At 43.2% G+C, this 144,179-nt stretch overlaps 1 protein-coding gene across 2 annotated transcripts; it reads right to left on the bottom strand.

Moving 5' to 3' along the window:
• Window positions 1-33,327: 33,327 nt before the first annotated feature.
• Window positions 33,328-108,813, bottom strand: MRPS30 (mitochondrial ribosomal protein S30). 2 transcript variants are annotated; one of them, XM_029577608.1, is made up of 5 exons: window positions 108,112-108,813; window positions 89,510-89,655; window positions 60,253-60,358; window positions 58,379-58,555; window positions 33,328-33,459 (listed from the first exon to the last, which is right to left on the bottom strand). In XM_029577608.1, the coding sequence occupies exons 1-5, from the start codon at window positions 108,659-108,661 to the stop codon at window positions 33,431-33,433; spliced, it is 1,008 nt and encodes a 335-aa protein (XP_029433468.1). In that variant the 5' UTR covers window positions 108,662-108,813; the 3' UTR covers window positions 33,328-33,430. The 2 variants fall into 2 exon arrangements, with proteins under 2 accessions (XP_029433468.1, XP_029433463.1); XM_029577603.1 differs by lacking the exon at window positions 33,328-33,459 and adding an exon at window positions 40,911-44,853 and having other exon boundaries at window positions 108,112-108,810.
• Window positions 108,814-144,179: the final 35,366 nt, after the last annotated feature.

Here is a 144,179-nt window from a genome sequence, read left to right as displayed (position 1 = left end):
AAGGAGTAGAGAGAATGATACATGATTTAAGGATGTTTGAACAGTGGTCGAAGACATGGTAGCTTGGACTCAATGCCAAGAACTGCAGAGTCATGTGTCTGGGGTTCGGTAATCCAAAAGAGCTGTATGTGATTGGAGGGGGGGGGGGGGGTGGAGGCTGATGTGTACGGTACATGAAAGGGACCTTGGGGTGATAGTGTTTAGTGGTCTGAAGATGCAAAGCAATGTGACAAGGTGATAACTAAATCTTGAAGAATGCTGGGCTGCATAGAGAGAGGAATTACCAGTAAGAAGAAGGAGGTGATAATCCCCTTGTACAGGTCCTTGGTGAGGCCTCACCTGGAGTACTGTGTTCAGTTCTGGAGACCATATTTCAATACGGAGAGAGGATGGAGGCGGTCCAGAGAAGGGTGACCAAAAGGGTGGGTGGTCTCCATCAAATGACGTATGAGGTTGAAGGACCCAAATATGTATACCCTGGAGGAAAGGAGGTGCAGGGGAGATATGATACAGACCTTCAGATACCTTAAAGGTTTTAATGATGCACGATCAACAACAAACCTTTTCAATTGGAAAGAAATCAATAGAACCTAAAGGTCTTGAAATGAAGCTCCAGGGAGGAAGACTCAGAACCAATGTCAGTAAAATTTTCTTCACAGAGAGGGTGGTGGATGCCTGGAATGCCCTTCCAGAGGAGGTGATGAAGTCAAAAACAGTGAAAGATTTTAAAGGAGCATGGGATAAACACTGTGGATCCCTAAAGGCTAGAGGATGAAAATGAAGAAAAGAGCACATGGGGATAACTTGCTAGATTGGTGGTTACTACTCTTAACAATCATTGCTCTTGGCTCCAAAGGCAGGGAAAAAAAGAGGAAAAGAGGAATAAGACTCAAACAACCAACAAGGACATCAAATTTTACATTCTAGGAAAACAAATAAACATGGTGGTAACTTGCTGATGTTTGGCTGTTACTACCCTTAACCAATAAGCCTGAAACTTTTGATCCAACTCCAACATGGGTCTCTGCTTCAACAGCAAAAGGTGATGGAGAATTGGGCTCAAACAGCAACTAACATGGGCCCTGACTTTGATGGTCTGGGAAACTGATAAGTATGAGGGAGACTTGTATTGCATAGCACAGTGGTTCTCAACCTTTTTTCGGTCGGGACACACCTGATAGATAGTTGTCACATGCGTGACACACTGAACACATGACCGTCACGGGGCTAAATGTAAACATATATTTTGTATCTACGGGATCCACCCTGACCCCCCAGAACTAGGCCATTCCCCTTTCAATTTACCATGCAAAAAAGATTTCTGGTGTCATCTCAGTAACAGCAACATAAACACTCTCTCCTACCAGGTGCAATAGCCCTCCTTATGAAAAAACAATAATTTACCACCAATACATGTCCTATTGAGAAAACACAACAAATAATATTGATACAAATGCCTACATGCTAGTAAAATACTTCACATCGGTCACACACATAGAATCGACCTTCACCAAGTACAGAAAGACCGCAAATTACAAATATGGAGACAAACTGGAATGGAGATCCAAAAAAGGTACTCTGCATGCAGTGCAAAACTGAAGAAATGGAAACAGAAATATAGCACCTAATAGACTCCCAGGATCTGCAATAATGTACACAAACTAACCTGCACAAAGTTACACCTGCATTATGGAACTCATTCAAACAGTAACAATCCTATCTATGAAAAGACAACATTACAAATATTTAACCAGGCCCTAAACATCAATACACCTCCTATGAGGAAAACCAGAACAAGCCAAGCTGTTATAGATCCCTACACAGAAACTACAAGCTTGCAGAATACCTTTACCTTGGTCACACACACAGAACACAGATAGACCATCACCAAATACAGAATAAAGTGACCATCAATTTAATGATTTTGTTTTCCCATTGTTGCACTGCATACACTCAGTCTGGCTTCTTGCTGTTTCCAATTTAGTTTTTGTCTCCACATTTCTATTTATACATTTCTCAAGTAATATAAAATAATAATTCTAAAACTAGAATAATAAATATAAAACAGCTGATAAATAGAATAATATCTGATCATTAAAAACTTACAAAATTATTTTAAAAATTCCCTAAACACCAATAAAATATTTCAAACAGCAGACAAATCACATAATACCCAATAATTAAAATGGCAGTCAATCAAGAAAGATAAACTTAAAAAGCCACCTTTACTTACCCTCACTGGCAACTATCCTACTCCTTTCCCTTGTAGGCCTCAGCACACACCAGAAGCAGCAATGGCTGGTGAAGCTCTGTTCTGACTGTTCCTCTTCCTTAGGGTCCATGACTTGTCTGTCTCACACACACATACACACTTTCTGACACACACACACCAGTCACCTCCCTAACCAATCTTTCTCTCATACACACACACACACCAGTCACACCCGACTGATCTCATTCACTCATATACACCAGTCGCCTACCTTACCAATCTCTCTCTCACACACACACCAGTCACCTCCCTAAGCAGACTCTTGCTTTCACACATTTTTTTTTCTTACACACACAGTGTCAATCACACACATTCTCTCACATACTTACACACATGCAGGCACTCTCTGTCTCTCTCACTCACCCCCACCCCACATGGCAGCTATTGTACAAGGCAGCTGGTATTCTGCTATTAAAGCAGTTGTGACAAGTTGAGAACTGCAGCAGGGGTGACTCCTCCGGCCCCGCAGCGGTAAGAAAGCAGCACTCAGCTGTTTGCCTGTGCTGTGATCATCGCAGCACAGAGTAGTCAGCTGAGAATGTGGCCGCGGGGATTTCCTGCCATGTGGCTATTTGGGAAATCCGTCGAGTCGCCATGATGTGCAAGGGCTGCGGGAGTCAGTGACCGTCTCTCTATGTGGGCCATTGTTGGTTGCACGGGTGAGTGACTTGCCAAGAGCAGAAAGGCCGCGATTCTAGCTACAGGAGCCAGGGGAAGTTCACGTGGTACGGAGGATGCAGGAAGGAGGGGCTGAGAATAGCGGCTGTAAGCTGTGGATGTGCAGAGCCTCGGGAAGCCAATGACAGGCTCCCCACAGTATGAAGAGGCTGCGTTTTGATCGGCAGGAGCCAGTTGATCGCAGCCTGAAGAGAGGCAGGAAGTGTTCCCGAGGGGAAGGGCTGCAGCGGCCATGAGTCTCTAAGCCTAGTGCTACTACAATGAGAGAGAAGAACTGCAGAAAGCATTGGGGGGGGGGGGGGGGGTGGCTTACGATTTAGGCCCTAAACCTGCTGACATCAGCGGGACCATAAAAAAAAAAAAAAAAAAAAAAGTTAAACGCCGCAGACCCGAGGCAGCTAATCGACGGATTTCTCAATCAGCTGCGCGGCAGGAAATTGCCACGACCACATTCTCAGCTGACTGTACTGCATCGCAATGATCGCAGCACAGACAAACAGCTGATTGCTACCTTTTACCGGGGGGGGGGGGGGGGGGGGGGGGGGGGGAGACTTGGGACATTAATTTGACAGCGGCAGCATGGCCCTTTCTTCTTCCCGCGTGCCTGGTAAATATCATTTCCTCTTCCGGGCTGCAGGGGCGGGACAAAGAAAAGGCCATGCTGCCGTTGCTGGCTTCCACAAACACTGCTGCCGTTCCACTCTGAGCTTGAAGGTGCCGATAGCACAGGCAGGAACAGCAGCAGTGTTAGTTGAAGAACTGTGCGCGTCTCTCTGGGGTGAGTAGAGGGAGGGAAGAGCTGGAGACCAGGAAGTGCGCGACACACCTGCCGGTGCTTGGCGACACACCGGTTGAGAACCGCTGGCATAGCAGATGCTACCATAAGCTTGCTGGGCAGACTGGATAGACCATTTGGTCCTTTTCTGCCATCATTTCTATGTTTCTGTGTAAGAAAACTGTGGTTCTGCCAGTTAGTCAGATGCCTATATATGCTATCCAAAAGATTAGATTTGAGAATGCAATTATTGTCATAACATCTGAGGCTAGAAATTTGGGAGTTCAACTAGACACAAAACTAGAACTAAAGTTCTATATATATTTGGTTCCAAGATCTGCATTTTACAAATTGCAAATACTTAGCCCATTGAAATCTTTGCTGACACATTCTGATTTTCTCACGTCAACCAAGCACTAGTATTAATTAATTAATTAATTAATTCTTTATCTATTTATTTATTTATTTATTTATTTATTTATTTATTGGCTTTTATATACCAGAGTTCATGCACTAGTGCATACCACTTTGGTTTACACAGAACAAGGAACAGAAAATTACATCAAACAGATTGAATTATTAAAGGAGCACAAGATGGTGCCTGCCATCCATTGCTCCTACCATGTGACAGGGGCTGACCAATGGCACCGGTAGCCCCTGTGACATAAAAAGGTCAAAGTCTATCGGCGCCATTTTGAATGCCGGCAGCCGAGGGCGTGAGTGTAGGAGATGGCTCCCGGACCCCCCGCTGGACCACCAGGGAGTTTTAGTAAGTCTTGGGGGGGTCAGAGGGTGGGGGGGTTGTTTAAATTTGCTCCTTTAGACGGCCGAATAATTTGGTGAAGATTTGTTGTATTCGTGGGGAATCGCGAAACTTTTCGCTTCCCCACGAATACAACGAATACGGCCCTATATATTGTGGCTTACCAATTCGTAGGAAACGAATGCACACCCCTAGTGTTTTATAGGTAGTTCAGAATGGTGCCATGAGGGTTCTGAAAGATACAAAGTATCATGAATATATCACACCAAGTTTGAAGACATTACATTGACATCTGATGGCTGAACGTGTAAAATTTAAGATGTTGATTGTTTTATTTAAGGCTTTGAAAGTTGAGGGATATTCTATTGTCAGGTTAATTAAACTTTATATCTCAGCTCATACACTTTGGTTGGAAAATCGGTGACTGTTAGCATTACCTAATATAAGGGAATGTCATGGACCAACAAATTAGAAATAGACCATTTTCTCAAACAGGTCCATTAGATGCTGGAACAAATTAGATGCTGAACTCAAGTTGTCAGAGAATTTCAAAGAATTTAGGAAAAAACTGAAATAGTATATGTTTTAGGCAAGTTTATTTTACTTAGAGTTATGGAATGGGAATTTATATAGATTTTACATTTTATTGTTTAATATTTTTATGTTGTAATTGTTTAATTGTGTGTGTGTATTTTAAAAAAATTATTATGAATGCTATTTGTAATCTGCACTGCTCTTATCTGGAAGTAGCGAAAGTTTATTTAATTAAATAAATTGAGGAACTCCTCGAAACAAATGTTTTCCTTCTGCACAGCCCTAAAAGTTGGATCCATTTTTGACTGATTATAATACTTTGAACAATGATCAGTATAGTTTTAGGAAGGGTCAAGGAACTGAGGCTTGGTCAGTCTATTTATTTATTTATTTATTTATTTATTTATTTATTTTAAAAAATGTCTATTCTGCCTATATAAAATCCTAAGAGGATTACAAAAGTTTCTTTATTAACTGATACACATTGCAGTTTGGATACTATAGTAAGAAAACTTAGATCTTAGTACAGGTAGATATAGCCTCAGCTTTTGATTCTGTCTCTCATTCAAATCTCATTAATAGATTAGCTGCTTTTGGGATTGGAGGAATGGTTTTGAAATAGTTGACCTCCCACCTTCAGGGTAGATTGCAGCAGGAATATTTCTGCATGACATGTGAAGTTACCTCAGGGATTGTCATTGTCTACTGTTCTTTTTAATAATTGTTTTACAGCCACTAGGTAAGGCTTTAGCTTCTTTAAAATTAATTTACAAGATTTGTGCAGATGACGTCCAATTCTATTTACCTAATTATAGAATTTAAGAGTTTGCTGTGGACATTTTTAATCATAGTTTTACATGATTAAAAAATGGTTTGAAGATGATAATATGGTTCTTAACTGTAGCATGACATTTGTGCTTTGGTTAAGGAGATCATCGATTCCCTTATTTCCACCATCATTAAGATTTATCATTACGTATTAATGGAGCATTTAGAAATTTAGGAGTTGTTCTCGATTCAAGATTGTTATTAAAGATTCAGGTTAAAAAAGTTGTGAAGCTTGTGTTTTTTAAGTTACATTTGATTAGACCCTTGAAGAGTATAGTCTCGCTGTTAGATTTTTGGTTCATGGTGCAAATCTTAGTGCTTACACATTTAGATTATGGCAGCGCTGTGTATATATAGGCATACCAAAATATTTATTACATATTTTGCAATTAGTACAAAATGCTGCAGTGCAAAGTGTTGGTTTACATGGAGGGAAAGTATTATCCCATTTTTTAAGGGATTTACATTGGTTGGTTGTTTCATAAAGAATGCAAAACAAACTGTTAACTTTATTGCATAAAGCTATTTGGAAGCTTTTTCTCTGAAGGAAAAAAATCTCTAGGCATAGTCCTGTGAGATCTTTGTGCTCTGTTTCTCAGCATCCACTTAGTGTTTTTTCAGCCATTGAGTATAAACTAAGCACTACAAAAACTAAAGCTATTTCTATATTTAGACCAATTATATAGAATTCTGCACCTTTTTTCTAGGCAGATTTGAAATTTAGAAAAATGTTGAAAGCACATTTGTGTTCACAAGTTTTTAATGTACAATATTTTGCTGATTTGCGTACTATTTTAATTTGATTGTTTCAGGGCCAGTGCAAGAGTATTTGGCATCTTAGGCAAACCTTGGATGCACCCTTCCTCTCCAATTTACCTACTGGTGGCAGCTCCAGCACAGCACTCCCCTTCCATGGCAGTATTGGCTTTCCCCCTCTGGGCCTCATGCTGGTGGGATTTTGCTGCCCCCAAAAGTTTGGCGCTCTAGGCAACCACCTAGTTTGCCTAATGGAGGCACTGACTTTGAATTGTTTACTCTGAAAGCTTGACTGTTTTTTTTATGTGCGTTCTTTTGTAATCCACAAAGTATATTATTAGACTTGCAGAATATATGATCTTTAAAATAAATTAACTGGTGCCTTCTTAGCCTTTTGCCTGAGACTAAAAAACTATAGAGTATGGGATGTTAATGCACTGCCACATGATCCTATTGATGCATCATTATTTTATGACACCACCTGCTGAAAAAAGCATGTATGGCCAGCCTGTATGAAACTGACCAGATGGTACACTTTTCCTGCTAACCAGATGCACAAAAGGACTGTTTCTCAGATACTATTTAATTATTCAACCATAGCAAAGATATGATAATGCTTCATCAATAGTTAGTACAGCTTAAACAGGCCAGCACCTTAAAGAGAGCAGAAGTTTGTATATATGTGTTAAATTTATAAGTTGCTTAAATGCCAAAGCATCCAGGAGGCCTAACTTTCAAATCTATCCACATTACAGCATTTGTAACTGTAAGTGGATGCACAGAGATTAATGCTAGCATTATATTAACCATGCAGCAGAAGTTGCACATGTACAAATATTTCCAATGCAATAAAACTCATACTTTCTCAAACCATTTTATAAATATACCTGTATATATTTTACATGCAAAATAATCGTGACACTGCACAAATAAATACCAAGAATTAAACACAATATATTTTAAAGTACGCATGTTTTTGGCATCAGTTTTGTGCCAATACATCTACCAGTTCTTTCAGTCCTTCTCCAGATAACTTAGACCCTTTAGCACTTCACTCCAAATTTTCACCCCCTCATCAACACTTGCCAACCAAAATCTGAGGAAAATAGAGAAGTCTGATTTCACTTGCACCAGTCAATTAGCAGATGTAAAAGGGTACTAACAAGTTTGTTAATGTATATAAGTATATTTCTTACCAAATACCAAGTTCTGTATTTCTAAACTCAACTCCAGAACTTCCCTAGACCTCCCGAGAATATGCTAGTCACACACATAAAACCATACAACAGTTTGTTTATTACACTTTCAATCCATTCATTCAAAAAGATTTTCTTTGTGGCTTGCACTGTCTCTTTATAGGTTGCTGATTGTTTCCTACAAAGAATCTATGCAGGCTCATTTTTAACATTTCTCTAAATATCTTTTTAAATGCCTCAAATATTTTCCCTGAGTTCTGCTGTAAACCATAGGGATTTATTCTGATTAGGAAACATGATACTCTATAAAATACAAGGTTATCTATTATATAATTAATCTCTAAATTCCATAAGCCAGCCATCTCATGAATATTAAATTCTTTTCACTAAATAATAAATAATTGTTGTGAATATGGACACTTGTTTTCCTAAAAAGGTCTTCCCCTTGGAATGCTAGCAAATGGGCAGCAGTTGTGAAGCAGACTATTTAAAAGGCATAAAGACAGTCAGGCTGATGCAATATTGTGTGCTCAGCCTAGCATACCATTTAGCCAGTGGTTGGATGTGCATTTTGGACATGCTAGGCTAAACCCTGATGCAAAAAGAGGATCAGCTTGTCCAAAACACATGCCCAAACACGCTCGTAACTAATAACGCTCATTACATGCAAATTCTACGTAGATGAGGCTATTATCTTTTTCTCCTGATGCAAAAAAAAAAAAAAAAGTGAGCCCCATGCACATGTTTTGGTTCATGAAAAAGCAAATTTATCTGTGATTCCTCCTACACAGGAGGTTGCCAGGAGCTGATCATGGTGCTTCTGCTTCTCTCTCTGACGTGGCTTCATTATCACAGCTGCCCACCCTGGCACCAAACTAGTGGCCAGGGCCGCCCTGCTGCTTTTCCCTGACAGGTGGGTAAAAGAAAGATTGCATTGGCCCGATATCATTCACCAGGATCTTCTAGGGAAACGGCCCCCTGAGGGGACGGGTAAGCCAAATGCCTTCTTGGATTGCTGCCGGGTTGATCCCCTAACCACCTGGAGGCGAGGTTTATTCTTACCTATCATGAGTGGCAATGTATTGGGAGGTAGTGGGAGGTGTTGCATGCTGGCAACCCTGGTTATTCCCCATTGTCCCAATCAGCTGTCAAAAGGGCAAGAGAGGTCGCTAAGAGGAAGGGCACACGCCGACACAAAATGCATGCATAAGCATAGCTCCCCTGGGCACCAGATGCTTTTTAATGCAGCAGCTCATTAAAGTATAGCATCGCATACCCAGGTGAGGTGGATGTGCATGCTTTGAAAAAAATGGGCGCCCACTTTGGATGTAAGATTTTTGCTCACGTCTTATTTCATCAGCCTGAGTGAGCACTCACACAATGGCTTGAGGATTGGAGAACTCTAAGCTCTGCTCAGTCACAGAAGATAGAACACAGAGGCAGCAGATCTGCCACATAGGTGTGTATTTTGAACAGAACTGCATCTTGTTTGCTGATGGAGAAATATCAGAACTGTAAAACAATGGGGGAGTACCTCAAGGAGTCGTTAGCTGGATGGGAAAATCTAGGGAAAATAGAAGGGCAGTGGTCAAAACTAAAAGGAAATATCATAAAGGCAATGAATCTTTTTGTTAGGAATGTAAATAAAGGAAAGAGGAAAAGGAGACCTTTTATGGTTTCCTAAAGAAGTAGCTGAAAAGGTAAGGGAGAAAAGGTTAGCATTCATAAACTACAAAAGATCGCAGAAAAGCAACAATATCTGGAAAAATTAAGATAAGCTGTGAAAGTAGTCAGGAATGCAAAACTTCAAATAGAAGAAAAAATAGGAAATATGGTAAAATGGGGGACAAGACTTTTATTTTAGATATGTTAGTGATAGAAGGAAGTGCAAAAGTGGCATTCTGAGACTCAAAGGTGAAGGGGAGGAATATGTAGAGACTGAGTAAGAAAAAGCAAAATTGCTTTACAAATATTTCTGTTTGGAGTTCACTATGGATGGGCCTGGAGCAGGACCACATAAAACAAACACAAATGAGATTGGAGGTGAGGTAAACCTCAATCAATTTTGAGAACAGTGTGTTTGTGAGGAGCTAACTAAACTTAAAGTAGATAAGGCAATGGGGATGGATGGGATACATCCGAGTGTACTAAAGGGTAAATGTTTAAACCCCGGCGCATAAATCCTGGGGTTTACGCGCATTGCTAGGCCTTATGGGCACCGGGCCAATTTTCAAACGGGCCTGGCCACATGGGGAAACCCCGATACATGATTAAGTGTAGGGGCCTGAAAAGGAGGCAGTCCAGGGGTGCGGAGAAGGGAGGTCTGGGGGGCGGGGAGGGACGGGGCTGGAGGCGCTGGTACAGTGGCCATTTGCAGTCAGCTGGTGCGTGCAAGTTACTTCTGCTCCAGAGGAGCAGCAACTTAAAAAACAAAAAAAAAAGGTAAGCCAGATTGTTTATGGGGTGGGGAGGAGAGGGGAAGGGGAAGGGAGGCTACGGTAGGGAAGTTCCCTCCCAGTCCGCTTCTTAATTGGAGCGGACTGGGAGGAACTGGGGAAAGTTGTGATGCGTCACTGTGCAAAACTAGCTCAAATCTACCCCCCCTTGCGCATGCCGCACGCACATGTGCGTGTGGATTACAAAATCCAGCACGCATGTGCACATGGCCCGCCAATTTTATAACATGTGCGCACCGGCGTGCACATGTTATAAAATCCTGTGTCCATGTGCGCACGCCGGGTAGAGAGTGCACATGGAGGCGCTCGCGTATTTTTTAAAAATCTTCCCTTAAGGGAATTTAGAGATGTCCTGGCAGCAGCACTGGCTGACCTTTTCATTTTCAATACTTCATTAGAGTCTGGAGTAGTTCCAGAGGACTAGAAAAGGAAGTAGGTGGGTCCTATTCATAAAAGTGGAAGTAAAAAGGAGGCTGGGAACTAAAGGCCAGATAGTCTGACCTCTGTGGTGAGCAAAATTAATGGAATTGCTGCTAAAACAGAAGGAAGTACAATTTTTGGAATCCAAAAGACTGCAAGATCTGAGGCAGCATGGTTTTACCTAAATTAAAACTTGTCAGACGAATCTGATCAATTTCTTTGATTGAATGGCCAGACAGTTGGATTAAGGGAGAGTGCTAGTAGATGTAGTCCACTTGGATTTCAGCAAGGCTTTTGACATGGTTGCACACAGAAGATTTATAAATAAATTGGGCATTTTTGGTATGGATCCTAGAGTGACTGACTGGGTTAGAAAATGGCTGAGTGAGAGGTAACAAAGGGTAGAGATAAATGGAGTTTTCTCTGAGGAAGGCGTTGTTACTAGTGGTGGGTCTCAGGGATCAGTCCTTGGACCGGTTCTTTTTAACATTTTTGTGAGTGGCATAATGGAAGGGTTGTCAGGAAAGGTTTGTAACAGGGTGGACAGCCAGGAAGGAGTGGAAAAGATGAGACGAGATCAAGCAAAGCTTGAGGAATGGTCTAAGATCTGGCAGCTAAGATTTAATGGTACAAAATGCAGAGTAATGCAAAAACCCAAGACAAAGGCACAGTACTGCAGCTGAAATTCTTCTAAGCAAAGAAGAGCAGGATCTGGGGTTAATTGTATCTGATGGACTTAAGGTGGCTAACAGGTGGATAAAGTGACAGTAAAAGCCAGAAAGATGCTTGGCTGTATAGGGAGAAGAATGGTCAGCAGAGAAAGGGAAGTGATATTGCCCCTGCATAAGTCCCTGGAGACCTCACTTGGAATACTGTGTACAATTTTAGAGACCACACCTTCAAAAGGATATAAATAGGATGGAGTTGGTCCAGAGGGTGGCTACTAAAATGGTCAGTGGTCTTTGTTCTAAAGCATATGGGGATAGACTTAAAGATCCAAACATGTATGCCCTAGAGGAAAGGCATGATAGGGGAGATATTTATTTATTTATTTATTTAGCATTTTTCTATACCGACCTTCAAAGTTAAATACCTTATCAGGTCGGTTTACATCGAACAGGGACGTAAACAGTAAAACATAAACAACTTATTAAAATCAGGAGAAACAAAGTTACATTTAACAAGGACTGCAAAACTTGGAAGCTTAAACAGCTGGAAAGAAGGCGTAAGAGGGTAGTAAGTTAAGAAACTAAGATCTAAAAGTCCGTGCTAGTGCTAGTTGAGCTATTATGATAATATTGGTGCTTGTGTCGTATTTAGAGAGGATCTGGGTTCCATTGCTCATGAGCCGGTTCGTCGTCTAATGTGTGTCTGAGGGGTCCGGGAAGGCTTGGCGGAACAACCAGGTCTTGAGTTTTTTCTTAAATGTTACTAGGCAGGGTTCCAGCCTGAGATCTGCTGGGAGGTTGTTCCAGATAGCTGGGCCTGCTATTGAGAACGCTCGGTCTTTGGTCGAGATGAGGCGCGTGGCTTTGGTTGTGGGGGGTTGAAGTGCTCCTTTGTAGTTCTCTCTAATCGGTCTGCTGGAGGTATGGAGTTTGAAAGAGATTTCGAGGTCGAGGTGAAGGTGATTATGGATGGATTTATGTATTAAAGTGAGTGATTTGTGTAGGACTGAAGTTGACTGGTAGCCAGTGTAGGTTTCGGAGGATGGGAGTAATATGTTCTCTCCGGTTGGTGTTGGTCAAAATTCTGGCCGCGGCGTTCTGTATCATCTGTAGCGGCTTGGTGGTTGAGCTGGGAAGGCCTGTGAGGAGTAGTCTATTTTGGCAAATATTAAGGATTGGAGAACTGTCCTGAAATCATGGAAAAATAGGAGAGGTTTGAGTCTTTTTAGTACCTGTAGTCTGTGGAAGCAGTCTTTGGTTGTGGTGTTGATCATTTTCTTTAGATTGATATGATATGATATAGATATGATAGAGACATTCAAATATCTCAAAAGTTTCTATGTACAGGGGGTGAGCCTTTTTTAATGGAAAGGAGGCTCTAGAATGAGGGGTCATGAGATGATGCTGAAAGGGGGTAGACTCAGGAGTAATCATAAGGTGGAAGATGTGTAGAACAGCCTCCCAGTGGAAGTGGTGGAGATAAAAACAATATCTGAATTCAAGAAAGAATGGGATAATTTTAAGGAAGTGATGAGAATTATAATGCAAAATTAATTTGTCAAATGGGCATACTGATTGGGCCATACGTCCTTTTTCTGCTGTCATGTTTCTATTTTTCTAAAGCAGCCATGTAACTATCTACCAGATCTGTTATTTGAGTGCGATCTGTGTAGAATATTGTAAGGTTCAAGAATTGGCTTGATTGTGAACTAATACAGCATCATTCATATAAAGCATTGTCATTGACAATAGTATAGAGTGTAGATTCTGATAGTGTATAATTTGGAAAGCGATTGTAAGAAAAAGGGATAGCTGGGGATTTGGAAAGAGGGCAGAGAATGGTAAGCATATGTGGATAGTATGCTTAGAACTTTATAGTATAGCTAAGTACTGACAATATTATTTTTTCAAAAGAAAAGTGTTGCAATGTGATGGGAAGCCATTGCTTGCCATTTTTAGAAAGAGAGCGTAATGACCTGAAAATTGACTTTTTCAAACTTTTTCTGAAAATCCAAGTGAATTCCAATGGAAATGAATACAGTTTTAGGGAATAGAGTGACAGTTCTTGGTTCCACTGATGATGTTTCTGAATCATTGTTGTGAAGTTATGGTTGTGTTTAGGAGACCATTAACAATGTGGAATAGCTGTGTTTTGCTTCCTTTATGATATTTGAGTAGCAGGTCTTTTTTGATTCATTAGAGCCCTCCTGTAGTTCTTATAAGATAGTGCCCCTTCTGTCCTATCTTCCTGTTGTCTTGATTTTTTTAATTTTCTTTCTTTTGTCAGGGCTTATTTAGTTGTCTTATACTATATGTTCTTTGAACCATGGTGTAGTGAGGTTGGAGCAAACTGTTTTATTTTTCAGTGGTGCTTCCTGGTTCAGAGCCACTATACAGGACTTGTTCCAGTGGTGAACTAGGTTTTTGACTGGTTCTTCTAGGAAGGTTTCAGGTTTAATGATTTTTACTGAATTGGAGAGCATTTTCCTCTGATTTGTAGGGTTTGCTTATGTGTTGCTTTTTAAATTGTTTGCTGACCATAGGTTGCAGTTAAATGTGATCATAGAATGGTCTGTCCAGATCACAAGTTTATGTATGGAACCGCACACTTCCTTGGAGCTGGATGCGAGTAGTACATTGATGAGATGTCAGGCACTATGCATAGTTCATTTGTTGTAGGCCCAGTGCATGTGTTGTGGTTAGGAAATTAAAAGCTGCACAACATTTTGGGTTTTCAAAATGCCATTTAGTCCCCTAGTATCAGGAGGAATGATGTGTCTTGTACTAGTTTGATCACTAAATCAATAAGATCTTTATTTTTGCTTAGTGATGACAGTAGGCAGTGTTGTAATGGAAGGCCTAGCTTGTAGCCTTGTCGCAGTGTCACATAGTCCTTCCTCACTCTTTGGGGTGTGTTATTTTTAAAATTGGTAGTTTGTCTTTATGGATGATTACTACTCACCCACCTCTTTTTCCTATTCTTGGCTGATTGCAGATTTTATACTTGTTGGGCTCCAGCTTCTTCCCCTGAAAAAGCTGTACAATTACAACTGGAAGACTATCTAGATGACCAGCACAATCTACATCCAAACAAATTCAGGTTCAGAAGAAATCACTCAACTAAGACTTTAGTTGTATCCTTAATGGACCCTATATTTCGGGGATTTAATAATGCCTAACCCTATTTCCTGGTACTCCTTGACCTAATGGTAACCTTTGACACTGTCAACTTTACCCTACCATGCCAGCAGTTGAGAAAAATCAGAATTGATGACAATGTAATGAAATGGTTCTCCTCATTTCAATCAAAAAGGTCATTCCAAGTCAAAATGGGCAACCAAATGTCCGACCCATTCCCTATTGATGCAGGTGTCCCCCAGGGTTCAGCTCTCTCAGCAACTTTATTCAACATCTATATGCTTCCTTTATGTAGATTTCTATCTAATCAAGGAATTGCCTTCTACCTATACACCAATGATATTCAGTTCTATATACCATGCACCAAATCTATTGAAAATGCAAGACTAACTAGTGACACAGATGAAGGCTATACAACATAAACTATCTAAATTTAAACTAACTGTAAAAACTAATAAAGCTGAAATCATTCTACTGAGGAAAAATCTACCTATAGCGACTCCTCAAACACTTGACATCGGTAACTTCAACATCACTCCCTCAGACCAAGTATGTGATTTAGGTATACAGATTGATGAGAACCTATCAATGGAAAAGCACATAAATAAATTAATCAAATCAAAATATGCCAAACTGCGCTAACTACATAGATTGAAACCATTGCAGACTCATGCAGACCCTCATGTTCTCAAAGTTAGACTACTGTAACTCACTTCTACTCAGCGTTCCCAACTGTCTTCTAAAAAAAAAAAACTACAACTATTACAAAATGCTGCAGCTAGACTCTTAATAGGTTCAAGGAAATTTGAGATCACATATCACATTCACTGATAGCTCTTCATTGGCTACCTGTACAATGCTGCATCCACTACAAAGTCCTAACATTAATAGACTCCACTATCCATTTAATAACTCTGGTTTGGTAGATGTAGCTCTACAATCATAAAAGGCATAGAGATCATTAAGATCTCAAAACAAAGGACTACTAGCTGTGCCATCATTACAGAATACTCACCTAACAAAAATAAGAGACCGCATGTCCTCAATAGCTCTACCCGAGTATCTAAGACTGACTTTAGAAACAAAGAAATTCAAATGTGATCTAAAAACATGGTTATTTCAAAATGCCTATAACCTAACTTAAAATCACCTGAACACAGAGCATGTACTCTCAAGGACAAAGTCATTAAGAACCTATCTTCTGAACTGAATATCTTATCCCAAGTATGTATCAATTTTTAAATTGTATTTTGTTTGACCTCATTAAGTCAATGTACTTGTTGACGTATAATATGTATGTCATTTATTTATTTATTTATTTAATGGTTTTTATATACCGCCGCTCATCAGAGATATCACGTCAGTGTACATAGAACGAAAATCCGCAATTGCGTTGTATATAAAACAGTAAGAAAACAACTGAGAAATTATACATTAAAACAGTTAAATGCATTAACAAAAAACAGGTTATAAAGATATATATAGATATATAGCGATAATATTATATGGATTAGTTGTAATAGTACAATTTATTATAGAATCAAGGGAGAATTGTAGGGGGGGAAAAGGAGTGAGGGGGTATGAGTTTAAATAGGGGAAAAAAAGAGAAAAAGGTAAAGGAGGAAGGGATTATATACATGTAAGGCTGTTAAATACAGCCTTACATGTATATAGTATATGTATATGTACATATATATACATATGTATAGTATATGTACATGTATATAGTCATAGTATTCTTTCTTTGCTTTGATGATTAGCACCTGGTATTGAGAGAGGAGTGATCTGTATTTTCCAAGTGATTCTGAAGTATCACCATGATATTAAGTCAGAGGAAATACAGAACAACAGTATTTTCTGCTTTTCTGTACACTTTTTGGGCTGCTCAAAAATTAACGTGACAGGCGCACATCTTTTTTTTTTAATCAGGGGAGAATAGCTAATAGCCTCATCAACATGCATTTACATGTGATGAAGAGTATTAGCTTTGTGAGGGGTTGGACGCGCATTTTGGATGCGCTAATCCCCTTATAGCATAAGGGGGTTGTGGACGTGCATTCAAAATGCCGTCCAAACACAGGTTATCCAGTGCGCTCAGCTGAGCGCACTGTATTGTATCAGTCTGAATGTGTGTTGCTTGTTCTTGGCCACTGTTGGAAACAGGATGCTGGGCTTGATGGACCCTTGGTCGGACCCAGTATGGCATTGTTCTTATGTACTTGTTCCTGTTCTGTGCTTCCTGCCCCTATTTTTAGATTCTAGCTCAGGGGTCAGGAACCTTTTTGGCTGAGAGAGCCATGAACGCCACATATTTTAAAATGTAATTCCATGAGAGCCATACAATATGTTTAAAACTAAATACAAGTAAATGTGTGCATTTTATGTAAGATCACACTTTTAAAGTACAATAAGTCTCTGAAAATATTACACCAGGCCTTAAGACAGCAATACATCTCCTATTAGGAAAACGGACCAAGTCAGGCTGCTATAGAGTCCTACACAGAAACTACACGCCAGCAGAAAACCTCACCTAAATCACATGTGCTGACGCTCACCTAACAAAGAATAAAGAGACAAAAACTCATAACTAGAAGCATGCAGAAAAAACTGAATTGGAAACTGTAACAAGCCAGAGTCTCTGTATGCAATGTAACAAAGGAAAAAAGAAACATCACCCATCCTTATAAAACAAATCAAGAAATATAAAATCATCAGCAGTAAAACTGTACTAACAAAAAGAACATATTTCGAAACAGCTGATGAGTGGAATATCCAATAATTAAAAACTCATACCGTATAAAAAATTTCCAGATACCAACAAAATATTTCAAAATAGCAGACACAAAGACCCAGTAATGAAAAATAATAAGGATACAAAATTTTTTTTGCTCTCCATACCTGGGAACGTTTGATATCCAGGTGTCCTGAGATTGTTCTGAATTAGCAGGAGGAGGGGTGGTTTGCTTGGAACTTTCTCCTCTCTCAGTCACATACCAGCGCTCTCTCTCACACTGGCTCTCAATTACACACCTATACACACATGCTCTCAGTCACTCACATATACACATTAGGGATGTGAATCATTTTTGAACGATTAAAATTATCGTCAGATAATTTTAAAATTGTCCAAAATCATTCGAGTGCACGATACAATACAAATGCCCCCGATTTATCGTCAGGGGCATTTGTATTGTATCGTTAAATAGGGCGTGGGAAAACCGGCACACCAAAAAAGCCCTAAAACCCACCCGAACCTTTAGAACAAATCCCCCACCCTCCCGAACCCCCCCAAAATGTTTTAAATTACCTGGGGTCCAGTGGGGGGGTCCCGACGCGATCTACCTCTCTCTGGCCACCACTGCGTTGACAGAAATGGCACCGGTGGCCCTTTGCCCTTATGTGACAGGGCAAAGGTAGCGCCGGCGCCATTTTGGTTCCTGGGTCCTGACGTCACGCGTGCAGGAGATCGCCTCCGGTCCCCCCGCTGGACCCCCAGGGACTTTTGGCCAGCTTGGGGGGGGGCCTCCTGACCCCCACAAGACTTGCCAAAAGTCCAGCGGGGGTCCGGGAGTGACCTCCTGCGCGCGGGCCGTATTGCCAATCTTCAAAATGGCGCCGGCGCTACCTTTGCCCTCACTATGTCATACGGGCGACGGTCGCCCGTATGACATAGTGAGGGCAAAATCTTCAAAATGGCGCCGGCGCTACCTTTGCCCTCACTATGTCATACGGGCGACGGTCGCCCGTATGACATAGTGAGGGCAAAATCTTCAAAATGGCGCCGGCGCTACCTTTGCCCTCACTATGTCATACGGGCGACGGTCGCCCGTATGACATAGTGAGGGCAAAGGTAGCGCCGGCGCCATTTTGAAGATTGGCAATACGGCCCGCGCGCAGGAGGTCACTCCCGGACCCCCGCTGGACTTTTGGCAAGTCTTGTGGGGGTCAGGAGGCCCCCCCAAGCTGGCCAAAAGTCCCTGGGTGTCCAGCGGGGGTCCGGGGGCGATCTCCTGCACGCGTGACGTCGGGACCCAGGAACCAAAATGGCGCCGGCGCTACCTTTGCCCTGTCACATAAGGGCAAAGGGCCACCGGCGCCATTTCTCTCAACACAGTCGTGGCCAGAGAGCGGGAGATCGTGTCGGGACCCCAGGTAATTTAAAACATTTTGGGGGGGTTCGGGAGGGTGGGGGATTTGTTCTAAAGGTTCGGGGTGGGTTTTAGGGTTTTTTTGGTGTGCCGGTTTTCCCGCCCTCCCCCGATTTACAATTTTTAACGATTTAAAAAAAAACAAAAAAAAAAAAACACGGCGATAAGATTTCCCTCCCCCCCCCAGCCAAAATCTATCATTAAGACGATAGAGCACACTATTCACACCCCTAATACACATGCTTTTTCTCTCTCACTTATATAGGCTCTTAATTACACATTTACACACATGCTGTCTATCTTTTCACGCTTACACACACACACAGGCTTTCAATCACATAAATACATGCTGTCTTTTTCTCTCACACACAGACTCTCATTCACATGCTTACAAACATGTCCTCTCTTTCTCTCATTTACATACTCACATGCTCCATCACCTAAACCAGCTCTCAATCACACACAGACACACATGCTCTCTCTTACTTATACACACAGGCTCTTAATCATACATACACATGATCTCTCTCACACACAAAGGATCCCAATCATACACACATACTCTTTCACACAAACAGGTTTTCAATCACAAACTTACACATACAGATTCCCAATGGTAAACTTACATTCATGCTCTCTCTCTCACAGGCAGGCTCTCAATCACAGACATACTCTCTTTCACATATACAGGCTCTCAATCATTCACATACATGCAATCTCTCACTCACACACACAGGATCTCAAACACACATGCTTGCTCACTCATTCACTCTCTCTCTCCCCCACCCCCACCCCGGGAACTCGCAGCAGCAGCAGCCTCCTCCCAACGCTAACCTCCTTCATTTTCAGCCCTCGCGGAGGAAGAGTCCCATCGGCCGCGGTTGAAGCTCTTCTTTATTTTCCTCCGAGCCGCGCTGCACAGTCTTCTTTTCGTCGGACCGATGCTGACCACACTAGCGTGGTCTCTTCTTCCTGTGCACGCACCCGATGCTCACCACTTCCTCTTCCGGGCCGCGGGGGGGGGGGTGGGGTTGGCGGGAAGAAGAGAGCATGCCGGTGCCGCCGACTCCAGCTATTTTGCCACGTTCCGCCCGGGCTGACAGCATTTTAAGCCCGGGCGGAGGAGGACTGGGGAGCAGCTGGGTCAGCGGGGGATTGGAAAGTGTGGCGACACACTGATTGAGTAGATTTGTCTGCGAGCCAGATGCAGCCATCAAAAGAGCCATATCTGGCTCACGAGCCTTGGGTTCCCGACCCCTGTTCTAGCTCTTTGGTTATCTGGTGTCTGCTCCTTCCTCTGTCTCTTGTAACCTGCCCCTGTTTCCTCTCCTGGACCTCCTTGCTTCTTCAGATTGACTTCTTGGTTGACCTTAACTTGGCCTCAGACTCTGATGATGACTTCTTGGACCTCATCCCAGCTTTAAACTTGACTATTGTTTACCTGCTACCTGCCCAGACACTAGTTCACCTCTCGGATTCTGCCTTCTGCTGCCTGCACTGAATTTGGTTCATGTCCTGAACTTCCTTGCTTGTCACCTGCCTCGACCTTTGCTTGGACCTGGACATTACCTCTTGCCTTGCCCCTGGGATTCTTAAGTCCTGCTGGCTGTCTGCACCAAGGCCTCAACCTGCGGGAACAATGGTTGACATAGGTGAAGCTCCAGACAGTCCCACTCAGGCACTTCCGCCTGTGATCAGTGTAGGCCTCATGGGTTCGCCTGTGCGACTGAACCAACTACACCACCACATAGGGGTCCACAACCATAACAATATCCTGGTTGGGTGATGTATGTTCGAAAGGTACATCATTCTCAGTTAGTCAGGTTGCTAAGATGACAACCAGATCTGGGGATTTTTCAGTTAGGAGTAGCCCTCTGGGGATAAGGAAATACCTATAGTACATGCATGTTATCTGCTTTGAAAGTGCCTGAAAAGTGGAATAGAAATCAAATTTAAAAATAAATAAATAAGCAAATAAAATAAATAGGTCTTGCTGGCCTCTGATTTGGTGTTGAAATACATATAGGTGATAGGTTCTCTTTTAGCTAGGTTTTTCCATGTTCTATACAGATTGGTATTAGGTGTGTTTTTACTAACTTTGGATTTAGCTGGCTATAGTGTTCATTGGATGATACTTGAGTATCATCCTTTACCCATAATTGTGCTAATTAGGCTGGGCGAGGATTGGATAGTGATGAGTTTCCTTGATTGTTTTAGGGAAATGGTCAGTTTATGTTTTGGAAGGCAGTGTTTGGATGTTGTCCTCTGCCCAAGATTGTGCTGATTGGGTTAGGTATATGTTGGGTGGTGAGATTCTGTCCAGGCCAGGAACAGCTTGATTCCTGATCCTTGGGTTGTGGCTTTCCTGAGTATTTGTGGTTGGTCATTGAGTATTTCAGAAGAGTAAAATGGAATATAGAATGTGCTCAGTGTATATATATATATATATATATATATATATATATATATATATATATATATATATATATATATATATATATATATATATATATGTATGACTAACAAGTTGGTCTTATAACAGTATTTGATCATTTTATACTGCTGGGTTGATAGGTCTTTCTCTCAGCATTTGATGTTTGGTATTGCATTTGTATTTTTATACTTCTATTGGTATTTTTCTGATTGAGATGAGTATGTTCAGTACATTTGAATGTTTTCTCTCTGGTTAAGTGGTTGTCTATGTATTTGCTATTAGTTTTATAATTGTATAGATGTCAGGGTCTATTTTAAATGCAACACAACAGTCATGTTTCTTCAGTGGTGTTTAATAAAAGAAAAAAGTCCATACATGACATAAGTTTCCTGACTTACAGACTACAGAGAATAAACAAAGTCTTCCAGCAAATGTGAATTCCTTTACCGGGCAGCCAAGAGGAGAGATCCAGCACAGTTAGGTATGTTCCAGTCCTCTAGAACAAAAAGAAGTTGTACCAGCAGAGAACTTCCTGCTGGCTAGCTGTTGCAATCGGCGGGGGCCAACCCCCCCTACTAGCAGTGGCAGGTCTTCAGTACTCTCTGTGCAGTCCTCATCATCAGCTAAGGCAGCAGGGAGCCAGCAGCATGGCTCCCGCAGAGGCAGCCTTAGCCCCAATCTGACACAGGCACTTGGCTTCTCCCCCCACTTACAGGAGCAACAACAGGAAGTAGTTCCAGGCTCCCAGGAACCACTTCCTCACCCAGGACTATATAAAGAGGCTTCTGAAGGATTGCCAGTGCCTTGCAATAGGTCCAGCTTGGTGCGTCTCCTGCCTTGCGTTGATTTCTGCTTTGGATACTGGACTCTGCCTTGCCTGCCGCTGACCCTGCTTTGGATACTGGACTCTGCCTTTCCTGCCGCCTGCCTCTGACCCTGCTTTGGATACTGGACTTTGCCTTGCCTGCTGCCTGCCTCTGACCCTGCTTTGGATACTGGACTTTGTCGCTTTGCTGCCTGCCTTGACTCCGGACTGTGTATACCATTGCCCTGCTAGTAACTCCGGCTGCCGGCCCTGAGGTTCATCTCCCACTGACAAGGAACCTCGGTAAGCCTTTTTACCTTGTCATTGCGGCCCAAAGGTTCACCGATTCATTGAATCGTAACACTAGCACTTAAAAACAGCACTGAGGCAGGGTGGATCTACCTGATAGCCAGTGACTACCTGAATGAGTATGACTCCATATAGAATATCTGGGAAACTAAAAGTATTCGTTACTTTCTCAGCTCCTACAAGTTGGATAGCTCTATGTGCAGAGCCCCAGGTTCAAAATTCCCACTAACCTTACAGTAGGATTTAAATGCTTTCTCTGTGTACCACTGACCAACAAATGCTACAGTCAAAATGATTAACTGAAAATGAATAGTGCTAACTGCATATTTAATTGGGAGTTCATAGAGAATGGGTAAATAGTCTCATTTTGAATGTACATCATACATTCAGAATTTTAAATGGATTCACTTTAAGTGTAGATAGTATATTTAGAACATTGGAAATGGACTAGATAAGGTGGCATAAAATGATCAGGACATTTGAAAGTTTGACCTGAGGAGAGTGTTGTGGTTCCTGATAAAGTTGTGCGTAAAGCTGCACCCAAAAGGGCATGCCTTGCCCTTTAGCATGACCCTTCGACACTAGGCCCCCATCAGCAGCACAGCCCATATGGACTGGCTGCCTTCATTGATGTTGGAAGGGTCGGTAGTGACTGGCTGTGTATGGGGGGAAGTTGGAGGGGAGAGCCCCTGGCTAGCCCTGGTGGGGATTCTCTCATCTCCTCCTTGCTTCTGTTAGTGTAGCTAAACAGGGGTTTCTTCACTCATTGAAGGCCAGCTTTCTCTGATGACATTGGGGTGGGGTTGGGGGGAGGGGGTCTAGAAAAGCCATATTCCTGGCCCAAGGGTTGTCAGCAGCTGACTTTGGGGATAAGTAAAGGGGAGCTCCTTGGGCATACTGGAAGGACCTCCTTACTGCTGCTATTGTCGCATCCTCTATAAAACTTACTATGATCCACAAATCCAACTGGCTTGATGAGCCACTTCACCTCATACGCTCCAACCGACCCTCCAGAGCTTCCTACAGAGGTACTTCTCCACGTGCCTTCCCTCAAGAAGGCACACCTCACCTCTTCAAGGGACTGAGCCCTTTCCATTGCCGGGCCTACACACTGGAATTCACTACCCTCGAACCTCCGGCTTGATCCATGCACTACTAAATTCAGAGCTAACTTAACCTGGCTTTGCAAACAAGCTTACCCTCAATAACTCTTCTGCACGCTTACACTGCTGCGTTCAGCACCTAACCTGAACCCATGTATAAAGTTATGTTTTTATTCTTCACTGTAACATTTGTTTACCGGCTTCTGTGTTACTTCAAGAAGCCCACTGCGTTTGCTTTTCATCTTTTTTTTCCTTGCTACACCTCTACTCCTATGTAATCCCATCCCCGACTCCCGTTTAATGTAATTTCCATTGATATGATGTAGCTACTAATATCGGTATAAAAAAAGTCTTAAATAAAAATAAATAAATACATAAATAAATATTGTCGCTGGGCCAGGTGCCTCTGATTACAGAGGTGGTAGGGATGGTGCAAGGCTAGATGTGTCCTATTCGCCGCCTGAAGGACACAGTCCCTTTTACAGTACCAGATATTTGTGAAAACCCAATGTTTGTTTACTCCTTGTCTTGTGAAGGCCAAAACCACAGTTGGTGAATTGACCCTCTGGTGATCAAATATCCTTTGTGTTGTGACATAATCAACTACTTGAAATAGAAGTATAATGTTTTATTTTAATAAATGTGCATCATCATCAATTTGCTCCAAGGACAGCAAGATGTAATACTATTGGGCAGGCAAGATCTGGCATGAGCTCCTGAGAAAGATAAATGACGCTTGAATATCAGTTGCTTTATTTAGCAAATATTTCTGCACATGATTCTCCTGAAGATTTATTAATGTGCTACACATTGCAGACTGAGTTGGAAGAGTTTTAAATAGGCATTTGTGTTTTCATAAATGGGGTCACGGAGAATATCAAATTCAGTCAACTCTTCAGATATTGATACTTCAATCCTTTCCTTCTAAATGGGTTATGTATATAAAAAACCCCAAAAAAACCTAAAAAACCCTTTCCTCTGTTTAAAATCATTCTTAAAGGCAAAAGCAAAAATGTTTGTTTTTATCAAACACACTATTAGATCTCCTTTAATAGTTTACTGTTAAGAGGTGGCAGTAGGGTGTGTGTGTCCCTGTGTTTAGAATATTTAATACACGAGGAAAGCTCTATATTTTTATAGTGAAAAGAAAGCAGCAATGGCATCCAGAACATTTCTTTCACTGGTCAAACTAAGCAAGCATTCAACCCAACATTCCCAGCAACAATGAAAACATTTTTGTGCTATGAATTAAGTTTGCTTTTAATATAAAAAAAATAGTATTACTTTAAATAAATGAACACATATAATTTTCTTTTCTGGATTTTCTCCACATTTAACACACTTCTCTCCTCTGACACTGCAATTTAAAATTTGATATAAAGGTCCATGATGTGGAATCAACAATCAAATGAAAACCTTCTTCGCTGTGTACTATCTTATAAAGCATACTACATGCATACTTCATAACATCAAAGGGCCTGATTCATCTCGAGTTCCCATGAAATGTGGGTGACTTAAAAATGTAAATAAACATTCCCCTAAATACAGACTGGAAGAAAGGTTTTAGTGAATCAAGCCCTAAGCATTTTCCCTCTTATATTATTATTGTATTTTTATGTTACAGCATATAAGATACATTCACTGATATATTTATGTGCAAGTTTTTGCTTATAGTATTTTTTGAACACCCTACAAGAGCATCTCACACAAAGTTACAGAAAACCATGTGATCAAAGCAAATTAGGTAGTTCTATAGCTATAGAAAGGGGGACCAGAGGAGAACTGAAGGACTGTATTAAATAAAAGAATACCAGTTTGAAGAGGTAGGTCTTTGCTTTTTAACCATAATTGAAAAATGAAAAATGTTGAAATACAAATGTTAGTGAAAGATTTTTTTCCATAGGAAAGGAGCTAGCAAACAAAGCATTTTGTGGGATGATGCTTGCTTTGTGCAAAGCACACTGAGAAAGGCACAAAATTGAGTATATATAGAGGTGAATGAGTAATGTGATATAAGAGGGTAGATAAGGATTGGGATCCTGCACCTGAACACATTTGAAAGCAAGAATAAGGACTTTGAATTGGGAGCATTGGACAGGTAGTTAATGAAAGGAAATAAGGAGAGAGGCATGTGAGTACTGAGGTAACTGGAAAAGGAGATGTATCACTGTGAGCCTTGGGTTGTTGATGCCAATGTGTTTCCTGCCTTATCCCGTATTCTATGTCTTGGGGATTGATTCTACTGTGCTTCCTACCTTACTTTGTACTATGGGAGTAATTTTGTTACATAGTGCATAAGTCTGCTTTGAATTTTATCCTATATATCAACTAACCTCGTTGCCTTGTGCAATGGCTCTGCAACACTCTACATAACAAGAACACTGCTCGTTATGAGGACATTTGGTTGGGCACAGCACGGACACGGACTTGGGCGAAGGTAAAATTGACAATCCGAGTTATTTACCCCGCAGTACAATCAACACAGCAGATCCGGGGGGTAGTCTCTTCCTTAGAGACTAGCGTGACTCACCTATAAAAGGCTGGGGTTGGTCCATAATGAAAATTAGGAAAATCTATCTCACCAGTAATGACAGTATGTACCACTCCAGCCATAGGTACATAAATTGTATAAAATATAAAATATACTACAAATTTTACAAATTCACAGAATTAGCAACAGTCAAAATAAATACATGTTTCACACCATATTAATAGTGATAAAAAAGCAATATCACACTTTTGCAAGCATCCTAGTGGAGCTTTTAATAGCTTCAATTAGATGAAAAGTTCGAAGTTCCTATATAGGTGATGTCACTTCCCCATGGCAGTAGAGCACCCTTGGTGCTCACACCGAGGATCGCAGGGAGACATTGTGATTGGCCCACGGTTTGACGTCAGACGGTTATAAAACAGCTGTGTAGAGAGAGACGCCGGATTCGTAAGTGAAGGCGCCGCTCACAGGAATGAGATCACGGAGAAAAAACAGTGAGTACTCGATAGAGCTCAAGAATGAGGTACTGAGATATTCAAACAATTGTGCATGAATTTCTTAGTTAAGAGATAATAATAATGGTATCCACAGGTCTATAGAAAGTCCCGGTTCCAGTCCAGTCCCCGCAGCCCCTGAAGCAGGCAACCGCCGAAACATGGACCGTGTCGGGCTGGCAGACCTGTCCTGAACCTCACTGGATTTAGCTGTTAAAACTCATTCAGCAAGTGTATATAAACATTTAAACAATTTTAAGGTGAAGGGTCGGTCTGCTACACGGGTGAGACTGTCGAGGGAATTGGGCAGTGGACTTTTTAGTAAAATAATAAAAACTAAATAAAATACGGATTTGAATATATAATAAAGAATAAAACACGGGAGCCGACCATAGGGGAGCAGTCAAAACACAAGACTGCTTCAGGATCGGTGCCCGCACAAATGTCCTCATAACGAGCAGTGTCCTTGTTATGTAGAGTGTTGAATTTTATCCTAGCAAAACCATGTTTATAACTGGTAGTTCAAGCATGTAGTTTTGCCAAGAAAATTTACACACATACAGGCCGTTTTTTAAAACGAGTGCTCAGGCACATGTGTATCGGCACGTGAGTGGAAATAAGCTGGAATTTTAAATCATGTGCTCACGTGCATACGTATGATTTAAAATACGCCTACCATGTCTAAATATGCTCCTAACTTTAAGAGGATTCTCGAGCAAACCTACTTCTCGTATCTTCCATAGGGCTTTGCTGGCTTTAACACGCGTATGAAAGCAGATTTTAAAACATGCTCATGTGAGGGGCAATACCAGTTTTCCTAATTAGTCCACCAGCTCTACCAGTCAATGTCGAGGTTTTCCAGACCCCCTTTGGTTCTTCATCCTACACACACCCCGCCCAGTTTACCCGGACCACTCATCCTGTCCTGTAAGCCCTGAAGTGTGAGGTCTGCAGATTTGCTCATGTGGAACAGCAGTAAAGTTACATGGAAAACAAGCCGCCGCATGCTGTGGCTTCCGGTTTTAAAATATGGAGTTACGCCAATAAGAGTTGGCCTTGCCCTAGAACACGTATTTCCCCGTCCATGCTCCGCCCCTTGTTATTGGTGCACGCCCACGCATATGCGCAAGTAAATTGCAGCTTTTAAAATGCATGTTGCTCACACGTGTCATTACCTGCATGTGTTTGCGGGCATTTTTGCATGAGCAACGCTTTTAAAATCGACCTATGTTCAAAAATAAAAAATATGTGCACAAGTCCCAGCTTCACACCATGAAATGCCTCTCCCCTATGCACGTAAAAGTGCCTGCACACAATGCTCATGCGCAGTATTTTACTCTTATACCATAGCACAATCTTCTAAAGGGCCATTTCTGTGACTAAAGCACTACTTTACCTGCAGTAGCCCCTTTGAAAATTACTCTTGCTATATCTTGGATTGCAATCTGCTTACTGCCTCACTGCATTTTGTACTTGGGGATTTTGCTGCTACTCTTCTTCCTTCCTTAGCCCTCCCTTATTGTCTTGGGTTGTTGATCCCACTCTTCTTGCTGCCTTGCTCCAAAGTCAATGCCTTTAGGCTTCCATGCTGGAGCTCCTGCTGCTTTGCACCTCTGTTGATGCCTTTGGGTGTTTTGGGGTCCGCTGCTGCTGTCTTCAAAGGTCTTTTCAAATCCCCTTATAGCACTTACTGACTATTGGTCTCCTTTAATATTTAACCTTTAATGTATTCCCCGTTTTAGGATGCATTCCCAAACAACCTTCCAGTGACCAGCATGGTATAAACCATACCTCTGTGTTATATTTCCTCTCACCAAACATATTCTTTAACACAAGAATATGTTTGGTGAGAGGTTAATATATTTCTTTAGTGCATTAAGAATTTTAGGAGCTCCATTGTTCTTGGAGAAACAGAATCTCTGGAGGTTGTGATACATTTTTGAAAGGAACCACCTAACAATGTGGTAGCAATAAAGAATCTAAGGCATTGGGAGGGGCAGGGTATAAGATATGTATGTAACCCTTCTGCCGACGCGCCAGCTTTCCAGCCCCGGGGAATGCCAGGGTGGGGTAGACAGTCTCTGGGCCTGGGCTGGGGACAGGAAAACTGTAAGGCTAAACTGACTGAGAACAGTTCTGACACTGTCCATAGAATCCACTGTCCACACCTTACTTATAAATGTTTATTGTAATCCAAAGAGATAGGAAAAGAAATATTTTCAAGATGAGTGCACAGTTCAAACTCTGATTTGATTTTATTGTCATCTTGGTCAGATCAGAAAACTCCCAGTTCTTCATTTTGTCTCTTCCAGCTGTTTCACTTAAGCCTCTAGGCCTAAATGACTCCATTTCCTCCTTTATCTTTGTGGCACTTCAGGGCAGTCTCTCTCAATCAGCAGCCTCTCTTCCTCATTGCCCACCAGGGCAGTCTCTCTCAATCAGCAGCCTCTCTTCCTCATTGCCCGCCAGGGCAGTCTCTCTCAATCAGCAGCCTCTCTTCCTCACTGCACGCCAGGGCAGTCTCTCTCAATCAGCAGCCTCTCTTCCTCATTGCCCGCCAGGGCAGTCTCTCTCAATCAGCACCCTCTCTTCCTCATTGCCCGCCAGGGCAGTCTCTCTCAATCAGCAGCCTCTCTTCCTCACTGCACGCCAGGGCAGTCTCTCTCAATCAGCAGCCTCTCTTCCTCATTGCCCGCCAGGGCAGTCTCTCTCAATCAGCAGCCTCTCTTCCTCATTGCCCGCCAGGGCAGTCTCTCTCAATCAGCAGCCTCTCTTCCTCACTGCACGCCAGGGCAGTCTCTCTCAATCAGCAGCCTCTCTTCCTCATTGCCCGCCAGGGCAGTCTCTCTCAATCAGCAGCCTCTCTTCCTCATTGCCCGCCAGGGCAGTCTCTCTCAATCAGCAGCCTCTCTTCCTCACTGCACGCCAGGGCAGTCTCTCTCAATCAGCAGCCTCTCTTCCTCATTGCCCGCCAGGGCAGTCTCTCTCAATCAGCAGCCTCTCTTCCTCACTGCACGCCAGGGCAGTCTCTCTCAATCAGCAGCCTCTCTTCCTCACTGCACGCCAGGGCAGTCTCTCTCAATCAGCAGCCTCTCTTCCTCATTGCCCGCCAGGGCAGTCTCTCTCAATCAGCAGCCTCTCTTCCTCATTGCCCGCCAGGGCAGTCTCTCTCAATCAGCAGCCTCTCTTCCTCATTGCCTGCCAGGTCAGTCTCTCTCAATCAGCAGCCTCTCTTCCTCACTGCACGCCAGGGCAGTCTCTCTCAATCAGCAGCCTCTCTTCCTCACTGCCCGCCAGGGCAGTCTCTCTCAATCAGCAGCCTCTCTTCCTCACTGCACGCCAGGGCAGTCTCTCTCAATCAGCAGCCTCTCTTCCTCACTGCACGCCAGGGCAGTCTCTCTCAATCAGCAGCCTCTCTTCCTCATTGCCCGCCAGGGCAGTCTCTCTCAATCAGTAGCCTCTCTTCCTCATTGCCCGCCAGGGCAGTCTCTCTCAATCAGCAGCCTCTCTTCCTCATTGCCCGCCAGGGCAGTCTCTCTCAATCAGCACCCTCTCTTCCTCATTGCCCGCCAGGGCAGTCTCTCTCAATCAGCAGCCTCTCTTCCTCATTGCACGCCAGGGCAGTCTCTCTCAATCAGCAGCCTCTCTTCCTCATTGCCCGCCAGGGCAGTCTCTCTCAATCAGCAGCCTCTCTTCCTCATTGCCCGCCAGGGCAGTCTCTCTCAATCAGCAGCCTCTCTTCCTCATTGCCCGCCAGGGCAGTCTCTCTCAATCAGCAGCCTCTCTTCCTCACTGCACGCCAGGGCAGTCTCTCTCAATCAGCACCCTCTCTTCCTCATTGCCCGCCAGGGCAGTCTCTCTCAATCAGCACCCTCTCTTCCTCAGTGCCCTTCAGGGCAGTCTCTCTCAATCAGCAGCCTCTCTTCCTCAGTGCCCTTCAGGGCAGGCTCTCTCAATCAGCAGCCTCTCTTCCTCATTGCCCGCCAGGGCAGTCTCTCTCAATCAGCACCCTCTCTTCCTCAGTGCACGCCAGGGCAGTCTCTCTCAATCAGCACCCTCTCTTCCTCATTGCCCGCCAGGGCAGTCTCTCTCAATCAGCAGCCTCTCTTCCTCAGTGCACGCCAGGGCAGTCTCTCTCAATCTGCAGCCTCTCTTCCTCATTGCCCGCCAGGGCAGTCTCTCTCAATCAGCACCCTCTCTTCCTCAGTGCCCTTCAGGGCAGTCTCTCTCAATCAGCACCCTGTCTTCCTCATTGCCCGCCAGGGCAGTCTCTCTCAATCAGCACCCTCTCTTCCTCAGTGCCCTTCAGGGCAGTCTCTCTCAATCAGCAGCCTCTCTTCCTCATTGCCCGCCAGGGCAGTCTCTCTCAATCAGCAGCCTCTCTTCCTCAGTGCACGCCAGGGCAGTCTCTCTCAATCAGCAGCCTCTCTTCCTCATTGCCCGCCAGGGCAGTCTCTCTCAATCAGCAGCCTCTCTTCCTCATTGCCCGCCAGGGCAGTCTCTCTCAATCAGCAGCCTCTCTTCCTCATTGCCCGCCAGGGCAGTCTCTCTCAATCAGCAGCCTCTCTTCCTCATTGCCCGCCAGGGCAGTCTCTCTCAATCAGCAGCCTCTCTTCCTCAGTGCACGCCAGGGCAGTCTCTCTCAATCTGCATTTTCTTTTCTTTACTCGTGGGACCAGTGTGAGTCCCACTCACACTGGTCCCACCAGGGAGTGGGACCAGAGTGAGTCCCTCTCCCTGGTGATATGTTGACCTCTGTTACAGAAGGCACCATTTTACATTCCTTCAGAAACAATTCACATCCAGACACACACTGCAGGAGCAGCATCAGATCCTGTACACCCCCGGTACTTTGGGCTTAGTGTCACTCCCCGGCCCTGTGCTAAAAAAAACCCAGCTGCAACCCCCTCCCCCACGGTCCAGCCAGCCTCTCCCCCGACACAGTTCCTGGGCATAAGTCCAAACATAAACCTCTTCCCTTTTCACTACTCAGTACTCATTGTTCAGATTTAGCTCACAATTCAACCTCTGCACACAGAAGCAGCTCTTGAGCCAGTGCATCCCCTGATCCGTTGCAGCTTAGTGCTAGTCCTGAGCCCTGCACTGAAATAACCAGCTGTAACCTTCCCCTTAAGTCCAGCTAGCCCCCCAAGCACAGTGTCAGCAACCAAATTCCCAATTCCAAACTTTTCTTAATTAATAAGAACTTGTAACCCACTTGCTTAACCTTCTGTTCACCTCTGGGCTGTTGGAAACCCCAGGCGTATACCTTGTATTCCTCACTGTAGGTCCTTAGTAGCTTAGTAATTTGTTCTTTTTAGTTGTGAGAGGTAGTATTTCTGGATGAAGCACTGCTATTCTTCTCTAAGCCCTTGGCATGGACCTTCCAGAGCCTCCTTTTGTCCAGACTTCTTCCTCAGGCGACTAGTCCCTGGCACCAGTCAGTCACTGCTTTTATAAAACTGCAACTTGCACAACCATTGGATAGCAGTCACACTTGCCACATACTTCCACGGCCATCCCTGAACCACACTCTAGAATATTCCCTATTTTAAGGAAAGACAAACTTTTAACCTTTGTCGAAAAAACAGATATTGAATACCCCTTATATGAAGAGCTACTATCTGTCTCCTACTATTAGCCATTCTCCTCAGATAAACTGGATAAACTTTCTAACCAGAACATTCTCATTGCAACAGACAGGATAACCTTTTGAACTCATCAGTAACACATTCTGTAAATCATAGTGCCAAGTAAATCTGAGCCACAGCTCCATCTAGTGACCCCCTAGGGTTACATATACAGTCTATCTATATATCTGTATATATCTATAGCTTTCTATATAAATATATAGATATATAATTACCCTTTAACAAATCCTGTCATTTGCAATCATTTGCATTAAACATATCAAAAAATTATAATATGCTGAAATAGCATGGACGAGAACTGTTGTTTGATGGGTGTAGTTTTTTGATTCAGTTCGAGAAAAAATTCCAAGAAGTTACACAAACACACACATGGTAATTTTCCACACTGGGACAAAGTCTGCAAATACATTTTATCCATGGTTTTTCACCAATTTTAAACAAATACTTGCTACTTTCCCTTTGAAACTTGCCTGGATATAAAATATCTTTGAACATTTAAACCTGCTTTTTGTGTGGGTACTTTCCCTTCATAGAAAATAATGCAGAGTTGAAAATGCAATCTACATGCGTTGTTTTTCTTGCCAACCTAAACATGCCTCCATAAATGCCTCTACATCAACTTTACTGCCACCTAATAAAAAGCAGGATAAAATGTTTAACTATCTTCTCGGTCTTCGAATGCTTGAATAAATAGGGTCCTGAATACCTCTTTCCCTTTACATGCCCTCAAAGGAACTCCAGTCTGACATGGGCTTTCTTTCCTCGCCTCTGCAGACTGCTGCCAGATTGTCCCACACAGGACTCTGCACTTTCAATTCAAACACACCAAAAATATGGAACCAAGTACCACAATCCCTGTGCCTGGAGCCATGCTACCTTAAGTTCAGGGGAAAAAAAAAAAAAAGCTTCAGGCATGGCTTTTCAGCCAGTCCTTCCCCTAAGACCCACATGTCTGGCCCAACTTCCTGAGTTCCTGACAAGGGACTGTGTTATACACAAGAGGGAGAACTGGGTCTTGAAAATATTCATAAAATTCATATATTGGTTCCAATAGTACATTAATTGCAAATTCTGATTCGATTGTAAGCTGTTCTAATGCCTCTGTTCATTTTAAATTTATTGTAATCTGCATTGAGACCAACTTTGTGAAAAGGCAAAATATCAAATGTTGATGAATGAATGAAGGAATAAATAGAGTATAAAAGCATATAATTGGGGAATACCATATGTACTTTTAGCCATATTGAAGGCAAACAATTTTCAGAAAGTTTATTTGTATCAATTACTATTTACCCTTTAATTGGCTTCCAAAATTGTCCTCCCATGTATTGATAGGACTTCAATGTTAAATGTTAAATGCAGCTTTTTCCATATGTCCCATAAAATCCAAAGAAATGACCCTCTTTGAGTAATACCTGCTGTTCTGAGTGATAGGTATTTCTGTGAGTTCTAATCCTTAATGCTATTGGGAAGTTTGAAGAGGTGAATGGTAGCAGTCCATAGAGATGTTCTCATTCATTAATGGATCTTGCAGTAGAATCTGGGTATTTGTAAATGAGATGGAACATATACATATTCATACATTTTATAAGAAGATATGATAAAGATACATACACCTCTTATACAGACATGCTTTTGTGAGTAACCCATTATTAATCATATACAATCAATATGAAATCATTTGGATAAATCCATAATCATTATTGATCTGTTCTGTGGATGTGATGTTTCATAGTATATGTAAGTACACTTGTCAGCCTCATATAATGAATCCATTACCAGGGCCACTTTTACCAATGGGCAAAAGGGGCAGCTGTCCTGGGCCCAGCATAACAAGGGACCCATAGGTAAAAGCGGTCCAGAATGCAAGGCCCAGTATCAGCACCAGCAGTAGTATCCAGGGGTGTCATTAGGTTTGGGCACAAGGGGTCTATGCGCAGAGTCTCAGTTACACTGTTAAAAAAAATTCTTCCTTCCATTATTGCACTAACTCCATTTTGTGCTGTCTGTTTTCCATGTGTATTGATAGCACAGCACAGAGCCTTCACTGCATTATGGGCTGTAGGGACTAAGAGCATACGCAGTGCTGCCATTTCCCATGGCCTCCTCAATCTATTGGCATGCTTCTGCTTTGAAATAGGAAAGCAAAAACAGAAGCATACCAGTAGAAGGAAAGAGCTCCAGGGGCTGGTAGTAGTCTACATGCTCTCAGTCTCCACAGCTCATGGTGCAGTGAAGGCTATGTGCATCACTATTGAAACACCTGGAAATCAGATAGCAAAGAATGCAGCTGGGACCGACAATTGTGGAGAGAGAAAGAGGCTGTCAGGGGCCGACGATTGTGGAGAGAGAAAGAGGCTGCCACCAACCTGCCTGGCTCGCCAGAGAGGAGACTAATTGAGATCCAGCTACCAGCAGCGGGACTCCCCCGATGTGACATTATCAGCCAGAGACCGTGAGTTTAAAAGCCCGCAGGACTGCGGCACACCACTGCCTCTGGCGCACCGCCTAAGCCGCGCACGCCAAAGGGGCGTGCGCGGCTTTGATTGGCTTTGATCACCTTCTGATCGCTTATTGTTTATATGGGGCGTAAAAGAAAAGCCAAGTTTGTGACATGCTCTCCGGCTCCACAAAAAACTGGCCCCATGGATGCTCACGTAAGCACTGGGTTTTGCACTCTAGGTCTTGCAGATGTATACGTGTACATATATGTTGCCACTTTTTCTCCGTGCACCTGGGAATTTTAAAAGCAGACTTATGCACATAAGTCTGCTTTGAAAATTCAAGCTAAATTCTGTATTTTCTACTTGCGGACTTCATTCCTATTCAGGCCAATAAAAATTACCCTCATCACTTGGAAGCCAAGATAAAATGTATTCCATGCAATACAAATTACAAAGAAAGCCCAAATGCTATTGACAAAGAAAAAAAGGATATCTTTTAAAAAATGAAAAGCAAGTCCAAATGGGGAGAATAGGAAAAAGCATAGAGATGGCAAGGTAGATGAAAAACATTAATAAGGTAGGCCAAAACAGAATTTGACAAGCTTATCACATAAGCAAAAGAATAATAAAAACTTTTTCAAGTACATCAAAATCAAGAAATCTTTGAGGGAGTAAATTGGACCACTAGATGACCAGAAGTTGAAAGGGGTATTCAGGAAAGACAAAGCAATCACAGAAAAAACTAAATTCTTTGCTTAGATCTTTACTGAAGAGGAGGTTAGGTTGATATACACACTGGAAAAGTTCTTTGAAGGTGCGGAGTCGGAGGAACTGAAGCAAACCACTTTTAAACTAGATGTATTAAAACAAAGCTGAATAACAACAAATCAAATCACCATACTCTGAAGGTATTTACCTCACAGTTCTGAAAGAGTGCAATAATGAAATTACAGATCTGCTCCTGTTAATTTGTAACATAGAATTAAAATCTGTCAGTGTACCTGAATATTGGAGCGTGACCAATGCAATGTCAATTTTTTTTAAAAGGGCTCCCAAGGGAGATCCAGAAAATGTCAGAGCAGTAAGCCTTGTGTCAGTGCCATGCAAAATGATAGAAAGTACAGTTAAAGACATTATTACTGGACATATGGATAAGCTCAATGCAGTGGTCCCCAAACTATGGTACATAGCCCAAATCTGACCTTACAGCTTGTTTTTCCAGCCAGCCATGCTTTTTCTTAGTGCAATTAAAGGAATTTTTTTTTATGTGCAGTGGTGAGAGAAAAGCTGGCGAGGTTTCCCAGTGTCTGCCAGCAGAACCACCACCAGATTCATGCCTTCGAAGTGAGCTGCTGGCGGGGAGGTCAGGCCCTGCCAGTGAGAGAAGCAGCATCAGATTTTTGCTCCAGAAATGAGCCATTGGCAAGGGAGCCAGACCCTACCAGCAGAGGAGGTAGATCCATGGCAAATAATGGAGCTGCTAGTGGGGAGGTCAGACCCTGCCAGAAGAAGAAGGGATGGACCGGCACTCCAGAAATGAGCCACTGGCGGGAAGGTCAGGCCCCTCCAGCATAACGTAGTAAGTTATGGGATGTGACGGAAGGGGAAAAGAGTGAATGAGAGAAGTGAGGTCAACTGAAAAGAGGGGTGAAAGTGAGAGGAGAGGGAAGACAAGGGATGCTGGGCTTGATAGACCCTTGGTCTGACCCAGTATGGCATGTTCTTATGAAAGCTGGAATGAGGGAGTAAGAGGAGAGGAGATAGGTGGAATATGTATAATCAGATTTCCTAAGATTACTGTTTGTTGCAAACATTGCTAAAGTAGGTTGAAGTTTTATTATGCCCTAAATATAGATCAACTACTATCCAATTTTTAACAAATTGAGGGATCTATTTACTAAGCTGCGATAACACAGCAACATAAGAACATGCCATACTGGGTCAGACCAAGGGTCCATCAAGCCCAGCATCCTGTTTCCAACAGTGGCCAATCCAGGCCACAAGAACCTGGCAAGTACCCAAAAACTAAGTCTATTCCATGTTACCGTTGCTAGTAATAGCAGTGGCTATTTTCTAAGTCAACTTAATTAATAGCAGTTAATGGACTTCTCCTCCAAGAACTTATCCAATCCTTTTTTAAACACAGCTACACTAACTGCACTAACCACAGCCCCTGGCAACAAATTCCAGTTTAATTGTGCGTAGAGTAAAAAAGAAATTTCTCCAATTAGTTTTAAATGTGCCACATGCTAACTTCATGGCGTGCCCCCTAGTCCTTCTGTTATCCGAAAGAGTAAATAACCGATTCACATTTACCCGGTCTAGACCGCTCAGAATTTTAACCACCTCTATCCTATCCCCCCTCAGCCATCTCTTCTCCAAGCTGAACAGTCCTAACCTCTTTAGTGTTTCCTCACAGGGGAGCTGTTCCATCCCCTTTATTATTTTGGTCGCCCTTCTCTGTACCTTCTCCATCGCAACTATATCTTTTTTGAGATGCGGCGACCAGAATTGTACACAGTATTCAAGGTGCAGTCCCTCCATGGAGCAATATAGAGGCATTATGAAATTTTCTGTTTTATTCACTATTCCCTTCCTAATAATTCCCAACATTGTTTGCTTTTTTGACTGCCACAGCACACTGAGCCAATGATTTCAATGTGTTATCCACTATGACGCCCAGATATTTTTCTTGGGTGGTAGCTCCTAATATGGAACCTAACATTGTGTAACTATATCATGGGTTATTTTTCCCTATATGCATCACCTTGCATTTACCAACATTAAAATTTCATCTGCCATTTGGATGTCCAATATTTCAGTCTCAGAAGGTCTTCCTGCAATTTATTACAATCTGCTTGTGATTTGACTACTCTGAATAATTTTGTATCATCTGCAAATTTGATTACCAGATCATTTATAAATATATTGAAAAGGATGGGTCCCAGTACAGATCCCTGAGGCACCCCACTGACCACTCCCCCCTCCACTGAGAAAATTGTCTATTTAATCCTACTCTGTTTCCTGTCTTTTAGCCAGTTTGTAATGCATTAACATACACATTCCCATTATCACCACAGAATTTGCTAAACTGTGGTATATGAATTCATGTTAAAATGGTGCACTAAATCATTTTAGCACCGCTAAGAAAATAGATCCCTCAGTCAAGCAAATAGGAGTAGATTCCAAAGCACTGGCAAGCCAAACCAAAATTCTTTAATAGACAGAGTAAAACATAGCTAAAAACACATTCTTTCAAATCAATTTATTTGGAGACTTTGACTTAGAAAAACATCTCTTAATGCCTGTGGAAATACTTTTGTTGAAACAGAGATGATTGTGGCAGATGACATCATTTTGATTCACTCATTCTGTCTATTTATGTCAGTTTACTGTGCTTCAACAGATCCTCCTTTGTCAAAGACTTTATTGTTGAAATAAGGAGAAATTACTACTTACCTGATAATTTCCTTTTCCTTTAGTAAAGGCAGCTCAATCCCAACAAGTGCATTATGCACCTCTGCCAGCAGATGGAGATGGAGCAAAAGCTGACATCATGGCCATATAGTCCCACCCTGACATCATCCCACCAGTATTCTCTGTCAAAGCCAAAGTGTGGACAAAAATGATTATATTTGAACATTATTAGCAACATTCAAAACAAAATAGGTAAATGGAGAGTTATGTGAATCATACAATATTATAAAGGAATTCCTCCAAATAAATCTCCGAACATTATCTCTTGTACTTGTGCTGAAAAACAATTTTTATAAATTTGTATGAAGGAGGAAAAGACCTCAGAATCTGGCAACTTGCTTTCAATATTGTAATCATGGGTCCAAAAACCTCCTAAACCCAATTTGTTCTTTATTGCTGCAAAAAAAAAAAAAAAATTATATTTTTCTTGTTTTATATAAAATGGATCAAGAACTTATCTTTTAATGACTTGATCATTTTTTTCTGTATTAAAGTGCCACGCCGCCGGCCAGCATTTCGCAATGCTTCTGCTTCAGGGCGATATATTTTGTAAGGTGGGTTCTACAAAAATAAAGTTAATGATCCACAAATATGAACATGATTGCAGTATATACTCATTATTGGGTAGATTATAAATGTGGCCAGTCTGTCTGATTTGGGTCCCTGCCCTCCTGACCTTACCTGGCACAAGGATGTATAGTGTAAACCAAAGAAGAGAAAACCTGGACTGTTGACAACTGTTTCAGTTTAAATCCAGCATGAGACTTGTGCTGTTGCAGAAACCAGCCATATCTGATTACATCAGGCACAGGAAGTTCAGTTACTATCATGAGCCAATGGGGAGCCAGCTCATTACCCGGAGAGAGGATAAGAACTTCAGACCAAATCAGAAGAGAGTAAAAAGAGAAAAAACCCCAAAGTCTAAGGCACAAGGAATTAGAGAGGTTCCGGAATCGTTTCCAGTATCATGTTCGTAGAACCACGGGAAATCTTTGTTTCCCACGGTACTGACCGCTTTTTTTTTTGGTTGTCCTGAGCCGAAAAAAAAAAAAACCAAAAGCCACCTGACCCTTTAAATCCAGTTATTTATAATCCCCCACCCTCCTGACCCCCCCCCCCAAAAAAAAAACTTTCCTAAAGTACCTGGTGGTCCAGCAGGGATCCCGGGAGCGATCTCCGCTCTCGGGCCATCGGCTGATCATAGCAGAAGGGGATACAGTCTGCTAGCCAGGTGGAATCTGCTTAGTGTAGTTGATCAAAAATCCCACGTGCTCCAAGACCTGAATGGTGCTGTGAAGTGCCTGCAGTGCCCCAGCCTGTGTGTCGCTCTTTACCAACCAGTCGTCCAGATATTGAAACACCTGGACCCCTAGCTGGTGTAGGTATGGCTAGGCCCTTTGTAAAAACCTGCAGGCAGAGGCAAGGCCAAATAGAAGCATAAGGTACTGGAAATGCTGGAGCCCAACCACAAAGTGAAGGTAGCTCCTGTGACTTGGGAGGATCACAATGTGGGTGTCCTTGTCCTTTAGGTCAAAAGAGCAGAGCCGGGACCCCCTTTGCAACAGAGGAATTATCGTGCCCAAGCCTATCATCTTGAACTTTTCCTTTTTTAGGAATCTGTTCAAGGCTCGCAAATCCAGAATGGGACAAAGGCTCCCTGTTGTCTTCGGAATCAGGAACTAACAGGAGTAAAACCCCCGACCCTACTGCTCCTGAGGAACAGGTTCCACCGCTCTGGCCGCTAAAAGGGGCGAGAGCTCCTCTTGAAGCAGTTCTGGATGCGAGATGGGAACCCACCACGACAGACTACGGACAGGACCCATCGATCCAACATGGCTGGCCACCGGCCCACGAAGAAGCAGAACCGGCCCCCGACTGGCAGGTCCCCTGGCGAGATGACTGGCACATGCCCCCTCGCTGCCAGTCAAAACCCCATAGTGGGGCTGGCCTGGGAAGCTGGTTGTGGGCAGGGGCCCCACTTGTCGGGATATGCCCCTAGCACTCACCTGCTGTGGTCAGGAGCAGAAGGCTGGAGGTAAACATTTCCTTGTTCTGTAGACAGGTCTCCTCGGGTCATCCCCAAGGCCGGTGAGGCAGAGGTGCCGGAAGACAAATGCTGAAGGGTTTCATGGTGGTCCTTCTGCTGCATAACCGCCTCCTTAACCTGCACTTCAGGGCGAAGGTCCAAGGCCCAAAGCTTCAGCAATGGTGCAGCCCTCGAAAGCACCGGTGAGGGCATCGGAATTGGGGAAGGCACCGGCATATGTGGCAAGGATGCTGCCTCCCGATCACATAGAGCACGATCTACCACCAGGTGCACCAGATGTTCCAACTCTGCTTCAAAAGCCTCCAATGAAAGGGAAGGCTGAGAGGGGAGGGCTGGGCCCAACTCATCCTCTGAGCCCCTAGGAGAGTCGATGTCCGGCACAGGAATTGATGCGGAAGACCCTGGATACAGACATCGAGGGAGGAAGGAGCCTCCTCATGTCGAGGCCGCTTAGGTGGCAGTGCAACAAGTGCCATGGTCCACATGTGCCCGGTCCCGCACGCAGATGGGGACAGGTGCCAGTGCTTGCATGATCTCCCATGGTGCTTGGCCTGCTCTTTCCCCAGCGCAGAGGACGAGGAAGATGATCCTGAAGTCTGGGACTTCAAGAACATCGAGACCGGCTGAACCCTGGAACCCCTCTGCCCCGAGGGTATTTGGTTCCCCTTGTCCTCGGGCTTCGCTGCCGGAGTAGAGGGCTCGGATTTGCCCGAGCCAAACACCTTTTCCAGCTCCGCGGAAGAGAAAGGACTGAAAAGAGACCCTGCGTGGACGTAGGGATAGTGGCATGCTGGGCATGCTCAGTGTGCTAGCCAAAGTTTCTAGAGATTTTGATAAAAGTTTTCCATGCTGGGCTCCATTTGATAATGTCACCCATTTGTGAGGACTAACATCCTACTTGTCCTAGGAGAATGAGACATTATTTTTTACACCAATTGTTTCTCCTTTTGTTCTTGTAATAAACACTGAAATTCCCAGGAAAAATAAAAACCAAAAATGAAGAGATCTGAGACATGACACTGGTAAACTGAAAGTGAAACAATTTTATTTACATTGCTAACCCATCTTTTATCCTACATGAGGTACATGAATAAATTCATTAACATATGCCATTAAAACATGCCTTTTTTTATTTCCTCTTCTATCAGATGATTTTATTGGCACTGGTGTTGGAGACGCCTGTCAGTTAGAAGCTGACATTTCACTGAGACCCAATAGATGAACTACGGCTGCATCTTCCTTTGGCTATGCATTTCAGATGTGGCCCACAATTCTGATGACTTCAGGAAGCACAGTATGTGGCATTTGGTGATCAGATGTTGACTCTTGGGAGGAAGAGTAAGACTGGAAAAGAGCAGCGTGCACAAACGGACCCCAGAGAAGGTAGGTTGTTGGTGCCTGGCTCTGAAGTCTCAAATGCCTTTAGTTAAAACTCCTAAAATCACTTTGGAAAGCATGTGGAACCTTATGGGGGTCTTTGGAGCTGTTTTATCATTAGTGTTAACTGTGGATATATATGCTAGAATGCAGTCTCAGTAAGTCAATGTTGGTTCCCAAGAACACACTAGGAAAGTAGAGACCTATGTTACACAACTTACAACAGAACAGATGAGCCTCATACAAGCCAAAGTGTCACTCAGTACAGGGTGAAAAATTTAGAAAAGTTTGCCACATCTCTCAATCTGCAAATATTGAATTTCCATATAAACTAGAACAGGCAGTGAAAAAAAAAATTAATTTCGTTTTTTAACTTTGTTATTGGGATTTTTTTTTTTCCAGGAGTTTCATTTCATTTAATGTTTGTTTAATTTTCTTTAGTTTACAAAAATGAAATAAAACATAAAAAAACAAAAAAAAAACTAGGGCCTCCCTACCACCCAGAAAAATATCAGTGCCAAGATCCTCCCCGGCTCCATTTACCCAGTCTGAGGGGGATGTGATGAAGAGGCCTAGGCCCAGGCTGCAGCAGGTCACCACAACATTGGACTTGGCCTATGGAAAGGCCTGGTCCTGACACAGAGGTTGATGAATAATGCTGGGGACTCAGACCAGGCTAGATGCCAGGACCCAGCCCAGAGGTCAGGTTCCGACACCTGGGCCTAGGCCCAGGCCTATGCCCATGCCCAAAGGCTTTGGAGATCCTCTTCTTTCTTCTCTTCTTAAAATAACCTTGTCTGCTGGGGACATGCTAGAGTGACTTAACTCCAGTGACTTCCTCATCAGTGGAGGGCAATATTTTGATGTACAGCAATTCTATAAACAAAATAGCATCTTTTGCCGAGGATGAAGGCCCCAGAATTAAGTTACTCTGGCGTATTCCCAGTAGACATCATTTTAAGAAGACGAGAAGAAAGAAGAGGATCTCCGCATTCTCCGGTCTCTGATCTGGTCCTAGGTATAGGTACTGAGCCTCCGGGATGGGCTGCGGCAGAAGCCCAAGCATCGAGACCTGGTCTCTGGGCCAGGCCCTGACATTTGGCTTGGGTCTGATGCTAGGTATCTGTGCAAGGCTGTAGAATTAGATCCCTGACGGACATGGTAAGTAAGAGGTTGGGAAGTTTCCCGAACCCAGCAAATATTTTTGGGCCTAAGCCTTTGCTCAAATCTTAAGCAAAGCCCCAGCATTGAGCCTGGGCTTAGGCTAAGATCCCAGTATCGTGGTTAAGCATAGGCTGTGGCCCCTGCATCGAGCCATGGCTTGTGCCTTTATAAGATCCCGGGCTTTGGTTTATCCTGAGCATCAACATCATACTTAGGGGTGTGCTTTGGCTCCTGCTTTTTGCCTCAGCATCTCTCTAGGCAAGGCTTCAGGCCTGGGCTTAGGCCAGATGGCTGATTTTTTTTTGTTTGGGTTTTTTTTTTTTTTTTTTCAAAACAAAACTTGAAAACCAATGAAATTTCTGCAAATTTTAAATTGTTTCCATTTGAAAACGAAATGAAATAGGAATTACCGTTCTCATTTCCTATTTCATTTCTAACAAATGCACATCCCTAATATAAACCCACCACCCACTACCTTCTTTCCTCATTGGAACTATTTAAGAAATTACTCCTGTTGGTAGAAATCTATCCCTTCCCATTTAAATAAAGCTGAGGAGCAACGGGCAGTTGGAGGTGAAAGGGGACAAGTCAGTTGATAGCCAGGATTTAACTGAATTTCTTGAAAAATCTACAGATGAAGGATCCAACAGGGCTACCATCTTTGTCTCTGTTGTGCTCCCTTAAAATCAGACACCATCATATGCTTACATTTTCAAAATTTTTAAATACTACTTATAGGCCAGAGGAAGGACAATTTTCAGACATTTCCATAGATAAAATAGTTTTACCTGCAGAAATGGCCTTTTACAAAACTGCTCAACTAATATTTGGGTAAACATATACAGATAATGCCTCTTCATCTGTAACTTTACCCTTTGCTTTCGCCCCATATTGTGATTTTCATTTGCATTTCAATTTATTATTTCTATATTATGCATGTACCTATTACATTCAAGTTGTATTTGACTTAAAATTTGAAATAAAAATAACCACGCTCCCCCTTAAAAACCAAACCACAATGCTAGACAAAATAATGCACTCCAGATTGAACTTGACACTGTCCAGGAGGTTAATGGAAGTTAAATATTCCATAGTCCACTTGACTAGTATTCTATGATAACTCAGAAGGTTACACAATTAGAGCTAGGCTATAGTCAAGGAAAGGGACAGAGTACTTTGATAATCATAACAGACAGAACACTACTGTAGCGCTCTCATGGCCAGATGTTCCAAGAATCAAGGAAAAAAGTTGCATTGATTCACAAGGAAGACAGACGTGCACTACCAACATAGGTCAATGTAGCATGGAACATACAATGTCATCAACCAGTTGAACCCAGTCTCAGTATGCAAATATATTTCATTCATCATGGACATCTTGAAAATACAACTGGCTAATATTTGATGGCTATTGTATGCAAATTTCCCCATACATATTCATTAAGAATATTCTGGCTGTGAGGTCAACAAGATAAGTTTGGGAAGTCCTGATTTACAATATGCATGAAGAACTCATTTTCCAGTGGGTTAGTTATTACTGGAATAACTAAACAAGAAGTGAAATATGTTGCTGCTTCAGGTACAGAGTTAAGATAATATAGGAGGTTGCAGCAGGGATATTACATGTATATACTGTATAGTACCCTCATTTAGGGAGCCATATAAATCTCAATATAAATAATTTTAAAAAGTTATAAATAAAAGATTTTGGTCCCAAGAGGTAAAGCTACTTGGCCAACCCTGGACAATGTCAACATTCTTCAAATTGTCTCTGGTATTTTCCTATATATTCATACAGACACAAAACTAGAAAGAGGCATATACTTAACACTTTCTTTACTGTGCTTGGTAGACAACTCATAGCCACCCGTTGGGCATTCACATTATAAAACTTTCACCTTGGAAGTAAGAAGCTCTGATCAAGTTTATAATAAAATGATCTATATAGATCAAAAGATTGTAAAAGAGTGACTTTTACTGTCATTTATTTTATGATTAAAGAAACAAAAAAAACAAACAAACCCTGATTTGTTTTCATTCAATATTACCATGGTAGCAATTTATGCTCAAGCTATGCACAAATAGCAATACTAAAAAAAAAAAAATGTAATCTGTAATGTAAAATACCTAGCAACTGACATTTCTAAATTTTGCATCTATAGTTCTTCAGGACAGTTGAGTAGAAACTTTACTAATAATTTCAGTACTTCATCATTAAATCCTTTGACTTCATTGCCTTCTATAGTCTCATATAATGGTATGCTCTCCACTCCCCAGCAGATGTTCTTGCGAGAGTTATTCACATCAGTCTCAACAGAAAGTGCTAAGGTGTTCAGCTGATAACAAAAGAAAGCAAAATATTTCCCATCATGGATCACACACTGGGAGACAAATGGACGCGTCACATCTGCATGGCTCCAAAAACCTGAAAGATTAAAATTGTTAGGCTATCATCATTCTTAAACTAGGAAAAACAAAACAAAAAAATAAAAACTTACATTAACATCTACTGCAAAACTTGCAATGGCTTGAAATATTCTTACACATCTAATGCCTCAGCTGGCTGCATACGAGCCCCACATTGAATATTTAACAACAAAATTAATATTAAAAAAAAAGCCTCTAGACATTGTGATTTGATCAGTTTATGCGGGGTGGTGGATTTTACAGATTTGATATGAAATGCATTCAGTATTCTAACGGCTGTTATTTCAGAAAAGCAAAAGATATCATAGCTATAATACAGCATTAAAACCCTAACCTCTGCCCCACTAAGTAGGGTAGTGGTGGTTTCTGACTCGATTCTGAGGGGCAAGGAAGCATCCATCTGACGAACAAACATGTTGCCCAGGAAGTGTGCTATCTGCTGGGTACCAAAATCTAAGATATTCCAGAGAGATTGCCAAAAATCCTCAAGCCTACTGACTTCTGTCTAATGCTGCTCATCCACATTGGCACAAATGATACTGATAAGCATCATACAGTTAGTATCAGAAGTGACTCCATGGCTCTGGGAGAGAGGGTAAAGCAGACAGGTGCACAGATGGTATATACCCTCCCAGTCAAGGATAAAGACCCAGGCAGGGAAGCTTGCATTCTGGAGATAATGAATGGCTGCATAGATGGTGTCGATAAAAGCATTTCAGCATCCTGGACCATGGGATGATATTTCAAGGACTGCTGAGCATAGATGGGATCCAACTATTGAAGAAGGGGATGCAGCATCTTCCAACACAGACTGGCAAACCTACTGAGGAAGGCTTTAAACTAGGATCGTCCAGGATGGGTGAACAAAATCCTGAGGTAAGTAAAACATTAAACGTGTATAAAAATGGAAAAAAGGTGGCATCTGGAAAGCTATGTCTTCTAATGCTCATAATATGGATATAGAGGCAGTTATGGAAGAAGTTGACTTGGACGCAATGGCTGTCATGGAGACGTGATACACAAAAATCCACAACTGAGATACAGTTATTTCGGGCTATAAGCTATTCAGGAAGGACAGGAAGAGGCGTGGCATTATATATACAAATTATTATTAAAGACATGGAACTGCAGGGCTTATGAGGTAAATAGGTGGCATTATGAGTTAATCTGGAAAGAAGGAATGGAACATCTATACATACTGGTGTAACGTACATAGCAATTACACAAAGAGTCCCAATTCAATATCAGTCTATCAAGCAGCAATTATAAAAAAAAAAAACCCAACACATTTAACTGTAGAATTTAATTTTCAAAGCACAATGGTGTTTCTGCAGGGCACTTAATCATCATGCTGTACTCCAAACAATTTTTACCTCTTAAGAATTTTATAACTTGGTAAAAGGAACCTTCATAACACCAAGCGGTTACATTGTTATTTCAACATTTCCACCGCTTTCCGGTCATATGTAATCATCTATCCCAATATATTACGTATATTACAGAGAGATTGCCCAAATACTCATAAAATATAAGAGGAAACAGGTACTTCCCGTATCAATGCTCCTAATTCTTTGCTAACCATGTTTGGAGACCACTGCATCAGGAAATTAGACTTCAGGAAAACTAACTTTCTTAAAATGGGGGGGTGTATCTCAAGGAGTAACTGGATGGGAAAAATCTAAGGGAAGTAGAATAGCAGAGGACAAAACTAAAAGGAGAATTTATAAGGGCAAATAACGTTTTTGTTAGGAAAGTGGAAAATGAGGCCACTATGGTTTTCTATAGAAGAAGCTAAAAAGATAAAGGAAATAAGGTTAGAGTTCATAAACTACAAGAGATCACACAAAGAGAAAGGCAGGCAACGATATCTGGAAATTACTTGATTATTTATAGCTGGGTTAAGTATATTCCTTGTCTGGGTTTTGTAATATTTTGTGCTTTTGAGGGGTTTATTGTACTTGTAACCTTAAGTTCTAAAGTGGGCGTTGTGTGTTGGAGCCGACTGCACAAAAAATTAAAAGGTTCAGTAAGCTTTACTATTGTGGCTAGGGAGAGGGGGTGCTACCAGCATTTGGGAGCAGCATTTAATCACTGTTTGCAGTCTTACCTTCCTGGCTGAGGCAGCTACAAGCTATCTGAAATTACTTGCTTATTTATAGCTGGGTTAAGTATATTCCTTGTCTGGGTTTTGTAATATTTTGTGCCTTTGAGGGGGAAGGGAGGGCTTATTGTTTACTTTTCTTATATAGTCTTCCCTAGACTCCTAGATAATTAGCTTCAATTACTTCACCTCCCATTACATAGTAGTTCCTTACTGCTCAGAAAATAGTAACTTAAACAGTCATATTGCTTGTAAAATTTGTTTTCATACTCTACCTATTAAATCTTTACTGCCTAAAACATATTTAGTTTTATTTCAAATACTTATTAAAAAAAAATCTTTGCTAGTGCCTAAATTTTACCTTAAACTATCACTAATTCCCTAAAGTCATATAGATAAGGTAACAAAACGTCTTTCATTCAGTGTACAACTGTGGTACTTATGTCCCAAGGCCTCTCATTTGGAGAATCAAAGGTTGTTGCTTTTGCCTTCAACAAAAATGGAACTGATTCTTCTAAAGGAGGAATTGTCCAGGTTTCAACTGAAGCATCTACTATCTCTCATCCAGCTCCCACAGACGTTTCAGAAACCCAGGAAAATATGGTTTATAGTGGGCTCTGGTAGAACAAGCCATGCGACAAACACACCCCCAACTTCCCCAACATTACAGCATCCTGCTATCAATCCCCCCACTCCCACAGAGATGCCAGAAATCGAAGATTCAAAAGCCCAGGAACAACTGGATAGCAATGGGCTCTGGCAGAATAAGGCCTGTGATGAAGAAACACCCATTCTCCCCATTGTCACCCCTGAAAAATGTGTTTTCTACATAGGAGAATGAAGAAACCTCAGCAATAGATTTTGAAGTGCCTTCTAAAGAGAAGTCACCCAATGCACCCAGAAGCATTTCAACAAAATAAAATGTCATAAGAAAGCTGATTCTGCTGGGAGACTCAATCATCAGAGGAACCAATTTGGGAGCACATTTTGATGGTGATACAACAGCTAAATGCCTTCCAGGATCCTCAGCTAGTAGAAATGCAAACCAGATAGTCCAAGTCATTGAAGAAGAAAGTAGGAACTTTGATATCAGTGTTATCATTCATCTGGGGATCAATGACCTCAATAGAAATGGTATCCATAAAGTACAAAAAGATTTCCAAAATCTAGGAAATATAAAAGACATACTGCAAAGACTATTGCTTTTTCGGAAGTATTACCTGTTCATGGAAAGGGAAAATGAGAAGTTATGCCATATGGATAATTTCAATTCATGTTTCAAAATCTGGTGTACAGAAAGTGGTTTTGGATACATTGGAGGCTGGTGTCATAAATGGAGCAGTAAAAGGAATTATGGTAAGGATGGACTATATTTGTCTGTATCAGGAAGGAGGATGCTGAGTGAGACATTCAGATCATACATTACCAGGCATTTAAACTAAAGAATGGGGGTGGCAGGAAATCGCCAATGAAAATGATGCATCAACCCCAAGCAATATAGGATGTAAGAGGAGAAAATAACAAAAACAATCCGCTCAAAAAAAAAGCAGAACAGGTGTCTAAGGAAGTGCAACAAATCACGGGAGAAAAATTGGAAAGCTGACTAAAAACGCTTGTAGTTTGGGCAATAAAATCCCAGACCTGCTGGCCGTAATGGTGGAGGTAGACTTGAACAGTGTTGCTGTAATGGAGACATGGTTCACAGATTCTCATATTTGGGATATGGCCATACCAGGCTATAACTTAAGGACAGAGAAAAGGGGGAGGAGTAGCTCTTTATGTCAAAAACAATATCCAAGCAACTAAACTGCAAGGAATGTGGGGTAGAGAAGAGGCATTATGGGCAGTCATATAAAAAAAAAAAAAAGTTGATGGTGCATCCATTTTAACTGGATGTTTACAAGCCTCCAACTCAAACGGAAGAAATAGACAGAGATCTGGTCAAAGACATCCAAAAGGTGGGAAAGAAGGGAGAAGTGTTAATTGCTGGTGATTTTAATCTGCCGGACGTAGACTGGAGAATCACTTCTGTGGAATCTACCAGAAGTAGAGAGATAGTAGATGCCCTGCAAGGGGCTCTGTTCAAACAAATGATAAAAGAACCCATGAAGGAGGATGTGATACTAGACTTAGTGCTCATTAACGAAGATAATGTCCAGGTGGGTGCCCACCTCAGCACCAGTGATCATCAAACAGTATGGCTTGATATCGCAAATAGGCTAGAGAAGTCACACGAAGACCAGGGTTTTCAATTTCTAAAATACAGACTTTGTCGCAATGGAGACATACCTGGAGGTAGAACTAGAAGAATGAGAGAAATTGAGATAGATGCAACAGTGGGACAAACTAAAAGGAGCAATTACAAAGGCAACACAGTCATATGTCAGAAAAGTAAACAAAAGTAAGAGAAACAAGAAACCAATCTGGTTCTCAAAGGAGGTGGCTGATAAAATAAAAGCAAAAAGAACAAGGTTCAAGAAATATAAAGGATCCCAAAAAGAGAAACACAGGGAAGAATATCTGGTGAAACTGATGGAGGCAAAGAAAGAAATCAAGAAAGCGAAAAGTCAGGAAGAAAAGATTGCCAAAGAGGTTAAGTGAGGTGACAAATCATTTTTCAGATATATCAGAGAAAGGTCCAAAGTGGTACAGTGAAATTGAAAGGTGACAAAGATCAATGTGTGAAAAGAGATGAAGAAATGGCCAAAATATAAAAAAAATTACTTCAGCTCAGTGGTCACTAAAGAAGATCCTGGAGAAGGATGGCCGCTAGTTGACAAGACAGTGGCAGAGGGTGGAGTAGACGAAAAATCATTTACAGAAGAGAATGTATGGGAAGAGCTAGGAAAACAAAGTGGACAAGGCCATGGGGCCAGTTGATATACATCCCAGGATACCGAGGGAGCTCAGAGATGTGCTGATGGGTCCACTGTTCAATATATCCCTGGAAATGGGATTGGTGTCGCAAGATTGGAGAAGAGCAGTGGTGGTCCCGCTTCACAAGAGTGGGATCAGAGAGGAAGCTGGAAACTACAGGCTGGTTAGCCTTACCTCGATGGTAGGAAAATTAATGGAGACTCTGCTGAATGAAAGGATAGTGAACTATCTAAAATCCAGCGGGTTGCTTGACCCAGATAGCATGGCTTCACCAGGCAAAGGCCCTGTCAGACAAATCATTGATTTTTTGCCTGGGTGACTAGAAAATTGGATCAGGGAAGAGTACTCTATGTGATTTACTTGGATTTTGGTAAAGCTTTTGATATGGTCCCACATAGGAGACTCGGGAACAAAATGAGAAGCTTAGGAGTAGGTGACAAGTAAGTAGCATGGATTGCTAACTGGTTGATTGACAGGAGACAGTGTGTAATGGTAAATGGAACCTATTCTGAAGAAAGAATAGTGTTAAGTGGAGCGGCACAGGAATTGGTTTTGGGAAAGATTGTTCAATATCTTTGTGAGTGACCTGGCAGAAGGGATAGAAAGCAAAGTGTGTCTATTTGCAGATGATTCTAAGATCTGCAACAGTGGAAAGGTCTGAAGGAATAGAGAGAATTAAAAATGATTTAAGAAAACTTGAAGAGTAGTCCAAAATTTGACAGCTTGGATTCAATGCCAAGAAGGCAGAGTCATGCATCTGGGGTGCGGTAATCCAAAAGAGTTTTCTGTGATGGACAGTGAAAGACTAATGCACACAGACTGGGAGGGGGACCTCAGTGTGATAGTGTCTGATGATCTGAAGATGGCGAAGCAATGTGACAAGGCAATAGCTAAAGCCAGAAGGATGCTGGATAGCAGAGGAAGGAATAACCAGTAAGAAAGAGGTGATAATGCCCTTGTACAGGTCCTTGGTGAGGCCTCACCTGGAATACTGATTTCAATACTGGTGGCCATCTCTAAAAAATGATAAATTCAGGATAGAGACGGTCCAAAGAGCGAGGAAAATGGTGAGGGGTCAGCATTGAAAGACTTACGAGGAGAGACTGAAGGATCCTAGTAGGTGCAGGGGAGATATGATACAGACCTTCAGAGATCTGAAAGGATTTAATGAAGCACACTCGTCAAACCTTTTTCATTGGAAAGAAATCAATAGAACCAGGGGTCATGAATAATTTCATGACCCCTCCAGGAAGGATGACTCAGAATCAATTTAAGGAAATATTTCTTTACGGAAAGGGTGGTAAATGCCTGGAATGCTCTTTCAGAAGAGTTGGTGAAGACAAAAACAGTGAAGGAATTCAAAGGGGCATGGGATAAACACTGTGGATCCCTAAAGGCTAGAGGTTTGAAATAAAGAAGAGTGCATGGGATAACTTGCTGGTATGGCAGTTAATACCCTTAACACTCCTAAAGCAACACCATCATTGCTCTCTGCTTTAACGGCTGTGAGAAAAGAGGAACTGGATTCAGAGAGCAATCAACAAGACCCTGACTTTTATAATGTAGCTGATCATCTATAGGCACTATATTGCACGTGAAGCTTTCCCGCGGTCAGGATTTTCCCTTGAAATGGGCAGGGGATTCGTTTAGATATTTGGGGATCACTCTTCCATCAGATGTTAGTAGGCTTTATAAATTAAATATTCCACCTCGGACAACTCAGATGGAAGCCAAGTTGGTTCTCTGACAAAATCTTCCTCTTTCTTTAGTGGGTAGAGTGAATCTTTTTAAAATTGTTTTCTTTCCCAAGTGGTTATATATGATGCATGTCTTGCCATTGCAAATTCTAAAAAGGGATATTCCGGCGTCCTTTAGGATATTATCCAAATTTCTGTGGCAGGGCCGGAAATTTAGATTAAAAATAACCTGGCTGATGGGCACAAGGGAAAATGGGGTGATCAGCTTTCCAGACATATAACTGTATAACTGGCCTTGTCAGCTGTGGCAACTTAAAGGGTGGCTTTGGGATATGACACATTATACTCCTGTAGAGATGGAGAAAGCTCAGGCTACCCACTTACATCTACATTTTGCTTTACACATTAAGAATAATGAATTACAGCCTTCCCTTAAACTGGGATCTCTCTGTTTGCTGTTCAGGAGACTTGGCGAATATTGTGTGCCCAATTGGGGCATTCTTCAATGATATCTCCATAGCTGCTGATCAGTGGAAATCTGCAATTTTTGCCTGGTTCCCAATATAGGATATTTCTTGGCGAACCAAAGGTTTTACTAATTTCCAATAGGTTCTGGGTGCCATTGGACAGATACTTCCTTTCTCGGATCTAAAACAGGTGTTTGATCTCATAGGGATTATTTTGCTTATGTGCAATTGCAGCACAATGTGGGTAGTTTGACAGCTATACAACTTCAGGAAGTATTTTGTGATCAGCTGGAAGATTTCTTTCAAATTGAGGATTTGTAGAAGAACGAGAGTATCCTGGCTCTATAAATTCCTACTGAAGATCTAGCCTTCAAGATCTATAGCTTCTCTGCTTGATAAATGGAATAGCAATCTTTCTAGTACTTATGGATGCCCATCTGAGGGCTGGATTTCATATTAAGAATTTGGTGTCCTCTATGAGATAGAGAAACAAATTAAATTTTTAGTACATGCTTACATTTCTTCAAGAAGGGCATGTAGATCTGGAATTATCACCACTGCTATCTATCAGAAAAGCAATAGATAGAGGGATTTCAGGTCATGTGTTCTGATCCTGTGAGCCTATTAAAACATTTTTGAAATCATACTTGGGCAGAATATTTCCTTTCTTCCTGAGGAGTTCTCTTTATGATCCTGTTTCTTTTCAAATACAGGGTAAAGGTAATAAGTTATTAATCCATAAATCTTGCTTGGGGGGTGGGGGGGGAGAAGTATTCTTATGATGTGGAAAGCAGAGGAAGTTCCTTCACATTGGTTCTGGAGTACTGTCTTCCACGGGCAGAAGTTGCTAGAAAAAAATGGAGATGGGGCATTTGATTAAAATGAGAAATGTTTCTTAGAAATTTGGAATGCAAATCTTCAAAGTTTGCCAGCTAAGATTCACAGTTCTGTGGTAAATGATGTCATTGTAAATCTTGCTAATATTTGTACACTTTAAAGTATATGGGGAATGCTGTATGGTTACTCTAGGTGAGTAATGGGACCTGACCACTGACCTTTGTAGATCTGAGGGGTGGAATGCGGAGTGTGGGGATGGGCTTCTTTTAAGGGACTCAAGGGGAGGCTTGAATACTGAATGTAAATGAATCTTAAATTTATTTTTTTTTATGTGCGATGGGCGTCAGCACCCACATTGCATATACAGCTCTTTATACTGTTGTATGTTTAATAAACAGTTTGAATAATAAAATCCATTGTATACGTATAGGAAACTGCACTAACCACATCCTCTGGATTTTGTTGCCAGAGGATATGGTTAGTGCAATTAGTATAGCTGTGTTTAAAAAAGGATTGGATAAGTTCTTGGAGGAGAAGTCCATTACCTGCAATTAATTAAGTTGACTTAGAAATTAGCCACTGCTATTACTAGCAACGGTAACATGGACTAGACTTAGTTTTTGGATACTTACCAGGTTCTTATGGCCTGGATTGGCCACTGTTGGAAAAAGGATGCTGGGCTTGATAGACCCTTGGTCTGATCCAGTGTGGCATGTTCTTATGTTCTTATCTGCTAATTTTTGTTCCTGTAGTACCACAGATCAGTCCAGACTCCTGGTTTTGCCTCCCTGCCAGCAGATGGAGACAGAGAAAGTTTCATTGAAACTGTACATAACCCAATGTGCCACCTGCAGTCCCCTCAGTACTGACCTGTACCCAAGTCAAGATGACGACAACCACCATAAATTTCTAAGTAATCTTCTAAGCAAACTCCCCGCCTCCAATGAGCCAGAAGGTGAAGTTGCCCAAAAAGACAATGGAAAACTCATTTCCCAAATTTAACATAAGCGATCAGCATCGAAAACCTCCAACAACTCCACACTATGTTCAAAGTAGCAGGACGAGCAGCGGACTCTTCCTCCCATCCCCCCCCAGTAAATGTGCGGGTCTCTAGACTGATCTATGGTAATACAGGAATGAAAATTAGCAGGTGAGAACCAATTTTCCTTTCCCTGTACATATCCAGATCAGTCCAGACTCCTGGGATGTACCAAAGCTCCCCTACACTGGGTGGGACCTAGAGAGTCCCACTCACAAAACACTCTCGCCGAAGGATGGATGATCTGTATCACCCACATCCAGACGATAATGCCTCGCAAAGTTATGCAACGACTTCCAAGTCGCCGTCCTGCAAATCTCTTGCAGAGAAACTAATTGGGCCTCCACCCACAAAGCAGCTTGAGAGCTCGTTGAATGAGCATGCAACCTCTCCGAAACTGGTCGACCGTTGCACATATAAGCTGATCCAATAGCTTCCTTCTGCCATCATGCAATGGTAGCCTTCAAAGCCTGAAGACCTCTCCTCGGACCCCACCAGAGGACAAAAAGATGGCCCGACCTTCAAAAATCATTAGTCACCTTCAGGTACCTCAACAAACCCTGCGGACATCCAACAACCTAAGGTCGCTTGAGTGAGAAGCCGAAGAATCCACCTCTGGAAAGGCTAGAAGCTCCACCATCTGATTCACATGAAAAGTGGAAACAACTTTTGGTAAAAAGGAAGGCACCGTCCACAGGGACACAACCCCCCCCCCCCCCCCCCTCGAGTCAAATCTTTAAAAACGGATCATGGCAAAACAAGGCCTGTAACCTGGAAACTCTCCAAGCTGAACAAATAGCCACCAGAAAAACTGCCTTAAGTGTCAAATCCTTAAGAGTCGCCCTTCTGAGAGGTTCAAAGGGCGCCCCACACAAACCTTTAAAGGACAAGATTAAGACTCCAGGGAAGACAGACCCTTTGCACCAGAGGATATAAATTCTTCACACCCTGCAAAAACATGATATTGGGATGAGCTGACAAACTGGCAGGAATCATAAAAAAACATATTTGTTGCCTTTCCATCTAATATGACACTTGTAAGGAAAATTTAAGGCAAAAGTAGCACCCAGAGCTCATACCCTCTGTCGCATAGCAAGAAACAATTTGCATCTTTGCTGAGTGGATCTGGCAGAAAAGGACCAAACGGTCCATCCAGTCTGCCCAGCAAGCTTATGGTAGTATCTGCTGTGCTATGCAGGTTACCCCCATGCTTATCAATTTCCCACACCATAAAAGTCAGGGTCCTCTTTGGTTGCTGTTTGATTCCAATTCTCCGTTGAAGCAGAGAGCAATGTTGGAGTTGCATCAAAGTATCAGGCTTATTGGTTAAGGGTAGTAACTGCCACATCAGCAAGTTACCCCTATACTTGTTTCCCCAGACCATAAAACTCGGGGTCCTTGTTGGTTGCTGTTTCAATCCAATTCTCCAGAAACAGAGACCTGATTACCAACTATTTCTTTAGACTTAACCTTATCTAGAAGGTAAAAACCTATGCAACAGGTGGAAAAGCTTACATAGGGATTTTCAATATTTCCAAATAAAACCTTTTTAAAATTTAAACGGGATATATTAATTCTTCTTTGGGAAAACTGAGAAATATTAAGTTAAATTTTCAAGAATGATTGTCTAATTTTTCAAACTGATGCAGAGACCATTCTTTATCTCTAAAGAGACTTAATCTCTAAAGAGGCTGTAATTCCTTATAATGAACAGTCGGTAAGTCAATTTTCCCATCCTGAAGATTCAGTTTTTGTTGAAGTGCCAAAGACTGTTTCTGAAGACAATCATATTTAGCAAGCACTGTGTTGAATTTCTCAGAAAGAGAACTGCCCAACCCCATAAAAGCAGTCCACAATGAATTCATAGCGATTACTGCAGGCTTTGTCAAATTGAAAATCAAATGTACTGGAGTGGAAATGAAGATGCCACCCATATTGCCTTGATAAACCTGGTTAGACCCCAGGCTCACCCCATGAAAGGTAGAAACAGATGCCACTTTGGACAACAAGCTACCTTTTACAACCTGGGGTAATGCATTGGACATGATGGAGACCAAACATCTGGACTGAGGGAAAGCAAATCCCCACTGACAGCGGCACTAGCTATAGAATTAGAAGATGCTGCTGAACACTCAGACCAGGGGCTTCAAAGACAGCAAGAAGAAAAAAAATCCTTAAGAGGTGTGCCCCTCTGGTGCATGGCTTCGGCAATGAACGCCAGTAGCTGCGTGTCATTGGCCCAGCTGTTTTATGAGCAGCCTGACACCACCCAATTTCACAAAGCAGTGTCCAGGAGAAAGAAGGGCCGCTGAACCAGCACTGCCTCCTCTCACATGACCTCCGGAGCACTGCTGGCCCAGTTTTTCTATGGGCAGCCCGACATCACCCAATGATGTCACAAAGCAGCGTCCAAGAAAAGAAGGGCCTCTGAGCCGGCATCGCTGACTGCCTCCTCTCACACGACCTCCCCTATATTTTATTTCGATTTATCCTGTGTTATTAATTTTCTGTTTTTATTTTATACTTTAATATTTTATCTGGAAGCTACAGCATACAAAATGTTTAAATAAAATAAAGTAAGAGAAGCCTGGGAACTACAGGCCGGTTAGTCTGACTTCTGTGGTGAGTAAATTAATGGAATTGCTGCTAAAACAGAGGATAATGCAGTTTCTGGAATCAAATAAATTGGAAGATGTGAGACAGCATGGTTTAATCAGAGGTAGATCTTGTCAGACTAATCTAATCAAATTCTATGACTGGGCGACAAGAGAGTTGGCTCAGTGGAGAGTGCTAGATGAGGTGTACTTTGATTTCAATAGGCCTCTGACAGTTCTACACAGCAACATAAATAATTTATGTATTAAAAATACTTCTATTTCACCTATAATAACTTTGTTGAGGTAAGTGGATTACTAAATCAACAAAAATATTAAGGCAAACATCAAGAACATAAAAATTAATAAACAGTGCTCTTGATATAGGCTCTAGAATGACTGACTGGGTTAGAACTGGTTGAGTGGGAGGCAACAAAGGGCAGTGGTAAATGGAGTTCACTCCGAGAAGATTGTTACTAGTGACGTGCCTTAGGGATCGGTCTTTGGACTGATTCAACATAACTGCAAGTGATCTTCCACATGGATTGTCAGGAAAGTTTTTTTGTTTTTGGAGGATAATACAAATACCTGCAAAAGGGTTGATAACCAATATGATGTGGAATATATAAGGAGGGATCTAGCAAAGTTTGAGAAATGGTCTAGGATCTGGCAGTTAAGATTTAATGCTAAATGCAAAGACCAAAAGATGTACAGTAGAGGGGGTGAAAATCTTCTAAGTACGAGTGGGATCTGGGGGTGATCGTATCTGATGATTTTAAGTTGGTGAAACAGGTGGAGAAAGTGATGGCAAAAGCCAGAAAGTTGCTTGGCTGCATAGGGAGAGGAATGGACAGCAGAAAAAGGGAGGTGATATTGTTCCTATATAGGTCCCAGTGAGAGCTCATTTGGAATACTGTGTACGTTTCTGGAGACTGAACTCTCAAGAGGATATAAGCCAGTTGGAGTGGGTCCAGAGGGTGGCTACTAAAATGTAAAGGGGTCTTTGTTCTAAAGCATATAAGAAAATCTAAACATGTGTACCCTGGTGGAAAGGGAAGATAGGGGAGAAATGACAAAGATCTTTAAATACCTCCAAGGCTTCCATGCACAGGATGTGAACCTCAATTAATGTAAAGGAGGCTCTAGAATGAGGGGTCATAGGATGAGGGTGAAAGTGGGTAGAATCAGGAATAATCTTAGGATATATTTCTTTACAGGGAAGGTACTGGTTGTGTGAAATAGCTTCCCAGTGGAGGTGGTAGAGATAAAATCAGTATTTGAATTCAAGAAAGCATGGGATATACACACAGGGGATATCTGAAGCAGTGATAGGAATTGTAAAGCTGAATTAGTTGGGTGGATTGGAAGACTAAATGGACCATATGGTCTTTTTCGTTCATCAAATGTATATATTACCAATCTTGTTTCATTAAAAAAAAAAGAAAAAAAGACGATGCTATGCCCCTGCTCAGCTGGAACCCACCAGTCTTGCCCCATCTGTACATTGCCTACTCTTGACCTGGGGGGGGAGGGGGTGTCACAGCTTCAGCTGACTACACCGTTACATTCAGGACTTGGACCTCTGTACAACCCATCTCTGCCTTTGTTTTTCACATTATTAAATCAGAGACACAACTTGAAACAAGTTTAGAGAGAAAGGATAAAGCATGCTATTTAATTCACATTCAATAAAAAGTTTCAGTGTTCATTTGGGGAAGAGAATCAACATCAGTACTTTATGAGCTATCTGCAGTGTTGCATTTTTGGCAGGCAGGCAGGCAGACAAACGTGAATAAGGAAAGTCTGGATCAATTATCTAAGGGCACAAACAGATTCTTCAATACTGACAACAAAAACGCATGGTGTGTAAATCATTCATTGTAGTACCCCACCCAAAAAATGTAGTCTTACCTTGATACATGGCTTGTGCTCCAGTCCAAGCAAAGAGACTTACAATAGCATTAGCACGATAATGAACTTCAACTTGGTTAGCAGGACTGACTTTTATCATTCTGTCTCTCTTCAATTTATCACGCATCAAATGAAACTGTGTATGCCCATAGCAACAAGGATCATCTATTTTAGTACCTACAACAAAAAACAAAACCAAAAAAAAACCCCACATTGCTTCATCAGTGACACAAAATACGAAATTTTTGACTGAAAAAAAACAAAAACCCAGAAGCTATCATTTTGTCATTTTACTATACCTGAAAGGCCCAATTCAAACAAATCACCCTGATCAGGCTCAAGTTGAAAGCGAACATAAGCAAGTACCTAGCAACAAACATGTGCCACAAGACAAATCTGGGAAACCTGTTCTGTCTGAAATTCATGGAAACACGGGAGCAATACATTTGGGGAAGGCCTGGACAAATTCATTTATTCTAGGAATATAAATGAAAATACAAATTGCTGAAATAATGGGGAAAGTATAAATGGAGGTGATTGTTCCATCAATAGTTTCATTTGCCTTAAAATTTAAGAAGGATGTGAACCGGCTCAGTAGCTGCTCAGCACTGAGCACTGTCACACAGAAGTCAGAGTTTATATTTCCAGGCCTGGCCAGGGATACTATGGAGGCCGTAATTCTCAGCCATTACGCAATTGTGACTCCTACTGGCTGAAACTATGGTGTGTGTTCATCAAGTTCCAGAGGGAATTGCAGTCTGTGGCTCCCAGCTAAAGGCCATCATTGCAATGGTCAGAATAGAGATGGTTATAAAAATAAGGAAATGACCCTAAGCAGTTGAGAATGAAGGCCCATAGCAGCATTGCCTAATACAGGTCAGGTACAACTGAGCAGGAGGAAACTGCTGAACCAAAAATACAATAATCCTCACCCCCCCCTCTAAAGAATTAAGGATTTTAATCTTTTATCCAATCAGCTAAGCTGAAAGAAATCTTACCAAAACATGCACAAGCATAAAGATGTAAGGCAGGAGAGAAGCAGTAAAGGCAATCTCAACATCTTACCTAAAACTGCTAAATTAGTTAGTGGTAGAAACTGGCAGATGCCTCAGTTTTGAAGAATTTTCTTCCTGGTGCTACTTTGACAGGGAAGATTTCTCTGGGCATAGTTTATATTTTAAAGACCTAAAATATCTCTGCTTTAAAAGTAAGGTTGCATCACTGTTTCATGAGCATTTAAGCTACCTTAAGTCTTAAATACCATGCATAATCATATATCTAGTTATCCATGATATTTAAGACTAAGGTAGCTGGGCTAGATATTTTTTTTCTGATAAGTTTTACAGAGGATGATACCATATAGAATAATTCTCCATTAATTAATGTTATTAAATGGGCTCAAATTTTAACAGGGAAGAACATACACAAGTGGGTCAAATGCTAACAAAAAAAAACAAAGTCAGAACATGAAATGTAAGCTTCTCGAATTTTGGTTTTGCATATAGTCATTAGATAATCAGTGTGTTATATTCTTAATCCCAGTAAGCGTTTATATATTTTCACTCAGCACAGAAAGTGAGCACATGCTCAGTTTGGCATTGTGGAATGTTTTGATGAGAGAGAAAATGCTTTGACTTTGATTTCTGTTGATTTCCAGGGTAAGAATGTGAAACTCACATTCCCAGATTATTATTTCCAAAATCATTATAAATATGCTGTCAGGAGGCAAAAATGAATCAAAGCTAATGGTCAAAAACTGAAATATTCTGCACAAGTAATTTAAAACAATTTGCATGCACAATTCACAACCAGTACATCATATTCAGTCAACATGGACATGGGAAATACATTACCTGCATGATAATGAGCCTTACCTATAAATATTTTGTTTTCATACTGTCTTTTAAATAGTGGCAGTTTATCAGGTTCATGATTAATGATGGGAACGTCCCCAGGAACTGAATAATCTAGAGGTACAAACTTAAAGAAAACAGCCAAGTCAACAACTTATTAAATCATAACTCTATATACTATTCACTTAGAAGATAAAAGTTATAACAGTCCTAATCTACAAAGCAGACGTGTATAATTCCAATTTGAAAATTAGCTTGACCCTGAATACCCTCTACATGAATATTTACATTCATACATTTGAAAACTGAAAGTACACACTTAAATGATTTCCTCACCCAAACTCCATCCCTGGAGTGTGCGAAAGCAGTTCCGCATGAATTTTTACATGTACAGCTCCCGGGATAATTTTTAAAAAGCTGTTTTACACCTGTAAATGCCTTTTGAAAGTTACTCCCTTAAAATGTTTAATCTCATTTTTCTTTAAATCTATTTTAAAAGATTTATAGCCTGCACTCTTCCAGATTCGAAGCAGGGTACAATAAAGCATACAGGTAGGCAACTCTGCTTTACGTAACAGACGTTCTCAGAGGACAGCAGGATGTTAGTCCTCACACATGGCTGACATCATCAGATGGAGCCCTGACACGGAAAACATATGTCCAAGTTTCTAGAACACATTACATCCTTGTTTTATTAGAGCTTTCCTCAGCATTCGACACAGTGAATCATGATATATTGATCAAAAGACTCGAAGAAATAGGGTTAGTAAAACACTAGCATGGTTCAAGTCATATTTAAAACACAGATTTTTTCAGGTACAAATCAATAGGGGTGTGCATTCGTTTGCAACGTATTGGCAATCCGCAATGTATGGTCCATATTCTTGTATTTGTTGCGTCGCGAAACGTATGTGATTCCCACGAATACAACGAATCTTCACCAAATTATTTGGCCGTCTAAAGGAGCGAATTTAAACAAAACCTTCACCCTCCTGACCCCCCCCCCCCTCCCAAGACTTGCCAAAACTCCCTGGTGGTCCAGTGGGGGTCCGGGAGCGATCTCCTGCACTCGGGCCGTCGGCTGCCAGTAATCAAAATGGCGCCTGATAGCCTTTGCCCTTACTATGTCACAGGGACTACCAGTGCCATTGGTTGGCCCCTGTCACATGGTAGGAGCACAAGATGGCGCGGCCGTCCATTGCTCCTACCATGTGACAGGGGCCGATCAACGGCACCGGTAGCCCCTGTGACATAGTAAGGGCAAAGGCTATCGGCGCCATTTTGAATACCGGCAGCCGACGGCGTGAATGCAGTAGATGGCTCCCGGACCCCTGCTGGACCACCAGGGAGTTTTGGCAAGTCTTGGGGGGTGGGGGGGTTTGTAGTTAAGTTTTAGCCGGGAAACGAATAAGAATGGAACGCATGCACTGATCGGGGGCACCCCTTGCCGAATGCAGCTTATCTGCCCCCGAATACAAATACCTAATGTAATGTATGCGGTCCCTCTGCACATCCCTACAAATCAAAAACACAATGTCAGAGAAAGTAAATTTACAAACAGGATTACCACAAGGATCAGCATTGTCTGCAACACTTAATAATATTTACCTCCTCCCTTTATGCCACCTACTAGCAGGCCTTGGAATCATACACTATATATATGCAGATGACATATAGCTAATTTTACCCATTGATGACCAATTGAAAAAACAATCAAATTAGCCAATATGTATCTAGACATAATCAAACAGCTATTAAACCAAATGGCGCTGGTGATAAATACTGATAAAACTGAATTCCTGCACTTGGAACGAAAAAACATAAACCCAATTCAATCACCAATAATGCTTAAAAATAACCAAAGAGTAGAATTAGCAGAAAAGGTACGTAACCTAGGTGTAATAATAGACTCTGAACTAAACCTGAAACACCACACATCACTGAAAATAAAAGAGGGATACGCTAAACTAATGGTTCTCAGGAAGTTAAAACCTTTATTAACACTATCAAATTTCCGAACAATTTTACAAGCACTAATTTTCGCGAGCACTGACTATTGCAATGCCCTGTTCCTAGGACTCCCACAGGTGACAACACGACCTCTTCAAATATTGCAAATTTCAGCCACAAGAATATTGACAGGTAAAAGAAAGAGAGATCACATTACAGGAACACTTGCAGAACTACACTGGCTACCTATTGAACAAAGAGTACAATACAAAGAACTATGCACAATGCACAAACTAATTCATGACGAAAAAGCGGAATGGCTGAACACAGCACTACGTGTATATGTTCCACACAGAAACCTAAGATCGGCTAATAAAGCACTACTGACTATCCCCTCTGTTAAGTCAGCTAGACTCACACAAGTAAGGGAGCAAGCACTATCTTTGGCAAGACCCACATTGTGGAATTCAATGCCTCTGGAGATAAGACTGTGGAAAAACTTCAAACTTTTCAGAGTAAGCCTAAAAACTTGGCTCTTTAAACAGACTTTTGATAAAGAGAATGGAAAAAGCAAATAAGAGCGTAACCTGGCACCGAATATGTAGTTTTTAATTTCCTTTTTCTTTCCCACCTTTAAGTACACCTATGATTGTTATCTTTATATATGAACTGCAATAGAAACCTTTCAACCTAACAAAATCAATACTCAAATAGTTTTATACTTAAAGAACCCTGTTACCGTGCATCGTTGGCACGTCTGTAATGTTTTAGCTTTTAAAAATAATTTCTATTACTTTATGTGCCTTTTTGTAAACCATTGTGATGGTGAATTTACAGGATGATGGTATATTTTATTTATTTATTTATTTAGGAGTTTTTTTATATACCAAGGTATAGCAAAAATATGCCCACTCCAGTTTACATTTATAACAACCTGTTACATCTAACGCATTTATAGAAAATGCATTAGATGTATAAGATATAGAAAAGACTTCAAATAAATAAATAAATAAATAAATAATTAAAACTGACTTGCCACGCTGAGCATGCCCAGGTTTTTTTGAGGACTAACATCCTGCTGTCCTCAGAACACCTGTTACAGGTAAGCAACTCTGCTTTTGAGGACAAACAGGATGGTAGTCCTCGCACATGGCTGAATCCCTAGTTATAGGATGTCCTCCAACATAAAAGGGGACCAATAAACATACAACCAGGTGCCAACAGTCACAAAAACAATAGTGTTGTTGGTAACAAGAGGTGGAGACAGCCTGAACCCCAACAGGCCCTAGATGAGAGAGCATTGGATTCTACACCTCAGAGATTCTGAAGGACATATTGGCCAAACCTATTATCGCATCGGCCATCCCTATCCAAGCAATAGTGAGATGTGAATGTGTGGAGAGAACTCCATGTCGCAGCTTTGGAGATCTGCTCAATGGGAACTGCTCGTAAGTGGGCCACCGATGCTGTTATTGCTTGGACAGAATGAGCCTCGACATGACCCTCAAGATGCAGTCCAACCTGGACATAATAGAAGGAGATGCAATCTGCTAGCCAATTCGAAAGTGTCTGTTTGGCAGCAGCAATGCCCAACCTATTTCTATCAAAAGAAACAAAAAGTTGGGTAGACTGTCTATGGGCTTCTGTCCGCTCCAAATAGAAGGCTAAGGCTCGCTTGCATTCAAATTGTGAAGAGCTCATTTGCCTTGGTGCGAATGGGGCCTGGAAAAGAATGCTGGCAGGACGATGGACTGGTTAAGATGGAAGTTGGTCAGTACCTTAAGGCAGGAACATATGCAAGACCACCCTGTCATGATAAAACAGTGTAAGGTGGATACACCTTGATGGTATGCATCAACTGCATTCAGATGAACTCTAATGGAGTTGCTTTTCAAGCCAGCTTCTGATAGGTGTAGAAGGTAATTAAGCAGTTTGTGTGGGGCAGGAGAACAGATCTAGAGCCTACTGCTCACACTACATAGAAAATCTCCTCCAATTCAGTTCATGGGACTTTCTAGTGGAAGGCTTTCTAGAAGCCACTAGGACCCAATTCACATCTTCTGAAAGATCAAGTGGTTGCAAAACTAACCTCTCAACATTCAGGCTGTGAGCTACAAGGTCTGGAGGCTGGGATGTCTCAACTTGCCTTAATCTTGTGTGATGAGATCTGGGAAGTCTGCCGACTGATCGGCCTCTGAATGGACAACTCCTGCAGGAGTGGCATCCAGACCTGTCTTGGCCAATAAGAGGCTATGAAGAACATAGTCTCCTTGTCCTCGCAAAATTTCAAGAGAGTCTTCAGTACTAAAGGAATTGGAGGATACGTTTACAGAAGACATTTGCCCCAATGGCAGGCAAGGGCATGTGCGGATGGTTTGCCGTCTGCCATGTATAGGGTGAAGAACCAAGGTACCTTTCTGTTGCAAAGGAATGAGAAGAGATCCATGTCCGGGCTCCCCCAGAGGCAGAATATCCGATCCGCAATCCCCTTGGTCCAGAGACTATATGTGAGGTCTGAAGGAACTACTCAGTCTGCTAACATATTCTCCAATCCAGCTAGATATATACCCCTGAGCACCATCTCATGGGACAGGGCTCATGACCAAATCTGAACAGCTTCTTGATACAGGAGGTACTATCCCGTACCTTCCTGATCATTGACATACATCACTACTTGGTTGTCCGTTTGAATCAGGACAACTTTGTTGGACAGCTGATCTCTGAAAGCCAATAGCACATACCTGATCACAGAGCTCCATGAAATTGATTTGGCAACAGCTTTCCTGGGCAGACCAGAGACCCTGAATGCAGAGCCCACATATACATGCTCCTCAGCCCAGGGTGGAGGCATCAGTGGTTAGGACAATTTGGGTAGGAGGACCTTGAAAAGAAATCCCCCATTCCAGATTCGAAAGTACCCACCACCAGGACAAGGAGTCCTGGAAGGTCGAGGTGAGTCGTTGCGATCCTAGAGGCTCTGCTTGGCCTGGCGCCACTGTGACCTCAGGGTCGCTTGGGCTTTGCGCATATGCAATCGAACCAAGGGAGTGATGTGAACAGTTGTAGTCATATGACCCAACAACCTCAACATGTGCCAGGCTGACACCTGCTGAAACTCTGCCATGATGATGATCAGGGTGATGAACCTTTGAAGAGGCAGGAAGGCCTTGGCCTGAGCCGTGTCTAGCAGGGCTCCTATAAAATCCAATTGACGTGATGGACTGAGATGGGACTTCGGGTAGTTGATGACGAACTCTAGTGATGCCAGTACACAGATGGACAAGTGCATAGGTTTAATGGCCCCTGCCTGAGATGTGCTTTTGAACAGCCAATTGTCCAGATAAGCAAAAACATGCACTCCCATCCTGTGGAGGTGCGTTACCAGGCCAGGAATTTTGTATAGACACCTGGGGCTGACAAGAGCCCAAATGGCAACACCCAATATTGGAAGTGCTGTTTTCCCACCACAAATCAGAGATACTTCTGGTGACTTGGGAAGATCTTGATGTGGGTGTATGTGTCCTTTAGATCAAGGGAACATAGTCTCCTTTTTAGTAAAAGGGGGATCAAGATGTCCAGGGAAACCGTGAACTTTTCCTTTCTGATAAATCTGTTCACGGCCAATAGGTCTAGGATGGGACAGTGTCCTGTTTTCTTTGGAATCAAGAAGTATCTGAAGGAAAATCCCCACCCCCTTTGCCCTGGTGGAACAGGCTAGACTGCTCTGGATGTTAAGAGGGAGGAGAGCTCCATTAGTAGTTCCTCCTGCTGCACTACTGACCCCCAAACCAGGTTCAGAGGGCAATTTGGGAGGGCATTCAATAGGTTCAATCAGCATCCTTGATGGACACTGGAAAGAACTCACTGGTCTGAGGTTATACCAGGCCCCTGGTACGCAAAGAGTCACAGCCTACCCCCAACCGGCAAATCCATTGCCTCGGCTACAGGTAAATGGACTATGCTGCTATGGAGTTGACTGAGGCACCAGCTAGGCCTTGGGAGCTCTCTGCTGCCTGGGATGGCTGCAGGAGCCCTGATGTTGCTGACGGGGGGAGGAGAATATTATTTCTTCTGGCAAAAGAAAGACTTCTGCCCCGATCTCGCCGGCCTCCTAGCAGAGGATGACAGGACAGGAGTCCTAGCAGAGAGTGGTTGGAGGATTTCATGGTGGTTCCGGAGCTGGGTCACCACATCCCTCATTCTATCTCCAAAGAGATTCTCCCCTGTGCACGGCACATCAGAAAGTCTTTCCTGTATCTTTGGTCGGAGATCCGAGGCCCACAGCCATGCCATTCCTCAGGTGCCAATTCCTGCTACAGAGAACATCACAGGTCGCTTGGACTTCGTGTTTTCCACATTCCATGCCCTTATGCACTAGCGACATGAGGGTGTCCAGCTGCTGCTGAGGCAACTGCTCCACCACCAACTGCACCTGCCTCCAGAGGTCTCATGAGTCCTGGCTCATGTAGAGTTGGTAGGAAGCTATGCGGGCAATGAGCAAGGCTCCCTGAAAAACCTCTCCCCCAAAAGCATCCATCACTCTGTGATCCTTCCCCGGGGGCGTTGCGGAATGGGTCTGAGACCAAATGGCTCTCTTGAAAGCAGATTTGACTTCCACCGATTGGTGGAGAAGCTGTTTATCGAACCCATGAGACTTCTGGTCAAGGTAAACCCCATCAACCTTCTTATTGATGGGATACACCCTGAGGGGGTGTTCCCACATTCTCAGCAGAAACTCCTTAAGGATGTTGTGCATCAGGACTGTCATGACTTCCTTAGGAGGCTCCACGAACTGGAGGATTTCAAGCACTTTGTGCCTGACATCCTCCTCTGTCAGCAACTGAAAAGGGATGGCCTCCTCCATTGCCCGAACAAAACCTGCAAAGGTTAGGACCTCAATGGAAACTGCGGTAAAGTTTATCACAGAATACCAGGAAAGACAGACAGTATTTCTTATGCGCATAAGGAAGTCAGCTCGTAAGCCTAAGAGCCTGACTTAATTTGTGATTGAATTGGTCATTCTTAAATACTGTTTTCCCCAGTAATTAAAACAACAATCCTTTGATTTAGGGTCACATGGTTACAGGAAGACATTTGCTTACTTCTAACATTCCACAGAGCCCTGGGAAGCTAACTAACCTTGATTTTATAACTCTTCATTGTCTTGCCTAGAACTACAAAGCGATACATATGTTTTTCTGTTATCTAAGTGTGAAACAGCTTCAGAGACAGTTTCAAGAACAGCAGTGCCCTTAATTTACAAGCAAGCAGTGCCCCCTGGACCTCTTCTGGTGAATTTCCACTAAACAGATGGCCCTAATAAATTTTATTATCACAAAACCTTCTTTGCTCCTCTGGAGGAAAAAGGTCTGAGGAGTGATCCTCAGAGCCATCGGTAGAGGACTCCGTGGTGCCATCCCCCCAGGGATCATAGGAGCACTCATCCTCACTTACATCGACAGGGGATGGGGCCATGGGCACTTGACTTCATCCAGAGGTGCAGGCACCGGTGGGGCTTAACTGGGAGGGGTGGGGAGGATGCGGGCCTCGGCATCTCGGCCGGCCTAGGCAGAGCTTCTTCATCTGAGGAACCAACTATGACCACTTTATCACCAGGGGGAAGCTGTGGTGCCCCAACAGGCATCGATGCCAACCCGGGAACAGACACCCATTGTATCGGTAACTTGCCGATGAGCACATGAAGTTTCTCCAACAACAGTTCCAAAAGACATGATGCCGGCTCTGATGAGGTCGGTATCACGGGACCGATGTCCTGCATTGCCCGCTCGACTGCCAACTGTACACGCCTCTTAACTCCTCCTCAAACACTGCTGATGCCAACACCAACTAGGAGGAAGGAGGGGTGACTAGATCCTCTTCGGAACAGAGAGGAAGATTGGTGACTAGCACCTGGACTGATGGAGTCCATTGCAGACCCCCGGCACTGATGGAGGACTGGTACTACTTGCCATGGAGTCACTTTGGGGGTCTCACAGCATAAGTTGGTGCATTCATGTGCTTCGATGGAGACCGATGCTTCTTCAGCTTACCTCGATGCTCGACACTGTCCTTCCCCGGTGCTAAGGCCGTTGACTAGGAACATGACAGCCTTGGTCTGAAGGAGCCCAATAATGATTGGTTTCCAGTGCCCCTATTAGCTGACAGCGATTGAATAGACGGGCCCGCCGATGTTTATGGCTCAGTGTCCATCGGTGCAGCTCCGTGCTCCTTAGATGCCTCGGACTTTTTCGACCCGAAGAGGTGTTCCATTTTGTCAAGACGAAAACGACATCTTTTCGAGGGTCATCTGGGCGCATTTGCAGGAACCCTGAACAACATGTGATACCCCCAGGCAGAGGACATATTCATCATGAGGATCAGTGATAGACATGGTCCTCAGGCACCAAGAGTATCACTTAAAAAGACGCATTTGGCCATACAGGACAAAATAAATGGGAGGCAAAATCAAAATAGATGGCGACTGGCGTCAATGGCTGGTGGGCACCGAAGCACCACAACCGTGGGGAATCAACTGCAAAAGAAAACTTATCAATGAACGTTGAAAACTATTAAACTAGGAACACTACAGGGAGGGACCCGGTGTCAAACGCAGGTGGCCACTGTAAAAAAATAAATAAATAAAATCATAAGAACATAAGAAAATGCCATACTGGGTCAGACCAAGGGTCCATCAAGCCCAGCATCCTGTTTCAAACAGTGGCCAATCCAGGTCATAAGAACCTGGCAAGTACCCAAAAACTAAGTCTATTCCATGTTACCATTGCTAATGGCAGTGGCTATTCTCTAGGTGAACTTAATAGCAGGTAATGGACTTCTCCTCCAAGAACTTATCCAATCCTTTTTTAAACACAGCTATACTAACTGCACGAACCACATTCTCTGGCAACAAATTCCAGAGTTTAATTGTGCGTTGAGTAAAAAAGAACTTTCTCCGATTAGTTTTAAATGTGCCCCATGCTAACTTCATGGAGTGTCCCCTAGTCTTTCTTTTTTTTTTTTTTTTTATTAACACTTTTATTGCTGAGATAAACATACCACGCAGAAAAAACAAGGTCAGACACAACAGCAAGTTATCTGATAAGCAATAAAATGCAATACAACATCAGATGAATGAAAACCGTAGGTACCCTCCCCCCGCATGCTATGTACTGTCAACACATCTCTAAGTGAAGCTCCAAGTAACTCAGTCAGTATGGTAAGGTTCAGTATGGATAGGCTTGTGGATGTCATCCAAAAACTAAAATGTAAAAGTTAATGGTCTCCAGCAGATATAGGGTTCCCAGATTCTATTAAATTTGGCAAGCCAATGATATTTCAGCACTGTGAGGCGATAAAGAGTGCAGGCCTTGTCCAAACGTTGTAGAAGTTTGTCCGATGTGGGCGGATGAGGTCGTTTCCAATGGTAAGCAATCTCCATTCGAGTAGCTGTGCAGATTTGTTGTGTTAATGTTTGGGCCTCCGTAGAGAGAGAAGGATCCGTGAAGAAGAGGAGCGCCTGTGCCGTAGCCAGGAGGCAAGGCATTTTGAATAGATCGGACAATAACTGGGAGACATAAGACCACAAAGGCTTAATAAATTCACAGTCCCACCACATATGCAGGTATGTCCCAACGTGGTGGCAATTACGCCAACAGTGAGGATCCACTCTGGGGTAGTAGCGATGCAACCTGGCGGGTGTCAGATGCCACCGATATAAAATCTTATAATTGGCTTCAATAATCCTGGCTGAGATATTCCCACGAGAAACAGTGAATATATTGGACCATTCCTCTTCGGAAACGGAAATCTGGAGATCAGATTCCCAGGCAGCCATGTGAGTGTGTTTGCTAAACGGTTGCGCTGCTAGTAGTTGATAGATTTTAGAGATAAGGCCCCCTGTAATTTTAGGATTGTCGCAATAACCTTCAAACATGGAGCGTGTGGGGGCCAATAGTCCCTCCTTTTGAGCATGAAGTAGGAAGTGACGTAACTGCATGTAAGGCAAGAATTCCACAGAAGGAAGCTGGTATGTCTCTTGTAGGGTGGAAAAAGGTAAAAGGGTATCTCTTTGTAAAACCTTTTGAACACAAGAGATGTCGTTAGATTTCCAGAGTGCATAAGCTTTAGCAGGAAGGCCCGCGGGGAATGAGTTGTTGTGGAACAAAAAAGTAAGAGAATGGTAGTCATATTGGCCCACAAGCTTAGACTTCCACTGTTTCCACACATTATAGGTCTGTCTCGTGCATGGAGTTAACTGAAGGTTTGCACGCCAGGTGTGAGCAGGTTGCCAGAGAATTGAAGCTAGGGGCGCCGGGGTTGTCCATGCTTGTTCCAGAGTGACCCACGGTTTAACAGAGGCCGAGCCGTGCCAGTCGATGATAGGTCGAAGCTGTGCAGCCGCATAATACCGAGGCAGATTAGGGAGGCCCAGACCGCCCGAAGACTTTGATTGATAGAGAATTTTTTGTGCCACTCGTGGTGGTCGGTGTCTCCAAAGGAAGCGCAGCAGTTTTCGTTGCCATTGGAGCAGAGTGGAGCGGCCCACCATAATAGGTAGAGTCTGAAAAAGATACAGGAACCTAGGTAGGACGTTCATCTTGATGGTGGCCAGACGTCCAACCCAGGTGAGGGGAAGTGCATTCCATTGTTCTAGATCTACATCAATTTTCTTAAGTAAGGGAACATAATTAAGTTGAAACAGTTCTGATATATTATTACTAAGATATACCCCAAGATATTTGAGTTTGTGTGCGGCCCACCGAAAGGCATGTCTTTCTTTCAAGGTACCAACCATTTCAGGAGGACATGTTACATTCAAAATTTCTGACTTGTCCCAGTTGATTTTAAAACCGGAGACAGCACTAAACTGCGCCAACTCCTTTTCAAGAACCGGGAGAGTCAAGAGGGGACTACCCACCGTGAAAATAATGTCGTCAGCAAATAAAGACAGTTTGGATTCGCATGTGGGAGTAGAAAATCCTTGTACCCCTCCATTAGCTCTAATAGAAATGGCCAGAGGTTCAAGGAATATGGCGAATAGTAAGGGAGACAAGGGACAGCCCTGCCTCGTCCCCCTTTGTACCGGGAAAGGATCAGTATATCTGCCATTGATTTTAATGCTGGCTAAGGGGTTGGAATAAAGGGCTTGAATCCAATTGTGAAAAAAAGGGCCAAAATCCATTTCCTGTAGTGCGTGAAATAAAAAAGGCCAGTGGACCATGTCAAAGGCCTTTTCTGCATCGATGGCCAGAAGGAGATGATCAATCCGTCGTTGCGAAGCACCCCATATAATGTTAATAATTTTGCGCACATTGTCGCTAGCCATACGGCCAGGTATGAATCCAGCCTGGTCAGGATGAACAATGCGTGCTATAAAGCAATTTAGCCTGTCAGCCAGGATTTTGGCTAAGATTTTAAGGTCCAAATTTATCAATGAAATCGGCCGGTACGAGGCACATAAGGCCGGGTCCCTCCCTGGCTTGGCTATAATAGTAATGCCAGCGGTATTAGAGTCCGGGGGCAGGGATCCCCCTTCCCGTAGGTAATTAAAGTGGCTCTGTAGGTGGGGAGCTAGGACATGTTTGAAAGATTTATAAAATTTGGCTGTAAGTCCATCGGGACCCGGGGCCTTACCCACCTTAAGGGTTTTTATAACCTCCAAGATCTCCGGAGTCGTGATTTCCGCATTTAAACTGTCACGCATTTCCTGTGTGAGGCGAGGCAGGGGGAGCATTTGGAGATAACGGAGTATATCCGCTGAAGAGATATGAGTCTCCGCTGAGTAAAGATCACGGTAAAACTTAAGGAATTGCTGTGTAATGGCCGAGTTGGCTGTTTCAATCTGTCCCTTTTCATTTTTTATTTTGAGGATATGGTTTTGAAAAGACTGTTTTTTTAGCTGGTGGGCCAACACTTTTCCAGCCTTGTTTCCTCCCTCAAAGTGTGTTTGTCTAGTGAGATTCAGGGCGTGCATAATGTGATCCAATTCAAGCCTATGCAACTCGTCTCTGCTTTTGGTAAGCTGGGACAGAATACTCTTGGAGCGAGAAAGGCAATGACGGGTCGTGAGATCCGCAATGCGGTCCCGTAGGCGAGAGCAGGCCGCCTCCTTCAGTTTCTTAGCATACGAGGCAAAGGAAATAAAATGACCCCTGATATAGGATTTGAAGCAATCCCAGACCGTAACTGGAGAGGAAACGGATCCCACATTGGTAGTGAAGTAATCTCGAATCACCTCCGTGGAGGACTGTAAAAACTGTGGGTCCTGTAAAAGGGAATCATTGAGTCGCCAATATTTACGACCATAATCCCCAATAGGGATACATAGGCGCAGAAAAACAGGGGCATGATCGGACCACGTCACAATTCCCACCTCAGGTCTGCGAACCATATGAAATAAATTTTTGTCTACCAACAAGTAGTCAATGCGGGTATAAGAATCATGCGGTTTAGAATAGAACGAATAGGACCTTGAGTGTGGGAAGGTGGATCTCCAGGAGTCTATTAAATTATGATCAGACATAAGGGCTTTAAGAGCTCTGGTATGCGTCTGAGCTGTATGAGTGAAACCCTTAGAGGTATCTAGTGAAGGAGAGAGAGGCACATTAAAGTCTCCCCCTATAATAAGATGCCCTGAGGAGTGTTGGAGAAGAACCCTATGTAATTGTCTAAAGAAAGCAGCCTGCTCCCTGTTAGGGGCATATACAGTAAGTAGTGAAAAATCATGACCAAACATGGAAATATTTAGCAATAGGTATCGACCCTGGGGGTCCGAGACCACCTGCTTACATTCAAATACCATCTGGGCTGAAAAAAGGATGCCAACCCCTGCATACTTTGCCTGTTTATTTGCCGCAGAGAAATACTGGTATGGAAAATTAGGGGACTTCAATAAGGCTTCGTATCTGCGGGTTAAGTGTGTTTCCTGCACAAAAACAATGTCAGGATTGGATGTCCTCGTCTCCCTAAAAAAGAGGGATCTCTTCTGAGGACTGTTGAATCCTTTAACATTCAACGATAATACTTTTATCGTAGCCATTTACCTGTTAAAGGCTAACTCCAGGCGCCAAAACGGGACACTAGAACCCGAGAGCCCACAGCGGACAACCACCAGTAAAGTGAGAAGTGGGATATGTATTATAGTGGGTTCGCAAGTCGGCCAGAGAATCATAGCATACGTAGCATGAGATGAAAAAGAAAAAGAAAAAGGAAACATCCTGCCATTAGCAAAAAATATGCAACATGGAGGAGTGGAGCATAGACAGGCACAGTAGCATAAAAACACAATAATCACAATAGCATGCTCCCCCTGAGAACACAGACAAACCTGAGTTCCCCTAGTACCTTGTCTGCCATAGCCTCCAGGCAGACTAACTCCCATTCCAAACAGGGGAAAATAAATGAGGTCACAGATTCATGAGATGGAGTCTCCCCCCCCCCCCCCCCCTCCAGACCCACAACATACAACTTTCATACAGTAAAAAAACAGGCGAGCCGCAATCCAACAACATTATAAGCACTTCAAGGCAAGTAAAGACATATGGCATTATGATAGGTAGACCCTAGCATTGGTTGAGTACACCCTCTCCGCAGTTTAGGGCAATAAAGAAAGTCATCCCAGGCCTTGTACGGGAGAAATACCCCCAGATTGACGCCGGAGCCGACTATTCCGCTTCCCAACTCTCTGCCACGCTGGGTGCTGAGGCCGTGCAGAAGCGGCGCTCTGAGTCTTAGAAGGGGGCTGCGGCGCCACAAAGCCCAAACTAGAGAGACCCGGTATAGCTTCTTCTGGGGTCAAGCATCTGTGAGTTATACCATCATGTGAAAAGGATAAACCGAATGGATGGGACCACCGGTATCTCACTGACTTGCTGCGCAAGAAGGTAGTAACATCTCGAAAAGATTGCCGACTCTGAAGCGTAGCCAAGGAGAGATCAGGGAAAACGGCGACCTTATGGTTTTCCCAGGCCCATTCGTTCCTCTCTCGTGCTGCCAATGCTATCCTCTCTTTGATCTGGTAAGAGGTGAAGCAGACTATGATGTCGCGCGGGCGATTAGTCTGCGGGGCTCTCAAAGTTCTGTGCGCCCGATCAAAATGAATGTCTGGGGGGTCAAAATCGCCGTCCTTCGAGGCCTCCCGGAGAAGATGAAGACAAAACTCTCGTATCAGAGCATGACAATCCTCGGGGCCCGAGGACTCTGCAAGGCCCCGGAACCGAAGATTACTCCTTCTCGCCCGATTTTCTAAATCAGCTATTTTTGCAGTAAGTTGGGCGTTATCGGCACGCATTGTATCGAGCGTATTTTTGTGTTCTGATAGTTGCATGGCCTGGCCCTCGACCCGCACGTCTATGTCGCCAACCCGGTGTCCTAGGGCCGTGAGATCCTCCCTTACTTCCTCAACCCGGGTAAATAGTTCCTGACGATACGCTTTCAGATCTGACCTGATACCGGCAAACCATTCCCGAAATTCAGCCCTGGTCGGATGATCAGTCAGTGCGCCTTCATCCAGTGTGGAGTCAGACGGACTCGGCTCTGGTGATAAAGCGCGCAAGTTTCCGCCATCTTGGGCTTCATCCTCCCCTGCCGACGAGCAGGCCGCGTCTTTACTGTTCTCTTTCTGGTAAGAGAAGCGTTGTAGATCCAGAATTTTTTTCTTACTAGCCATGATGTATGCAGGGCGAGCTCACAGTGCTGTATGGGGTCAGGATGAGCAATAAGGACGCAGATTGCGGCGGATCTGGAAGGGTCACGGCGGGAGCTCGGAGATCAAGCGGCCATCTCACAGCGTGACATCACGCTCCCCTCCCCTAGTCTTTCTACTATCCGAAAGAGTAAATAACCGATTCACATCTACCCGTTCTAGACCTCTCATGATTTTAAACACCTCTATCATATCCCCCCTCAGTCGTCTCTTCTCCAAGCTGAAAAGTCCTAATCTCTTTAGTCTTTCCTCATAGGGGAGTTGTTCCATTCCCCTTATTTTGGTAGCCCTTCTCTGTACCTTCTCCATCGCAATTATATCTTTTTTGAGATGCGGCGACCAGAACTGTACACAGTATTCAAGGTGCGGTCTCACCATGGAGCGATACAGAGGCATTATGACATTTTCCGTTTTATTCATCATTCCTTTTCTAATAATTCCCAACATTCTGTTTGCTTTTTTGACTGCCGCAGCACACTGAACCGACGATTTCAATGTGTTATCCACTATGACACCTAGATCTCTTTCTTGGGTTGTAGCACCTAATGTGGAACCCAACATTGTGTAATTTTAGCATGGGTTATTTTTCCCTATATGCATCACCTTGCACTTATCCACATTAAATTTCATCTGCCATTTGAATGCCCAATTTTCCAGTCTCACAAGGTCTTCCTGCAATTTATCACAATCTGCTTGTGATTTAACTACTCTGAACAATTTTGTGTCATCTGCAAATTTGATTATTTCACTCGTCGTATTTCTTTCCAGATCATTTATAAATATATTGAACAGTAAGGGTCCCAATAAAAATCCCTGAGGCACTCCACTGTCCACTCCCTTCCATTGAGAAAATTGCCCATTCAATCCTACTCTCTGTTTCCTGTCTTTTAGCCAGTTTGCAATCCATGAAAGGACATCGCCACCTATCCCATGACTTTTTACTTTTCCTAGAAGCCTCTCATGAGGAACTTTGTCAAACGCCTTCTGAAAATCCAAGTATACTATATCTACCGGTTCACCTTTATCCACATGTTTATTAACTCCTTCAAAAAAGTGAAGCAGATTTGTGAGGCAAGACTTGCCCTGGGTAAAGCCATGCTGACTTTGTTCCATTAAACCATGTCTTTCTATATGTTCTGTGATTTTGATGTTTAGAACACTTTCCACTATTTTTCCTGGCACTGAAGTCAGGCTAACCGGTCTGTAGTTTCCCGGATCGCCCCTGGAGCCCTTTTTAAATATTGGGGTTACATTTGCTATCCTCCAGTCTTCAGGTACAATGGATGATTTAATGATAAGTTACAAATTTTTACTAATAGGTCTGAAATTTCATTTTTTAGTTCCTTCAGAACTCTGGGGTGTATACCATCCGGTCCAGGTGATTTACTACTCTTCAGTTTGTCAATCAGGCCTACCACATCTTCTAGGTTCACCGTGATTTGATTCAGTCCATCTGAATCATTACCCATGAAAACCTTCTCCATTACGGGTACCTCCCCAACATCCTCTTCAGTAAACACCGAAGCAAAGAAATCATTTAATCTTTCCGCGATGGACTTATCTTCTCTAAGTGCCCCTTTAACCCCTCGATCATCTAACGGTCCAACTGACTCCCTCACAGGCTTTCTGCTTCGGATATATTTAAAAAAGTTTTTACTGTGAGTTTTTGCCTCTACAGCCAACTTCTTTTCAAATTCTCTCTTAGCCTGTCTTATCAATGTCTTACATTTAACTTGCCAATGTTTATGCTTTATCCTATTTTCTTGTGTTGGATCCTTCTTCCAATTTTTGAATGAAGATCTTTTGGCTAAAATAGCTTCTTTCACCTCCCCTTTTAACCATGCCGGTAATTGTTTTGCCTTCTTTCCACCTTTCTTAATGTGTGGAATACATCTGGACTGTGCTTCTAGAATGGTATTTTTTAACAATGACCATGCCTCTTGGACATTTTCTACTTTTGTAGCTGCTCCTTTCAGTTTTTTTCTAACAATTTTTCTCATTTTATCAAAGTTTCCCTTTTGAAAGTTTAGCACGAGAGCCTTGGATTTGCACACTGTTCCTTTTCCAGTCATTAAATCAAATTTGATCATATTATGATCACTATTGCCAAGCTGCCCCACCACCGTTACCTCTCTCACCAAGTCCTGTGCTCCACTGAGAATTAGATCTAAAATTGCTCCCTCTCGCGTCGGTTCCTGAACCAATTGCTCCATAAAGCTATCATTTATTCCATCCAGGAACGTTCTCTCTCTAGCGTGACCCGATGATACATTTACCCAGTCTATATTGGGGTAATTGAAGTCTCCCATTATTACTGCGCTACCAATTTGGTTAGCTTCCAAAGGGAAAGTTTTCCAGCAAAAAAGACAAAGGCCAAAAGAAAGCGAGCTCACAAACTGTGATGCTGCAGCTCTGTGGAAAAAGAGACTTAAGAGGGATCCCACATGGACACACCAAAAATAAATAAATAAATAAATGGTATAGGGCATGCGGTGTGGCAAGTCAAAGTTCTAGAATTATTGACACAAGTTTTTCATGTCAGGGCTCCATCTGATGTTACCCATGTGTCTTCGGAGAAACATATAGCCACACAAAATTACAGAGATGGTCCATAATGACAAAATATTGAGTACATGAGGCAGAACCTACAAACCAGAAGGATAAATAAATCATTCCTTCAGTTCAAAAGCACATCTAAATAGGAATGTTTTCAGGGCCTTGTTAAAACTCAAAAGTTTTACCATTCAGCCCGATCTGCTCCAAAAAGGAATTCGGTAAAGTGGACTGGTGAATGAAAAGGTTCGATCACAAATCTCCATTAAATAAACTAGCTTTGCGGAAGGTATTTTCAGTAAAGCCTGCCCAGCAGATCTAAATTGCTGGAAAGGATTATAGATGAAAGGAGAACTTGGTCACAATGATTCTTTTAAAAATCAAGAATAATCATTAGGAATCTAAAACTATTGTGTGTGTCACATTAACAGCAGCAGCTTTTGATAGTGAATATTCCATGACTTGCACAAATATATAAAATGCATCCTGGTGGACAGAAAAAATTCTTAAGACAGTGGTCCCCAACCCTGTCCTGGGGGCCCACCAGCCAGTTGGGTTTTCAGGATATCCACAATGAATATGCATGAGAAAAAATTTTGCATTCACTGCCTCCATAACATGCTTTAAGATTTAATACGTAAAAGATAGCAGTACTGGTGGCATTGGGTTTAAAATGATATATAAACAAAAAAACTCAAAACTACAGCATAATTTCTTTCATAACTAAACCCAGGTATAACCATTATAAAAACACCCATAATTCACTCAAGAAATTCACTACAAAATTATTTAACAGATTTACATCTCCTATCAGGCTTCTCTGAGAACCCTGGTAGTGAGCGCATGAGGTATTTCACTTTTCTACTCACTGTTGTCCTCAGTTTCCAGTATCTTAAAACTTTCAAAAAGGACTTAAAGACCTGGCTCTTCTCAATAGCATGTCAAGATACTTAACAAACTACTCTCCCTATTTTACATACTCTTTAGAGGTTTCTCCAATCTTAAATCTTTTAATCCTGTCTTTTAACTGATATTTATGCTCTTTTAACTTTTAAATTTAATTTTGCTCTTATTATGAACAATTGTATTTCTATGTTAAGATTGTATTGTATTTTCCTTTCTAATGCACAATATTTTACTATTTTAACTAATTATTAAATTTAAATGAATGAATATTGATCGATGGTTGCTTAGTTAACCATTGTGATGGCTATGCCGAACAACGGTATATAAAAAGCAACAAATAAATAAAGAACGGGATTATCACTTGTGTACTGAGCTCCCAGTGACCAGATAAAATGCAAATAACTGACCACACAGGAATAGCAGTGAAAACTTATTATATTTGTAGCTGTATGATATAATGAAATGTTGTTTTTTCAGGATGGACAAAACTCAAAAATGTAAAAAGCAAAGAAAGGCAAAGTTGCTTACCTATAACAAGTGTTCTCCAAAGACAGCAGGGGTTGGCATCATCCATTGGAACCCTGCCCAGATCTTTTATGTCAAAGGTTCAGAGGCAGATCGTCCTGGGATGAATCCCGCCTGGTCATGGTGTACTAGTTCTGGCAACATTACATTGAGACGCTCTGCGAGAATACATGCCAGACGTTTAAGGTCAAGGTTTAGCGATATTGGTCGATATGACCCACAAAGGGTGGGGTCTTTGCCGGGCTTAGCGATGACTGATTATACCAGCTGTGTTGGAATGGGGGCCCAGACTCCCCCAGCTCCATAGCATATTGAATGCTACCATCAAGAAGGGTGCAAGAGAGTCAGAGAAGAGTTTATAATACTTGCTAGTCAAACCATCTAGGCCCAGAGCCTTGCTAGTTTTCAGGTTTTTAATCGTCTTGTGAACCTCTAGTAAAGTTATAGGGCTATCCAGGATTTCCAGTTGTGTTGCGGTCAGGGATGGAAGAGCTGCATCATCCAGGTATTTATCTATATCTGGCAGCTGGATGTCGGAGCGGGATTTGTATAATTCAGCATAGAAATTCGAAAAATATTGTTGAATGTCTATTGTATTAGTCATCATTGTCCCCTGTGCAGTCTTAATCTTAGCAATACTGTTATGGAGCAATGCCCCCTTAAGGCGTCGCACTAATAGACGTCCTGCCTTGTTACACCCCTCATAGTATGTTTGTTTGATGTTCAGGGCATGAGCTATTTGTGCATTGTCTAGAATTTGGAGTGCATGTCGCGCCATGGTCAACTGTTTGTATATAGGAGCCGAGGGTCGTGACATATGTTGTTGAGAGAGGGATTTGATTTCTTGTAGTAGCTTCAGAATGTCCAAGTACAACTTTATTAACAGATGGAGACCATTAATTTTTATATGTGCCCGACTCAAGCCAGAGTTTTGCCCCACACCGGGGCTGCCTCAGGGGCTGTGTATGTTGTAAAGCAATATTTAAGAACCAATTATGTTCTTAATTGAGAATGTCTAGTGGTCAGATGCTTTATGTACATGTACCAGTCGCACTCGATATCCACTTGTGTACACTTTTGTGTACACAATGCTACTTGATGGTAGCATTCACTTGTGTACACTTTTGTGTACACAAGTGGAGATCGAGTGCGACTGGTACATGCATATAAAGCATCTGACCACTAGACATTCTCAATTAAGAACATAATTGGTTCTTAAATATTGCTTTACAACATACACAGCCCCTGAGGCAGCCCCGGTGTGGGGCGAAACTCTGGCCCGAGTCGGGCACATATAAAAATTAATGGTCTCCATCTGTTAATAAAGTTGTACTTGGACATTCTATTGGCGTCTAATCTCCATATTTGCCCTCACGGCTTTTTTAGATAGCCTACCCTCCTGCTTTTTTGGTCCTTGTAGTAGCTTCATCCTTTTTTCGTCCCTGATATGTTTACAATAAGAGGCCCTGGAAATTAGCTCTCCCCGAATATACGCTTTAGAGCAGCGTTCTGATTTTGAAAAAAGTCCAGTAGTAGGCCTTCCACCCTTTTAACGTATTGGGCATCCTCGAAGAGGCTCTCTAAGCGCCAATATTGTGTGCCTCGCGTTGTATCACTGATATTAAGATCTAACCAGACAGGCGCGTGGTCGCTCCACGTGATCGGTTCTCTCTACTCTCCGTACATTGTTCTGTAGACACATATCTACGAGAAGGTAATCAATGCGTGTATATGTGGAGTGGACCTGGGAGTAGAAAGTATATTGTCTGGACCTTGGAAAGCACTGTCTCCACACATCCACAACATTCCATGTCTCTAAAAGATGGAGGAGTGCGCGTCTGGCTGTCCCTGTGGAGGCAGCACCTGCTCTGGAGTTATCAAGATGAGGTTTCAACGACATATTGAGATCACCACCCACAATCAAATGTTGGTCTGCCTGAAGGGTTAGACAATCCTCAAGGTTTCGTAGAAATTGCATCTGAGCGGTATTGGGAGAATAAATGTTGATAATAGTAAATGACTCTTTTCCTATCTAAAGAGTTACTATTAGTATACGACCTTCAGGGTCTGCATATGTATGAATTACTTTGTGCACCACTGTGGTTGATAATAAAATAGCTACTCCTGCATATTTAGATCCTAGTGAACTGGATGCATAGAACTGCGTGGGGTAGTTTTTATGTTTGAGCAGCTTCGCATGTCTTGGTCTCAAGTGCGTCTCTTGTATTAATGCAAGGTCAATGCGAAAATTATCCAACTCTTGGAATAGTAGTTGACGCTTTCTATGGGTTTGTAAACCCTTGATTGACATTCATAGATACTATTTTAATCATTAAGTCTTAAATATCCCTCACAGGAAAAATTAGCAATAACATTCCCATAGACCTCTAAGAGCCCAGATACCGATCCGGCTGTGAACAATAACGTTACCTGTAGCTGAGTTTGGTAGTGTTTCCCCAAATTCCCCATAATATTTTTATACTCTGCCAAACCATTCCCTCCCCCTGGGGGCTTTAGGGTGCCTGGAGATCAACATGTGGTTAGGATGAACTCCGTGGGGACCTCCCCTCCCCTGTCTGATTTTTAGTACTACAATGATTATATAGATAAGCAAGTGGTAACATTAGTATCAATTACTGCTGATAATTTGCAGATTTAGGAACATAGAACAATAACGATAACATATCTAACAGCTGCGAAAACCTTCCTCACAGCCCTTTCAGCAATGGGATTCCAACAACTAGTCAACAAACCCACACACAAAGCGGGTCACACTCTGGACCTGATCTTCGTCAACAAAGGCATTACGACTACATCCAATTTGAAGAGCAAGAAGGTTCCATGGTCAGACCACACCCTCATTTCTACCTCTTTCTCACTGAAAGAATCCAACACTCCTCACGTCCCCTCACCCTCCTTCCACTACAGGAGGCGATGCACCCCGGAAGACCTCAACAACCAGCTGGATTCACAGCTCCCTCTCTTAGACCTCGCCGACCCAAACACTGCCCTACGTTCTTGGAACAACATAACAGAAGATATAGCTAACAAGCTCTGCCCGTCAACTACAAAAAAATCTCACACCAATGCTTCCAATAGACAACCTTGGTTCACCAATGACCTCAGAAAACTAAAACAAAGCTTAAGAAAGAAAGAAGTGATATGGCGTAAAACCCCTTGCGCCAGCACCATCTCTTCATACAAATCCACACTACACCAGTACAAATCCCTCACCTCAAAATCAAAAAAAGATTATTATGCGTCTAAGATTCACAACCTGGTCTTTGACGCCAAAGCCCTCTTCGCTTATGTCTCCAGTCTCACTCAAACCATACCCCAAGAAATCCCTAGTAATCTAGCACAATCCAAAGCTGAAGAACTCGCACTGTTTTTTCAAAACAAAATTACCAACCTTCTAACCCAACTGCCTTCCAATACCGCCGCCCTTCCGACATATCAGCACCCTTCCTACAAAAACCTTAGCCTAATCACCTTTGATCCCGTCTCCTCTACTGAGATACAAGCCATCCTAAGAAGAATGAAACCTACTTCTCATCCTGTGGACCACATCCCCACCAAACTGCTTCTATCTATCCCAGACACCATCGCCAAATCATTGGCAGACATCAACTGCTCTCTAGCCCAAGGTACCTTCCCAGACGATCTCAAATTGGCCTCAATCACACCTCTCCTAAAGAAACCTAACCTTGACCCGAAAGACCCCAACAACTTCCGTCCCATAGCTAACCTCCCTTTCATCGCTAGGATCATGGAAAAACTAGTGAACTCTCAACTTTCAGACGTCATTGAAGACAACAAACTCCTATTCGCTCCACAACACGGTTTCCGAAAAAATCGAGGTACAGAATCCCTCCTTACCTCTTTGACAGACTATATCATAATGGGTCTCGACAAAGGTAATTCATTCCTACTGATCTTGTTAGACCTGTCTGCAGCGTTCGACACGGTCAACCATGCCATCCTCTTAAACCAGCTGTCGTCCATAGGAATCAGCAGCACCCTCCTATCATGGTTCAAAACCTCTCTCAACAACAGAGGTTACAAGGTTAAACTCCAAAACAAGGAATCATCAAGATTTGACTAACATAGGAGTCCCACAAGGTTCATCATTATCCCCGACTTTATTCAATATTTACCTTCTTCCACTTTGCCAACTTCTCACCAACCTCAATCTAAAGTATTTTCTCTACGCAGATGATATTCAAATCATTATCCCCATCAAAGACACATACTCTAAAACTCTTGACTACTGGGAAACATGCCATCAAAAAAATCAAACACCTACTCAACAGCCTAAACCTCGTTTTAAATTCCTCCAAGACAGAAATCCTACTCATCTCTCCCGAGAACAGCATTTCTAACAATACTCTTCCAACCAACCTACCTACCACACAAGTGAGAGACTTAGGAGTGATAATAGACAATCGGTTGAACTTCAAGGCGTACATTAACAAAACAACCAAAGACTGCTTCTACAAACTCCAGGTACTAAAAAGGATAAGACCTCTTTTCCACGCTCAAGATTTCAGAACGATCATCCAAGCAGTCATTTTTTCGAAATTAGACTATTGCAATTCACTATTACTAGGTCTCCCTTCATCCTACTCCAAACCGCTTCAGATGGTACAAAATTCAGCAGCCCGTCTGCTGACAGGAGCCAGGAAAAGAGACCACATATATCCCATCCTGAAAGAGCTTCATTGGTTACCAGTACACTTCCGAATCATGTACAAAGCCATATCTGTCATATACAAAACCATACATCAACTCACCACTCTTGATCTGCAAATCCCTCTCCAAATTTACAACTCGTCAAGACCCACCAGAGATGCTTATAGAGGTTCCCTCCAAGTACCCCCCGCGAAAACTACCAGACATGTTACCCTAAGAGATTGTGCCACCTCCACAGCTGGTCCTCCCCTATGGAACTCCATTCCTACAGATCTCAGACAGGAGCCCTGCCTCCTAACCTTTAGAAAAAGACTTAAGACTTGGCTGTTCAAGCAAGCTTTCCCGGACACAATCTAATGACTTCACTGTCTCCTTCTCAAAACAAGCAGCCCTCAACAATGTTTTTTGTATATAGTATTTAATTTGTATATTGTTTAACTGTTACTAATCTATCCTCTCTTTTCCTCCTTCTCCCAGTTCTGCTACCCTTGTTAAATGTAACTGCACCTTCGGTCACCACAGTTCCAGTTTGATGTATCTACTGCACTCCTGTTTTATGTAAACCAGCAAGATATGTTTTTCATGATTGCCGGTATATAAAAACATTAAATAAATAAATAAATAAATAAGTAAATAAATAAATATCTACTGCAGATTTAGGAACATAGAACAATAACAATAACATATTTACTGAGCATATTAATGCTATATTCTGTCGGCCAACATGACAAACCATTTTGTCACATCAGGAAAGAGCAAAAAGGAAAGACACCTCATTTAGTCCCTTCTGAGGCTGAAATCAGCCCTGGTCATCCATAGAGCGACCTTGGTCCTCGGGCTGACGGCGCAGACGTCGGCGTCCATTAGAGGCCCTCTGCCAGCGAGGATAATTGTCTCTTGAAGATGATCTGGCCGTGGGATTGGGCAACGTGAAAGGAACCGGGAGGCCCGCGGATTTCGAAGCTTCTGCCACCTCCGTTAAGGTTTTAACGCGATATGTGATGCCTTGATGATTGAAGGATAAGCCAAATGAGGAAGTCCAGCGGTAACGTATCTGGGATCCCCACAAAACTCTGGTAGCCTCACGCAATTCAAAGCGCTTCTTTAAAGTGGTTTGAGCTAGGTCCTGAAGCAGTGCAATGGTGTGCCCTTCCCACTGCCATGTAGGTTGTGCGTGTGAGGCTTCATAAATTTGTATCTTCTAGGTATAACTTCGGAGGCATAATATAATGTCCCGAGCCTGGTTGTCAGAACTGAGGCCTAGCGCTCTATGCACATCTTGGGTGGGCTCTTATCCGGGACCATCGCTTGCGCTGAGGAGCCACATGTGAGAAAAAATGCACATAGTTTGTGTGCAACCTCCGGGACATCTTTATAACTTTCAGATTCAGGGATTCCACGTATTCTTAAGTTGATTTGCCGCGAGCGATTTTCTAACTCTTCAAGTTTTTCCATAATGGCTTGATTTTCTGTCTGCAGCTGTAGATATTGCGTGTTGCACGTCGCCATTTTGTCAGCTTGGCTTTCAGTCCGGAGCTCCAGCTCATCAACTCTGTTTCCCAGTGCCACCATATCCTCTTAATTCAGCCATGGTGGCAAGGAGCTCTGCTTTATGTTGTCGGAGATCTTTGTGGATTTCCATAATCCAGCTGCGGATCTCGTCACAGCTAGGTATATCAGCGATCTGAAGTGCCGGGCCCAGTGCGGCGGGATTCTCCCTGTGGATAGCGCCATCTTAGAGTCCGGCATCCTGCGCCTCTCCCTCGAACTGCAGCTCCGGCGGCTGTTTTTGGAAGCTAAACTGTTTTAGGTCTGCCGTTTTTCGTTTTGTAGCCATGAGAGCTGATTCTCTGCTGACCTGACGGTAAAATTTAATCTTGTCTCTCGGGAGCGCTCAAAAACAGGGTCGAGGGATCAAACAACGGGAGCTCAGCACTCTCGTGCATCTCCAACGCACGCTCGACAGCGCCCCCCTGATAAACTATTATAATCCAGAAACAACCATACACAGGTTGATGTATTCTAGCAGTGGGATTGGTCAGGTTTGGGAGGAATCCTGAGTTGAGTTGCTAGGAGAAGGGTGAGACAGCAGCCTGCTCTCTGTAGAGATCAGCTGCTTGAACCTAAATTGTGTGTCAAATCCAAATTGTAACTGTAACCAGGTAACTAGCAAAAAGAGGCTTTCTGTGGTTTTGACAAAAGCTAACAACTGAACCTATGTTCCTGGAAGTATCAGGCTTAAGGATCCTGGAAGGGGTGAACTATCTATGAAGCAATCCCTGATGGGCTCAGTAAGTAGGAGACAACAATGGCATGGAGCTGAAGCCTCTAGTTATGTTTACCTGGAATGAAAAGGAAAGTCATATAATCCTGGGGAGTTGTCCTGACTGTGACTAGTTACTAGAAATAGACATTGCTGGGGAGCTTTATTCCAGCTAAGAGCCAAATACAGCTATGAAGTAGAAACTGCTAGTGAGAGTGGGTAGTCTGTATTAAGGACTTTATATTAATACAAGCGGTGGCCCACCACGCGTTGCAGTGGCAGAGTCAGGTTCTTTTCCTCCCCTCCCCCTTGCTCATAAACCTCAGTCACACATCGTCCTCCCCCTTGGTCACTCCCCCCCCCCCTTTTCCTCCCCTGTCCCCACTCCAACTCTCACCCTCACCTCTCCCCTCTGTGTCGCGGTGGCCCACCACGCATTGCAGTGGCAGAGTCAGGTTCTTTTTCCCCCTCCCCCTTCCCATATACCTCAGTCACACATCGTCCCCCCCCCCTTGGTCACTGACCCCCCCCTTTCCTCCCCTGTCCCCACTCCAACTCTCTCCCCTCACACTCACCCCTCTCCTCTGTGTCTCTCCCCTGACACTCACCGCCCCCCTTCATTCTCCCTCCCCTCACTGTCACCTCTCCCCGCCTACTCCCTACCCTTTCGTCAGTGACAGCACACCCTCTCTGAATCTCCTTCCCTGACTCAGATCCCCTCCCGCTCGCAATGCCCTCCCAGCTGAACCCCCCTCCCCGTCCCTCTCCCTCTTGTGCGGTTCTGCGCGGCCCTCTCCCGAAGACGCGAGGTCAGCGAGAATCCCTCCCTGTCGTGCACGTGAGCTGTACCAGATCGCCGCCGCAGCTACTCCCAGGTGTAAAATTTCGGCTGGCCGACACCACCATGCCCGACATTGCCGCCGGTCCTCCGCTGCTGCTCCTCCGAGCGCCATGTTGGTCCCGCTGTGCCCGACATGCACCGCTGCTGCTCCTCCCAGCACCATGTTGGTCCCGCTGTGCCCGACGTGCACCGCTGCTGCTCCTCCCAGCACCATGTTGGTCCAGCTGTGCCCGACGTGCACTCCCACCCGCGCATGCGCAGTACAGCAGCTTCATTTCCCAAGGTAGATAGCGTGTATTGCATGTCTGTCCAACAGATGTTGCTGTTTTCCCCACACACATGTAAAAACATGTTTTTCTCTGTAACCGTGTGACATCTATGTAATCTAGATAGAGAAGAACCTTGCCGAAAGTGAAAGCAAGGTTGTGTCCAAATTTTAAAGCAATTGGTGCAGTAGTTTCTGAGATTATCGATTACGTCCAAACTATTTTACATTTTTATTTATATAGATGATTGCTATATATTTTGTGTATTTACTTTTTATCTCATATTGTAAATCATTTTGGTCCAGTCTTTTGCGAAAAGGCAGTATAGAAGTCTGGTTAAATGAAATGAAAATATCAGTCATTTATTTTAAAGTTGATGGTTATCTCTCTTTGCATTTGAACTGATCTGGACCCAATTCTGTTACATTTTTGTTTGTTCCTATATTGGATTAGCAAGTGAAAAATCAGTTCCACTGAAACCACTGAGATGTAGAAACTGAATTGGGCATTGTTTGCCTTTTTATTGCACTACCTCAAAAATAAAACAAACACACTGGGAAACAGCCAACTATTGTTCTAGTTAGTGCTGCATTATCCCTCACTAAATGACCTGTGTGGTATAGTTAAGAACATAAATTTATGACGACAAATCAGGTCTTGAATCAGCCTGGGTTACCATAAGCTTATCAATTTCATTTTTAAAAAATCCCAGTATTTTAAGATTTATTGTACATTTACAAAGCTTTTTAAATAACTGAACACTTAGATGAATTCTGAATCTCTTATAAATAATAAAATCTTGCTTATATAATAAAGAAACCAAGACAGACACACACACTATGCAATCACTGTTTTTTCGCTAAGAAATGAATTTGTGAACCCCATACTGAGCTTACATTTCCAGTGTCAGACCTTTCTGTATCCTTTTGTACACTCAGCCACAAGCTCAAACACCAATAACAAAAAAGAGACAAGCACATAAAACTGTTTCATAGTACCACTCTACAGATGAAACAATATAAGACTAAGGGATTTCAGCAAGCCGGTAACTCCTTTATCCTGAGCTAGCAAAGCACTTTTTTTGTTGTGGACAAACTCAAATTCAACAAAGCAAGGTAAAAACAACTATTATTCCACAAAGCATTAACTTGCCTATTTCTGGGCTTTCTTCCTTCTTTGGGTCTTACTACCGGTAGTGAGCTACTTTTCTTCTTTGCTGTATGTAGTTTGGTTTTTTTTTTTTTACTCACTGTCAGACAACAGTTCTCAGTTATATTTTGTGGGCACAGTAGAAAACAGAGGAGTTAGAGCAGCGGGCTTCAACCCAGGGAAACCAGGGTTCAAATCCTGCTGTTGCTCCTTGTGACCATAGACAAGCCATTTTACCATCAGGTACAAAATTAGATTGTAAACCCTGCGAGGATAGGGAAATACCTACAAACCTGAATGTAATCCGCCTTGATGTACACTTTGAAGTGCCGAAAGGCTACATATAAAAATCAAACTAAATAAACAGAACATTCTAAAGCAATTTGACTTTTTATTAGCACAGCATGAATGCTTAGCACTACTTGCAACTCTGGTATATATTTTGATCACTGGCATTTGCTATGTGATCTCCGCTTTTGAATGAGTGTTTTTACTCATTCCTTGTTTTTTCCACCGTTTCTTCCCATTATACAAGTCAAATACTGCAAGTTGTTTTAGGGGCAAGTTCAATGTCTCTCTCCATGGCACCATCTCTACAGCTGGTCTCTTGTCAGTAAGAACTGTTGCAATACTACTACTTGAAACTCATTGTAGGGATTATGAGCCTGATTTGTAAAGGCTATTTCATTTTATGACTAAAAAATTACAATTAAATTAAAAATCATATCCTATGAGACTTTTCCAGCAACGTTCCTTGGACTGATCAATCCAAGGATCAGGATTCTAAAATTATTAATCTAACCTTTTAGATTTGCTAAATTGTAAGATTCACCAGTGGGCACTTAGACACTTCTAACAGACCCAGCCCAGATGTGAGACCAGCTAAAATTTATAGGAGCCAGGGGAAGATATGCTTTCTTCCCTTATAATTTACTTTAATTTTTCTGTTCCTTTCTTTTTTTTATTTGTACTTAATTTATTAATTTTGATTGCACTGTGCTCATTTTGCCTTTTGTATTTTACTACATTTTACTTCCTCCCTTGAGCTGTGTCCAACTTCTTCCCCACTATTTCTTGTATACACAGACCCTCGCTTTCTCTCTCCTCCCTCCCCAAAATTCTGCTCCTCCTCCCACACCTCACCACCCAATCACTGCAGGCCACATCACTGCTGACACCACTGGGCCAGAGTAGCAGCTCTCCCCTCTCAAATGGGACGGGCTCTGCTACGCCAGAACACCACCTCTCCTCCTTCCCTGTGGCTGGAGGTCTTCTAGATTGCAGCAAAACCTCCATCTCTCCACAGTTGGCAACTGTCTCTCTGCCAGCAGGCACCAAAAGTTAAAAATGCCACCCGGATACAGCCTTGCTAAGAAAAAGGTGCGAGCTGCTGACCACAAAAAAAGGAAAAGAACCAAAGAAATCCATACCTCTGGAAGTTGCTTTGGCACCCGAATCTGGCTATGTGGGACGTCATCTATTTGAAACTGGATTTGATCCACTTTACGCCGTCGATGCCCACGAGGAACAACTCTTTCACCTCGCATCCAAAAAAAGTTCACTTGTGGACTAATGTCTTCACAAAACAAAACAAAAAAAATAGTGGTTTCAGCAATGAAATGGTAGACAACTCACTGTTTCACACTCAAGTCTAAACCATCAGCCTCAAAGAAAAATGTTCTGTATTTTGAGCATAGATTCCTATTTTAAACAGAATTTAAACACACTCTGGCCAGACAATGAGAGCAGTGCCAGGAGCAGAGTTGAGAAATATGGTAAAAGAAATGGGAGTCAGAGGGAAGCTGTTATTAGGAGGGGGGGGGGGGGGGGGAAACAGTATGTGAATCTATATGCTCATCTCAAAGTGGTAGAGAAGCAAAGAGACTACTTGACAGATTGAATGGGCCAATTCATCCTTACTTGCCATAATCTACAATGTTACATAGAAACAGAGAAATGACAGCAGAAGACCACCAAACGGCCCATCCAGTCTGCCCAGCAAGCTTTGCACTTTTTTTTCTTCTCATACTTATCTGTTTCTCTTGGCTCTTAGTAACCCTTTGGTTCTATTTCCCTTCCACCCCCACCATTAATGTAGAGAGCTGTGTTGGAACTGCATCTAAGTGAAATATCTAGCTTAATTAGTTAGGGGCAGTAACTGCTGCAATAAGCAAGCTACACCCATGCTTATTTGTTTACCCAGACTATGTAATTCAGTCCTTGTTAGTTGTTGTCTGTATATAGATCCACTTTTCTTCATTCCCCCTGCCGCTGAAGCAGAGAGCTATGGGCCACTATCAGGAACTAGATACTAGAACAAAAAAAAAATATCCATGTATCATGGATATATTGATTTTCTTTCTTACTTTTTGGTAGTTACTATTTTAATAGAATGAAGACTTCGGACTAGACTAACTTTTGATACCACCAGGTGCTGGTGGCTGCTGGGGGCAGGCCCAGCTGGTGAAGGTGATAGTCCAGCAGCAGCTGGAGAAGGGGAAGAAGAGGGAGAAGGATACAGAAAGCAGAAATTGTGACCACTGCAACCTGACAAAAGATTATTAGTGTAGGACTACTTAAACTGTCAAATAGAGAGATGACAACACAGGGAAATAAAACCACTACTGCTGTAGACTGAAATTTAGATACATCTGCTATATTTCACTGCAAAAATTGTGATACTGTTTGTGAGGCAGGAGGACACACACCTAGAAACAAATTCCCTGATTACCCAATCTAAGGTGACATCATGCCAGGCCAGAAGTCTGTGGTAGATGCCACTGGGGCAACAGCTTATGCTATTACCCACCTATTCCCTGGTACAACCTCATTTGTAGTAATCAGCATTAGGGTTAAAGATAGTCATAACAGACATACAGCTCTGCCGAGCTCTTCCACAAAGAAAAGAAATAGCAAGAATGGAGAAATCTGTTCTTACCTGATAAATCCAATTCCTTGAGTTCTGTTAGACCAGTCACTGGCTACCCATTCGCTACAGAATTCTCTTCAAGACACTGACCATCATTCACAAAACCTTATTTCAACAATGCTCTCTCCAACTCACCATACCCTTCAAACCACACTCCTCAGTAAGACCTACCAGATCTGCATACAGAGACTCCCTCCAGGTTCCCCCCAAAAAATCTGCTATACACAATGCCATTGAAAAACGTGCACTATCAACTGCCAGTCCGCATCACTGGAACTCTCTCCCGCCAGATCTCCGCCAGGAACATTGTCACATCACATTCAGAAAAAAATTAAAAACATGGCTGTTCGCCCAAGCATATCCTTGAAGAAGCCTCATGGCCACCCACACGGCCCTACACCCCATGGTTGCATCCTCTTTCCGCCACACAAAGAAACTGTTTTTCTGCTAACTGCGCTTTCATATAACTTGCCTAATTGACTACACTGTGTAAATTGTATATAATTCTTACCATGTAAGCAATTATTCCCTGCTTACATGTTCTGTTCTCCAGTTAGAAATTGTTAACCAATCTTTTTTTTTTTTTTTTTTAACAGCCCAGTTCCACTCTCCCTGTTATAATGTAACTTTCGCTTTCAATGTTAACTGGTTTACCCCCTAGTTTATTGTAAACCGGTACGATAAGACCTGGTCTTGAGCATCGGTATATTAAAAGAATTTAAATAAATAAATAAATAAACCAGTCCTTACTCATGGGATTATTTTTCTCCCCTCAGCTGAGGAAGACAGAGAACACACCTCTTTTATGACCTCACTCCGGGAGTGAAGTCCTAGACAGTTACCAGAGCACTGTAACATAAACAAACCCCACCTAAAAGAACATTTTGATATATGAACAGGATCTGCAAAGCAATTCAGAGTAAAGTAAGAAGCAAGTTACAGGAGATGTGACTTTGATGGCAACATTGCTACCTATTGCCCCTGTATGCCTGGGTGGGTCCTGGACTGATCTAGCAGGACTCAAGGACAGGAAATTATCAGATAAGAACAAGTTTCTCTTTCCTTTTCTTCCTGCTAGACCAGTCCTTATTCCTGGAAGTTACCTATGCTGTGCTTCTCGGGAAGGAAGGAAGACAGGGCTGTTTTAAGGATTCACACCCTGAAGGCAGCATCTGCCTTAGCTTGCACATCTAGTCTATAATAACTTGTAATGCAATTAGGGAACAGTAATCCAAATTACAGCTACATAATGCAAGGTTCCACATTAGGTGTCACCACTCAGGAAAAGGATCCAGGTGTCATTGTTGAAAATACTTTGAAATTTTCTGCTCAGCGTGCAGCAGAAGACAAGAAAGCAAACAGAAAGCTAGTAATTAGTAGGAAAGGAATGGAGGAAAAACTGGAGAATATCATAATGCCTCTGTAGCACTCTATGGAGCGACCTCATCTTTATTGTGTGCAGTTCTGGTCACATATCAAAAAAGATGGTGCAGAATTAGAAAAGGTACAGAGAAGGGCAACTAAAATGATAAAGGGAACATAATTCCCCTATGAAGAAAGGCTAAAGAGATTAGGACTCTTCAGCTTGGAGAAGAGACAGCCGACGGGAGATACGATAGAGATCTATAAAATGAGTGGAACGGAGCAAGTAAACGTTAATGGAGATATTACTACTTACCTGATAATTGCCTTTCCTCTAGTAAGGGCAAGTCGATCCCCACAAGTGAATTAATGCACCTCTACCAGCAGATGGAGACAGAGAAAAAGCTGACGTCACAGCCATATAGTCTCACCCCATCAGCATTCTCCAGAAAAGCCAAAATTGATTATACTTGAACATTACTATTAATCAACCATTCATGATTCCCAACCAACAGGAACACTGAACTCAGCCAAAAGAAGGAACACATCTAGTAAACTAAGAGCTAGAGAAGCCACTTACCAGTTTTCAACAAAGAGCAGGAATCATACTATGCATTGCTCACCCAAAGAAAGGCTAATCACAAATCTAAATATCGGCAACTAAGGGCAGGTTGGGAAATCACCTGCCCTTACTAGAGGAAAGGAAATTATCAGGTAAAGGAAAATTGGTTCTTACCTGCTAATTTTCGTTCCTGTAGTACCACGGATCAGTCCAGACCGTGGGTTGAGCCTCCTGCCCAGCAGATGGAGACAGACTAAAACTGAAAGGGTATCCTATATCAGGACAGAGCCTACCCTGCATCCCTTCAGTAAAAAATAATTTCAAAGCAGATATAACGCCCAGAAGATCAAGCAAATAACAAGAAAACTGATAATTTTAATAACTGAACCATTGAACAATTGAAAGAATTCTGTATAAACAAAAACGCTCAAGATTAGAGATTTATTTTTTAATATCCATCTTCAAGATGCTTCCGGTGCCTTGAGTAATAACAGAAGATCCATGTATCCGAAAAAACCTGTAAAGGAAGAAACTTCGAGCGGACAAAACAGATCTAGTACGGGAGGGTGTCTGGACTGATCCGTGGTACTACAGGAAAGAAATTTAGCAGGTAAGAACCAATTTTCTTTTCCCTGTATGTACCCGGATCAGTCCAGACCGTGGGATGTACCAAAGCTTCCCTAGACAGGGTGGGACAGAGATAGTCCCCGCTCGAAGAACCTGACGCCCGAAGGAGCCAAAGATTGGAGCCTGTACATCAAGGCGGTAATGATGAGCAAATGTATGTAGAGACTTCCAAGTAGCTGCCCTACATATTTCTTGCGGAGAGACAGATTGACTCTCTGCCCAAGACGTGGCCTGAGAACGTAGAGTGAGCCTTTAAGCCCTCCGGAACTGCTCGGCCCTTGCAAATGTAAGCAGACGTAATAGCCTCTTTAGCCAGTATGCAATAGTGGTCTTGGAAGCCTTTTGCCTTTATTTGGGCCGCTCCACAGGATAAACAGATGATCCAATACCCGGAACTAGTTTGCAAACCTGGAGGTAACGTAGTAAGACCCGTTTTACATCCAGGTGCCGCAGATCACCCCCAAATGTGTCCACAATGTCTTCAGAAGAAAAGGCCGGGAGTTCCACTGACTAACGTGAAAAGAAGACACTACCTTTGGCAAAAAGGAGGGTACCGTCTTATGGGTTACTACTGAATCAGAAAAACGGAGAAAAGGTTCCCGGCACGACAACGCTTGTAGCTCCGACACCCGTCTGGCGGAACAAATGGACATCAGGAATACAGTTTTGAGAGTCAAATCCTTAAGTGCAGCCCTCTGTAGAGGTTTGAAAGGGGCCTCGCAGAGAGCCCGAACTACCAAGTTAAGACTCCATGAGGGACAAGTGATCCTAAGCGGTGGCTTCAAATTAAGGAAGCGGACGACATCCGGATGAGACGCCACCGGGAAACCATCCAAAGAGCCTAATAGGGAGCCGAGGGTGGAGACCTGCACTCACAGGGAACAAAGACAAACCCTTGGAGAGGCCGTTCTGTAGGAAGGCCAGAGCCTTACGAGCTGACGCCCCCCGCAGCAGCACACACAGTCTCGAAAACCTTCCAAACCCGGACATAAGCGAGAGAGGTAGATTGCTTCCTAGCCCTCAACAAAGTGGATATAACTTCTTCCTTATATCCCTTTTTTCTCAATCTCTGCTGTTCAAAAGCCAGGCCGCTAGACAAAAACGATCCGCCTAATCGAAAAATAGGGGACCCTGCCTGAGAAGGTGGGGAAGATGACCAAGATGGAGAGGGCCGTCCATGGCGAGGTTTACCAGATCCGCAAACCATGGTCTGTGGGGCCACTCTGGAGCTACCAGAATGACGAGACCCTGATGGAGCTAGATTCTTCTGAGCACTTTTCCCACTAGTGGCCAAGGGGGAAACATTTAGAGGAGAACGTCACGGGGTCAGGGAAGGAGCAGCGCATCCACTCCATCCGCGCAATATTCCCTTCTGCGGCTGAAGAACCTGGGAGCTTTCGCATTGTTCAGTGTGGCCATCAGGTCTAGGTGTGGAGTACCCCACCTGCGGATGATCAGCTCTATTGCTCTGTCTGATAACTCCCACTTGCCGGGGTCTAACCTCTGGAGACTGAGGAAGTTGGCTTGAACAATTATCCTTTTCCGCAATGTGGGATGCTGCTAGGTGATCGAGGTGACGCTCCACCCAGGCGAGGAGCTTGCTGGCTTCCAGGGCCACCAGGAGACTCCTGGTGCCTCCCGGCCGATTGATGTAAGCCACCATGGTGGAGTTGTCCAAGAGGATTCGCACCGCCTTGCGATGGAGTAAAGGGAGGAAAACCTTGAGAGCCAGGCGTACCACTCGCGCTTCCAAGCTATTGATGTGCCAGCGAGATTGGGGACCAGTATCCCTGGGTAGATTGGTTCTGGCACACTGTCCCCCAACTGGAAGGCTGGCATCCGTTGTGACAACGATCCACTGTGGCGTCTGAAGGGACACCCCTTTCAGAAGATGGACAGGGGAGACCACCACTGCAACTCGGTGACGGTAGACTCTGAGAGTGGGAGGGGCGTCCGGATCTGCTCCGATACCGGCTTCCAGCGGGATAGTAAAGCTTTCTGTAACAGACGCATATGGGCAAAAGCCCAAGGAACCAGATCGATAGCGGAGGCCATGGACCCCAGGACCTGGAAGTAGTCCCATGCCATGGGTAGACCAAGTGAAAGAAAGGTGCGCACCTGGTCCCTGAACTTGATCATCCGCACGTCTGTGAGGAACACCTTGCCGACTCAAGCCCCCAAGAATTCCAGGGTCTGAGATGGTTGAAGCTTGCTCTTGGGAAAATTGATTATCCAGCCCAGGGAGGTTAGACAAATCAGGATCTTGTCGACTGCCAGCTTGCAGAGAGACTCCGACTTGGCCCGAATAAGCCAATCGTCCAGGTAAAGGTGACCCAGAACACCCTCTCGATGAAGCGAGGCCACCACTACCACCATAACCTTGGTGATAGTGCATGGCGCCGTGCCTAGGCCGAAGGGAAGCGCTTGAAACTGGAAATGTTGACCCAGGATCTGGAATCGGAGATACCTCTGATGGTCAAAGCGAATAGGAATGTGCAAGTAGGCCTCCGTCAGGTCGAGCGATGCCAAGAATTTGCCTGAGTGAACCACTGCTATCACCGCTCTTAGGGTTTCCATTTGAAAATGGGGAACCTTGAGAGCCCGGTTGACTTGTTTGAGATCCATAATTGGTCGGAAAGAACCTTCCTTTTTGGGAACGACGAAGTATATGGAATATTGACCAAACGCTTGTTCCTCTGCTGGAACTAGAACTATGGCACCCAGGTCCAGCAGTCTCTTCAGGGTCTGAACGACCACAGGCCGCTTTTGGCTTCCGCAGGGAGAGATGAGGTGAAGGTCCGGTAGGTCCCGAGCAAATTCTAACGCGTAGCTTTATTCTATTACTTCTAGGACCCACTGATCCATAGTGATCTTGGCCCATTCCTCGAGAAACAGGGACAGTCGTGCATCTAAGCTTTGACTGGAGAAATGGGCCGGCCGTATTTCATTGCGAAGAGGATTTGGTGGCCGAGTGCTGCTGATTACCATGCTGGAAGGACCGACACCCTCGAAAGGAATGAGACCAGGACTGGGATCTGGAAACATTACCTCTCTGAAAGGAGCCCCGAGCCCTGCTGTTATATCGATGTTGACCTCTAAAGCGAGTGCGAGACGGAAAGAAAGATTTAGGCTGTTTCGGGCAGTCCTCCAGCAGCTTATGAATCTTATTCTCACCCAGAGATTTAATAAGTTGTTCCAGGTCCTCACCAAAAAGCAAATGATCCTTGAAAGGGAGAGTGCCCAACTGTGCTTTGGAAGAGGAATCCGCCGACCAATTTCTCAGCCAGAGAGGCCACCTGGCCAAGACCGCAGAGACCATGGCTTTGGCCTGCACCTGTAGGAGATCGTACAGAGCATCGGCCCCATACGCAAATCACTCCTTCCAACCAATCGCCTGCTCCGCCTCTGCAGACGGGAGGTCCTGGACGCTGAGCAATTGTTGAACCCACCTGAGGCTTGCTCGCTGCATGAGACTGCTGCAGATTGTCACCCACACTCCTAAGGACAGTACCTAAAAAATGCGTTTGAGATAAAATTCCAGCTTGCGGTCCTGGACATCCTTCAATGCCGTGGCCCCCACACCATGGTGTGCTTGGTAACTGCAGAGACGGAGGAATCCACTTTTGGTATCTTGAGTAAATCCAGGCAGTCCTCAGGGAGAGTATAGAGCTTATCCATGGCCCTACCCACCCGGAGTCTAGCCTCCGGGGTCTCCCCCCCCCCCCCCAGCAGGCACCCGGAGCAAAGACTGCTGCGAGAGAGCCACGATCCCTGCTCTCTGCAGGCTGCACAGGTACTGGGATGCGGCATAATAAAGAACAAGGGGAAAAAAAAAAAGTGAGAAAAAAATGGAGCTGCGCTAGGCTGTGTCGGTCAGCGGAGGCAGGAACTGAACCCTGCTCACTGCCGGAGCTGTCTGTTGTCCTGAGATCTTGGCTGAGAAAGCCTCAGAACTCCCTTTACAGCCTTTTTTTTTTTTTTTTTAAAGGTACAAGCAAAAAGAAAAAGTGCATAAGTAACCTGCTACAGATCTTAAGGAAACTGCAGTAAAAAACGGAGAGCTAGCCAGGGGTGAGGAACTGGACCACCAGTATCATCCCAAAGGCCACCAGGAATGAGGAGCCTAGGCTAGTAAAACCAAGGGGCAAGCTCCCCTAGGCCCTCCACAGAGTGAGGAGAGAAGGCTGTCTCCCATAGACCACCAGAAAACTTTCAAAGGTTTAAGGAACACTAATACTTGCTTGATCCTAGAATAAAAAGATCCCCGCAGGGAAAAGAAGTAAGAAGAAATATTACAGAAGAAGGGGAACCGCAGGTTCAGCTGCTGATCTGCTGGAGACAGACAAATACTGAAGGGATACAGGGTAGGCTCTATCCTGATATAGGATATCATTTCAGTTTTAGTCTGTCTCAATCTGCTGGGCAGGAGGCTCAACCCACAGTCTGGACTGATCTGGGTACGTACAGGGAAGTAGTAATTTCTCCTTCCTCAGCATTAGGGCAGGACAAAACTCATCTTGAAAAGGGCAGATGGCTGCCAGAGGTCCAGTCAATACTGCCTGCGCAAACACGGCGTCCTCCCTAGCCCAAACATCCAAGTGGTAATACTTGGATAAGATGTGCAAAGATAATCATGTCGCCACTTGGCAAATTTCAGCAGGCAACAACAAACGAAGCTCTGCCCACAATACCACCTGAGCCCTCGTGGAATGTGGTCTACTCTGTTTCAGCAAGACCACCTCAGCGGCCACATAGACTGCCATAATGACTTCCTTAACACAGAGGCAATCTTTGCCCACGTCGCCAGTACTCCCTGCTTACCACCACATTGGAGCACAAACAGGTGATCGGACTTCCGAACTACTTTAGTCATCTCTAAGTACTGGAGTAAATGACACCTGACATCCAAAGAACACAAAAGACAGCACTTAGCTTCTTCTTTTTTCCTTTCCAAGGTGGGCAGAAAAATCTACTGATTGAAATGAAACTCCGAAATCACTTTGGGCAAAAAAAAGAGGGCACAGCTGAAGTTGAACAGCACCCGGAGTCATATTGAGAAAAGACTTGGAGCAGGAAAGAGCCTGGAGCTCAGAGACCAGAAATTCTGAACAGATTGCTATCAGAAAACCTTTTTTTCAAAGTAAGCAGACGTAAGGAAAGAGTATGCAATGGTCAAAACATCAGACCTGCCAAAAACTTGATGACCAAATTAAGGTCCCACAGAGGCATCGGAAGCCACAACGGGGGTGGCAAAGATGCTTATCTTTCTGCAAGAAACGGGACACATCTGGATTGGAAGACAAAGGCCCTCTATTGACTCTCCCTCCTATAACAAGCCAAGGCAGCAACTTGAACCTTTAAGATGTTAAGGGCCAAACCCTTAAGCAAGCCGTCCTGCAAAAATTCCAAAATCAAAACAATATCCACCTTGAGTGGTTGAGTACCTCGCTCATAATAGCAGGGCTCAAACACCCTCCAAACTCTAACATAGGCTACAGAAGTAGAAAAATACTGGCCCTGAAGAAGAGAGAAAATTACAGCAGGCAAAAAAAAAAAAAAAAAAACCTCGTTTCAACAACCGAGCCCTTTCAATGGCCAAACCATAAGATAGAATCAACCTAGATCCTTGTGCAGAATGAGCCCCTGACGTAACAGATCTTTCCGAGACAGTAGCCTGAGGGGACTGCCCACCAGAAGTCTCTGGAGATCAGTGTAGCACAGCCTTCAAGCCCAATCTGGACCCACTAAAAGGACGGTGTTGGTTTGACTTGCAATCTTCTGGATCAACCTATCAGAGGCTATACAGAAGGGTGCCACATGGCCATGCCTTAACAAGAGCGTTGATGCCCATTACTTTTGGGTCCTGCCTGTGGCCAAAGAAGCGTGGAACCTTTGCATTTGAAGGTCTCCAACAGGTCTAGATCCGGTAGGCCCTAGTGGTTCACCAGGAACTGAAAGGTCTCATCCGCCAGAACCCATTCTCCTGGGTCAGTTTCTCCTGCTGAGGAAATCAGCTCAGATACTGTCCTTTCCAGCAATGTGAGAGGCGGATATGCTTAAGAAATGATGCTCCTCCCACACCATGAGTACATCTATCTCCTCCAATACCATCGTCACATTGTTGGATATTATTTAACTGTTCGTTGTAAATATTTAAAATGCTATTAACCTTTTCTTTTTCCTTCCTCTCCCAGTTTAAGCATCCCTGTTTTTTGTAACTGCTTTCTTCCGCACTACAGTTCCAGTTTGTTTTTTCTTTCTATGCACCACTGTTTTAATGTAAACCAGCATGATGTGATTTTATCATGAATGCCGGTATATAAAAACCTTAAATAAATAAATAAATAAATAAATTATCCGGACCGCCTAAGCTCCTAGCTGCTAGTGAACTACAGGCACGCCAACCGAACTGCTTGTGTCTCCAGTGATGTTCCACTACCGCTCTGCTGCATTCCAGTGCTCTTGTACCACCAACTCCTGACAGTGAGCCCCCAAGACCCGGAGTCTCACATCTGTCATAAGTACCAACCAATCCAGCATTGTCAGGGAAATTACTTTCCTGATATAATCTGCCTGTAATCACCAATTCAACTGGGATCTCACCCTTAACAGGAGGAGCAGGCTCACCACATATTTATGCAATTGTGGACTCCATCGGGAGAGCAACAAACGCTGAAAAGGGAGCATATGTGCCCTTGCACAGGGAACTACTTCTAAAGCAGCAACCATCAATCCTAAGACTTGCAGGTAAGACCACACGGCAGGACAAACAGAATTCCGCAGGGATCGAACTTGCAACAGCAATGTGTGGATCCGAGACTCCGGCAGAAATACTATGCCCTGCCTTGTATGGAATCGAACCCAGAGATACTCCAGGATCTGAGACAGCTGCAAATTCACCACCCAGCCTAGTTCCTGTAACAACTAAACTACCGTGCAGGAAGCGCAAAGACTCTCTTCCACAGTCTTGGCTCGAATCAATCAGGTGTCCAGATAGGGGTAAAGCATAATGTACTACTTGTGAAGGGCCACCGCTACCATCACCATGACTTTGGAAAAGGTCCTGGGCACCATGGCTAACCCAAAAAGCAAGGCCTGAAACTGGAAATGATGATCAAGGAGAGCAAATCGGAGGAAATGCTGATATTCCTGATGGATGGGAATAAGCAGATACGCCTCCGTCAGATCCAGAGATGTGAGGTACTCCCCTGCTTGAATTGCCATTATGACAGTGCACTGTTTTTGTCCTGAAATGCATGACTCATAAATGTCGGTTGATGCCCTTGAGATACAGTATGGGCCAAAACGACCGTTCCTTCTTGGAATTGACAAAAATAAATGGAATAACGGCACATAGTCTGCTGCGATTCGTGAAAGGGAATCAACGCTTTCAGCCTGAACAGTTGTAATGTCGCTTCTACTTCTACCCTCTTCTGAGGGGAGTTGCATGGAGAGACCATAAAGGCATCCAGAGGAATTTGAAGAAATTCTAGAACATACCTGTTCCGAATCACTTCGAGAACACACTGATCCAAAGTAATTTGGACCCACTTGTGATAAAAGACGGGATAGGCAACCACCTATCCCCTACCCGCAAACCTTCATTGGGAAGACAGAGGGGCTCCACCTCCGAAGCTCGCATCCTTTCAAGATCCTTGGGAGGGGGGGGGGGGGGGCGGGGGAGAGGACTGAGACCTGCGGAAGAGATGGGACCTCTGGAAAGGACCTCCCCTATAAGGCTGAAAATAACAGTAGTCTCAAGAGCGGTCACTCACCCATAAAGACAGGGTTTCTTGTCCTTTGGCAAATCGAGGGACCTGGGTCTTTCCCCATTTTCTTGCCATTTTTTCCAATTCACTACCAAACAAAAGTGAGCCCTTGAAGAGCAGCTTGGTAAGATTGGAATTTGAAATAGTATCCATCGACCAGTTGCGCAGCCACAGCTGCTGCCTAGCCACAATAACCAAAGCAGCTCCTTTGGTGGCTGTGTAAATTAAGTCACAGTCCACTTCGGCTAAGAAGGCAGCCCTCAGTTCTACCATAGATCCAAGATCGGACCTGGTACACCAGAATCTTGACAAAAGACACAAAGAAGTCTGGAGCTACCAAGGCACAACAAGAACTATTTGCAAATTCATTGTCACTGCCTCAAAGGCTTGCTTTAGGATAGCCTCAATCTTCCCTATCCTGAGCATCCTTCATTGCCGCACCTTCCTCTACTGGAATGGAGGTACTTTTCGTGAAAGAACAAACCAAGGTATCCACCCTAGGGAAATGTTACTGCCCTCTGGCCTGCGGCTCCAAGGGGTATAACCCACCTAGATGCATCGTCCTTTAAAAGATGCCTCTGGTGCACTCCATTCCAAATCAATCACTCCTTAGTAAGCACTGCCAGTTAAGACGACTTGCCTAGGAAAAGGACGACGTGTCCATTCCAGGCCCTAGAGGCCCAAACCTGACATCCTGAGAGTTAGTGTCCCCTAACGACTTGGCCCATGAATCAATCAAGGGAGGAGACACTCCTGGCACATCTCTCTTGGTCTTACTCCCCTCAGGCCAAGGAGATGGACCATCATCAGCAAAATTAGGAGGCGGTAAGTCTCAGAGCATCCAGGCAGCGCTGACTCAGGCTTAAAGAAAGCTCCCCGATGTAACAAGAAGCACAAACAGATAAGCGCTTAGGCTTCTTCACCTCAAGCACCATGGTTGTAAGCATGCAGATCAGTAAAGGCTCGTTCCTAGATTACCTACGCATATAAGCTGTACCCAAAATGGTCACACAAAAAATGTGCATCCAAGAACACACGCTTGAGCTACTTGTCCAACTAGACACCCAAACTGGATGCCCAGTACTGACACCAAGAAAGACACCTAAGCTGGACACACAAGATGTGCATCCAGAAAGAAGAAACCCCAACCTGGATGCACAGGTGAGAATAGATGCACAAACGGATGTGCAGGTGCATGCTGACGGCCCAAGAGAGAAGGGTCCACAAGGCTGGGGACAAACCTAGGATCTGGGGTTTTGTAAAACAGTCCTTACTTGTCCATAGCTGCAGGAGACAGAGACTACTGACAACTGCCTAGGGCCACACTTCTTACAGCCCAGGGTGATGTCATAAAAGAGATGTGTCCTCTGTCTCCGTCAGTTAAAGAGATGAGAAATCCATGAGCAAGGTCTGGTCTAGAGGAACAAAAGGAATGGGATGTTTTGTACCTTTTGCAGAGATGGGGTCAACCTGGACAAGCTATATACTAAGACCAGGAGGAGCATGCTAGCACTATATTTCCACAAATGCCACTCCACTCAACATGACTGCATTGTGATACTACTTTCCCATCACATTAGTCCTGCTACTGAGTGGGGAAACAGAGTAATTTGGTCTTAGTGTTAATGTGATAGGGGCAAGAACAAACAACACTTAATGGTAGCAGCAGACACTAGTACAGCTAATGTTAGCACATAGCAAGTGATGTACATTGCACAACATGTTTACAAAAGACGTCAATGAACATAACACCAGCATTACATAAATGTTTCCCATTAATTACACTACACAATATGCTAGTGCAGTGATTCTCGACTTCTTGACTGTACTTTGGGAAAGTCCTTTCTGTACTATAATGCTGGCAGCTCCAGCATGCTCCTTCCCTCAACCCCCCAGAGTCCAAGTTCAAGTCTATCAGATAGTACCCCACTGCTTTCTATTCCAATCCTTTCTGCTTGTCCTTGCATCAATACAGTAAAACTGCTAAGGAAAGGAAGAGGGGGGAGCAGGAGCAGGGTGCCCACACAACAGCTGTAAAGAGCCTCTGCTCCCTGTTCTAGCCCCTCTTCTCTGGACATTGCCCCATGCCCTAGATGTTTGTGCTGCAAGGACTTGGGACTCAGCTGACAGCAAGTGGGGAGGGAGTCGCCTCAAATGCTAGTCAGGCAAGAATGATTTGTAGGGTGGGAAGGGGAGTGAAAGCTCAATGGGATGAATGCTTTGGGGATGGGACTGGAAGCAGTACAGAAGGTAGTATTGAAAGAGGTGAGGAGCGATGTAAATGCTTGGGGGAGAAAGCATAAGATACTGTCATGGTATTTGTCACTTCTGTTCCTGCTGGCCAGGGAAAGGATTGGGAGGTCAAGCCAAGCCATTTCGGAGGGACAGGAAACAGCATTCCAGGGATAATGAAGACTGAGGGGAGAAGAGATCAAACCTATGATAAGGCATGGGAATGGAGGAAGGGAAAATCCAGGACAGGGATGGGGTGGAGGCACAAGAAGGGAGGAGAGAGACACTGAGGCCTGGGGCCAGAGGAAGAAATGCAAAGGGAGAAAGGATTCTGGATAAGGGGCAGGTGATAGAGGGAAAGAGAAAGGACCAGGTAATGGGAAGTGGGAGAGAGAGAGCAGAGATGCAGAATGGGGGGGGGGGGGGGGAGGAGAAGGTGCAAAGAGAGAGAGAGGGAAGACCAGGATTGAGGAAGAGGGTCAGGCAGATAGAGACAAAAGTGGAGAGGTAGAAGGCAGGGGGTGAGAAAAAAAAAGAGATCCTGGATTTGTGGGTGGGGTTATGTGGAGAGAATCCTAGAATGGATGAGGAATGGAGGAGTGAGAGAGAGAGAGTAGGAGAAATGGGGAACAGAGCAGAAAGAGCGAAGGAAAAGGAAGTATTAATATTCCATTCTGAAGCAAAAGAGCCAAAGGAGGAGGAAGGAGGGCATCAAAGAGACAGAGAAAACAAGAAAGAAAAGGAGGACCAGAGAATGAAAAGACAGACTAAGCAAGGAAAGCAAGCCAGAGACCCCAAAGACCGGAAACCTTTATTATCAGCTAGCGAAAATTAACAACTCAGTAGTGTAAAACGTCTTGGGATCCAGTTCAAAATCTCTTAGCTGAATGTATCTCCCATGTATTTATTTATATTTGATATGATGCCTTTAATCCAAAAAATATCAAAGCATGTTACAATCTAAAATAACATGCAACCGACAGCAATTAAAACAAGTTAAAAAACCCCCCACTAACTAATGTCTATCCCATATCCTCTTAGCCTAGAACTAAATCCAAAAGGCCAGCTCAAAAAGCTATGCTTTAATTTGTTTTCACAAAGTCAAATAGACAACTTCTTTTCTTCAATCCTGTAGTATACTATTCCACAAGCAAGCTGAAAAACCAAAAGCTTGTTGACATTTTGCTTCGGGTCTCATTGAAACACCCGCTGGCGCGGCCAACAATGCCTGCTGAGGCAACCCCAAAGATCTGCCACACTGAAATACGATTGATAAGATCTTAAAGTGCACCTGATACTTCACTGGTAACCAATGCAATGTTTTTACAATTGAGGATTTGTAATCATTAATCTTTGTTTCAGTCAACAACCTAGGTGCTGTGTTTTGCAGATATTGCAAATGCTGAAAATTATAAGCAAATAACCCTTGATATAACGAATTAAAATAATCCAAGCGTCTGGTCATTAGGGCATGGATCACCAGAGCCAAACTGTCTATCAAGATAAGGGCAAATTTAACAAATATGACGCAACTGATAAAATACACTTAACCACTGCTAAAATTTGTCCATGCAATGACCATTTAGAGACCCATGTTCAGTCAACCAGCAAGTGGACAAGTTATCTGGCTAAAATTAGCCAGATAACTTGACCCGAAAATTCAGTGGGATATGTGTCCTGCTGAATATACTTGCCTAAAGTTATCCAGCTACCTTTTATATAAATAACTTTAAACCTAACTGGAAAACTTTTGAATTATCTGTAAACCGAGGTGATGTTCCCAACGTGCCACGGCATATAAAAAATTTATAAATAAATAAATAAATATGGCTAGTTAAGTCTAAAGTTATCCAGCTATGTATGGCAGGATAACCAGATATCTGGCCTTGTGTGGCAGGTTAAGTGGCACTCATATGATTTTAAAAAAAGCAAAAAGAAAACTTAACTGTGATTCTCCTGGCCCCACTGCGACACCCCCACCATAAATGTTTATGACCCCTACTAGCAGAGTCCCCTTCCCCCATCCCCTCCGAAGAGAAACAAAGATATTATTGGCTCTGACTCTCCCCCCCTCCCACTCCCTTTCCATTAAATAGAAAAAATATATGGCCTCTTCACACCCCCAGCGCCCTCAGTACCTGATCGCACAGCACGGTTGGAAGCGTAGGCTGTCATTATAACCATCCAGCTAGACAGTTATGCTGACAGCTTATGCTTCCAGCGCTGCTACCCAGAGCAATGCTGGAAGCATCCAGGATCATGACATACTTGGATCCAGAACTGCAAATTAGGGTATGATCAGGTACTGGGTGGGTAGGAAGACTTGTGAGTGGGAGGGGCAGAGATAGCTGACACAATAATATCTTTACTGTTTCCGTTTCCCTTCGGAGGGGGCTCAGACAGCAGTGGTTTTAAACATTTTTACTAATGTGACATACTGTACATCTGCATGATGTACAATACAAAGTTGAAACACCAAAGTTGAAACACCAAACGAAGTCCAAATTAAGGAGAATAAATATATGAACTCAAAATCCAAATTTCTGCTCTTAACAAACTTTTCTCTAATGTGCTATCATCAATCCCAAATATATTTCCAACATGAGTCCTTGTTTCAAAAATGAACCATTTTCTGCATCAGAGGTCTCCTTTCTTTTGTGGAGAAACTCCATCCTAACTTATATACCCAGATATCTTTTGAATACTGAGCCCATGAAGTTTAGCATAATAAAAGTTATATTTAACATTTTATGTGCATATGAACTGAACAACAAAGACTTGAACTTATGATTATACTGTGGGCTCAATAAGAGGCAAGAAGTGTATGTATGTTGTGGAGAGAAGGATGACCAAAATGATAAAGGGGAGGGATCGAGCTCCCTCTGGGGAAAGGCTAATGAAGTTAGGATTCTTCAATTTGGAGAGAGATGGCTGAGGGGAGATATAAGAGGTCTATAAAATAATGAATGGAGTAAAACAATTAAACATCAATTGGCTGTTTATGCTTTCAAAAAGTACAAAGATTAGGCAACACAATAAAGTTACTAAGTTGTACATTTAAAATAAGAGAATTTTTTTTTACTCAATGCATAATTAAGTTCTAGAATTTGGTGCCAGAGGATGTGGTGAAAACTGTTACTGTAGCTATGTTTAAAAAAAAGTTTGGACAAGTTCCTGGAGAAAAATTCCATAAACCATTATTAAGAAGAAGTTACTGAAATCCACTGCTTATCCCTGGGATAAACAGCATGAAATCTATATACCCTTTGGGATTCTGCCAGATACCTGTGACCTGGATCGAACACTGTTGGAAACAGAGCACTGGGCTCGATGGACCTTTAGTCTAACCCAGTATGGCAATCTTAGGAGCCTATGTTGACATTCTTTTTATATTATAACAAGGCGACTCCGTAGACAGGCTGAGCCCAATATTCAAAACATGTTGAACGCTACTTAGATGGGTAAGTAGGACTTATCCAGCTAAGTGGCAGCCGTTGTATCTCCAGCTATGCTCAGTGTTCACCACTTAGCAGGTTAAGACACTTACAGGCCGATACAGTACAGTGCACTCTGACGGAGCGCACTGTTAACCTGCCCTTGGACGCGCGTTTTCCCTTACCCCTTATTCAGTAAGGGGAGGAAAATGCGCGTCCAACCCACGGCACCTAATAGCGCCCTCAACATGCAAATGCATGTGGATGACCCTATTAGGTATCCCCATGCGATAGGTATGCCCGCGCAATACAGAAAGTAAAATGTGCAGCTAAGCCGCACATTTAACTTTAAGAAATGTTTCTGCCAATACCGGGAAAGTGCACAGAAAAGCAGTAAAAACTGCTTTTCTGTGCACCCTCCGACTTAATATCATGGCGATATCAAGTCTGAGGTCCCGAAGAGTAAAAAAAGTTAAAAAAAACATTTTAAATGGGCCGGCGGCTGTCGGGCCAAAAACCGGATGCTCAATTTTGCCGGCGTCCGGTTTCCGAGCCCGTGGCTGTCAGCGGGCTCGAGAACCGACGGCGGCAAAATTGAGCGTCTGCTGTCAAATCCGCTGACAGCCGCCGCTCCGGGCTAAAAGGAGGCGCTATGGACTCGCTAGTGTCCCTAATGCCTCCTTTTGCCTGTTTCTACCGCACCACCTAATTTAAATACTGAATCACGCGCCAGGAGAGCAGGCTTTCGTCCGCTCTCCCGCGGACTTTACTGAATCGGCCTGTTATGCAGCTAAGTAGTTAGCCAGATAAGTCAGGGGTGGATAGTGGATGATATGGTGGGCTCTACTTATCTAGCTAAGGGCCTGATTCACTAGGGCTTTTCTCCCATTCTGTATCTATGGGAAAAATGCTTAAGTGAATCAGGTCCTTGGCCGGATAAGTAGCGACAGTCGTACTTATTTTAAGTTAATCTGATAAGTTCGACCTGCTATAGAGCAGGGCCCGATTTCTTCAGGACTTTACACTGTTCAGTGCCTGTGTTAAAGCCCTGGATAAATCCCCCCCAAGGGTTAGCGAGGATATTTTTGGTCAGTCGGTGGCTTTTGGCGCTCCTCACCCAGGCTGGAGCTCCTTAGCAAGGGATTGTGTTTTCCCAGCTGTGCCGTCAGCATGGACACGAGGTTGGTAAGGAAGGGGGCGCCGTAGTACTTCTGATCGGTGTACAGGAAGGGTCTCCTCTTCTTTTTCAGATAGAAGCATTCCTGCAGAATCGCATCGCACAGACGAGAGCGTAGCTCAGTCAGCTCCACCACCTCCTCTTTCCCAGTAACAGCACTTGGCAGCCCCGGCACAAAAACGGTCTTGGTGAAGCTCTGGTACCAGCGGTCAGCGTCCAAGGCGAAGGTCTGCGGGTATACCACGTACTTGAGCCGCTGGATACGGGTGAGCAATCGCAGCTTCTCGGCGACCGTCGGAGCGACGTGCACGAGTTTCTGGTATTCCTCGGCTCGCCGCCGCAGCGAGGCCTTGCTACGGGCTGTGAGGGAGGCCAACACGGGAGGATAGAGCGATGAGGCCGGGGCGGACTCCGAATGCAAACCCCGCCATCCAGGTATAGCGGCTTTAAAACCGAACCTGTACAGCTTCCAATCTCCGCGTGCTATCATCTTACACTAAGTACAGGCTGATGGAAATCAACTTCCGGGTTGCACGAAAGGCTTAAAGGAGCGTATTCCATGAGACAGCCAATCAAGGCGTTCTGACATTTTAGAACGCTACTTGGACCATTACATGCGCAACAGTGACGTCTAGTTGCATGGCAAGAAAACTTCCGGGTTACAGGAAATCCATTTTAAGGGCTGTGGTGTAGGTGGTTAATAGGGGGGAGGCTTAGTGTGGCTTTTGTAAAATATGTTTTGTTTTATGTGGGTTTAGCAGTATATTTGCTATGTCAAACTAACACGAAACGAGCTTGTTAAAAAAAATTGGGGAAGTTGTTTTGGTTTTTTTTTTTTAATTTTGAGTATTTACCTAAGGGGAAACATATCCATATGGATGGTAGTTAAGGGGCGTGCCCATGTTATTGCTATTATTGGATGCTATAACATTACGTTTTAATGTAGGGATTACCAAATTCTGAATTAAATCGCAGCATTAATCTTAGAGCCTGATGTCGTGCAGGGTTTTCGAGTTTTGTCCAGTTGGAAAAAAGCGTAATACATCTAGCCTGTAATGAATTATTAAAATTGCTCTCGAATCTATGAAGCTATTAATTAATATTGCCCCCGGAACAACTAGAAATGGTTACCTAGCCCTTGCTATTAATTATTATACTAAACATGAAAAAAAATAAATGTAATGAGCATGGTTTTTAATTGTGGCTATGTTTCATAATTTCAACTTTAAGGACAAACATATAAAACAGTCATAGTTTTAGCCCATTAAAGATGAGTAGATTTGTAATTAATGAGTGTAGAAGGAAGTAGGCCTATTTAATAATTGCACATGCTTTTGGGTGGACTCTAAAAATATTAGTATGGTTTGCTTTCAGATAAATACTTTTTACAAAGTAGAAAAAAGGGGCATGGTCAAAATTATCTAAAATGAGTAAATTCATGTCAAAAGGAGAATTGTGAGGAAAAAATCAGAGTTGTAAATGTTAATTATATCTGGAGGGGTGGGAACAACTAAAGAACTTTGTGATTGTGAGGTTTCCAAAATTAAAAAGGGGAAGGGGAGAAGGATATAGTTGGAACTGTGCTAGGAAATTTTATGCTGCCAAAGAGAAACTGCAGTCTGGTTCAAAATGCAAAATATGAAAAACATTTTGTACCTTAAAAAAGAGGAAGGAAAGGGAGAACATAAGAAGTTGCCATACTGGGTCAGGCCCAGCATCCTGTTTCCAACTGTGGCCAATCCAGGTTACAAGTACCTGACAAGTTCCCAAAACATTAAGTAGATCCCATGCTTGTAATGTCAGTAATAGCAGTGGCTATTCCCTAAGTCAACTTGATTATTAGCAGTTAATGGACTTCTCCAAGAACTTATCCAAGCCTTTTTTAAACCCAGCTACACTAACTGCCCTAACCACATCCTCTGGCAACAAATTGCAGAGGGATCTTTTGAAATGGGCTACAATCTTAGCCCTTTTCACAGCATTATCATAGGAGAACTATTAATGTAGGTCCCTTGAGCATAATGGGGAACAAGCATGAATATAAGGCTTTTCACAGGGAATCTGTATCCTTTGTGATAAAGTTCCTCATCAAATATTGTGGGATATGAAAGCAAGGGAATGCAGTGGACAGCATGAGCAAGTAGTTGGCTTTCCTCATTATGGTATTGTTGATAATAGAGGAGAGTATGTTGGTAAGGTTGAGTAAGGCTTGCATGGTGAATATGAAGGTAGATCAGGACTATTAAGTCTGCCTAATTTACTTCCTTTTGACTCACTATTTGAGTGATTTATTCAGTCATTTTTTAAAATGTGAATACAAACCAATTCTAGAGTCTTCTGCACACTTCACATTCAAATGAAGGATTAGGCAGATATACAACTTTATGCTTAATGGTGTTTAATGTTTCTCCATCATTGATGAGATTAAGTTGTATTCAAGCTGATGCATTCTTGCTTGGCAGATTTGACACCATTGTATTCTGTATTTAAGCAAAAATCTAGGTTCTCCAGTCCACAATCCAACAGCCAGAAGATGATCTCTGGTTTTCCTTTTGCTTATTTGCAATTTAGGATCCGTGGTGCTTACTCCATGCTTTTTAAAAATTTTTATTTTTCAGTTTTTCCCTCTACTGTCTTCACTGGGAAGCTGTTGTACACATTCACAACCCTTTCTGTGAAGCAATATTTCAAATGTTATTCTTTAGTCTATCCTCTTTTAGCAGGACCTCTTGTTCTAACCCTTCCTTTCCACTGAAAACAATGTTTGCTTTGTGTGCATTATTTATATCTTTGCGGTATTTGAATAATTCTTATCATGTTCTCCCTCTTCTAAGTTATATATATATATTTAGGGGCTGATGTAATAAATCCTGCACTAAAACCCACGCAAACATTTAGCACAGCACTGCAATAACTGGAGACTGGTGGCCCCATGGGTTGCAATAAGCTAATAGCATGCAAATCCCTCTTGAGTTAAAAAAAAAAAAAAAAAAAAAAAGTGACACTAAATGAAAAAAAAGTCCTTTTTTAAAACTCATGGGCTGTTTGTATGCCAATTCATACTAAAATCTCTTTTTTAAAAAAATGCCTGTGGGCAGTGGGGCATGATCCTTCTTTCTTCCACCCCCACTGTGTGGAGAACCAGCTCCCTTCTGCCCAAACTCAAAAAAATAAAGTAGCGGCAAGAGCCCTCAAGTGGGTATTTAAATTGCAAATCCTCGCCCTCCAGAACTATCAGAAAATCCTCCTTCCCCCCTCCTAGAAGCAGAGAAGACCTTACCTCCTCCCACCTAGCCACTGAGTGATCCCTCCACTGTTGGCTATCAGTGAAAACACCAGTCCCCATTCAGAAAACAGAGTTCCCAGCAAAGTAGGCAATATCTCCTGGTGGAACAATTTATAAAAATCTATGTGAAACCCAGATTCTTACTATTGGGAAGGTTCTTCACAGCTTTCTGCATGTCAAGTAGCATGATAGGCTCTGCTAATCTGACACTGCACCTCCGTCACTACAGGGAGTTTGATCTTTATCAGGTATTCATTTATGTCTTTAACAGAGCACCAACCCTCCCCTGCATTTAGCTCTGAAAAGTAAAATAAATGTCTCATTTATTTCTACTAGGTTATGGGATATATGACCTCTTTTTATGCGGATATCCATAATCACATTGCTTTTGTTTCTTTTCTTCAGCATGTAAACCAGAAGAGAGCCTGAACGATCTCTCATTTCTTAGAGTGTAGACAGATGGACTCAGGACCAATGGGTTATGCGCCCCTGCCACAGATAGAGCAAGCTGACATCACAGTATATATACTCCTGCAGTGACCCCAGCCTGCCAGTATTCTCTGTCTCCAGCAGATGGTTTACGTGCATCTCCCTCTGAGGATTGCTGTAAATTTTGGAAGGAGAATTTTAAATTGAGGAAATGAAAGTCCCTTTTTCCTGCAGTGATACCTAAAGGTCCCTCCCCCAGTTGAGAATTCCTGAGGTGATTTCCATAGTCCCTCAGAGTTGTGCCTTGGTCTGGTAGCTGGTTCCCAGCAAGGACTTAGCTGTTAGTACAGCTGAAAGGCAGCAGGTGCAGGAGGCCGAGCAGATGCCCTCTCCCCCTGCAGCCGGAGACAATCTCTGTACTCAGCCAGTAAGCACTGAGCTGGGGTAAATTTAAAAAAAAAAAAAAAAGGGGTTTTTACCTACAGAGACAGAGGGATTTTAGGATTTCCTCCAGTTTCCGTGCATGGCATGCCATCCCAACATTCAATTCTACTTCAGTTGGAGTTAGGGTAACTGTGCAGCCTGGCGGGTTGAGCGGCCCTGGTGGGCTAGGCCCCGCAGTTAGGCTTTTTGCTTACATGCCGCATGATAGGCGCGGCATCATTTTTGTGTGCTTCTGTATGTGCTTTACTGCCCTCTACAGGACATCTGCTCGCGCACTGCATTGATTCTGCACACACGTGCGCTCAGCTTTAGGCGGGCTTTTGCGCGCACAACCTTTTTAAGTGTGATGATACACTTCCGCTGGGTGCACAAGTTGTGTGCGCGCCTTGCTGCGCTTATTTCCAGGGCACCTAAATTTTGTGTGTAAATTTTTCAGTGCATTTCAGTGCATTTCAGTGCATTTGGGCATCCAAATGGCAGATGAAATTTAATGTGGATAAGTGCAAGGTGATGCATATAGGGAAAAATAACCCATGCTATAATTACACGATGTTGGGTTCCATATTAGGTGCTACAACCCAAGAAAGAGATCTAGGTGTCATAGTGGATAACACATTGAAATCGTCGGTTCAGTGTGCTGCGGCAGTCAAAAAAGCAAACAGAATGTTGGGAATTATTAGAAAAGGAATGATGAATAAAACGGAAAATGTCATAATGCCTCTGTATCGCTCCATGGTGAGACCGCACCTTGAATACTGTGTACAATTCTGGTCGCCGCATCTCAAAAAAGATATAATTGCGATGGAGAAGGTACAGAGAAGGGCTACCAAAATGATAAGGGGAATGGAACAACTCCCCTATGAGGAAAGACTAAAGAGGTTAGGACTTTTCAGCTTGGAGAAGAGACGACTGAGGGGGGATATGATAGAGGTGTTTAAAATCATGAGAGGTCTAGAACGGGTAGATGTGAATCGGTTATTTACTCTTTCAGATAATAGAAAGACTAGGGGACACTCCATGAAGTTAGCATGGGGCACATTTAAAACTAATCGGAGAAAGTTCTTTTTTACTCAACGCATAATTAAACTCTGGAATTTGTTGCCAGAGAATGTGGTTCGTGCAGTTAGTGTAGCTGTGTTTAAAAAAGGATTGGATAAGTTCTTGGAGGAGAAGTCCATTACCTGCTATTAAGTTCACTTAGAGAATAGCCACTGCCATTAGCAATGGTTACATGGAATAGACTTAGTTTTTGGGTACTTGCCAGGTTCTTATGGCCTGGATTGGCCATAAGATGCTGGGCTTGATGGACCCTTGGTCTGACCCAGTATGGCATTTTCTTATGTTCTTATGTTCTTTGGACGCACAGTTACCGCCACTAATGGTGCTGGTAAACAAGAAGCCTAAGCGCCTTTCTCTTTGCGTTACCTGTCATATTAGGGCTTCCTGGTCTGACCTGTCTTCCAGTATGTGTCAGCGCTGTTTGGATGCTCATGGGGAGTTGTCTTCCTTGGATATTGCTAAGCCTGGATCCTCCCATTCTGATGATGGTCTGGTTAAGGCTTTAGCTTGGAAGTATGCCAGATTTTGGTATTCCCTTGACTGGCTCCTCCGCAGAAGATGGCAGTTCAGTTGGGCCTGCTCCAGTACCTTCTAGACTTGGCCTGGATCCGGCCGCTTTTTTCTAGGTGGAGTTTTTTCAGGGTCTGCAGGCCTTTGTTCAGGCGCAGTCCTCCACTTCGCTCACTCCTGTCAGTTTGGATCCTCAGCCAGTGACCCTTCCCTCTTCCACTCCTACGGTTAAGCTCCGAGGCATGTCTCGGTTTTCCACGGGTATCCCTGGTAGGGATCCGGATAGCATGGTTGATAAGGCGGATCCTGATTCCTTGGAAGATGGGGAAATTCCTCCTGGTTTGTAGCTGTATTGGACCATGTTATGATTTTTTCATAGAGATGAACTGCTGGCCATGATTTCCCAAACCTTGAAAATCCTGGGAGTGCTGGGGCAGATTCAATGTCCGAGCTGAAGAAGATTCCCAGTTTGGTTTTCTTGTGAAAAGTCTCTTGCTTTTTTCCTGTTGTGGACGCCATTCAGGAATTGATTGTTCTTGAATGGGACACCCTGGAGTCAAATTTCAAAGGGGATCGGGCATTGGAAGGCCTCTACCCTCTGGATCCGACTGTGAGGGAACGTTTGTGTTTTCCCAACATGGATGAACTGGTCTGCGCCGTCTCTAAATGGACAACTATCCCCGTGGAGGGAGGAGCAGCCTTGAAGATGTGCATGATAGACAGATTGAATCTATCCTTAAGCAAGCCTTTGATGCAGTGGCAATGACGTTACAGGTTGCTTTATGTTGTGCTCTGGTGGCATGTTCTTGTCTGTTTCTCTCTCAGGAGGTGGATGATTCTGAGGTGAATTCAAGAGCTGCCACCTTTTTAGCAGATGCGGGCTGTGATTTGGTCTATACCTTGGCCAATGGAGTGGCTTCGGTGGTTGCGGCCAGTCAGCTATGGTTGCAAATTGGTCTGCTGATGCAGCCTCCAAAGCTAATCTAACAAAAGTTCCCTGTAAAGCCTTACTCTTGTTTGGGAGCGAGTTGGAGAAGCTGGCCAGTAAGTGGGGCGAATCTCCAGTTCCCCAGGTACCAGAGGATAAGAAGCAAATGCAGCATCCCATTTCTATGAGGCGTTGTCTCCAGGGTTCCAAGTGTTTTCATCCCTTCAGAATTTCGACATTTCAGAGCACTCAGCCTTTTGGTAGGTTGCAGTCTGTTGCGTCCGTCGGTCACAGACGGCTGTGGCCACTCTGCCTCATCTCTTTTTTGCCTTTCTCTGCCTCCATGGGTAAGATGGCTGGTGCCGAGTGCCGAAACCCTCGGCATCTCCAACTCAGCATGGACAGCCCCGTCCACCATGCTCCTTCCTGTGGCCTCCTAGGGCACGCTCGCGCACGCTGCCTACGCTTATCTACATGTCATGGCGGGAACCTCGGGGGCGTCCCCACCGCATAACGTTCATACCTCCGGGTATTTAAACCTCCGCTCTGCTCAGAAGGAACGAGTTAGCAAGGACTTCGGTTTAGCTACTCTGACCACTTCTAAGCTGCATGCTTAGACTCCTCGCTACCCTCCGGGGTTTCTTGCTCCTGAAGAAGCTCTGGGCTCCCGCTCCTCGGGGGCCTCTCGCTTCCAACTACCCTTCGGGGTTTCTACCACTAACTAGACAACCGCTCCTCGGGGGTCTTTCTTCTCTTTTCAGGATTCTGTGCTTCCAGGTACTCGCTCCTCAAGGGCCTATCCTGCACCTCGGACCTCGGGTCCCACTGTCACCATCCACCAGGGGGATTCCTGCACTATTCTTCAGTGAGTACCTCTATGATCCAGCTCTCCAATTCCACTCATCAGGTTCGGCTTATCCCGCTCTGCAGAACACTACCAACCTTCTACATCTGGGTGAGACCTAGTCATCTGTCTGAACATATTGGCACCTTGCTGGACTTCAGTGCTATATCCTCCTGCATCATTACCATCAATCTACAGCAGTACAATAAGCTTTCCATCTTCAGTGTCTGCTCTGAGTCTAGCCTATCGCTGTGGTTCCCCACAGGGCCCCTCCCTGTGGGAGGAGTCATCACCACTGCGACTAAGAGTCCACACTATGCCTCAACAGCCCAAGAGGAGGGAGCTCGGGTGGTGGATTGTCCCGAGTTTCCCAATGAAGGTTTGCCGACCCACCTTCAGGAAGTGGAGATAGGTGGACACCTATCTCTCTTTTATCAGAGGGGTGGAGATCGCATTAGATCAATGTCCTGGAAATGAATCGGGAAGGATATGTGCTGGAATTTCGCAGCATTCCTCAGGACGTGTTCCTGTTGTCTCCTTGCCACTCTCCACAGAAGAAACAGGAGGTGGCATCCATGCTCATCCGGCTGAGGGCTGTGTTTTCCGTGCCTACGTCTCTGGAAAATATGGGGCACTATGCTATTTATTTTATTGTGCCCAAGAAGGAAGGTTCTTTTCAGCTTATCCTGGAGCTCAAGAGTGTCAACCGGCATCTGCGGGTGACTCATTTTCACATGGAAACCTTACGCTCTGTGATAATGGCCATGCAATCGGGAGAATTTCTGACCTCCCTGGATCTGTCTGAGGCCTACCTTCATATTCCTATCCATTTGGAGCACCAACATTTCCTGCACTCCATTATCCCTTTCGGTTGCTGCCTTTTGGTCAAGCTACCACCCCCAGAATGTTTTCTAAGGTTATGGTGGTTGTGGCGGCGGTGTTGAGGAAAGATGGCTGATTTGGGCCAAGTCTTTGGAAGAAAGCTGCCTGGTGACTAATGAGAATTTAGGTTAATTACTGTTTTAAGAATACTGCCCCATGTTGACTAGTAACTGGAATAAAAAGGCCTGAAGAGAAAAAAATTCAGCCCAGAGATAGAACAACTGAGGCTGAGAGCGGCATGAGAGTGCAGAGTGAATGCCTGATAAGAAAGGTGCCAAGAAAGTTACAAGAAACAATGGAAGCACTGAGTAAGCATAATATATGATGTCTGAGAGGCACATGAAAGAAAATTACCAGCAAACGTAAGGGATGAGAGAGGGGAAGGGGAAGCATATGCGAGCCTCGTTTAACAGTATAAAAGACTAAGGCAAATTTAAAACGATAAGTAAACTGGCATTGCTCACAAAATACTATATTCTGTAAGCTGGGCTTCGTTTAATTCCATAAGGAAAACACAATCTTGATTTTCTTTATAGTTTCTGCTATCTTAACTTTGTATGCATGCATGAAATAAACAAATCCTGCCAGCAATTATAGATCTCTAAGCTACTTAATAAATGTTCAGTTTTGAAACTGAAAGTCTGTTTCATCACTGGCTCTCTCTGGGGAGGAAACCAGGCTGGGTAAGTTTCAAGGTTTTAACATTTTGGTAGCATAGGATGGTTTAAGCGTGACAGGTCCAGTCGGAACCGCAGGTACGGTTGGAAGAATCGGAACAGCGTGTACGGGCAGAATTAATCGGGACCAGAGGTCTGACTAATCAAGACCTAACGGGACCACGGGCACGATTAGGCACCAAGTGAGGTTCATGAGACCACATGAGTATTTTCCTTTACATATGTAAGTATTTTTATTTACATTTATTGTAGCTTGAAGTTGGCAATTTGTTTGTTTTAAGGCATTCTAAGTTTAAATTCATTATGTCACAAGGTATAGGATTCTCCAGTCCCCTTGCATTGAAGTTAAAAGCATTTCTAAGTATTGTAAGAATTGGGCAGTGTGGGCGGAACAGGATGCATTCATGAGCTGGCCTGAGGACAGCAGCTTTACAGCCCTGGTTCTGCAACAATTGCTACAATTCTTTAAGCATAAAAAGACAGGAAAGTCTTTAACACAACATTTGCATTATTTTAACATGTTTATGGTTACACGGGAGCATAGGATAGGCACCGGATTAGATTCCCAGAGTTCAGGATCAGTTCCATGCTCCCCTCCCCCTTATGAGAGCAAGGAATCAGGATTTAACCCCTGGTTGGCCTATAGTGCAGGGAGCCTTACATTTACAGCCTTATAGCCTTGGACTGTTTGTTTTTATAGTTTGTAAAAAGGATTGTATGTTGCTCATAGTAGCTAGTTTTGTTTGAAGACTGTAGTTTCTCAGCCCTGAGTGCCTTTCTCTTTCAACAAAGCAGATGTTTGAAATTGTTTATACAGAGATCTGATAGAGCTGAGATAAGATTCCTTTTTACTTTTCTGCTTTAATATATTATAAATCACGTGGTTAGAACAGAATAGGATTTCTTTCTTTAGATAAAATAGTCACAGTAGTTTCTTTAGTAAATGAAAATAAAGTCTTCCCAGGTGATTAGACTGAAAAAGAAAGCATTTTTACTATTTGCCTTTATTTTGGATATTATCTATTGGCATTCCGGCTTCCTGCTTTGCACTATAGAATTGTGAGACATGTTTGTGCAAAATGTGCTCATCTGAAGCTATTTTCATATAATAATTAGATTTCGAAAGGCTATAAATATTTAATTTATTATCAGAAATGGATATATTGCTTTTTCTTGTTTCAGAATTCCTAGGGGAGTTAATTACTAGTGTTAAAGTTTAAAACTTGAAAGGACAAGGCAGTTAAGGGGTTAACAGCAGAGAGAAAGGGGGGTGAGTGGGGAATGCAGGAAAGTGTTTCCTAGGAGAAGAGAAGACACAAACGGAGGAGAAAACTCCATTCAATGAATTAATCTTTCAGTTTAAAAACAGATTTAGCAAGAATGTTTAGTTTCATTTTCAGTGAATAAAAATCTGTATCTTGTCAGTACAGGGAATACAGAATTGATTGAGCTTTTTCTTTTTGGAAAGCGTTTTGTTTGTTTGAACAACAGAGTGTTACTACTGTAAGTTTTTGACGATGCGAGTAAGTGTAACTGATGGAGTAAGTTATGGCATGGTAATGTTAAATATATATATATTCAATGCTAAAATATGTCAGTTAGAAATTGTCATATCCTGACCCAAGATGGCCGCCACACGGTGAACACGCAGCCTGCCGAGCTCCGCGTCTTTTTCCTTTTTATCTCGCCTGAAGTGATTTTTTGGATTTCTATCTAGTCTCCATGCCACACACAAAGCGTAAGGCTAGAATTAGAGAGGCAATGGTCTCCACTCCTGTTATACCTGTTCGACAGACGCGGATCGAGGATGTGCTACCGGGTTTGCTGATAGAGCCGGTGAGGGGAGCCGCTGGCGTTAATGGCGGTGAGCGGATGCCACACGCCCTGGCTGAAGAGATCTCATTGAGTCCCGGCGAGCTGACTACCCCCTCTCTATCTTGCAAGCCCCCGGGTTGTGAAGGGGGAGAACAAATGCAAGAAACCTCGTTGAACCTATCCTTGAGAACACCGGAGGAGCCCCAGAGAGACGGCTTGAATATCACGCCGGCTTCGGAGAGGCTAGAGAGTGTAGGCTCCAGGGGAGGAGAGATGGGTTCAAAGCGAGAGGAGCGAGAGGAGGAAAATCTTCTGGATAAAGGAGGTGAGGAAAACGTTATACACGTAATATTGGAACAATCTTTAACAACACCAAAAAAGATTACTTCTGAAGAAATATGGAAGGCTTTAATACAAATGAATAAAGCTATAGTTGATTTAACTAATGTTGTGAAACAGAACATAGAAAAATCTAAAAATCTGGAAAAGGAAGTTCAGAAAAATGATTCTCATATTTTACTGTTGGAGAAAGATATTAGAGATATTAAGGAAGTGAATACTAACTTAATAAAGTCGGATTCAAATGTGAATGGAAAGATAGATTTTTTGGAGAACCAGTTGAGAAGAAACAACTTAAGAATACTGAACTTTCCAAAAACAAAATGGCTGCCATTAAAGGATTTAATCAAAAGTTACTTTAAAAATGTTTTATTGTTCACGAAAGAATTACCAACCGTGACAAGAGTGTACTACACTCCAGGAGGGAAAGTGGAAGAGAGAGAACATCAAGCGGTACAGTTGGATGAAGCCATTTCCCCTGATAATTTAACTGACTTCCTTGAAAAATCATATGAGGCTAGAATTTCAGAACGTGCAACAATCTCTCTGACCTTCCTCCAAATGTCTGACAGAGACGAAGTGTTAAGGAGATCCTTTAAAAAGCAGACTGAGTTGTTCTATGGATACCAAGTTAGAGTTTTCCCGGACGTTACTAAAAGAATTCAAGAAAAAAGGAAAGCCTTCTTAGCTCTGAGAAATGAAATAGTGACCAGAGGAGCAAAATTTTACTTGAAATATCCTTGTCGATGTATTCTGGTACACAATAATAATAGATATGTATTTACCGAATTGGAACAGTTATGTGTATATCTAGATTCCCACTCCGACTAATATCCAGAAGTATTGGCTTGAAATATTATGAATCGGCAAATAACCGTGTGTCTATATTATTTGGTTAAATTTCCTATATTACCGCTAATTTTCCTGGGTCTCCCATTTACTTATAATGTTGGAAGATATTATGTTTCTGGAAATTGTATTACTTGAAAATGGTATACTTTGTTTTTTCCTATTTACTTTGATGATGTTTCAATTGTTTGAAATTTGAAAATTCAATAAATAAAAAATTAAAAAAAAAAATTGTCATATCCTAATGATGCCAGATCACATCCCTGTTTTTCTATTTGTCTGTAATAAGAGTTAATCACACAAAAATATATCCTGGCCAGTATTAAATGACTACTGAGAGAATTGAGGCTGTTTTGAAAGTACAGGTCCCTGGAACATTGAAAAAGTTATGAGCATTCCCTGGAATGGTATCACTGGTAGGGGTTGGTCTTAGCAGTCAGGGCTCTGGCTATTACAAAGCATCCAAAGGTTTGGTCATCATACCTGCACACCTAAAGTGCCCCCTAGGCCCTTTCTTGCAAATCCAAATTGATTTTATCAAATTGCCTTTATGTCAAAATTACAAGAATGCACTAACAATGTTTTTCTTTTTCTCAGGGTGGGTGGAGGCTTTCCCAGTAGTGAAGGCAGATATCTCTGTAGCTAAGATTCTGCTGAGAAAAGTTATTCCAAGATATGGAATTCCAGAATCAATTGATAGTGATCGCCGGCGGTGAAAGCAGCTTCCAGCAGCCCCCGATGGCGAAGGTGGATGAACGCATGCCTGTATGTGCAATTTGGGCGCTCAAGGCAGTGAAGGCACATGAGCGCACGCCGTGCGTGACGTCACGGCGTTCGGTCATGCACTTTCACAGCCTTGAGCGCCCAAATTGCATGTACAGGCGTGCGTTCATCCACCTTCACCGGCGGGGGCTGCTGGAAGCTGCTTTCGCTGCCGGCTGCCCCCGGGAGGAGGGGAGAGAGGACTGTTTGTCATTTACATGCAGTAAGTTTACTTTTGTTGCACTTTATTCACATTAAAACTTGGCTCTTTAAACAAGCCTTTACAGAACCATAAACACTTCCACCTCAGCTAGTAAGAGTCTTGCTGCAGGTCTCATGTGTGATTCTGATGTGCTTTTTTGTTTTTGTTTTGTTTTGTTTATTCTGCTAAATGAGTCGTTTGAGCCTATATGCTTATATTACAATGTTAATTTTGAATCTATTTACCCTTTTCCAAGTTCCATATCCTTGTTCTCTGTAATGCCTCTTGGCAAAAATGTATGTTTCTGTTTCAATGTAAACCGATGTGATCTGTATTCCATACAGGAACACCGGTATATAAAAATCTAAAAATAAATAAATAAATAAATTTGCTTTAATAACATGTCGAGTCGATTTCGCCGTGCGCCTTGCTTCAGGAGGGGGGGGAGAGAGGACTGTTTGTCATTCACATGCAGTAAGTTTACTTTTGTTGCACTTTATTCACATTTTCTTTAATAACATGTCGAGTTGATTTTGACCGGAGCCTGCCTATTGCTGTCTCTCTCTGCCGGGGCTTGCCTGACGCTCCACACTAACGCAGGGGTAAGGGTAGGCGGTAAATTAGCAGGTTAAACACGCGGCAAAACTGCAGGTTAAAAAGGCGATAATTGGGGTGCACATTACTGTATGGGAGGGAATAACTAATCTGATCGTTTACATACCATTTACATGCCGCGGACGGAAAGGGTTTCCCGTTGATTTAAAGAAGCGGTAAGGATGGGTTAAAAGGGATAGTGAATCGCAGGTTGGACTAACGCGGCCAAATTGTGAGTAGAAAGCGGGTTAGAAGCAGGGTAACCGCGGCCGCACTTTACTGTATCGGCCTGCTAATAATGAATTAAGAGGCTATGCTTTGATGTCAAAATAATACACCATATTGGGAGAACTGTATACGCCATATGTCATTGATTTCAGAAATCATCCCATCCTTTGCCACAGAAGCCATCTTACACCCTTCATTATATGAACTGAAATGTTCACACTTCTTGCCTGATTTTCTCTTTGTTTGTCTTGTTCTATGCCTTACACCTAGATGTTGTTTTCCTTGGTTTTATAAGGCAATGTACCTTTATTTGACATATGATAACTGATTGTCATAACAAATATATTTTTATGATATACTGAGTCAATATCTAGTTAGGTTCCTATTTACAGATGCCATTATTTAGATTTTCAAATTAATGATATAGTCTGAATTAATGCAGTTTTTATTAGTCTTTACATTCCAAGCGTTTTGTAGCATTTTCCAGTCCTATAACTTCTAATACGTATATGTATTTACTTGTTGAGTCAGCTAAATGATTGCTTGATATGTTCTTCTTTACCTTTATCTATGGAAGCTGGTCTGATCACATTCAAGGGTCAAGAAGGATGTATAATTCTTTCTCCCTCATTTCTTGTTTTTATTTTCTTGACTTCTTTCACTTTCCTGTGCAGGGACTCACCCAGATGGTTTGGTAGCCCTACAAGGACATTAAGCATACTGAGCACTTCCCCACAGGGTGGGCTGGCACTTGTTTCACTGTAAATGTTTTATCCTACACACACATTATCCAAATTTGTCTGTAATTCCAAATGTTTACTCTAATTATTCCCAATTGAAGAGAGAATTGCAACAGTCGTTAGATTTCCTTAATTCTAACAAAATCTCCCTACTTACTGAAGGTCAAAATGTAGGGTTAGCCATTACAGGTGTCATTCCATTAGTTACAGGGATTACTTTTTCAATTTATGGTACAAAAATACAGCACTTTTAAGCCATTTTAGAAGTTATGGTTTATGAGTATGCTTTTAACTAGACTATTAATGAATTATCACAGCCATATGCAGAACCGAATGATTATCTCTTATTATCCGAAGGCGGAGTATGTATTATTGTAAAAGGACAATGTTGTGTTTTCGTTGATGATAATTCTGATTTAGTGATGGATTCAGTCAAACGCACCAAGGCATGGCGTCTATCTACCTGATGGGAATAGCTGGTAATCTGGCTCACATCCCTAGGGGAAATTGCAGGGGTTTCTTGTGGTTTGCTCTGGTCCTTCTTATGGTTGTGATAGTAGTGTGTATGTGTTTGCTACCTGTTTATTGTTTATGGGCCCAAACAATGTCTCCTATTACCTTGAACACGATCAACATTCAGAGGTCAAGTATGACACAGAACCTCTATGCTTCCCTCGATATAGCAGCTTCCCTGGAAAGGGATCTTCTCAGGATGAGTCATGTTGACAATGACGAGTAAGATCAGAGTATGCATTCTGACAACCTAAGAAGTCGCATGGCCCCGATGGTGATGATTGTCCCAATCATCAAGAGGGAAATGAGGATTTAGGTTAATTACTGCTTTAAGAAAACTGTCCCATGTTGACTAGTAACTGGAATAAAAAGGCCTGAAGAGAAAAACATTTAGCCCAGAGACAGAACAACTGAGGCTGAGAATGGCATGAGAGTGCAGCGTGAATTCCTGATAAGAAAGGTGCCAAGAAAGTTACAAGAAACGAAGCACTGAGTAAGCATAATATATGATGTCTGAGAGGCACATGAAGGAAAATTGCCAGCAAACGTAAGGGATGAGAGAGGGGAGGGGGGGGAAGCATATGCGAGCCACATTTAACAGTATAAAAGACTAAGTCAAATTTAAAACTATGAGTAAACTGGCATTGCTCATAAAACAGTATATTCTGTAAGCTGGGCTCAGTTTACTTCCATAAGGAAAACACAATCTTGATTTTCCTTATAGTTTCCGATATCTTAACTTTGTATGCATGCTTGAAATAAACAAATCCTGCCAGCAATTATAGATCTCTAAGCTACTTAATAAATGTTATGTTTTGAAACTGAAAGTCTGTTTCATCACTGGCTATCTCTGGGGAGGAAACCAGGTGGGGTACGTTTCAAGGTTTTAACACTAACAAGACGATCTCCTTGTTGCAGGAGCTCAGTTGGGTGGTGAACCTGGCCAAGAGCAGCCTCCAGCCTTCTCAGTCGTTGGAATACCTGAGAGTTCAGTTCGACATGAGGTAGGGCAAGGTTTTTCTGCTGGATGCACGGATCCAGAAGTTGATGTCCCAGGTACGTCAGTTGGTGAACACTATAAGCCTAACGGTATGGTAATATCTACAGGTGCTCGGTTTAATGGCGGCAACTCTGGAAGTAGTGCCATGAACGAGGGCGCATATGCGTCCTCTTCAGCAATCACTGCTGTCTCGTTGGAACTCGCAGTCTCAGGACTATTCGGTGTGCCTCCACTTGTCGATGGGAATCTGTTCTCACTTCCAGTGGTGGTTACAGGGGAGGGTCTTTCTCCTCTCCAAATTGGTTGCTTCTCACGACAGATGCAAGTCTTCAAGGTTGGGGAGATCATTGTCAGGGACGTTGGTTGGCCGAGGAGGCCTTCTGGATCATCAATTGTCTGGAAGCCAGGATAGTCTGGTTGGCATGCTTGCAGTTCAGCCACAGACTGCAGGGCTGAGTAGTCCATGTGATGTCAGATAACGAGATGATGGTGGCCTACATCAATTGCTAGGGAGGAACCAAGAGCCATCAAGTGTCGCTGGAAGTAGATTAACTTATGGAATGGGCGGAAGAGCATCTGCAGATGCTCTTGGCCTTCCCCACCGCTGGAAAGGAAAATATGTGGGCAGACTTTCTCAGCAGAGAGAGAGTCTGGAACCCGGAGAGTGGGTGTTGTCCGCCGAGGCGTTTCAGCTGATAGTGGATCGATGGAGCCTTCCATCCCTAAACCTGTTGGTGATTTCTCACAATACAAAGGTTCCTCGCTTCTTCAGTCGTAGGAGAGATCTGTGGTCCAGCTCTGGCTGGACAGAGAGATGCTGTATGCCTTTCCTCCGTGGCCCTTGGTGGGCAGGATTGTTCGCAAAATCGAAGACCATGGGGCTAGTATTCCTGGTGGCTTCGGATTAGCTCAGGTGTCCATGGTATGCAGATCTGCAGAGATTCCTGGTAGAGAAACCCCTTCGTCTTCTGCTGCACAGGGATCTGTTGCAGCAGGAACCGGTTCTTCACGAGGATCCAAAGCGATTCTGTCTTACGGTTTGGCCCTTGAGAGGACTCACCTGTCGAAGCATGCATATTCTTCTGCGATGATTGCTACTTTGCTCCTCGCTTGGAAGTTCTCCACTTCTCTAGCATATGTGTGGGTTTGGAGAGTGTTTGAGTCCTGGTGCAAGGAGCGCGGTGTTCTTCCTCATTCTGTAAAGATCCTGCTTATTCTGGATTTTTAATATATACTAATTTCTCACCATATAAGGAACTTATAAAATGCAATTACTGTATGAAGTTAAGCAACCTTCATATTGCACTAGGTTCCTAGATAATATACCAGGTAACCTAACAGAGCTAGAATTGCTTCTGTGTGCGATGTTGTTCAGACAGCGAGCGGCAATGGGAACTTGAAAGGAACCCATTCGCAGGACATTTAACTCACAGCCCCGGCTGGGGAACATAATCGCAAACTTTAAAGGGACCTTATCATCGGATTTACAGTTCATCGCGGCACATGGCAGCAACTTTCAAGTTAAGTATTTCACTGACTTTAATAGCTAAGAAGCTGATGCTAGCCTGACAAAGCATTCTAAGCAAACTATGATTATACAACATCGCACACAGAAGCAATTCTAGCTCTGTTAGGTTACCTGGTATATTATCCAGGAACCTAGTGCTATATGAAGGTTGCTTAACTTCATACAGTAATTGCATTTTATAAGTTCCTTATACGGTGAGAAATTAGTATATATTATTGATATTGGTTGTTTTTCTCACCATAAGAGGTTTTGTCTTTATATAGCATTCTGGATTTTTTGCAAGATGGATTGAATAAAGGATTGGCCCTTAATTCCTTGAAGGTTCAGGGTATGGCTGTTACATGTTTCAGGGGCATGGTGAATGGTATCTCCTTATTGTCCTATCCTGATGTGGCCCGTTTCTTGAAGGGGGTAAAGCACCTTCAGCCTCCCTTGAGAGTGCTGGATCCCTTGTAGTTTCGATCGCTGCACAGCCTTTCCTTGTGATTACTACATTGAAGACAGTATTCCTGGTGGCTATATGTTCTGCGCATTGCATTTCCGAGCTGCAGGCCTTGTCTTGCCAGGAGCTGTTTCTTCGGGTGACTCCAGGGATATTATAGCTGGGTACCATTCCGTCTTTTTTGCTTAAGATGATTTCGGAGTTTCATTTGAATTGGTCCATTTCCTTGCTGTCCCTGGATAAGGCTTCCAGTAGTATTAACCATTCCCCATGTTCTTTTATATTCCTTGTTAACAATCTCCATATTATAAATGTTTAATGTATTTGACAAAGGAAACACATGATTTCCTGCATTTTTTGTTTTAATGTAAACCGATGTGATATGTAAAATCGAACACTGGTATATAAAAATCAATCAATAAATAAATATCAACTCCTATGTTCCTTGGATGTCAAGAGACTTGTATGCTATCTGGAGGTTTCTGAATCTTTCCGAAAGCCGGATTGCCTGTTTGTCCTTCATGGTGGAGGGAAGCATCTGCTGGAGACGGAGAATACTGGCAAGCTGGGGTCACTGCAGGAGTTTATACACTGTGATGTCAGCTTGCTCCTTCTCCATCTGCTGGCAGGGGAGCATAACCCACTGGTCTTGAGTCCATCTGTTTACGCTAAGGAAAACAAAATTATCAGGTAAGTAATTTCTCCAGTTTAATCTACCTATTGGCTTTCCAGTTCATGCCTACATTCTTGCAGTTTCCTCTAAACCTTCCCTGAACAACTATTTTTATTAGATGTTTTCTCAGCTTTTGACACCATAAACCATGCAGTTTTAATAGAGCGCTTAAGGGCTTAGATCTGTAGTGCTTGCAACGTTTACATCATTCCTAACAAATCATGCTCAAAAAGTTATGATGTGCAGTTGTTGCTCAACCACTATAACTTTGCTCTTTGGTGTCCCATAAGGAATTCCTTATCGGTGATATTGTTTAATATCAATCTCTGGCCACTTTGTAAAGTTCTGGCTATTTTAGAGGTGAGTTAAAATCTGTTCTGATGATGTACAGTTCTACTGGCCAATTACCACCTTGATTTCTGACTCATTACAGAAAATAGCTCATTCCTCATCGCACCAGACCAGTCTATATGAATAGGTTATGTCCCCTGGCCAGCATATGGAGCCAGAGTCCAAAAGCTGACTTCACTCTCAGTATAAGGGTCTGGTGCTACCTTAGCTCCTTAGTATTTGTTTCTGCCTCAGCAGGTATGCAGACTTGTGGATTAACACTGCAGCTACATAGAGCAAACCAGGAAAATGTGGCTCCAGGGCAACAGCCTTCCTAAGGTTGCTTTCCCTAGAATAGCCAGGGCCAGGAGGGACAGAAACCCAAGGGCTAATTCTCCGTTCCCTAGGGCAATCAGGTGTGTTGATCTTCCTCTCAACTTTTCATATCTTTTGACCCAAACAGATTAGGAATGCAAGTTACTAAGCAAACTCTCTCCTGCTGGGCCTGTCCTGACTACAGGCTAGATAGAAGAAGCCTGCTGGGCCCGTCCTGTCTACAGAGTTTCTGTGCACGCTTGATGATGGTGATGGTCTAATGTATGGCACTATTGTCCTGCAGTCTACTTCTAATGCCCTCCTCTAAGCTCTGCCCATACTCCAGCCTCCTTGAGGCTGTCTCCAATCACAGATCAGCTGCTGTCTCGTCTCATGTCTCATCTGCTGCTCCTGATACTAGTGCATCGTCTCATCTCAGCCTGCTGACACCTCCAGCTGCTTTGTCTTCTCCTGGACCTCCTGCCTCCATGCTGCTGTGTCTTCTCCTGGGAACCCTGCCTCCATGCTCTGCTCTTTGGTCCTGGTCATCGGCCTCCATGCAATGCTCTTTAGCCATGGTCTTGCTGCTTTCTTGCTGAACTCTGCAGCTTTGGCCCTTAGGGTGTCCCCCTTTGAGTGCAATCTTTCAACATGGACTCTCTGGGCCTTTCACTTGAACTTTGCTGCCTTGGCCCCTAGGTTGTCCCCCTTAGGGCACTTTTTCGATATGGACTATCTGGGGCTTTCTTCTTGCCATCACATAGCAATGCTGCTATCAGCTCTAACCTTAGAACTGTACTGTAGCTACTGGATGGTACCACTTCTGCTTTCTATGTTCTTTGCTGTAATCATGATTGTGAAAAAAGGGTTAAGATGCAAAGCCTGTACATGTAATGATGCCATTTCTAACAATATATGTACAGGTCTACATGTAATATGCTGTTCAGTTCGTTTACAATGTCATGTGCTATTTGCTATCTTGTCCTTGCTGAATGTGATTACCAAAGACGTTGACTTGCTTTGAATCTGACTACATTTGTTCAGTAATAAACTGGTCACAAGTTTGAAAAATATGCTTTCTGGTTCTTTCTTTTCATTGTGTGTTTTTTGTCTTAAGGGTTGAGCAGCTCAAGGTGTGGCCTTCACATGAAATTGCATGATAGTGTGCCCTTGCACATGCCAACTAGGCACATCTGGCATGCACAACCATATAGCCTAGACCAGTGATGGCGAACTCCAGTCCTCGAGTGCCACAAACAGGCCAAGTTTTCAGAATATCCACAATGAATATGCATGAGATAGATTTGCATACAATGCATGGATGCAGTGCATGCAAATCTTTCTCATGCATATTCATTGTGGATATCTTAGGCCATACAACTGAAAGCTCAGTGTATGCTCCCAAGGAATACAGCAAGAGCTAAACCAGAAGCTCCTTACTGTGGAACTTCACTCTTGGCTCCTTTTTGCCTTGTTCACACAGATTCATGGGTACATGGGCTTGTATGTGAGATGGCCACTAGGTAACTAATGGTCAGCTCCATATACTGTCTGGTACACTTGGTGTTGAAATGTTTGACTAGAGATACAGCAACTATGTCTTCACTCTGGGGGCCCAATGGATTGTCTAGCTATGCATCCATCATAGTGCAGCTACACCAAACCATTCCACTCTTCCATTGTTGTTCCTTTGACCTAATAATGGGCCTTCTCTCTGGCTCTGGGCCCGAATGTTTTCATGATATTACTCTTTTCTCAGAGGCCTACCTGAACAGTTTCTAAAGCCTGAGGTTTAGAAGTGAGCTGAAATGTGCTGCTGCAGAGTCCAGGGTCAGAGTATATTTTGAACATGTCAAGCTTGTGTAGTGTTAAGTGGAAGTTTTAGTCATCACCACACAAGTCTTTACCTTGGGCTTCCTTACTTGTGTCCTCAGTACAATTAAAATGCTGTGTAGACCCAATCCTTTTTAGGTTTCACACTACACCAAATAGGTTATCAACTTGCAGGCTGCTAGAACAGGATGTCATCTGCTATGTGACAACTGAAGAGTGAGGGAGTTGTGTCGTGTAGAGAATGGCCATAGGCCAAGGACAGAGAGTCTAGAGGGCAGCTGCTGCAGTTTGGGACCAGGCAGACTGGCACAGACCAATTGCCACTCTGTACAGGCCTCGCCTATGGATCTGACTAATACCTGTTAAGGATGAGCTTACAGGGATTAGGCAAATCCACACCACACCCCTCACCCCTCCCAAACCTGCTAGGCCTCCCTGCCAGCAGAATGTCTGAGAACCTTGCACACTCCCAATTTACTGGACTATTAGGACAACTCCCAGTACTAGGCAGAAGAGCCGCAGGGTTTGGGGGTGGAAGGTATGCACTACAGGCAGATATCAACTCATAATGAACCGTCAGACTGCATATCAGAGTTGTGATGCAGGCAATTGTCACTCTCTTCCCCACCCCCTCCCCCTCTCAACACAAGGTCTTACCAATGATAAGCCTAGGAAGAAGGTCAGAGTTCTACACATTAAGCCATTCTGACACCAGCCCATAATATATTTTGAGGCAACCCTTGTCATGAATGGAAGCACTGGATCACTGCTGGCCAAGGATAGTGTGTCCAAAATGAATGTACACACATACTGCCTGCTGTGGGGTATGCATTGCTGAGGTAAGGGAGAGAACTACCAGGCCTACATCACCCTCCACACATAGTTATTGACAGGGTCTAACACAATATATCACCCAGACACACACTGACACACATATATCTTTTGTGTTACTGACTACTACCGTAGCAGCACCTACGCATGGCCATTGTGTATGTTCCTAGACAATTTTTAATCAAGCATCTGTGATGCCTGTGGTAACCTGAACCCTAACTGCTAATGAGGTAGTCTGAGTCATTCCTCAGCCTAGATCATTATCTACACCTGCCACATGAAAGAAATCTGTTTGAGGTATATATGATAGCAAGGGTGGATTGTGGGAAAATAGTAGCCCGGGGGATTTTTCTCCATACTGGCCCATGGGTACCCAATTACACATACAATTTGGTGAGTCACCAAATACAGAATAAAGGGACCATAAAATATACACAGAAATGCACAGACAAATTGAACTGTAAATCACAACAAGTTAGACTGTATGTAATGCAACAATGGAAAAACAGAAAATACCATCATTCCTCATAAAACATCAAATAAAATCAAGAACTATAAAACATCACAATAGGAAAATCATACTAAAAATATATATTTCAAAACTGCTGATGAATAGAACCTCCAGTAATCTAACTCGGGGAAATTTTCAAAAATTTGTATATAACACCAATAAAATATTTCAAAAAGAGCAGACATCAAATAATATTCAATAATTAAAACTAATAAGGATTTTAAAAAGCCCCTGCTGTCCCCTTCTGTGGGAGCTCTTGATTTCCAGTCACCCTGATATTGTCGAGGATTAGGAGGTTATCCTCTCTCTCTCACACATACTCACATGTCCTTTCTCTCTCACACATATACTGTCACATACATACACATTCATGCTCTTATATCCACCATAACCTCTCGCTCTCACTGATACTGACACACTCTCAGGCTGTAAGACACTCTCTCCCCCTCCACACCCAAACTTACTCCCTTGGATTTTCTCATACACACTCATGCTCTCACACTCACTGGCTCCCTCACATACACACAAACACACTCACCCAGGCAACCTCCCATTCATTTTCACACCACTCCCTCCCCATCCCCCAGGCATGTGCACATTCATTCTCACACACACAGACCCCCAGGCAGGCACCCATGCATTCACACACATACACCCCCAGGCAGAGTCCCATTCATACACATGCACACACTAAAGGCAGACCCCACTCTCTTTTGCCAGCAACCTCGAAACCTCTCTCATTCCTCTGCTGCCGCATGGCTATTGGGGAGGTGCCGATTGCTGCTACTGACACTGAAGCCCATTCTGCTGCCTTCTCTGTGTAGGCCCAGTGGGCTTCCACTTCCTCCATGCTGATCTCGTACATTGTACGATCCGCATAGAGAAAGTGCTATTCTTGCACATTCCCAAAGATTACATGTGTCAATCACTAAAAAGTAATTTTTTTTTTTTACCTTTGCTGTCTGATCTTAGTTTTCTAATTGGTTGGTCACAGGTTTTGGTTTTTTTACCACCTTCCCTTTCTTATCTTTTTTGCCAATCCCTTTTATATTGTCTTTTTTTCTGTTTCTTTTCTCTCCATCTTCTTCCCTCAAACACACAGTCAGGTTCTCATTCTTACATGCATTTCTCTCTCTCACACACACAGGCTGTCACTGTCACATGCTCTCTCATATAAAATCATTCATACACACAGTCTCTCACTGGCACATGCTGTCTGACTCTCACATACACAGGCTCTCTCTCACTCCCACATGCTGTCTTGCTCAAGCACAGGCTCTCACTGTCACATGCTGTCTCTCTCACACACACACAGAGGCTCTCACATGCTGTCTCTGCAAACATTCAGGTCTTCACTCCCACACACAGTCTCTCAACTCACTCTCACACGCAATCTCTCAACTCATCTCATACATGCGCACACACACACACTCTACAGACCCTCAGCCTCTCTCTCACCTCTGGGCCTCCTCTTCGTGGGTCACCGCAGGATGGGCTCTGTAGCGCCCCTGATATTCTCGGGCCACGGCAGCCCTGCTACCGGGCCTCTTCCTCTTCTTGGGCCGTTGCGACTTGGGATTCGTGGCGGCCCGTAAGCGCTGCTCCTCTTCTGCACGCGCTGATGCTCCTCCTTGTTCCTGCCCACGCGGCTTCAGCATCGTTTACTTCTGGGGCCGCACGGGCAGGAAGGAGGAGGAGCATCAGCGCATTTAAATGTGATCTTTTTCTTTGGGCCGTGATGATGTGAACCTCACCACGGCCCTGCAGATCTGCCTGTCGCAGTGCCGCATGAGCCTCCCTGTGCCCGGGGGCATTGGCTCCCCTCAGGATACCACTGCTCGCGGCACCCCAGGCCCAGGCCTAGTGCTTCCACTGGCCCTGCCCGCAGGTTTCTCTTTGGGCCGCAGCGCCAGCAGACCCTCTTCTTGTCTATGGCCGGGAAGTTTAAAAAAAAAAAAATCACATGATGGGAGCGACCGGCCCACCGGGGGAAGCCCGATCCCCCGATAGGCCAATCCGCCCCTGTATGATAGGTACTTTGTCTCAGGTACTGACATGGGCTCCTCAAGGCCTCAGGTGGCACTAAATGCGTGTCTTGCAAGAGACCAACACAGAAAGCACATAAGCCATCAGGGCAACCACATGAGACCTCTGGGAGCAGTAGACTTATACATTCAGCATTGTGGCTAGTTTAACATACAGGCTGCTTGTAGTGTCCTGTGGGCCCCAGCAGATGACACCTTTTCGAGCCAGGATGCTGTACACCGAGCAGATTGGGAGTCTCTCAGCAGACCTGCCTTGCTCAGCACAAATGGTTACAGTGACAAATACCACATGAGGCACAGCCTAAAGCACAGGTATTCTTCTTAAGGGGCACATCAGGGCTGTCATGTGGACCAACCCTAAACCACCTGACTATGCCTTCATCACCCTAGTCTCTGTCCTTTCTGTATGTTGCTCACCCCAGGAGTCCTACACCTATGTGCTTTAAGGGTGCCCATAGAAAGCATAAGGAGTATAACAGATACTAGCTATCACTACTAACACACAACTTGGCATTAATTAGAGGCACATACTGGGACTCTAATTAATGACAAGATGACTAGCCCTCAGATGTATGGCACAAGGACCATACAGCACCATCACAACTCCACAGTTGGAAAAGGCTACTAGAGACCCCTAAGGCTAGGCAAATATCGTTAAACACACCTTTGCAATGGGTTCAATTAGAGGAAGCTTTGGTTAGGAGATATTTGGGTGCTATTACAGTCTTTTCAATTGGGACATGACTTTCTAATACAGGTAAAGGAATGCACCATCTGATTCCTTGTCATGCCTTCACCCAGTCCGAATAGCGTCTAGTCTCCCTGAGAAGTTAACATAACCAAGATGACATCCCAACAGACAAGGTCCTCACCGTCTGGGCATGATAGTTGACAGCCTAGGTAGCTGGAGGCTGGTGCATGTGTGTATGGCTGCACCCAAATACTAGCAGGTATGCTGGCTTGAAATCACCTGTGAGCATTATGGGGAATGACACTATCCTTGACATGCAGTTTAGGAAAGCTGTTACTGCACGCCTGCTAGATGAGCACTCTGCAGTGGCTCTGCCACAGCTGATGCAGTGCTGGCATCAGTGTCTTTACAGGCCCTTGTGACACAATGCATCCCATATACAGGTGTATATCATCGGAAGGACTCAGATGTCCACTATGGAATAAGCCTGTTAAATGTTTATTCTGAGAATTATATATTTTATGGTCAACCTGTAGCTTGACAGTGTGCCTTAATGTTTCTGGCCTTGATATGATTTCTAGAGCTTGTAGGCTCCATGTTCCAGGCTCTGTTGGAGTCCCAGCATAGCTATGCCACTATATCCACCACATGTGAGGCTTAGGACTTTGCCCAAAAGCTAGGCTCAGCCAGCCAAATATAGCAAGTTAAGGCAAGCTATGTACACTGTGTTGGCAGGCCTACGCAAAGACTATATAGAGACCTGGCTCTTTTACAGTCACAATCATTCTGAAAACCTTTAGCCAGACACATGTCTTTGTTGTTCCTTTTACTTGGCGTACACTTTTTCTAGTACAATCAATTGCAGCATTGTCAAGATGAACCCTAACTAGGCCAACATGGTTTCTTCATATACAGAGCCAGACAGAGGAAGCTTGAGTAAAAGCAAGATTGTCAAGAAGAGGACTGATGCAAACATTCTGCTCCACTCTCTTACATGGAAGGGGAATGGGTAGTTGATTGCTAACAGGCAAAGTGGTGTTATATCAGGCTTTGTCGAAGCTGGCTGCTTCTCAGCATGGTGCCCTGGGCTTCTGCGGGTAGACATGGGGGATCCTAGGGTAGGTCCTGAAGTGTCCCTATTGGTAGCCCATGATGTAGGGCGATATTATGGAATACACAGCATAGCAGCAATATATCTGTACTCTGGGCGCATACATTAAAGCGCCACCTGTTTTTGTCCAAACTGTGAAATCTACTTTTCAGAACTCCGAATTTGCTTTCTATGATGCAGCGAGTTGAACATAAGGCCTCATTGTACCTCATTTCTGTCAGTGTGTTAGGAATAGCAACAGGGGTGAGAAGCCAGATCCGGCAACCATATCCCAAATATCCTGCATCAAAGATAGCATGGTTGTATCATTTACCCCACCGTGGGTTGGAGATATCAATAGCAAGCCACAGCATGTTGTAATACAGGCTAAGGTTACCTCTATGTTAGCTTGGCCCTTCAAATATTCTTTCCCTACCCTAAGTCCATGCCACTTATTTTGTTGACACTATATGAACAGTATAGGACTTGCGCATTCTGAGTCAGCTCTTCCTGAATGGCTAGCTGCATGCGGGATTCCTACCAATTGTGTGCCTTTTATTCATAAAGAAGCAAAGGGTACCAGTTTGTAGCACTCATCAACCCATGGAGCTGTACATCACAGCTGCCACACATCTTCCAACAGAAAAGCTTTAACCCCGTGGTAGGATAGTGCAAGTCCCAGGATGTTCACTGTATGTCTTCCCCAGATACACATTGTTCTGACCTGACACACTGAATATGCTAGACCAGTGATGGCAAACTCCTGTCCTCGAGTGCCACAAACAGGCCAGGTTTTCAGGATATCCACCATGAATATGCATGAGAAAGATTTGCATGCACTGCCTCCATTGTATGCAAATCTATCTCATGCATATTCGTGGTGGATATCCTGAAAACCTGCCCTGTTTGTGGCACTCGAGGACTGGAGTTCGCCATCACTGTGCCAGACCAAATAATGGGCAGGCCGCAGCTTTTGTTTTACCAGTGTTATGGTCAAGACAAACTGTGGATGAGATCCTGGCTGACCGATGGCTAACTAGCCACACATGATCTGGGAATCTCAGCAGGGTGAATACTAAAAGAATGTGAGTAAGTAAACACATTTCTTCTCCTAGAAATGTGATGCTTGAAAAGAACAAATGTTTTAAATGAAACCCTTGAAAGTGTGTACTCACAAAGCTGTGTGGCAAGTAGATTGTGTGGCCATACAACATTAGCAGGCCTCTCCAGCATGGGGAGAGAAAGGCAGGTCCTGGTGCTCTGCCATCTACCTTGATTACCTGCCATTTGGCAGGTAATCAAGGCTGTAACCTCCCCCAAAGCACCCCCCCTCCCTTTGCCTTAGCCGGTTGATGGAAACACAGTGCCAGAGAGTAGCAAAGAAGCATGTGTCTTACCTACAAGCCAACCATCACCGTAGAGGCCATCCTCAAATGCATCAAAGAGGCCCAATTGCCTAAGTACAAAGGAATCATGTGTGGATATCGAGGACCTGGCCACGACGTCGAGGATGTGCAGTCGTGCATCACAGACCACTTGCCTGTTGAGGGAGTGGAAAAGCTTTCTGTTGCGGAAGATCTCCCTGTTACATGTTGGGATGTTTGCTATGTGAGTGCAGTTGATAGTTCCCACAACATTTGGAAATTGTGCTGTGGCATAAAAGGCTCTCTTCATATCCATCAAGTGCTGCCTGTCCCGAGGGAATGCTATGTAGCAATCAATACAATCAAATACAGCTGATATGACCTGGCCCAGACAACAGGAAAAAGTGCTTTGGGACATTTCCCCAACTACCCCTACTGTTGTTTGGAAGGAGCCAGATGCCAGGAAATGCAGGGTGGCCAATAGTTTGGTGAGGCCAGCCGTAGCATGAGACTATTCTGTGACCGGATCCAGATCCCCTCTGATTTCAAAATATAATTCCATGATAGTCTGTGAGCTGAGGCTGAGGCGGTGAGCTGGCATGCCCAGAAAAGAGGTTCATGGATGAAAGATGCGCTTCCTGTATCTTCTGTGCCATGGATGCCTGCATGGCAAACGCTATCGTGGGCCCTGACGCTCTCCCTGCAGGGCCAGTGGCTCACCCACAGGTGCTGGGACTTCCTGAGAAGGGCCTGGAAATTCCCTTGCCCGTTCTGTTGATGTTGTTCTTCTTCTTGTTGGCTGTGGCGATCTCCCTCAAGCATCCAGTATCCCCTCACAAGTACACTTGCCACAAACATAATAGGTCTAGGAAGGCAGGCCAGGTAGGAAGAACTGTTTTTATTGGGCCAGGAGGGCCTGGTAGGTCTGTTTTCAAGAAGACCCCAAATTCTCGTGTGCAGTAATAGTCGCGAACCATGGTAATGGACAAAAGTGTGCAATAATAACTTTTTCCCCCATACCACCAAAAAAATAGGTGTAGTTATTTCTGATGTTAAATCTCGCATTATTGAGCGTTAACCGCGGCAAGTGGTAGGAGACCCTTTTTTGCATTTATTCCTCCCACTCTCCTCCCACTTGCATATTCAAATGCGTATGGATTTGCTTTGTGATATTTATTGCATATGTTAGAGCATTATCACGTGCATTAAGGCCCTAACGGAAAGTGATAAATTACCCGGTTAATGACTTGTAAAAGATCTCTTCATTTTTATTCAAGAATTGCAGTTTAATAAAATAAAAAATCTTTCTGTGTGACTGAAACAGCAGTGGCTCTTGGTTAATCAAATGTTTATATGAGCTTTAAATCAAATGATAACAAAATTATACTTATCATAAACAGAGCTCTCAAATTGCCGAATCGGTTCTAAAATTCAATTTTGAAAACCTAACATTGGCAACATCTTGCCGCAACACGGCTGCTTCAGGGAAATGATGGATCCTTCAAAACAGATGCAGCAAACGAACAATCAGATTCAAAAGAAATAAGCTGTAGAATTTCAGTATCAAATGATGATAATGATTCTACTCACATGCAGGCTACTTATATTCAGATCAACAAGTATTAACTGTGGCATCTTACCTACTTATTCCTCAAGGGAATTAAAACACAATAGTGGAGTCACAGACTTACATACAAGATGGAGTGTACTTATTTCCACCAATTGTGCTCTCCTGCCTCCCGATCCACCAGAGGCTTCAACTAACACTGTTTCACTCCCATCTCTTGTTCTTTTTTCTCCCTCATAGGTTTTCCAGTGCTCCTGAGCCCCCTTGGTGATTGGGCCATGCTCTGCCCCCTCGGCGACGCAACTGACGTCACAGAAGTGCACTGAGGATAAAAGTGTGCCAAGAATCCCAGGGGGAAATGCTCTCCTGCCTCCTGATCCACCAGAGGCTTCAACTAACACCATTTCACTCCCATCTCTTGTTCTTCTCGATCCCTAGAATAAATAAAAGAGGGGGCGGATTAATATTAATCATTGAAAAGAAATTCAAAACTAAACTCTCAATAACAACGCCAGCAAATCATGAAATTGCCTTTTTTGATACCAACCATTTTCAAATCTGTCTGATCTACTGCCCACCCAGTCTCCTTGAGCTAAACATCTCCCCACTAATAGAATATTTTTTACAACACATCTAAACCCATCTAAACCTACCATAATATTAGGTGACTTTAACCTTCACATGGACGTTCACCCCCTATCAAATACCTGCCAAACGCTAATTGACATAATGACTGTACTAGGTTTCAAACTTATCACAGATAAACCAATACACAAAGCTGGCCACTCATTAGACCTAACATTCATTAACAGTAACCTCCTAGAAAACATAAAACACATGGTCAGACCACTTCCTCATCAATTCTCAGATCAAACACACAGGCCCAATAAAGAAACAAAGCATGGAACCAGCTGAATTCATATACCGCCCACGCTTTAACACAGATATTCTAAAATACAAATTACATGAAGAACTAACACATGTCAATTACACAAAATAAACTTCAACAACCAATTGGATAAACAGAATCAAGACTTTGGCAAACAAAATAAACCCCCCAAAAAAGGTCCACATTAAAGAACCAAAACAGAAAAATCCATGGTATAACGAACAAATTAAAGAAGTAAAACGGATCCTTAGAAAGAAAGAAAAAGAATGGAAAAAAAACAAAACAACTGAGAATTTAACAAAATACAGAAAACAACTGGCCTACTACAAAAAAGTAATCCTAGAAACCAAAAAGAAATATTTCAGCTCAAAAATAGAAAAGTTTGCAAATAATGCTAGAACCCTATTTAACATAGTTAAAAACCTCACCAGCGACAACACAAACAATAATCAGACCTTACAAAAGAGTCAATGCAATGAAGTAGCTCAATTCTTTAAAGATAAAATTGAAAACTTAAGAACAAAAATCCCTAACACAGCCAAACAAGAGATTAAAATGCCCACAAGGGACATCAACATATGGTCAGAGTTTGAAGAGATATTACACAGTGAAGTCGAGAACATGATAAAAAAATTGAACCCTGCTCCTCACTCAGTCGACACCATACCCATAATGGAATTAAAAAAACTAGCCAACACAGTAGCTCCAACATTAACTAAAATCATCAACCTTTCCCTAGATGAAAGATCAATGCCAGATACCCTGAAAGAGCCATAATCAAACCAATCATTAAGAAAAAAACCTTGACCCCCTAAATCTGAGCAACTATAGACCAGTCTCCAACTTACCCCTAATCGCCAAACTAATTGAAATAAACAGTCCAAAAACAACTATCAAACCACTTAGAAAGTAATAACATATTACATCCCGCACAACATGGATTCCGCAAACACCACAGTACTGATACATTACTGCTAGTTCTATCAGACAATATCTTAAGAGGCTTTGATACAGGAACACATTACATTCTGGTTCTATTGGATCTCTCTACAGCATTTGACACTGTAAATCACAAAATACTAATCAATAGACTAAAAGAAACAGGACTCAATAACAAAACAATAAACTGGTTTGAGTCATACTTAAGCGATAGATGTTTCCAAGTACAAATCAAAAACATACTATCAGACAAAGTCAAACTACAAACAGGAGTCCCACAGGGATCAGCCCTGTCCGCAACACTCTTTAACATTTACCTCCTCCCAGTATGTCACCTACTCGCAAGACTTGGAATCATACATTACAAATACACAGACGACATACAACTACTGTTACCCATCGTAAACACTATTGAAGAAACAATGAAACTAGCCAATATGTATCTTGAAATAATCAAACAACTCCTAAACCAAATGGAACTGGTAATAAACATTGATAAAACCGAATTCTTACACCTAGAATGAAAAAATATATACCCTATACAATCTACAATTGCAATAAAAAATAATCAAACCGTGGAGTTAGCAATAAAAGTACGGAATCTAAGGGTAATAATTGACTCTGAGCTAAACGTGAAACAACACATTTCACAGAAATTAAAAGAAGGTTATGCCAAACTAATGGTCCTTAGAAGGCTGAAACCTCTGCTAACGCTGAACAATTTTCGCACAGTTCTACAGGCAATGATATTCGCGAGCACAGACTACTGTAACTCTCTGCTATTAGGGCTACCTCAGGTTACCATTAGATCACTCCAAATATTGCAAAATTCCACTGCTAGAATTTTGACAGGCAAAAAGAAAAGAGACTACATTACAGGAACACTTGCTGAACTATATTGGCTTCCAATTGAACAAAGAATACAATACAAGGCACTGTGTATAATTCATAAACTAATCCATGATGAAAAGGCCGACTGGCTTAACACAGCACTGCGCGTACATGTACCACACAGAAACCTGAGATCTGCTAATAAGGCTCTACTAACCGTTCCTTCTGTTAAATCAGCATGCCTTACTCAAGTACGGGAGAGAGCACTGTCGCTGGCTGGACCTGTTCTATGGAACTCCATGCCACTCGAAATAAGGCTGCAGAGGAATTTGAAACTATTTTAAACTAATCTGAAAACCTGGCTTTTTAAACAAGCTTTTTATAAAGACAAAGAGAAGGAGGAAACAGTCGATAGATAAGAATGCACCAAGCAATCAGTTTTTTTTCTTTTATATCTCCAAATGCATATTAATGCATTTGAACCACTTAACAGTTTCCTAACTGACATATAAGCTTTAATTAACACATAGTCTCTCTTATTAAAAATATGTTACCGTTCTAAGTTGGCACATGTTTAATTTGTAATCTATACCAATTATAGTTTTTTCTTATTGTGCCTTTCTGTAAACTGTTGTGGTGAATTAACTTAACGACGGTATAGAAGAGGTTTTAAATAAATAAATACATTCTGTAACAGTCATGTGACCAGTGTCACCAATCACATACATCACAATGGATTTTAAGTCATGACATCATTGACCTTTCATTTTATTCTCTTAAAAACAGCAATCAGTTTGTGAAATGTCAGATGTAAATCCACATCTTTTCAAAAAAACAAAAACAATAAATATTGCAGTTCATTCCTTCAGGTTCCAATGCATGTAATCGGAACACCCATTTCTGACTTCTACATCTCAGCTCTTTCTCTCGATCCCCTCCTTGTAAATTTTTGTTGACTTTCAAAAAAATCTTAGATTCAAACATATGATTGCAATCCATACAACGCTTGATAACAGAGCCTAAACGCATTTATTATTATAACAACTACAATGTTCAGAATTTGAATTCTCAATGTTCTTTTGGGCCAATTCAAAACAGTGCACTCAGCCGAGCACACTGTTTAACCCCTGGTCGGAAGCACGATTTGGACGGGCATCCATAGCCCCTTATGTTATAAGGGAATTAGCGTGTCCAAAACTCATGTCCAGCCCATAGTAAAACTAATAGCGCTCATCATATGCAAATGCATGTTGATGAGGCTATTAGTTATTCACCCCTTCTAAAAAAAAATTTTTGCACCCGACCTGCACATTTTTACGCTCAGAAATTAATGCCTGCCCAGAGCAAGTGTAAATTTCTGAGCAGCCCAAAAAGTGATACAGAAAAGCAGAAAATACTGCTTTTCTGTACATCCTATGACTTAATATCGTGGCGATATTAAGTCGGAGGAACCAAAAAGTTTAAAAGGTTTAAAAAAAATTTTTAAAAAACAAAGTGACAGTGGTCAGGTTAGGGAAACAGACGTTCAGTTAACCAGGGTCCACCTGTGGCTTTGCAGCGTGACCCCTCATTTAAATATTTCATCACGTACCCAGGAGAGGTACTTGGGTGCGCTTTACGAAAGCAGGCACTCAACACTGAGCGCCTGTTTTCGACACTCATTTATTGCATCAGCCCCTTTGTGTCTTACCAACATAAGAGCTTAGATGTAGAGAGTAGAAATGGGTCTTTTCCTCCTATTTTTATGATTATAGTTATTTGATGTAATTTAATACACAGATTGGGGTTTATTTTTGTTCTTGTGATTTTTACCCTATTTGCCTTTTATTTTTTGGTTTACTCTAGTAGCCATCCCTTTTTAGTGTACTTGACTTAAGCGCATTGCCCTCCTAATGTTATATGGAAGTGTGTTTGAGGACACTGTCCTCTACCAGAAAGTTAAGAAGGTGGAGTCGATCACAGGGAGGTTTATTTTGTAACATCGCAGGTAAATTAGACGGCAATTACGTACATAAGTTCCACTAGCTTTCAAAGGGAATGTATATGAGTACACCACAGCTTTGAAAATTATCCCACCAAAAGTACCCACAAAAGTTACATCTATTATCAAGACTTTCCCATGTAAACTTATGCCCATACTTTTTTAAAATAACAAACATAGGAAGAGAAAATTCTACCCCAATTCTACCCTGGGATTGCCTCCTCACACTCTGGGTAAACATAAGCACAAATATGACATAAGCAGGTAATTTTACCCTCACATCAGATGGACAGTTTTATGAAACCTCATATCTATGCATTAAAATGTTTTATGTGTGGAAATTATTCCATTAAGTTATGTAACTTCTCTTTCAGTTGTGGAGTGTAGAGGGCAGGGGCATACGGGGACCTGGGGCCACTCCTTTACCCCAGTCCCACAGGGCTCTTTCCATTATGGGGGAGGAGTTAATCAGTGGTCCAAGTTGGTGGGGGGCTCACAATAATGGTCTCCTGGGAGGTAACAGTTCATTTTCATCGTTAAAAGGATGTGAGTGCCAACAAAATATTCTGGAGGCTCGAGTTGAGGGCTCAGATTTTTTAAGAGGTAGATTTTAAAAGCCTGACTTTGCATTAACTGGGGGATGCGCGCACAAGTTGGGCTTGCACGTGCTAACCGAATTTTAAAAGCCACCCAGATGTACGTCTATCTCCCGCTGCGTGCACCTCTCAGTTTCAAAAAGGAACGAGGTGTGGGTGTGGTCTGGGTGACGTGTGGGCATTTCAGGGCATGGCCAGGAGATGTGTGCATCAATAAATGCCCTGACGCACACTCGGGTCCACTACCGCGTAAGTTTACTTCTGCTTTAGAGGAGATGTAAGTTTAAAAAAAAAAAAAAAAAGCTGCCATTTTGGAGGGGTTTAAAGGGATTGGGCTAACTAGGGGGAGTACAGGCTATTAAACCAGGGGGGTTTGGAGGACCAAGCTCAACACTGTTAACTGGTAGACAAATTTGGGAAACTGGTAATGGTGTGGATGTGCGCCCATTATAAAATATCCTGATTAATGCGGTAGAGTTAGGATTTACGCGCCTTGGTGCATGTCCATTTTAAATTTGGTTCAAATGTGCGCGCATCTAATGTGTTTTATAAAATATGCGCATATGTGCATTGGGCCAAGGAAATTCTTAACGCTCCCAGATGGACAGGGGTGTCCTAGCTGGGTGGAAAAATCCCCTTCCAAAAATACCGATGGACAAAAAGTAGTGAATTTAAGACTTTGAACAAACTCCCAAGTTGTATCTCTTCTCCCCAGGGTGAAGACTCTGGATGGGGGTCCTCCGAGTGTAACAAAAAGCTCTCATTCACTATTTCTTTCTCCAGATAATTAACAGGATCTTCTAGAAGGAAAATTAGATGGTAGGGAACAGGCAGCTCCTGGGTCATCCACACTTCAGGGCAGCAAAGGTGGCAGCAAACCTCCCCCAAAAACGCAGGGCAAAAATCTTCACAAAAATGGCAAAAAACTGGAACTGTTCTATAGTGAGTTACCTCTGATCCATCCACTTTGTGTGAGATAGAGAGCAGCGGAATCTTCCCTACCTCCTGATCTAATCTGGCCAGGGACCCCCCCAAAATCCTCTGAGCCAGGAGTACAAGGGCTCTCACAAAACAAAAAAATCCCCAAAAGATAAGTCCAAAATCCCTGGAACAAGCTCTGAGGCTGGTACCAGTGGAGCACTTGCCTGAGTCCTTCTTACTCAGTAAAGGATCTAAGCCGTGACCCAGTACATCAGAATGAAGAAGCAAACTTCAACACAGAAAAATACGTCACATCTAACTGCCACACTTAGCTATAATGTGAGCTGCTTTTATACCAGCAGGGAGCTGGCCATTCCAGCAACCTCAGTGGAGGAGCTGTTTTGACATGGTGCATCCCTCCCTCCATTACCTAACGCTAAATCCTAGCTCAAAAAAGGGTTTATGAATATGAACTAGGGCCATACAGTGAGGATCCTGAGGGGTTATTACAGTTTGCCTTGAATAGTAAT

The sequence above is a fragment of the Rhinatrema bivittatum genome, chromosome 1 (assembly GCF_901001135.1).
Source record: "Rhinatrema bivittatum chromosome 1, aRhiBiv1.1, whole genome shotgun sequence".
In the NCBI taxonomy this organism is placed as follows: domain Eukaryota; kingdom Metazoa; phylum Chordata; class Amphibia; order Gymnophiona; family Rhinatrematidae; genus Rhinatrema; species Rhinatrema bivittatum.
Note: the sequence above shows the minus strand (reverse complement) of the source record. Positions and strands in the feature narration are given on the sequence as shown.

What these genes read in the sequence shown, in the direction of transcription:
- MRPS30 (XM_029577603.1), bottom strand. Translation starts at nt 108,661, where the DNA reads ATGATAGCACGCGGAGATTGGAAGCTGTACAGGTTCGGTTTTAAAGCC. An exon ending in TGCCAAAGCAACTTCCAGAG is followed by an intron (nt 60,359 to 89,509) that starts GTATGGATTTCT and finishes GTTTTCTTTAAG; the next exon opens with TTTGTACCTCTAGATTATTC. An exon ending in TGAAAACAAAATATTTATAG is followed by an intron (nt 58,556 to 60,252) that starts GTAAGGCTCATT and finishes TTTTTGTTGTAG; the next exon opens with GTACTAAAATAGATGATCCT.